The sequence below is a fragment of the Rhinolophus hipposideros genome (assembly GCF_964194185.1).
Source record: "Rhinolophus hipposideros genome assembly, chromosome: 1".
Classification (NCBI taxonomy): domain Eukaryota; kingdom Metazoa; phylum Chordata; class Mammalia; order Chiroptera; family Rhinolophidae; genus Rhinolophus; species Rhinolophus hipposideros.
Window position 1 is genome coordinate 37,498,690 of NC_138047.1, and position 144,179 is coordinate 37,642,868.

A 144,179-nucleotide genomic window follows, 5' to 3' on the forward strand; every position below is an offset into this window, starting at 1 on the left:
CTTTAAGCTCAATTTCCCCCGTTTGTGGGATTTGCATCGGGATTTCGTTTTTCAGCAAGTTCTTGCCAATCCATAGAATAAGGCAGTGTAGACTCCACATTACCTTTGAGGGTGTCCATGTGACTCTGCGCGCCATTCTGCTGTTTTCCGGTCACAGAGAATGGTTCAGGGATGGACGCTATTAGGAGGGAATAACTTCTTCCTCACTTTGATATCTCCCTTGCATTTTAACAACATTCAAATATTGTAACTGGCCCGTTTTTCCTCACTCCAACAAGGGAGAGACAGGGAAATTTATCTGAATGTACAGTTGGGAAGAAAACACTGCTCATGTTCACCTCAACAACTCCAAGTATTCTCTGAAGAGCCAGGTCTGTGGGGACACAGGGTCTGCTTTGCTCTCCCAGGGGCGGGCTGAGCTCCTACAGGGAAAGGAAAGGCTGCAGGAAAGCCTTGGGTCCATCTACCATTGTCATAACCTGGTGGCTAGTCTGTCATATTCTTAGGTTCTGGTATTAAACTCATTTTGCTCTCACATTCACATTTCCTCTAAGTTATCTTTCACCAGCAACAAGGGTAATGTTTTGTTTCTCTGCCTTTTGGAATCAAACAGGTACACGGCCCAATGAGAGCTAACCCCAGACTGTTATAGAGGTGATAGGAGAAGGGAGGGAGGCACACTGTTCCTTCCTGGACTTGAATGGGGGGAAATCTGAGCCTGTATGTTTAGATGCTACCAGAGGAAGGCAGAGCTAAGTCAAGGATAGAAGCCAGGTCTTGTTGACATCAGATGGGTCACTGAAACCAGTTATTCCTAAAGACAACTCTATAATTTAGACTTCTAGATTAACAAGCCAATAAGTTCCTCTTTTTGCTTAAGCTATGAATTAGATTTTCGGTCATGTCCAACTGAAGGAGTCAAAACACAAGAATCAGCAAAAGGATGTTAAGTAAGAAAGCATAAAATGAGTTTGGAGAAGGAAGTTCAAGGTGGGGTGAAATTCTTGGAGAAGCTCTTTGTTTGGATCAGTTAAAGACACAATTGTTGATCACTGTTATGTAACAGTTATTGTAAGACATAAAAATGAATAAAACAAAGTATGAGTATTGTCATGCAGGGTCTCCTCTCCCGCTCCCCACATAAGAACGCAGGACATGGTGAGGCCAAACAGGAACACCCACGGAGCCATAGGTAGGGGAGTCATACCACTATATTCTTGCTGGTGGCTGGGTTGGAGACACAGGAAGCAGGAGCCACACTGTCCGCAACCCTCACTACACCGCTTGCAGGCTCAGCCACCATCTACTTGCTAGCCCCATTTTCTCCTAGCGTAGCCACAGCAGTTATATTAGTGGCCAATGGCTCACTGATTACAGCTGACGGCCAACTAGCCACAGTTGATGGCCATTGACTACCTGAGTCAGCACCTTTCTATGTGAGGCCGAGAGCCTGGAAACTGCTTTCTGGGGCTCTGTCCCCACAAGTGTCTATCCTCAAGTTATTTACTGCCATTTAGTGGGAGACGACAGACATGTAAAAGAACATTTCCATTCGAGCTGGCAGGTTGAACAGCAGAGCCATACTTACTGTGTGCTATGAGGGCACCCAAGGAGAGCGCATCGTCTGTGGGGGCTGGAGTGGAGATTTGTCAGAAGCTGACACCTGAACTGTTTCCTGAAAGGTGAATAGGATTTAGCTGTGAGAAGGTGGCAGAATAGGGGTTTTCAGATAAAGGGAAATAAAGTTGTTCAGGCAGAGAAATATTAAATAATATGTTGCTGGGAGAGAGTGTGCTGACCTAGGCTTGTTGGATTTGGATGAGGAGGAAGGATGAAGAGGAAGATGTGAGCATATGATCACCTATCTGCAGCATTTGGTAGGAGTTGGAGACACGTTGGAAAGACAGATTGTTAGCAGACCTTAGAGGACCCTAAATGCCAAGGGAAGTGATGAAACTTGACCCGATAGTAAGTAATGAAATAAAACTGAAGCAGGACTTTTAGCAGAGAATTACATGATAAAAGCAATGTTTTAGAGGAAATGACCTGGCTACAGTCTATGGCGTGGACTGGATGCTAAAATATCAGTTTCAGGTATTACTACATTAGCCTAGTTGAGAGATGAGTACAGCTGAGAGAAGGTAAAGACCTGAATTACGGTAGTGGAAATGAAATGGGAAGGGATGGAAGAAAGAAAGGTACTTTTCGCTGCAATTTTATCATGATTGGTTTAAACGTAGGTATCATGAAGAAATTTTTCGTCTCTGCTTGTATAATGGTTATATATGAATATGATTTTTTTCTATATGGTTTATAATTCTCAGAGGCAAGGATGTGGCTGGTTCTTTGCAATTCTCTTGGCACATAGTAGGTGTTTAATCAACATTATAGACTTTAACTGAATTGTCAAGTCAGGTTTTACTATTTTTTATCTTCTCCAAATATGTGCCTATGTTTAATGAACAAGGTTATATTGTTTGCTTTGTTTCAGAAGTCAATTAGAAAATGAGTTCAATGGGGTACTGGCCCATGAGAGAGAAGGATGATTCCATTATTGTTTACAAAGAACCATAAGATATTTAATCCCATTTACCTGCTAAAGTCTCCCAAAGTGAAAAATGAGAATGTTCTTTTATAAAGCACCTAAAAACTTTACGTTAAAAAGACTAAGGATAAATAGGAAACAGTCTCTGCCCTCAAGAAATGCACAGCAATAACTATTATAAAGATCATTTTCTTAAATTTAGGATTCTGACATGTCCTAAGGCCAGGGAATTTTGAGGCTTTTAAAAGAGACGTATGGTTTAATAAGTAAATAAGATGCTGCTCTCAAGCATATTTTCTTTTACCTAGTTTTTTTTTTTTTTTTTTTTTTTTTTTTATTCAGGAAGGCCTGATTAAAAGTAAATCAATGTGTTTTTTTTTAAAAACGTAAGCACTAGTGCTATGACCAGCACTGACTGAAGCCAGCCCCTTTGGCCTTGTGCTGATAAAGCTATGAGTACTCTGACCTCCCGGCATATCTCTTATAGATTAACGCACTTCTTGGAGGGATTGCCACTTCAGCTGATGTCTTGAATTTCTGCAATTGATAGAGCAGTGGTTCTCAAACTTTAATGGACAGAAGAGACAAACTTGCACTCTTTGTTTTACCAATTGCACACTGTATCCCCAGTTTCTGATGGAATAAATCTGGGGTAATCTTTCATTGATCATACACCCCAGGTGATTCTGAGGCAGAAGCTCCATAAAGCGTGTTTTGAATATCACTTGCTATCTGTTTCCTATGTCATAAATATCTGGATTTGGGTATGGCAGGAGCAGGGTAAGAGAGATCCCCAAAGAATAGATGATGTTTAATGTGGGATTTAAAAGATGAGAAGAAATTTTCCAGCAAGGAAGGGGCAAGAAGAGAACAAGGAGGAAGGAAAGTGCATGCAGAGAAATGGCAAGCAGAGATTGCAAAATATGACTACAAGGATAGGCTTGGACTACCTTATGCAGAGTTTTATGACCGTAAAGGAGCACAGTTTATCCTGTGGGCTGGTTGTTTCCAAATACAACAGCTGCACCAGAAACCTCCTGAGCTACTTATTAAAATGTAGATTCCGGGACCTCCAGGAGACCGACTAAATCAAATCCCATGGGGAGAAACCTGGGTATCTGAACTCTTAACAAGGATCCCAGGCATTTTGTAAAGCAGCCAATATGGGAACTGCTGGTAGACCAAGGGCGTGTCCAACCTGAGATTCTAGGTCCTTAAGAGGATACAGCATCTGAGAGTTGATGGCAGGAAATATCCAGCCAGAGGAGCAAAATATAGTCAAGAAGTTCCGAAGGCAGAAATAGGTCAGTCACAAAATTTCCATAGAGAAAGGGATAATTTACAAATCTGAGAATTAGGCAAATGAGTTGGACTAGAAAAAGCAGAAGAAATGGTCACGGAAGGCGGTTTGTAGAAATAAAGTGAGGCAGAAAAGCACCGTATAAGAAGTCAGGCAGAGGTGAACTTCCTGAACTCCACAGGATACTTTCCAAGGAGATGGCTTAACAGCATCCCTAACCTAGCTGATGATTTTCAACTGGGATCGAGAAGACATCCACTTCAATTAGCAGTTGAAAACACAAATCTCAGAAAAAATCAGAATTGGAGTTTGGAGATTATGGTTCAATAGAAACCTGACTTTTAAGGGAAAAATAGTTGAGAGAAGAGGCACTGACTCATTAAGAGGAAAAGAAGGTAGTGTGAGCTGTCTCTCTTCATGTAAATTACATGGGCAGTAGGATTCAACTCAGTTTCCCTCATGCTTCCTAAGTATATAGAACTGTTCTTTAAATTACCAGCAGAGAGCACCATGGTTTTGGTAAAAATAAAGGTCAAGCTGAGGATAGTAAATTTAGTAACTCATTTAAAATAAAAAGACAAAGAAAAACTGTGTTAAGGAAAATCTAAACCAAATACTAGATCCATATTTGAAGGCTTTTTTATTGTCCAAATAAATATTACTCAGAATTTTTTGTTCTACATTAGTTTTAACTTATGACCAATAAATTGCATAACCCAGCCAAAAATGAAATGGATCATCAAACCCCCAAACATAAAAACTCTGAATTTTGAATATGGTTGTCAGTTATGTTTATTTGCTATAAAGCTAGCCATTTTCATTGTGTATTATAACTTTTGTGGGCTTTAGGCACTTCTAATTTTTTTTTCCAAGTCAAGTTCTTGTCCTTTCAGTCTTAGTGTGGAGGGCACAGCTCAGCTCCAGGTCCAGTTGCAGGGGGCACAGCCCACCATCCTTTGGGGGAGTCAAACCGGCAACCTTGTGGTTGAGAGAACGTGCTCCAACGAACTGAGCCATCTGGGAGCGCAGCGGGAGCTCAGCTCAAGGTGCCCAGTTCAATCTTAGTTGCAGGGGGCGGAGCCCACCATCCCTTGCGGGACTCGAGGAATTGAACTGGCAACCTTGTGGTTAAGAGCCCACTGGCCTATGTGGGAATCGAACCAGCAGCCTTTGGAGTTAGGAGCACGGAGCTTCAACCGCCTGAGCCACCCGGCCCGGCTTTAGGCACTTTTACTTTCACGGGACCTTTCCGCCATTTATACACCTTATCTATATATATTTTATATACTATGTATATTTATATACTATATATGCTGTATATATTGTGTATATTATATATTTATATAATATATAATATATTGTATATATTATATATGTATATATTTTGTATATTATGAGTGTTTTGGTATAAAGACAAATATACTCCAGGCTTGGATTAATTATTAAATACTATTACTATATTTAGTTTTTCCTTTTAACTTAAGGTTAAAATATTTTTGTGGTCCTCTAAATGTATCATGGGAGCATGCACTGTACCTATTATGATTAATAGATAAGTCCACCCTGGCTCCTTCAAGTTATCCTAAGAAATGAAAAATAAATAGAAGGTAAAATGAGAGAGAGAATGAAGATGAGGAAGAATATAGCCCCCATGTTGTCCGTGGCAAAAGTAAAATTCCTTGGACCCTGCATGCATTATCTAAAAATTATATTCAAATATGGCAAGACACATGTTTAAAATTACTTACCATGAGGGAAAAATACAGAAAACAAAATTTCTTACCTGAATTATTGGTCAGTAGATAAGGGGCAATAGCAGTAAGTCAATTCATCTCTGAAAAAGCGGAATTAAAGGTGCACATAAGACATGATCAAGTATAGTTGTAATACAAAGTAGAACTACTTCATGAAAAAGAATATTTTCATTCTGAGTTCTAAGTTTCTATTTTGTTGGGAGAGGAAGGATGGAAGCAGAAGAGAGCTGCTATTTTCTCAGGATGTAATTCTGAAAATATTTGAGTCTGCAGTTTTAAGTGAGAGCACACATAGTACAATAATAACAACTTTAAATATAATCTAAAATCTAGGAGTCAGAGAGCCGGAGAGTTGAAGGGGCTATAACAGGGATGATTGGGGAAGCAAGGAGAGCCATTCCAGGGCATTCTGAGAGACAATAAAGCAGAGTGAAAAGGTGCTGAGTGGGAGACAGGGATCACAGTCAGGGACCAAGGGTCAGGAGCACGGGCCGCTCTCCTAGTGGAGTGCCTTGGAACACCATCCTCGCTATGGAAACTGCTTTAGTTGGACCTGTCTCTTATGATTGTTTGCTAGACTTCGGCTACAAGTATTTGAAGGAGAGTATTTTAGTTTTCAATTTGTCCTTAATGTTTTTCATATTAAAAAATAATTCATCATTCATTACAGCATTATTTACAATAACCAATATATGGAAGCAACCCAAGTGCCCAGCAATAGACGATTGGATAAAGCTGATGTGGTACATATACGCAATGGAATATTACCTGGTCATAAAAAAGAATGAAATCTTACCATTTGTGACAACATGGATGGACCTGGAGGGTAAGTGAGATAAGTCAGACTGAGAATGACAAATACCATATGATCTCACTTATATGTGGAATCTAAAGAACGAAAAAAAATGAATGAACAAAAAAGAAACAGACTCATTGATACAGAGAACAAACTGATGGTTTCCAGAGGGGAAGGGTCATTGGGGAGCTCAGTGAAAATGGTGGAGGAATTAAGAAATACAAATTGGTAGTTATAAAATAGTCACAGTATGTAAAAGTATAACATAGAGAATATAGTCAATAATGTTGCAACAATGATGTATAGTACCAGGTGGATACTGGCTTAATCAGGAGATCACTGCATAAATTATATAAATGTCTAACCGTATGCTGGACACCTGAAACTAATATAAATAATATTGAATCTCAACTGTAACTGAAAAAAAATGTTTTTTTTTTAATAATTCATCAAAAACTTTCTATAATGTCAAACAAAAATTCCTTCATTCAAATTGGAATGACATGATTTGCTTTTTTAAAAACTTGAAGTTTCTTTCAATATTCACATTTCATAAAGATTAAGGGGAAAATATTCATTTATATAATTAATTATTACCATCCTATTTCAAATATTTAGAGCTACCAAAAAAGAAAAATATTCAAAATGAAAATAGTGGATTTCTGGATTTCTCGTTGCAGTAACAAGTTAAAGTTAAACTGGGATTTATTCAAATTCTAAAACAAATACTTAATTATTTATACTCAATTTACAAGACTTTTAGCACAGAAGTACCTGTGTAGGTGAAGACTACCCAGAACCTACTACATTAATGATGCAGAGAAAAAAAACTGAAGGGGGACAGCCCTGTATTCAGGATTAGTTCTCAGGATACTTGAGCCCATTGTGAGGTCTCAGAGAGAGTAGCCCGCTGTACCCTCTATTTTCCTCAGAGAGCTTGTATGCCCTGCTTTACCCCATGAAAGGTGAAGGAGGAGGGAAATCATCGGCTGTCTACCAGCTCCTGCTCTTTGGAGGCTGAGGAACAATGCCATCGAATGATTTAGGTGGCAGTCTTCCAGTTGCAATCCACAAGTCTGATAATCAGATTTGGGGAGGTTGGAGTGGGTGCAGGATTCTCAGTCAGTGCTTTGCACATGGAGAACAAGCAATACAGATTGTTGATGCGCCTCCATTCCCGACCTTTAGCAGCTTTACTCTCATTGAGTCAGCCTAATACAGGTCATATAGCATTTAACATTCATCTTCTATTCTATCTATTAAGCTTGCACTACATCCAACATGGATCTGGTCTCTGGTTACTTATTAGTTGTGTATCCTTTGACATCCTTTGACAGGTGGCTTAGTTTCTCTAAGCCTTAGTTGGTTTAAAAAAAATATTTTTTAATTGGGGAATATTGGGGGAAAGTGTGTTTCTCCAGGGCCCATCAGTTCTAAGCCCATCAGCTCCAAGTCGTTGTCCTTCAATCTGGTTGTGGACAGCACAGCTCAGCTCCAAGTCCAGTTGCCATTTTCAATCTTTAGTTGCAGGGGCTCAGCCCACCATCCCATGTGGGAATTGAACCATCAACCTTGTTGTTAAGAGCTTGTACTCTAATCAACTGAGCCATCCGGCCTCCCCTAAGTCTTTTTAATATCCATAAAATGGAGATAATAATAATACATCAGAAATATGTAATTAAAGATTAAATGAGATAATTCATACAAAAGCTCTTAGCTCATAGCACCTGGCACAGAATGAGTTCGAAGTTAGATATTAGCTACATTATTTATTATTTCAGGAGAAAGCACTTCAGAACACATCTGTTAAGAATGGTTGAGGCCCTGTATTTATATAGACAGAGCTGGGCAGAGCAGTGTCCCCCAATGGCTCTGCTAAGAGCAACTTGAAGGTTACACTTTTGTTTTTGAATTGTAGCTGCTCAGTGGTTGTGAACAAGAAATAAAGGTCCACCAACAGCCAATTCCAGTGGAATCTGGCTAGTGATTTGACATCTGGGAATTAGCTCTTCTTGTAGGTAGAATTAAACAAATCTTCCTCCCTGCAACCTGACATACCTACCTTTATTCTAATTCCCTTTTCTACCTAATCTTCACTTCCCATAAATGTATAAGGTAATTGCCTCACATAAGCCCATGTGGCACTTTTTAGCTGTCATCCTAAATTGCAAGGATGCATAGGAATCTGTGAATGCTGAATATTATTTCTAGTCCATTATAGGATTTAGTAATGATAATGCAGACATGCTCTGTATTGAGAAAAAAAGTAAACTCTTGATTTAAAAATTCAGCCCTTTTTTCCTTTCACAGTCCATTTCTTATTCCACAGTTCATTACTAAGCTATTATTTATAAAGCATTCTTAGTGAATATTTATTTGATTCAAAATCATTGTGAAGGATAAAGTTGTCTTCCATAATTTCAGTTCTACACATTTTCCATTGTACACAATTTGTTTTAAACAAAATGGAAAGAGTACAGATATTTCTTTGGGTATATACCCAGAGGTGGGATTGCTGGATCATATGGTAGTTATATTTTAATTTTTTGAAAAACCTCCATACTATTTTTCATAATGGCTATACAAACTTACACTCCCACCACCAGTGTACAATGTTTCTCTTTATCCACACCCTTGCTAATACTTATCTACTTGATAGTAACCCTCCTAACTGGTGTGAGGAGAGAGTTCATTGTGGTTTTGATTTGCATTTCCCTGATGATTAGTGATATTCAGCATCTTTCAATGTACGTGTTGGCCATTTGTATGTCTTTGTTGGAAAAATGTCTATTCAGGTCCTTTGCCCATTTTTTAATCAGGTTATTTGTGGTTTTGATCTTTCTAATCTTGAAGTAGCTAAAGATTCCTTAAATAGAACTCAAAAAAGGGCAAATTATAATTTGAAAAATTTTGAAAAATTGGATCATCATAAAATTAATACATTTTCTCCATTAAAAGATATTAGTAAGAGAGTAAAAATACAATCCATGGAGTGAGAGAAGATATTCACAATGCATGTATCTGACAAGGACTAGTATCTCAAATATATAAAGAACTACAAATCAATAAGGAAGAAAATCAGACAACCCAATGATAAAATGAACAAAAGACATGAATAGATATTTTACAAAAGAGAATATCAAAATGGCCAACAAATTTATAAAAGTGTGCTGAGCTTCATTCGTTGTCAGGGAAATGCACCACAATGAGATGCTACTACAGACTTATCAGAATGGCTGAAATGATGGCATAGGTGTGACTCAGCTGGAACTTTCATGTACTGCAGGTGAGAGTATAAATTGGTATAGCTTTGGACACCATTTAGCAGTATCTACCAAAACTTAACACTCATCTTCTGTGACCCAGCAGTTCCACTCGTAGGTATAAACCCAACAGAAATATAAACATAGGCTTACCAAAACATAGTGTACCAACTAAAACATTAGTCACACCTTTAGAGCACTCAGGCTAGTTTTGTCACCATGTTTTTATATGGGATATGGGAAAGCTGGTGATGATTTAAGGAATGAATCATAAATTCATTCTTGAAAACCTGCCAATGCTTTGTACCTTAGTTTCTACCTTCCCTTTCAGGGTGTAGGCCCTAATAACTACTAAAAATCTACAATTGCTTTTTATCTGCTTTAGTTCTAGCATTTTATATTCCTTTCCCACACTCCACCTGCTTGACAGTAGTTGTTACATCTTTAATTTCCTGGATGCAAGTCGCAGTACTGGGCTGGACTGTTTGTTTTCTGTGGTGATGCCTTCTGAATACCATGATCTGATTGTAGGGTAGGCTTTCCCACAGCATTACCTAAATGCTCATCCATTCAATGTCTTCCCCATCCCTATTTCCATGTCCTGGCCCTTCCTGATCTTCCAGGTCCTGCCTTCTCATTAGAAACATCCAAAAATAGAATTTCCACAAACTGAACATGCCTGTAAAATGAGAGCCCAGATAAAGATACAGAACATGACCAACATGCCGCATGGAGCAGTTCACTCAAAGTCCAGATGAGAATCTGTTAAAATCACTTACTCATTCTATCAATACTTATAGTACATCTATGCCAAACTTCCAGGTGCTACCCTGCAAATTCATGAGACCAAATTTTTAGTCCTGGCTCTGTCACTTTCTAGCTATTTGAGCTTGAATGCATTATTTAACATGTCTAAGCCTCAATTTCTTTATATGTAAAAATGTATTAAAACATTTCTAAGGTTTCATAATTATCTAAGGGTAAGCCTGATTGGGAAAATATGGGTTAAGAGGGGAAACACATAGATTTCCAGATTTTTCTTTCATACATGCCACAAAAATGAGCGAAAGAGAGGAGAATTAAAAGAAGATAAAGTACAAGAAGAAAAAAAGAATGGATGCTAACAAATGAGAAATATTTCAGCAAATGTAGTGGAAAGGACGATGGAGCAGGAATCACTAGTTAGCAGTGGAAACCTAAGTGTCTGCAGAGAGGTATACCAGTAAGTACCGGTAAACTAGCCAGGTGGTTCTCTGGAGGCTCAGGTTTGGGATCTGAGAGTTCCATGGAGTCGCAGTTTTCTCAAATGGTGAACCGCTTTTCTCCTACTATTTAGTTATGGGATTTGGGAAGGATTTTTAAAAATCAGTTATCCCATCTCTCTTTCTACAGTTCCAGGCGTCCTCTTCTCTAACAGCGGTGGTCTAAAAGTGATCCAATTGAGGCAAAGGTTAGGACTTTTAGTGTTAGGGAAGCTAAATGCTCTCTACCAGGAAGTGACCCAGTGGCCTCTAGCAGTCATGAGAAAAATCAGCCTGACGATAAACCTAACACAGGGAGAATGGCAAGCCTGGAGAATCTCAGAGAAAGGTACAGAGCCTTGAGGAATCCATTCTTGAAGACAGTGTGTGAACAAATAGATCTTTTCTTTTTTTCAGCCAGTTTAAATTTAATTTTCTGTTACTTGCAACAAAAGTATTTAACATCTTTCTGCCCTGGGTTTTGTTTTGTTTTAACTTTTCTGTATCAATTCACACTATCAATCACTTTTTAGAATTTTGTCCTCCTGGGTTTTGTCAGACTGAAAATAAAAGGCCAAAGTGAGAGGCAACAAGTGTTTATTTGAGATGAAAGAATAGCTACAGGGGAAGCACTGATTGAGGCAGAAACTCAAATACTATTCCAGTTATGGGACAAAGGCAAGGAATTCCTATTGGTGCTAATAAGCCAAGGAAGACATTTCTATAGTGCAAACAAGGTATTCTTTAGCTATACCTGGTGGTGCTAATTCTAAAGAATGTTCATAATCATTAGTCCCTGTGGTCAGAAGGTCTGTTTTCCGGATAGCTTTGCAGACATATGTTTGGAATACAATGTTAGTTTGGCGCAGTACAAAGATTATTTTGCCCAGTCAAACAGTCCAAAGGTTTGCGGAGTAAGATATCCAAGGCTGCCCAAACTCTATTTTAAAATGTTTGCACTTATGTCAACTTTTCACAGCTTCAACCCTTCACTCATTTTTTGCTCTTTAAAACCATCCAGCATTTCCATGGCAACAAATATGGAAAGACGTGAATGGCACAGCACATTGCTCTTGATTCTATTCCATGAGGGTCATCTATCTTTTTTAAAGTAGGCTTATGTGACCCAGGTTTGGGCTGTATCCTCTCTCTAACCTTGCATACCATCGAACACTGCGTCTGCTAGTTACCTACTGACTCCCGACGGAGAATTCTGGTACCTTGGGTAAGAACGGTTTACCTTGGAGCCCAGCCCAGGTACCTGCAACTTGTCTAGACTGATGCCAAAGGACATACCTGTGAAGAGAGGGAATCAGATATCTGTGCCAATACTTTCTACTGTTCTGTTTCTGTCTTTTTGATAACTATAACTTCATTTCAATTCTTTTCAATAGCTCAACTGGCTGTGTCAACTCCCTAAATATTAGCATTTCTCCCAGTTCAAATGCCAAATAATTATCTCAACTTTTATAGTTGAATAAGACTAAATCCACAGAAATTGAGTGATCTGTCCAAAACCATAGTGACAAAATCAAGTTTGGAATTCAGCTTTCTAAGGCCCAGGAGAGTGTTTGGTTTAGTTTCTACTGCAGATGTAATAGTCCTATAATAGCCTTCACAGGACAAACTCCATGGAGTACTTTATACTTAATTCTGGAGGTGACATTTTGAGCAGAATATTGACACATAAGTCATTCTAAGAGGAAAGGATCCAAAAAGCGGTATAAGGTGAGGAAAGTAAAGGGACTAAGATTGTTTTCTCTTGGGAAAAAAATTCTTAGGAGAAAGCAGATAGCTGTCTCAAATATCTAAACATATGGGCCGTATAAAGGAAATCAGATATTCCATGCTCCTCATGAGGAAGATTAGGAATAATGAGCAAAAGATACAGTTAAGTCAATATGGGTTAAATGTATAAGAGAAAATTCCAATAACTAGAATTGTTTCCAAACGTTGTTATCTTGTGAGGTGGTAAGCTCCCATCAGAAAAAAATTTAAGCAAAAGTTAGATGCCAATCTGTCAAGGATGTTGGGAGACACACACTGTTGATCTGAATCAATCATTGCTTTTTAAGATTCCAGATCCTTTTTAAATTCTAGAATGTATCTCAAGTGAAGTGCAATCAGAAAAATTTTAATTGGTGCTTCGCATATACTTCAGTGTGCATAAGAATCACCTGGAACACTAGTTAAAACATATATTCAGTGCCCCACCCCCCAGAGTTTCTGATTCAGTATGTCTGAAGTGGGTCCCAAGAATGTGCTTTGCTAATAAACTCCCACATGCTGCTGTTTCTGTCAGTCCAGAGACCATGTTTTGAATAGCTCTGAGAAACAAAATTACTTATTAGATATTTGGAGGAGATTAAAGAAAATTAGAAGGCTTTGGCAAACAAAAAGGGAAATAAAAAGTAATATGTGCTTGGAATTTATGTAGGAAATAAAACATTGTAACGACTACTTTAAAGGAAAAAATCCTTCCAAAACATAGGCCACATGTACCCAACAATATAAAAACATTTGGAGAGGAAATTAATAGGTACCTATGGCTGTGGGTGTTCCTTTCTAACCATACCAAACAGTCCATCAAAGTCTTTCTTTTAAACATTTGGTTAACTAATTCCAATGAGATGATACCATTTAACAACCTCCTCCTATTTGGAAGTCAAGAACTCACTCAGGCCCAGCCATCTCTTCCACTCTAACATCTTCTTTAGCAACTCCACCTAGACCGGTAATAAAACCGGGTGGGTGAGCTTGTCAGTTAAAAGTAAAGGACAAGTAATACAATTCAGTTTGTAAATGCCTTTACACTTGAAATGGAGACCTGAGGTAATCAACTTAAAAATACAAGCTTTCCAGTGGCAAATTTAAAGGAAATCCTTATCCATGCTTTTTTATTTTTTTTTGTTTTGACAACCATTTATTATAAAATACTTGAATTACTTGGATTTTATTGTGAATGAGTGAAATTATTTTTTTTTGCATGTTTACCTTTATTTTTTTCAATTTTGATTCTTTTTTATTAGTTTCAGGTGTACAAAACAATGTAATAGTTAGACATTTATCATTTATATCCATCACACAGTGATAACCCTCTTCTCTCATTCTTTAAAGTTCATCTCGCATTACAATCCCTCAATAAGTCTTTTCAGATCCCATCAACAGACTGTGAATTCCAAATCTTTATCTCATGTTCAAATCTCTTAAGATACTCCATACATACTATATTCTGACTTGCAAATGTTATTTGTTGTGTTAGTGTAGGCTCAAACACAAGCAGGTGAAACAGAGGGTGTGTAATATACAGAATTATTACATTCTGATAAATGCGTGTGTAGGAACAAATATAAGGAAACTGCATAGTACCCTAAGCCTGAGGGAGAGTAGCCAAGAGAGAATGAAATTGGAAGAGGGTCCCCTCCCCAAGGCTAGGGTTCAGACCTCAAGAGAAGGTACAGTTCAGTCCAGTGAAAAACAAAATAGTTCACTGGTTTGTTCTTGTGAGAGCTGATGAGGGGTCAATGAGAAAGCAGGGGGCATCCCTCCAGAGTGTGGGCCAAGGATAGCTGATGAGCATCCAGAGGTCTGGGTGTGCGTAGGGGATGGGGGTCCTGGGAGCAGGCAGGTCACAGAGGTTGGAAGAGGGAATAATGGCTCTTGAAAACCCTCCAGGCTCCTGGAAGTCCACACATGGACCTGCACAGGGAATTAGGGCACTGATGTGGGTAGCAAGCTTTCGGGATACCAGTGTCTATGTGGAGGAAGAAAGCTTATTCCTCCACATGGGAAGCTTATTTCCCAGTTAGGCTAAGACTGCAAGGTTACCTAGTGACCACACATTCCAAGTGTGTGACTGAAGCAGAGCTCTACCAAATGTCCTCACACCCACTCCACCAGCTGAAAACAGCAGGAGACAGACTTCCAACAGCCTCTACTGAGAAAGCTTGGCATCAGGCTCATTGTAAAGGGGAGGTGCTTAGAAGAATTCTGTCCATTATCAAAGAGCATGTGTGAAGACCAAATTTGGAGCTGAGAGGCAATAAGTTGATAATTGACATATTTGATAAGTTGATAATTGACATATTCCTAGATTGTTGGTCCTTTTAAGATTAAGGGCTAGGTTTCATCTTTGTAGTCTCTGTGGTGTCTAGTTTTTATAACAAACTATGCACCAGTAAATATTGAGAATTCCCAGGTGTCTTTGAAGAAATTGACAAGCCAATACTAAAATTCATATGGAGACACGAAGGACCCAGAAGCCAAAACACTTGAAAAATGAAACATTGGAGGACTCACACTTCCTGATTTCAAAACGTACTACAAAGCTATAGTAATAAAGACAATGTAGTACTATCATAAGAATAGAAATATAGAACAATGGAAAAGAATTGAGAGTCTAGAAATAAACTATTAAATTTATGGTCAATTGATTTTTGATAGGAATACCAAGACCAGCCAATGGAGAAAGAATATCTTTTCAATAAATGATATTGGCGCGACTGAATATTTACATGCAAAAGAATGAACTTGAACTCCTACATTATATACAAAAATTCACTCTAAATAAATCATAGATCTAAATGTAAGAACTAAAACTATAAATCTCTTAGAAGAAAAAATAGGGGTAACTCTTCATAGCTTTGGATTAGGCAATGGTTCCTTAGATATGACAACAAAAGCACAAGTGACAAAATAAAAATGGATAGATTGTTTTTCATAAAAATCTAAAGCCTTTGTGCTTCAAAGAACATCATCAAGAAAGTAAAAGACAGCCCACAAAATGGGAGAAAATATTTGCAAATCATATATATGATAAGGGATTTGTATCTAGATTATATAAAGAACTTTTACAAATCGTCCTCCTCATCAACAACAAAATAGCCCAATATTAAAACAAGGCAAAGGACTTGAATAAACATTTGTCTAACGAAGATATACAAATGGCCAATAGCATATGAAAAGAGATTGAATATTAGTCATTAGGGAAATGCATATCAAAACAACAATGATCTACTTACCTCATACCTACTAGGATGACGATAATCAAAAAGACACCAATATGTGTTGGGGAAGATGTGGAGAAATTAAAACACTCATGCATTGCTGATGGGATGTAAAATGGTACAGTCACTTTGGAAAACAGTCTGATAGTTTCTCAAAATGTTAAACATAGAGTTATCATAGGACTACATATCAATTCAATTCCTACAACAAGAAAACATATCCATACAAAAACTTGTACACAAATGTTTATAGCAGCACTATTCACAATAGCCAAAAAGAAGAAACAACTCTATGTCCATTAACAAAGGTCCATTAAAATGGCTAAACAAAATATGCTCTATCCATATAATGGAATACTTATGCTGCCATTAAAAGGACTGATGTAGTGATCCATGCTAAAACATGGATGAACCTTGAAAACATTATTCTAAATGAAAGAAGCTACAAACAAAAGGTTACATATGATTTCATTTATATCATATGTTCAGAATAGGAAAATCCATAGTGACAGAGAGTAGTTTAGTGGTTGTCAGGGGCTGGGGGGAGGGTGAATGTGGAATGCTAATGGGCATGGGGTTTTGGTGGGGAGAGATGAAAATATTCTAAAATTATATGGTAGCGATGTATGCACAATATGGTGCACATACTAAAAACTGTTGAACCGTACACTTTAGAGTGAATTTTATGGTATGCAAATTTTATTTCTGTAAAGCTGCTATTTATTTTGACAACTAAGATTTCAATATTTTCTTTCATTTTTCTCTTTCCTAAGTCCAGAGAGATACATCCAAAGAACACATATTGCAAAAAAGAAAATTTCTCTTTCTTTTTTTGGGATAATTAAAATATGTGGAAAATTGGAATGTAATAATCAGTGACTTCAAGTTTCATACATTCTTACAAAAATGTCTAATTACAATTATTGGTTGCATTAGTTATGAAAATAAGTGACATAGTGGAGAGGTTATGAGGTTAAGTAATCAATGAAAGACAAGACTTGACCAAACTATCTAGTCAATCTTGGGGCTTCCGGTTCCGCAACTGTGAAGCAGGAAAGCTGGGATAGACGACCTTCAGCATCCACATGCTTCCATCGTTTGCCCTAGACAATTAGCTTCAGAATCAGCATTTCAGACACCTTTAATATTTATAAATTAAACAGTAATAAGAATTATTTTCTGACAAAAATACTTACTAAATGTGGGTAGAATTATATATTATGCTTTCCTTTTTATCCTAATAGAACCTGTGTCTCTTTATCACCAGGCTAAAATATATCATTCTAACCATCTGTGTGTGTTTGTGTGTGTGTATAATTATTATATTTGAATTTTTATGTATTCTTTGAAGGAGTCTTTATCCATTTAACAGCTTAGGTCTTATTCTATACATATTTGTGCATACATTGATTATATAGATATCATTTATTTTCTGTGCAAAGTTAAAATACAGGCCGCTAAAAAAAAAAGCCTGAACTATTTCTGCCAGCCCTCTCCTGTGACTCTGTTCCCAAGTTAGGCAGTTATTTAACACTGAACAATGGTACTGTTTTCCTAAGGGTTATCATTTTAAAAACTTATGGCACTTAAAACAACAACAAAAACAACAAAAGAATAAAGCAAACCTTCTTCGACTGGTCAGTGTGCTCCACTGAAACACAACAGGTATTCTTATATTTAGCTATATTTGGATTTAAGTATATGTTTAGACTGTCCTAGGGAACTGAGTGCTTTGCCCTCTGAAAGCGTGTGCTCTTCTGTTAGTCATCTTAAGAAACCAATTGTTCTCTTCCTACTTCAAAGAAGATTATGAGGCTAAAAAAAAACAACCCACAAAACTTATTTCATCAAGAGCAGGAAGGGAGAAATACTAGTAAGAAAAAACTAGAGCAAATCAATTTCCTCAAGATTGTTCATCTACCCACAAGGGATCCTGGCCTGTTCCCGAAGGCCTCCTTGGTGACTGCAGTCACAATTATCCTGGCCTTTCCTCTTTGTCACCACAGAATGTTACATGACACGCTATTTAATGCTTATTTTATTCTGGTTGTGCATTATCTTAGTTAAATGTCAATCTCTCCCATCAGAATCATATATTTTTTTTAAGTATTGTGTCAGAATACCATGAAGTCACATCAAATAGAAACCTGGTCATTTCCCAATTTAAAGCTCTCCAATTTTTTTTAAAATGGTGATGTCTAATCGATATTTATATTCCCTGAATAGCTCCTTGTACAATGATTTTATAAAGTGGGTTCTTAATATAGTTCATTGAATTAAATTTACTTATGAGGTCATTCAGTTAAAATATATGAAATGGCCATTTCCTCAGGTCAAAAATTGGTAAGAATTCTATTACCCTAGCCCAAATGAATTTCAGGAACCTACTATTTAGTGTTACCTTCTTCCTTCTTTGTAAATGGGCTCTCCTATCAGGCATCTCACATTCAAGTGATTTTGTCAGTATTTCATATGGCTCAATATAGAAGTTATTAATTATAAAAGGACTATTTGAAATTAACTTCTTCTTGTCTCTTATGAATTTAGTATTTAAAAAGTGTAACAAGGTATCAACAGCCAGTAACTTGTGAGTGGAATCAAAGGTGAGGCAGTGGTTCTTAGTCTTTTGGGGTGTTATAGAACCTTTGAGAATCTGACAGAAAATATGGACACACTTCCCAGAAAAACATGTGTGTACACACACACACACACACACACACACACACACAGACACACAACACACACACACCATTTTGTATTTAATCGCACCAAGTTAATAGATTTCCATTCGCACCAAGCCATCAATTAATAACTCTTCTTCTGGAGGCCTACACTCAGAAGATGAAGAAAGTGTTGTCCAGTAATTCTAACCATTTCCCAATTTTTGAACAAGAAAAAAGTTGTCTACTTTGAGATCTATCCCCTCCACAAATTGCCAGATGGTTGCTACTGTCAACTGAAGTTTGTCATTGCCAATTGAATGCCAATAGGATCCCCAGTTTGGGGTGCGGTGGAGTGGAGAGACTTTATTCGGGAAAAACAGCTCAATTGTGAAATATCACAGCCGTGAGGTGGCCTGGGAGTGGCAGTTGGGATGGTCAAGGAGGCCTTACTATTACATCTCCAGTGTTGCAGCCCAGCTGATGTTGCAGTCTTTGATGGAAACTGAAAATGCGCTCCACTGAGACACAGGTTGAAACTGGCTTATAGAGAGAAGAGTTCCCACCTCTGGTTCCTGATTGGTCTGTCCTCATGCATAGGAAGACTCTAAATCTTCACAGTTTGATTGGTCCCAAAAGCATTGTCCTTATTGGTAGGAATGGAGCACTCTGATTGGTCAGTAAAGGTGCAGATGTATAGCTGCATACCTTTGTTTGGATAGGGGAAGTCTCAGTCCTACCGTGTTTCCCCGAAAATAAGACCTAGCCAGATAATCAGCTCTAATGAGTCTTTTGGAGCATAAATTAATATAAGACCTGGTCTTATTTTACTATAATTATAGTAAAATTTACTTACATTATAGTAAAATAAGACTATATAGGATATAGTAATATAATATAATACAATACAACATAATTAATATAATTAATATAATATAATATAATATAAGTTTAATATGATATAATATAATAATACTGGGTCTTATATTAATTTTTGCTGCAAAAGATGCATTAGAGCTGATTGTCCAGAGAGGTCTTATTTTTGGGGGAAACAGGGTATTGGTCAAATTTTGATCCTAGGAGCTTTCTTATAGGGGTCACTCAGATGGCAGGAGCACAGTGTAGAAGATTTGGCAGTCCAATCTGTAGCTTTTCACTGAAATGCAGCATGCATGAGGAACTTCTGTAAACAATGATTGCTAGACTCTGGTTATGCATTTGAGCCCAGTTAACCATGAGGAGTCCTTTTTGGCAGGCATACTCTTCTTAGGGTCAACACTACTTTCTGCCTGTTTAAAAACAAACTGGAAGAGCATATAATATATTGTCCAAACTGAGACACTTTTGAGGGTGAAAGCGGCATTAATCCTAGCCACTAGACCATCAGGGGATTAACAGTTACAGCAAGACAACAGAAACATGATCTATTAAAAAGAAAATGTCTAGTATCCCTCTGACACCATACATATTTATTACAATATTATTGATTATATTCTTTATGCTATACTTTTAAAATCACAGTGTATTTGTAAAAGGCACATAAACTTAATTGTTTAAAAGTCACTAATAGCTTACAATCAAGCTTACAATCTATCATATAATCAGTCTATAATGTTGAAGTGTAAATTGTTAACACATACTCTTATTGATAACCCTATAAGTCACATTTTTAGAGTATATACTATGTGCCAAACACGACGCTAACTAAGCACATCATGTATGTTTTTAAGTGATGATCACAATGAGCGCGGTAACTTTGTCCCACTCTACAGACAAGGAAAAAGAACTTAAACATTTGGCTGAAGTTACGCTGCTAGTGATTGAGAGAATCATGGTTAAAACGCAGTCTGACTGAACAGCCTAAGCTCTTTACTGCTGAACTAAACTAATGAATTTACCAAGTAACATTCCTGCTTTGAACTTAGCTGTCATTCTACTTGTAGCCTTGATATAAAAAATACCAATTTCCTAGATGTCCTGACAAATATCTCTTGCATAATCACTTAGTTGCTTATTATCACATTAAGTGATAATAGTCACTCTCTTGGTTTAGATGGGGAAAAATTAGTATATATTAAAAATATCAAGTCTGTTGAGACCAATTATATAAAGAATAATTCATAATCAACTATGTCCTTGAATATGAAATAACTGCAGTTTTGAAGGATAAGGATCCACCTTAAAGAATTTTTAAAATGACAACCCAAAAACTACACTGTGTTTTTTGCATGTAGTACTTAAAACTAACTTCTATCAAGTTTAAAAAATATATTAAAATATAATTTAAATATATATGTAATACATGTATGTGTAAAATTGTCAGTTTCTTTCAGCATTGAGAAAATACATTAGCACAACATACTACTAGTACTTTAAAACATACACAACATACTACCACTACCAGTGTAAAAGACACTGCCTTATGTTATCTAAATATTACTTAGAAAAACTCATAGGCCATTATGGATTTTTTTAAAATTAAAGTTTATTGCGGTGACAACGGTTAGTAAAGTTACATAGGTTTCAAGTGTACTGTATTAAATCATCTATACATCACATTGTGTGCTCATCACCCAGAGTCAGTGCTCCTTCCATCACCATATATTTCATTATGGATTTTTAAACCAACTAATGATAGGTTTAAATGTGTGAACCTTGAAACCCAGTATCATAAGTTAACATGCACTGTTACAATGCAGATTTTCCTGGAAATATATGGAAAAGTCAAGCAAAATTTGGTAATGGACATTTCATTAAATAACCAAAGTGAACCACTTCAGTAACACTTCAATAAAAATTGCTGAGGACTGTGCGATTTTATATGCTCAGGACTAGACAGCAACCAAATAGCAAATGTAAACAATCATAGGGTATTTACCTGTACTTGCCTTCCTGTCCTTACGTGAATGGATCAATTTAGGTCTGGGACAGGCAGAGTGAAGAATAGAAATCTTTGAAGACCCTAGAGATGTTCCATTGACTTATTTGGACATTTTCTCAACTCTAAAACATGTCTCCTTACTTGTGCAAATGCTTTGTATTCTGTATTAGATTTTAAGCACTCAACAACACGGATATCTCAAGTGAATATGTGTTGCTAGCCAGCAAAACAAAAACAATAGGAACATCAGAAGATGTAAATGCTAAATTAGTCTATATTCTTGGTGATCTAAAAGGCATAAATTTTAGGAAGCATTTCAGGAAAAACTTAAAAGTTTGTGTCTTTCATCTAGAATGTAACTGAAGTTCACATAAATCTTTACACTTACATAAATTATACCCAATTTATTTACAATTAGGATGAGAGTAGTATAAACTTCCATCGGGAGAACATTAGACTTGTCCCAAATTACATAATTAAAACAAAAATAATAAACATTTGCACAAAGTGTATCGAATAGAAAACCAAAGCTGGAGATTAATTGTCTTGTAAAATACATCAAAAAATAGGTCCAAAACCCAGCACAATATTTAAACACAGGCCAGAAATACTATTAAATCAAAAGTAAAACTTGAAGATTGTGTTAGCTTTATTATCCAGAAACTGAAAACCAGCGATGTATAAGAAAAACAAGGGAGGTTTCTTCAAAGCCCCGCACACAGTGGTCTTCCTGCTCTCACGTCTGCCCATGGAGACCAGCTTCCTTCTCCAGCATGAGGAACATATGATGCAAATAGAAAATGTGGAGTCAGCCAAATTCCCACCCACATCAGTTCGTCTCCTTAGAATGCCCTGACAGTGCACAGAGACCAATAGCCTCAATGTGATGGCAACATGGAAACCAGGGCCCGCTTCTCTTGTAAATGGAAATCTTCAGGTACATCGCAGAGATTTAACCAACCCACAGAGCAGATGAAGGAAATATCAAACGTTTTAAAAAGCAAAAGTTGAAAAGGTATATTTTATTGGAAAGAGAGACTTGAGGCACGAAGGAATGGAATTTTCCTAATTATGTATGGAGAAAGAAGCAAAATATATAAAAAGTAGTCACACAAAGAAAACTAATAGAAGAAATTAAATCCATTTCATAGGAGTTAGAAAAAAATAAATTGCCTGATGTAAACAAAAATTAAAACCTTGTCTCTCTAGGATCATTAGTGAATGAACTATGGTATGCAGAGTTTTCTGGAAAGCTGGAAATATATCCTTTAACTAATACACATTTAAAACAAATGTAACCATCTTGAATGCAAATCTTTCTAAAATCTGTTATATATTGTTTTGACTTAAATGTGATTATTCTTAAAGTCTCATGATAAGAAGCATTGTGCAATGATTTACAAACTCCAACCTGAGATCAGGTACTAGGCTGCTACATAAGAATCACCCAGGAAACCTCATAAAAATATAGAGAAAAGATTCTGACGTACTAGAGCAGGAGGGAAGCCCAGAAATCAGGGCTTTTTAAAACCTTCCCAGAGGATTCTCATTCATGGCAAATTTCATGAACCAAGAGTGAAAGAGGAAGAACACTTGCCAGACCATGAGTATTCAGGTAGCTTTATTTCCAATAACTGTGCATGCGTTCAACACACATTGATTGGGCATCTGATACGTCCCAATATTGAGCACTTAATTTGGGCTTTGGTACACAAAGATGAATAGAACATGGTCTGTCAAAGAGTTCACATTCAAATCGGGACGCCAAATACATAATTATAGTACAATGAGTCAATCCAATAATAGAATGCAGTGAAAATCTATCACTGGACAGTGAAAGACCTCCTATCTTAGCCTAGGCTTCCTGGAGGAGATGGCATCTGAGGTGAATCCTAAAGGTTGAGAGATATTAGTCAAGTGAATTTGGAGAGGGAATGAGGAGGCAGAGGGGGCAATATGCGAAGTCCCGCCTCTCCCCGAATTATACATGCAGTATCAGGAGTTGATGGTATAATGCACGAAAGGAAGGGCTGGATAGAAGTTCAAAGTTAATCTTGCAGGCCATGGAAAGCTGTTACAGCATAGAGTCAGCAATGTCACCATCAGATTTGCATTTCAGCCAGATGTCTTGGGCCGGATAAGTGGTATATAGATTTAAGAAGGATAGGAAGTGGAAGGAGAAAGATGAGTTAGAAATCCATGGAAAAATTCCAGACAAGAGATATTGAAATTCTGATATCAGGCAGTAAAAATTGAGATGGAAAAGAGAATATAAATTTGAGGGAAATGGAGGCAAAAAAGATAAGGTGATTGACTAGATGGAGATGACAGTTGGAAAGGACGGAAAAGGTGAGGGAAAGAGAAAAAAGGAATCAAAGGCAACCCTCCCTTTCCAAGGTGACTTACCCTTTTCAAGTGTCGTTAACAAAATATGGAGCTTAGTGAGCCTTTAAGAGAGTTTCTAATGATAAATCTACGAATCATAATACTGATTATTGTATTATTCAGTGATGTGCTCAAAGCTTCTTCAAGTTGAACCTAACACTAAGTGACTCCTGGACATTTTAAGTTCACATACCTCTTTTCTATTATATTGCTACTTTCTCTCTTAATGTTAACTTATCAGCTGTAATAGTAGCTGCTGACTATTAGTAGCATGCCTGCCTGTAGCAATTCTTCCTTCTTCTAAATTTGCTATTTCAGATGTGTACTATAGGTATGGAAGTTAGGTAACTATGTCATCTCCCTCTCTTCTGAAGTCCATAGCTCTTCATTTGTAATTTCCTATGACACTCCTCCTTCTTCACTGCTTTACTCTTAGCTATGTAAATGCTTTCTGTGCCTTATTAAGGTGTAAGCACCTGAGACTATGAAGGGGTGCAATATTCTTGGTGCCCTTCAACACAAATCACCCCATACACCATCATCTTGCCTACAGAACTTAAACAATACATAGGTGTCTTTTTGCACCAAGATTGTTAGAATTGTGAATAGATTATGAATAAACAGACTCTGAGAAGCATTTTTTTTTGAGTAGAGGAACAATAATGCTCTGAAGGTTTAAGTCTTTCAAAGGGCCTTTTGCTTAATTTCTTGTTCTTAATTGTATTCTAGATAGATAAGGTTTTTAAGAAGCAGAGATACAAAACAACAAAACATCATTAAAGCAGAAAAAAACAGGGTAATCAAGTACAATTTGAGAAAAAAAGGAACCATCAAAAAATATTAATATCAGTAGTTCCCTACTTTTGCACAGAATGGATTTCTGAAAATCTATGTGAGGGTTAAATCTGTACATTCTCAGAAGGCTGAAAACTCTAAAAATTCTTTAGGTACATGTTATTGGTACAATTTGAAAATATACATCTAGCAATTTGTGTCAAGTTTTTATTTTTATCTTCCCTGACAATTGAACCTCAGATGAACTGAACAAGTTAAAGTTAAATTGTACATTTTTGATGCCAAAATTGTGCTACTGGGGACATGCCTGATGATTTTGACCTTCGTTCCCTGTAATTAAGTTTATGAGACCTATACCTCTTATTGTTTCAATAAAACTTTTATTTTTCTACCATACTGCTTCTATTTATAACTATAAAAATGTTATATCAAAATTCAATTGAGTAGCTAAATTGTTACTTTTGCTCAGAAAAAGAAGGCAATGGGGTAAAAACTGAGCTATTGGCCATCTTCCGCTAATGGCTCAGATAATCATTTTCCAGCTACTTACTACACCAGTTCACATTTATGAGAGCCAATTAATGATGTGCAAAGTGCAAGCTGGACAAAATCTCAGAAACTATGAGTTAAGGACTGCTTATAATTTGAATATTTAAGAATACAAGCAATCACAGAATTTTGATTCTGTTTTTAAGTTTTTTATAAATACTATGTCTATTGGGTTTGAAAAGCAGAAGGGAGCTGGTTAGTATTGACACAAGGCCTAAAATTTGCTTTTCTAGAGTCTTCCAAGTCTGTATGTCCTACCTGAATTCTGTCCTACATGAACAATGCGAAAAGGTTTTGTAATCAGGGGCTTATTGCTCCTTCTCTATAATGATTAAAGTTTGGCAAACATCTTTTTGCTCTTGGTTTACTTGATACAAGATGGAAATTTACCAAAGACATTTTTAACAGGAAACTAAGCAAAGCAGGAGGCCTCAAAAATAAGCATAGAAACGGGGTGAGTTTTACAGGGTAAGGACATTCAACCCAGACCTAATCAAAATGTAGATATAGCTGAATCAGCTCAAACATTGATTATGTATCAGCTACATACCTGGCAGTTTATAAAGCACAAAATATAATAGTGGATCTTCCATCTGGAAACTTACAGTCCCATTGGAGAGAAGAACACATAACCAAAGAAGTTACTATAATGTGGTAACTTTAAAAATGGGGGGACAGACATATTACACATATTATTGGTTTACTGATAGGTTTGATGGGACACTTCATTTCCACCTACTAGTTTTTTTTTTCTCTCCTCAGTCTGGACAGTGTTTACTAGCCAGTTGTTCACTCCCCATTCCTAAAACTTGCCTCTTTGTCTTTCACACCTAGATCAGAGATAGCAAATACATGGCACTTGTGCCAGTGCACATCTCCCATGCCACGGCAGTCATTCTGTCCCCAAAAGTCCCCACAAGCTATTTCATACGGCTTACCAGGCAGCCTCTGGGAGTAACTGGAACATGAGATGAATCTCATCTGCTCCCTTTATTTAGGTTTACTTCCACTAGTACCATATTGGCAGATGCTGTTTGAAACTTTCAGCATGGGGTCTGATTTCTTGCCCAACCCAAAACACATACTCTTTAATTTCCGTTTCAGCTTTTTGCATTCCCTTCTGGGCCAACCACTAATTTATTTCCTATGTGAGGAAACTCAAGGTCCCAGCTCATTTGCAGAGCAGCGATAACTATGGCTTCTCAGATGTGATGAAAAATCACACACACCTCATATGAGCTCAACTCACGTAGTATTAACACTAATTAACATGTTTTGAGTATGAACTTAGGTACCAATAACACTCATGTTTTGCAAATATGAAAACTGAGAATTCGAGGGAGTCAGGATTGGAATTCAGGCAAAGTCAAGACTCCGAATTGTTAACCCCTACCCTGCACCATCTCCACGTCTCCCAGGTAAGGGGAGCACTCCTCTGAGAAGTCCTTACTTTTCTTAATATATGCTATTTTAAACACATTGAAAGTAATAGACTTACTTAGGAACATATACACAGGAACGCAAATACAGCAAACTATTAACAACTATCCAATCTCCTTTGGTATATTGGTATACTATTCCTGTAACTTTTCTGAAGGTTTGAATGCTTTCAAAATAAAAAAATTGGAGACAAGAGAGTAACAGATCTAATTTTCACTGAGTAAAAGAGGTTATTTCATGACAGTCTTAAAATTATAGATGCCTTAGAATTATAATAGGACAATATATATGTTCATTAAAGTATTTTTTAAAGATTTGTGGGGGGGATTTAGAAAATAACTTTACATAATTTAAATATGAGTCATAAAGGAAGATGCAGCATAGGAAAATTGCTTCCATCCTTTTGTTTTGGGGAGTTAACCTCTTTAAGAACAACTTGACCAATCGGGATAAATGCAAAGGACAGCAGTCAAGACACTCAAGGTAGAATCTGAAGGCAAATTCATATAAAAATTGGAATTTTAAAGCAGAAAAGGTTTTTAAATGATCTAGTTCAATCAGTTTATTTTATAATGATGAAATTCAGTACCAGAGACTTTAATGAACTCCCCAAATTTCTTCAGTCTGATACTAGCAGAACTACTCAGTTCTTTTGTATCCCAGTTTAGAGTGTGTATCATTCTAACTCCTTTATTAAGTGATGAAAAGCCAACCCAAGATGCCTTATGAGGGAAAAAAGGGTGGTGTTGAGGAAGAGGCAGCATTATGGTGACAGATTTACTGGTCAACATAATTGAAAAAGGTATACAGGGGTAGTTTAACTTTTGGAGTAACTGGCTAAAAAAATTCATCTCCCCATCATGTATGCTGCTGGGTTGACTTCATTCTTAGGCCCTATAAGGTGGTTCTCCTCTAGTTCCAAGCTCATATCAATATACACTCCAATCCTGTAGACAAGACTTTGTTTTTCCTATAATACATACAAGGCACAGAATTGAGTTTTATTGGCCCTGATTGGCCTGACTTAGGTCACGTGCCCATCCTTGAACCAATCACTGTGGCCTCCCACTGTGGGCAGTAGAGAGGATAAAATGCATTTGATTTACTTAGTAAAGGTCATATTCTCTCCTTCTGGACTCAGGAATAGAGTCATCTTCACTGAAGTCACAGATTGAGAGTGGGAGAGATTTGGATCAATAAAGCTGGGGTACTGTTAACACAAGAAGTAGGTACAGATAAGAAATGGCAAAAAAACACAAATTCTACAACATAACATAAATAACTGTTGAAAGAATAAAGGGTAAGAGAAGACAAAAGTTTCCTTGTAAAAAATATCCAGGTGGCCAGTTAGCTCAGTTGGTTAGAGCATAGTGCTAATAACACCAAGGTTGTTGGTTCGATCTCCACATGGGCCACAGTGAGCTGCACCCTCCTTAATAAAAAAAACAAAACAACAACAACAACAAAAAACCCCAAAAACCTGTTTTGAGGGGGAAGATTAATCTGTTTTCTTGTACTTCAGGAAAGAATTAGGACCAAGAGGCAGAGAAGATAAGGATATAGATTCAATTCAGAGATGTAAAGAACTTTCTAACAATTAGAGATATCCAGTAATTGAACAGGTGCCATCATGAAGTAATGAGTTTCCCACAGTTGGAAGCCTTCAGGCACAAGGAGGGTGACCATCTGTCAGGAATGTTATAGAAAAGATCTTCACACTGGGTGGGAGGTTGCTTTAAACTGATTCTTAGATTCTAAATTACTGAGAACAGCATGGATAAAAAATCTAAACCCATTCAAGAACTAAATTATTCAAAGAAAGGTAATAGAACTTTCAGCTATGTTGTTGAATCAACCAGACTTTGGGTGCCAGCCATTCGATTTTACAAGGAATACAGATACAAATGTTTAAAAATGATTATTTTAAAGTTATAACATTATCACCCCCCCAAAAAAATTAAAAATATTTATCTTCCAAGTTTGTTCTATATGTTCACATAATGTTACTTTTGTCAGACTTAGACCCTAAGCTGAACAAAACTAAGTCTGTATTACTCTTTTTATCTTCCCAGCTCCTAGGATATAGGATAATTGAGTGGCTCTGCTACTATCAAGCTGCACCTTTTCACTTAACATTAAATATGTTTATCACATTCATACAAAATATTCACCATTACCATTTTAAGGACTTATATACATTTAATTGCATTGGTATACCATAGTTTACTCAGCCATTCCCTACTGGAAGGAATTTAGGCTTCATTCACCTTTTCAGAATAGTTTTGTCTTGAACATCTTTCTGCAAACAGCTTTTCCCCTCTTTTGAATTATTTCCTAGGTCCGGGGTTAGCGGGCCAAAGGGTATGGATATTTTGGGTATGATTTTCAGAATATGTACTGCCAAAAGAACGCTATCAGTTTGCAGCACTACTAGTAATAACCAAGTTTAACCATTTCCCTAACGCATTGTCTGCATTAGGTTTTATTCAACATTTTAAAAATTGCTAACATATTAAGTGGTACTTTATTTACATTTCCACAATTCCATTTTTTTCTCTACACGTGAGTTGGAATAGTCTTCTCAACTATTTTTTTCCTTTTAAAAAGTAAAAACACAACTCAATCTGTATTCCTACCAGAGGGAGTGAACTCAGCAGTACATGTGTATGCAAAGAAGTCATAGTTGAGAAAGGGAATAAAAAGACAGTGTTAAAGTAAAAAGATTTGGCCCAAGATGGAGTCTCTTCACATTAACAACCCAAAACTTAACAAAGTTTCTATGCTCAGCTCTCCCGAAAAAGGAAGGCCTAGGTCAACCAATCAGTGCTTGCCTGCTAAACACAAGTTACTTAACCCAGCTCCAAGATTTCTCTTTGCTCCATATAAGGGAAGTAACCCTGCCCTCACCAGTCGGCAGATAACCAGTATAACTTCCTTGTTCCTGCTCACTTTGGCCTATAAAACCCTTTTGAATTGTACAATCCTTTGGAGATCCTTTCTGTTAGACTGGATGCTAGTCAATTCATGAATTGCTCAATAAAGCCAATAACATCCTTAGAATTTATTTAGTTGAATTTTTTTTCTTTAACAACAGAAAGGATAGAAATTAACTCCAGGAAGAAGGGCAAATTTCTCCTTCTCCCAATTAGAATTGGAAAGGTTAGACAACATTGAGCAAGCATTGGTTCAACATCTCTCTGACGTAGCTAGCTTCCTGAAACTGCAGGAATGCTAAAGGAAATAAGTGTTCTCCAATAAGTTCCTTTTCCTTTAAATTCACATGTGTCATTCAGAAACCATACTTTTTCCTGGGATTTTGGTTATAATTCCAAATATCTCAAAAATAATTTTCCATACCAACTCTGCCAAACAGAAAAGAAAAAGCAGATAAAAAAAATCACATGGGATGAAAAAAATTAAAGCACAGGAATCATATAAGATGATAGTATGTCAAAAAACAAAGCAAAAAATGAAGTTTGACATAGTTTCCACAAATAACTGCATTTGTTTTTCTAAGATTATATTACTAAATAAGTGCAGATCACTCTGATTTATTTATTTTTCCCTCTGGAAAGATATACAAATACAAGTGGGAAAAGATTAAAAATAAAAGTGTAAAATTGAAAGATTAAAAGTCCTTGTTCTCAGAGCTATTGCACAAGACATATTTGCAGTGTACATGCCACTCCTTAGACATGCCTCTGTTTCTTGCCACTTATTAATTCCTGGGAAAACACAAGGTGAACGCACTAATAAAATCACAACTAAATTATACACAATTTGAGACCAACATGTTATAGTTATCTAGGTATAATAATAACAATCTTATATTTTCCATGGGAAACTGGCAGTAATAGTTTTATGTGTCTATTATTCATATTGTGTAGCAGAGTGAAAACAGCCCTCCCCTCCTTTAAGACGTGCTTGAAATTGTGTTATCTGTCATATAATCTGAATAATTTTTTGTGTGTCCAAAATGCTACTGTTAGGTGTTTTTTTTTCAAGAGGTGATTCCTTAAATCTCCAGGAAAGACCAAAAGAATAAGAGTTCAAAGAGAAACTCATTCACTAAATGAAAGGTAGACAATACTAAGAAAAAGAAAATGTTCTGACATCAGTCCTAGGTAGGGATTAGAGGATTCTGGCCACCCTTTGCTGCATGTTTTTGGCTTTTGTCAGAAGCAAAGTAGATTTCAAAAGTGGAAGTTTTATGAGAATAGGGACCTAGACTTGGGCCTGATGTCTCGTGATGTTCAATAAATACCTGCTAAATAACTGAAGGAATATACTTCTCAAAGAATCAGGGAGAAGCCTGAATCTCCAAAAGGCCAGAGTGTGTAGACTAGACTTCTGTAGACTTGTCCCCTCAGTTGAACAAAGCTAAGTTCTGTAAACTATTTTTACCTGCTCCCTGTGTATATTCCGAGCATTCTGAGTCCTCATGTACACAAGGAGTTTCTGTTCGCTCTGTAGACTGATTGAATGAAGAGTGTACTGCTGCTTGAGTTACCAAGTTATCAGACACAAGCCAAAAGATGGAGAACTTCAAAATGTGCCTTAAACTCCAGAGCTGGCAGGAAAAGGCTCATGTTCTCTGTGCCACTATATATTATCCTAAAGTTTTGTTTATATAATATATAAGGTCACTTTTTATAAGAAAGACTAAGAACCAAAGCAAAATTTCAACAGTAAAAATGCTATCATTAGAGGAAAGCAATGAGGCCCAGCAGGAAATGTTTTTGGGTTCCCGTGGTGACATTTGTTTTTGATTATATGTACACAGTTGAGACTTGACCAACTCTGGGGGGTTAGTGGGGCTGACTACCTGCAAAGTTGAAAATCCATTTATAACTTGTCAGCCCTCTGCATATGTACCCAGATTCCTGACTATGGATCGAAAATAAATGTTTTCAATCCTAGGTTCGTTGAATCCTGGGATGTGAAACTCAGGTATATATGGAGGGCAGACTGTATATTTGTTGGGAAAAAAATCCACATAGAAGTGGACCTATGCAGTTCAGACTGGTGCTATTCAAAGGTCAGCTGTAATAGTAAATACTTTTGTCTGGGTTTTTAAAAGCTTTTAAGAAATATTCATTTTCTTTCTAATTTGTGATATCCAAAGGCATATTTTCTAGTTTCTACAGTCCTTATTACCAAAAATAAGAAACAGGTCTTTAAAATAAGACTTTAAGTTCCTGCCTATTTTAATTCCCTCTGTAGGCCTCAACACATTTTAATAGAAGATCCCAAATTACTCTTATTCTTCTCCATACCTAGGCATACTTACTTTCCATTGACAAGTAGCCCGATATTTTATTTATGCAATAGTCAATCATCTTTTCAAAGTACAGATAAGAGATATACAAAATTTGATGTTTTATTTAAATGCCCCTCAATTTCCTTTTAACAAAACGGGTATGGCAATCTGATGGATGTTTTCCAATCCCACCAAGCAATTAACTTGATTCTGACACAATCTACCTGGAGATAGACCGCAGATCTCACAGGGTAAAAGCTCAGTCCCACAAATTCCACACCCTCCCAATTTTAGATGCCAATCACAAGTCCAGGTCATTACCTGTGCTTCTGATTAACGACATAAATTGAAGGTTCTCACACACCCTCTTCAGGTTTGATTAATTTGCTAGAGTGGCTAACAGAACTCAGAGAAACGTTTACTTTTACCAGTTTGTTATAAAGGATATGATGAAGAATACAGATGAACAGTTAGATGTAGAGGTACAGATTGTGAGGTATGTGGAAAGGGGCACAGAACTTCCTGGCTCTTTCTGGGAGTGCCACTTTCTCCGAATCTCTACGTGTTCACCAACCCAGAAGTTCTCAAAACCCCAGTTGTTTTTGGTTTCTATAGAGGCTTCATTATCATGGTATAGTTGATAGAATCATTGACTATTTAAATGATTGATTCAACCTCCAGCCTCTCTTTTTCCCTCCCCAGATGTCAGGGGGTAGGACTGAAAGTTCCAACCTTCTAATCACATGATTGGTTACCCTCATCCTTTGGTTGCCTAGGGGCTTTCCAAAGGTCACCTCATTAGGTAGGGTTGTCAGATGGGTAATGGACAATGGGGGGATCATTTCACAGATTATATAAATGCCTAACCACTGTGCTGTACACCTGAAACTTATATAAAATAATATTGAATGTCAAGTATAATTCAACAAATATATATATAGTCATGGGATGTAAAGACTAGCATAGGAAATATGGTCAATGGTATTATAATAGCTGTGTACAGTGTCTGATGGGCAATAGATTTGGTGGGGTTATCATTTTGTGAGGGGTATAAATGTTTAATCATTATGGTGTTTTGTAAATCTGAAACTAATAAAAAAATAAATTTCATCTGAGCAAAAGAAAGTCACCTCATTAATAAAAGCACTCTTATCATTCTCACTTAGGAAATTCCAAAGTTTTAGGAGCTCCGTGCCAGAAATGGGGATGAAGACCAAATATATATTTATTATAAATCACAATATTGAGATAAGGTGGGGATAGGTCCTGCAAGAAAAAACCCCACTAAACTCCAGGGGAAGACAAAGGACCAGTAAATCAAGATGAGACAGGAAAACAGTAGAACCGGCCAAGACCAAGATGGTGACAAGATTCACCTCCAAGTATCCTCCAGCCACATTATCCGGTGATTGTAATACATCTCCATACTAAATGACACGTCCCCAAGCCCCATGACACTTCCAGAGAGGACGTATAAGGACAAAAAAGGGGTATATCCCAAATTCCCAGAAAACCCACCCTTTCTGAGAACTAATAAGAATATTCCGCCCCCTTATTCCCATATTTAAAAGCCTGACTAATAAGAACCACTGCCAAGGGCAGGGGCAGGGCTGTCTCTTGCCTAAGGGCAGCCTCTACTCTGGCTGTGGATTGGACTGCCTCACAGTAAACTACTTTCGCTCTTTCGTCTGGCTCACACTTGAATTCTTTCCTGTGTGACGCCAAGGACCCTCTTTCCTGCAACAATATCACCGGTAGTAAGAAAAAGAATTATAAATTAGTTGTGTCTCCCTTCCTACTCAATGAGAGAAACATTCTTACCCATTTATAGAAATACCTACGTGCAAAGGTAGACAGAGGCCCACCCAATGATCCCAACAACCCACAAACACACATCAGGAAGGCACTCAATGGAGAGACAAAGACGCAGCCTTCAGAGAGAGATTAGAGAGGAGACAAAAGGAGCCAAAAGAAACATGTATTCCTTGGAAAGAATGGACAGCTAGGCAGGACCCGCAGCCAGCAGCGCACCCCTCATCCCTACACCCCCAGTGCCGGGCAGGACCAGAGGGCTCCACTGGAGAGTAACTGTGTGTGTGTTCTCTCTCACACACCCACACACGCCCTCCCCTCCCCCTCAGAAATGCACTCTTTCTCCAACATACAGTCTGTCTGTCTCTCTCACACACACACACACACACACACACACACACACAGTCGCATACACGCATGACCTCTCCCCAGTCTCTCTTACACGTGCCATCTTTTATATACAATCTCTCCGCCTGGTGCGTACACACAGCCTCTCTCTCACCACACACGAGCTCTAACACACCTACAGTCTGTTACGAACACACGCAGAGCCTCTCACACACTCCCGCGCACCGTCTCAGCGACGCGCGCGGGAAAACACACCCGCCCCCTCCTTCTCGTGAGTCTCCATCCCACGCCCCGTCGGCCCCGCCTCCTCCGTGGCCCCTCCCCCGAGTGGGCTGCAGCCCGGCGGCGGGGGACAGGCCGGGCGGTGACAGTAGGGGCGGGGCGCGGTTGCTGGTCCCGCGCCGGGGCCCACGGGCTGCTCGCAGACTCCCGTCCGCGGCGAGCGCGGCCCACCCCGCACGGGCCTCCACGAGTGGCGCCGCCTGGCGCTCCGCCGCGGGGCTCCTCCGGGGCAGGATCCGCCTCGCGGGCAGGATGTGCTCGGCCGGGGAGCTGCTCGGAGACGGCGGCGCGGGAGCGTGCGGTGAGGACGGGGAGGCGCGCGCCGAGCAGGCGGCGCTGGGGACCGAGGGGGAGCTCCGGGCGAGCCCGCGGCGGCGCGGGCAGCGGACCCGAGGGGCGCGCGGGCAGGTGAGTGGGGGTCGGCGCGGCCGCGCGGGTCCTGAGTCCCACCCGCGGCGGGCGGAGCCGGGGGCGGCAGCCGGGAAGAGCGCTTAGACCGCGGCGCTCCGGCCGGCGCGGGGTCGTGTGCCCCGCGGGGACGACACTGCCCTTCCCCGCGGTCGGGTTGTGTGCAAGTGTCCCTCTCAGCCGTCTCTTATCTCAGAGCTTTCCACGTCAACACTTCTTCATCAACTTCCAGCCCGTCCCCCTGCGCTACAGGGTAGGGGACAGCTGCTCCCCTCCGCCCGCCCTCCTGGCAGTTCTGAGCACCCGCGAGTCTGTCAGGTGTGGGTGGGTTTCTCAAGATGATCAGCCGGGTCAGAGGCCTGTGTAGGAGCCAGTGTTACAACACATGTCTTAGCAGGGACTCTCCGAGAGCAAGTTCTTCCCACGAACACCAATGAGAGCTAAACCTCATTTTAAAAGGGAAAACTCAAGAAAATTGCTTGGTACCAAAGGGAAAAAAAGCATACGAGGGCAGCCGTAAGAAGAGAAAGGAGAAGTTGGGTAATTTTTGAAACTGAATTTGCCCTCACTAAATGAAGTGTGACAATAGACATCATAACACATCAAGTATCTTCAGGATTAGGCAAGACGTTTGATAAAAGAAATTGAATTATATGGGGGATGAATTTTCACCACTGGATACGATTAGACCTTCAAACATACCAGAGCTAATAAAATAAAATAACTAGTGGAACAGGAACGATTATTTGCCCTTACGACAACCTAGATTGTTGGGACAATCAATTGACACCTGTCTCTCATTATCCTTCTCCAGCTGTCCTTTTTGTCACATTTCACAAACTCCAATATCATCATTAAATGCATCAAGAGATTAAGTATAACTTCTAGTAAGTCAGTATTCTAGGAAACAAATAACTGTGTGTGGCACACACAAAATATGCCTTTGCATTAGGTTTGCTCACCATATGGAAGTGTAATTTTTCATCTTTATGACAATATAGGAGATGGTGACTGAAGCAAATCATTGGTAGTTAGGAGATCTTCCTGATTCTCTTCCTGGTGGTTTTCCCCATTAATTGTACCATCACTCAATAGCTAAAGGGCTTGGAGTTTCCTCTTACTTTAGTTGTTCAACTGGAAAAGTGAAGAAAAAGGCAACAGGAACTCACTTGGTGAAGGGTGGGGTGCGCTGGGTACAATTAAGCTGAGGTTCCCAAAGTAAATTTTCAAGTGGTTGTAAGGGAGCATGTAAAATACTTCGTTTCAGCTTTTGTGGATTTCATATCATCAGTAGCTCTGGTCTTACCAAAATTGCTTATGGGACAAAAAAAAGGATGGAACAAAAAAAGAATGAAACATATTCTAGAAAACAGATATCACTTTGCATACCTGCTTCTTTCATTGTATGTCATAGGAATTCATTTTTCTGTAGTCTTTTGAAAATGTTATTATAATCACAGGATTTATTTATGTACTCTAAGCCTACATATACAATAATTGAAAACACCTGAGATATGTATTTCCTCTCATATAAGCACCAAAGATTAACTTCTTATCAAGAAGCCAAAAACAAAAGCTTGATACAACCCAGTCTATTGGTGTAAGAAGCAAGCTTTTGTGATGACTTATTTCTTTTTAATATTATCACAAAGCCTTGTTTTCTAGCTTTATTTTAAGTCTTGAAAATGAAATTAAAAATTTTGTGCACTGCTTTGCAATGATGGTAGAGATAACTACAGATATAAAGATATTTTTGAGGGGTACTAAATGAAATGAACAATTATAAAACATATCCTAAGGATTTGTTTTATTTAGTTTTTCTTTAGGGAGATTGTGGGTGTTTGTTTTGTCAATGTAGGACACAGAGACTCTAACTTACAAATGGAATATTTTTGAAAACTTGGTTTGTAAACTAGTTATTTAGACTGAAAGTGAACTTTTCCAGAGAAACAATGATATAAACAGAAACAGAACCACAACTAATTAGCTGGAAATGACGCAGAGGCCATTTTCCTGCTTTCCTTTCTGCTTCACACACTCACTTGGTGTTCCAGAATCTTTGCAGCCTCATGGGCATTGACAGACAATTGGTGTCAGCAGCAGCAGTGGGGGCAGCAGCAGCTCCTTTATAACTGGATCACAGCTATGGAGCTGTGCTCCTGACCCCAATAGATCCAGGAGGGACCTGACCTTTGCTCCTCCAGCTCTTTCAGTGATTTTTGTCAGCCCCTAATTTTCTGTATTAAATCCCTTTCTGTTTCTATTTCCTTCATAAAGTTTTGCTCTTACCTGATATTTTGAGGAAGCGGGTTTCTTCCCCAGGTTAAAGCCTCCTTTATATACATCCTTTTCTTAGCTGATGTTTCTTCCTACTTCTGTCTGAGAAGCTTAAGCCCTTCTCTCAACTGGGAAGGCTCTTGCATAAGATTTGACTATGCAAAGCCTACCTTTGGCTTATTATTATTGTGATACAAGATCAAAATGTGTCTGTATTTTGGTGTTTACTTCATGTAATACTGAAATGCTAGTATTAATATAGGTGTTTTATTAACAGATATTGTCAGCATCATTTTTTACAGTTTGTCCTTAGGTGGTGCTACATCTGAGAGAAGACAGGTTCCTCTGCTCTTTTGCCCCCAGTCTTTTCAGGTGGGATGACTGACAAAGGTGGCCTAGTTAAAGTACCCTAGGAGAGGAGGACTTTAAAGAATGGGCCAAGTCCTCTACATGAAGAAACTGTGTCGTTTGAAGTAGGAGTCAGGCCTCTCAGAGATAAGCAAGGGAGAGAGGCAAAATGCCCAAGTAACTGATGAGACAGGGCATAGCCTCTTCCATGTATGTTGGTAATTGTGTGCATGAGAGACGATCCGAGTATGTTGATGACTGTGGATGCCAGGTAGCTGTATGTAAGAGTCTCTGCCCTGCTCTATGGCCGGAAGACTAAAATCTCCAGTCCTTTTATTACACGTTTATCATGTGAATGGCATCCTTAGATGCAGCAGTTCACAACCTGAATAACCTAAGACAGCCCAGCTCACCTAGAGCATACTCGTAGTGAGGTCCCATTATCTTTATATTGACTTTAGAATCATTATCTTCAGCTTTAAGGTCTTTCTTTATGATTGTAAAATATGTACTTTAGAAAATGTAGAAATACAGGAAGATCTAAAGGAGAAAATACTTGAAATCTCACTGAGTAATATTTTGTTACAAAATATCAAATATTTGGTATTACTATAGTCACATATCTCTCTCTGTGTGTATACATACAGATATATTTTTAAACATGTTTTAATGTAATATTTGAATTTGGTATCTTGTTTTATCTACTGAGCAGGTTGTATCATTTTCCCATGTTATCAAAAATTCTTTTTAAAAATAGTTTTAGGGCTGCTTAATAGTTCATTTCTGTAATATCGCACATTTAAGTTGCTTCAAACTTTCTTTTATAAATAATGCTATAATAAAAATCTTTGCTTGTAAATCCTTACAGTTCTATTTTGGAATAGATTTCTAGAAGTGGAAGAACTAGGTCAAGGAATCAAAGTCTTTGAAGCCTCTTGAAACGTCCTAAAGAATTGCATTCAAGGAAGGCTGCACCAGTGTCCCTTTCCAGCATTGGTATGGTAGAGTGCTGATTGGAAACCATTGATATAAAACATTAGTAGTTCTTTTTAACATTATTCTTGGACCATTTTCCTTTTGGTGTTATTATAAGAATTTATCACTTATTTCACATAGATTATAAATATTTTCCCTGTTTGCTGTTTATTTTGCAATTTTATTTGTGATGGTTTTGATTTAGAAATGCTTTAAATTTTTATTAGCCAAAGGAACTTTTTTGGTAATTTCTTACACACACATCACACATACTCACATAGATACACACATACCCTCCCCACATATATATAAATATCTACATATATATTTGTTTAGAACATTCTTTTTAATTCTACCGTTAGTTAAATGTCCACCAATATTATTGAGTGTGTGTAGGTGTGTGTGTGTGTGTGTGTGTGTGTGTGTGTGTGTTTTACCTTATGTATTTAGTCTTTTTAGAAGGACTGTATGTGTAATGTGAGGTATGGAGTGATTCTTTTATTTTTTTCTAATCATGGAATAGTCTTTCTTCCTGGCTTTACAATCCTTTGTAATAGTTATAAATACTAAAGTCTGTGCTAAACTTTTATATTTTTGTTGGTATTATGAAAGGGATCCCCCCACATTATGTTAGTGCTACTTGTTTCTAGCTATTGGTCCTTATATATTTTGTTTTTAACTAGCTACCTTTCTGAATTCTTTATTTTAATACTGATAAATACTAGTATCTCTTAGAGTTGACTTTTATATCTTCTAGGTGCCAAAAAAATGTATATACATTTTAAGAAAGAAAAACACTGTATTAAAATTGTAATACTCAATATATATCGATAACAAAAGATGAATACAAGTCATGTGTATACATTTTTTTGGCACCCCGGTATAATAATTCAGTCTATAGACAAGTTTGATTTTGCTTCCTTTCAACTGGTAATGCTTCATTGATATTTTTTGCAATGTTTGGAACTTTCAGATCAATGTTGGCTCATAAATATTTATGTAAATAAGTGACAGAACCTCCATGAGATCACCTTTTTAAAAAAAAGGCAGTGGAAGGAGGCCTTATGCTTCCTCTTTAATCTATCGTTAAAAAATATGATTAACACTACAGATTCTAGGTACAGAATATCTAGGCTCGAATCCTAACTCTGCCACTTACTAACGTAACTTTGAGCAAGCTAGTTAACCTCTTGGCCTTCAGTATTTTCATCTATGCAGAATCGTAGCTGTATGACCCTCAGGATTGTGGGGAGGATTATATGTGTTAATAGAGCAGCTCCTAGCATGGAATTGGCATATAAATGTTAGCTTTTGGACGTAATTTTCAACCAGAACACTAACTGAAAGAAATGGAAAAATGTCACTAAGTTTTCCAGACTCTGCAGTTAGAAAATCTCCCTAGGAGGAAGGGGGAATAGAACAATGCTCTTCAGCCTTAATCTGCATACGAATCATCTCTTGTTAAATGCAGATTGTGATTTTATTGGTGTGGGGTGAGGCCTAAGATTTTGCATCTCTAACAAGCTCCAGAGAAAGGCTGATGCTAGCCATGGACTACACTTTGAGTGGCAAGAGAGTAGAGAATAAGCAAGCCAATCCAGTGTTGAACATCCTATCTGTAATGATATATGTGAGAAAGTGATTTAGCTATTTCCCTAGAAGAGTTTAATTTTAACTCTTGGTAAGGTGTGAGAAGCCAAGAGCTTTTCCCTAAGCTAACTGGTTTGCTCTGGGTCCTACAACTAAGTCGTGCTGGAGCAGACCAGAACATAGGCCTCCAAACTCCAAAGCCGTAGTTTTTCATTTATACAAAGAGCCCTCCTACAGGATGGGTAAACAGTCCCTGACAAATCTGCTGCCCCCTTTAGATTGTGTAGTTCAAAATGAAATATTCATTCATATCCATTTCCTTTCAAATGCAGTTTGCAGGCAATACTGTAACAAGTACGATGAGTTTAGATGAATTCAGCCTTAAACTTAGTCATGTTGTTCCCAAGGAGGTCCATTCACTGAGTAACTCGGAATAATTTTGCATATGGTAGGCATCTTTTGTTCATTTTTTATCATTATTCAGAGTGGAACCTCTAAATCAGTGGTTCTTAACTGGGGGCAGTTTCGCTCGCAGGGGACATTTGGCAATGTCTGGAGATACTTTTGACTGTTACGACTGGGGGGGGGGGTACCACTGGCATCTAACAGGAAGTGTCTAGGGATACTACTACTCATCCTATAACGCCCTACGACAAAGCATTATCTGGTGCAAAATGTCAATAGTACCAAAGTTGAGAAACCCTGCTTAAAATGTATTAGGGTTACAGTGCTTTCAGTTGTCGAGAATGACTGCTCTGCTAATAGATATTCCAATGGATCCGTAAAACTTATTTTCTCGAAGCCTACATGCCAGATGGGTAGTCTCCCAACGGATCTTTTCTCACATCTCTTCTGGCTGCTCCTCATATGCAACTTTACCTATTTTGATCTCTCTCACATCTTTTCTGCCCCTCTTCCTTGCTACCCATCTTTTTTTTTTTTTATCTTTCTCTGTTGGATGTCTCATTCTCCCTTTGTCTTTTATTCTTCTCAGCCACTTTCTCTTTTTTTGCATTCACCTCCTCCTTCCTACTACCTTTTCTCCTCTGTAGAAGCTGAGAATTGTGGGACAATGAAAAAGGTTATGGAGTATGCCAGTTCCAATTTTGAATCCTGACTTGACTACTTTATTAGCCTTGTCATCCTAATTACTTAATACCTTAGAGACTAAATTTTCTCATTGTAATGGGTATAATGCTACCCTCTTCTTAAAGTTCTTATGAGGACTCAGTGACATTTTGTATACAAAATACCAGCACATAGTAGGCCCTCAATGAATTTTAGCTCCCTATTTTACCCTCAACATCCCTTTCATCTTTTTGTCTAGTTCCCTTCTTATTCCTCTCATCTAACCAAACGATAGTACTGAATTTTTGTCTTGGCGTAGAATTAATCCCTGGTCGTTTGCAGAATGTAAAAGATTTTATGAGAGTCTACAAGAGTAAGAAAAAATTTACTGAAAGTTAGAGAGAGCATTCTGGCAAAGGGAATTTTGCCAGGCAGAGCTCAATATGGACAGCTGTGCCAATGAGGAGTGCTGAGGTTTTATATTTTTCTAAGCAGGATGTAGGGTGCTTGTCAGCTTGCAGTGGGGCTGCCGTTACAATTGTCTTCTCCTGGAAACGTTCCGGTTCCCATCTATGATGGATGTCAGCTTGCAAGGCGTTGCTGTTGCAATTGGGAACCATTCTGTTCCCATCTATGATGGGTGACTGTTAGATCGCAGGGGGTTGCTGTTGAAATTGGGAACTGTTCTGTTCCTACCTGTGATGAATATAACGTGATTGTCAGCCTGCAAGTGCAGTGCCAGCCAGGGGAGTCAGAGCCAAGCGGTCAACGTTTAGCTCGTTCCTGGTAGCCGACAAACTCACTCCTGTTAATTTTTGCTTGTCCCATCCTGCCAGCTCACAAGCCCTCTCCTGTTAACTCTCTACTTCTCTCATCAATTTTGTCAACATAAGAATGTCCAAACCTGGAGAGAACGTTTGTAATAATTTATTTGAGCCAAACAGAGGATACTCCTGGAAGCAAGATCTCAACAGACTGAGAAAAATGCTTCCAAGAATAACAGGTTGTAGTTTCTTTTATGCATTTGAGATTAAGGCGGGAATGTAAGGAAGATTACAGGAAGGTGGGAGAAAGCAAGGCAAGGATCAGATTACAGGATAGTTAAACTCCAGGGTATTCATGAGGAGATTGGATTACAGGTGCTCTCTGGAGGGTTGGTCACACTTTAGAAGGAGGGGTCTGAAAGGGTGGTCAGGTATTAGAAGTAGGGGTTTGAAAGGGAGCTTTTCAAAACTAGGTTCACCTAGGTGCACAGAAATAATGGACAGGTCTTGCTTAAGGCAAAGATCACCCTTTTACTAAAGAAGTTATATTATATGCCTGGGGCCTGACTACCCACCATGACCTGCCTAGTGAAGAATTTATGATCAGATCGTCCTGTGAGGTAACTTTCCATAAAACACTTTTTAATTTTGTCCGTAACTTTAATAGAAGTAATTTTCATATTTTTGGAATAAATATTTATTTGCTGAATAAAGTGTTAAAATTTTCTAATCTAAAAATCAAATAAGGTGTTTCATATTTATCTTTAAAAAAATTAACACACCAACCTCAATTATATTGTTTTTTGTCGAGATTTTCAGTTGATTTTTTATTCTGTGTAGGTCATTGATCCTTGATGGGAAAAAGAATGCCCACCCTCCGTACAAGTTGTTCTCAATTTCTTATTCAAGAGAAATGTGAAAACAATGTTAAAATAAACAACTATACCACGCCACTAGGTTTGCCCTGAGGCCTAAGTAGAAACTATATCCTTACTGTGCCTTTTTTAAGCCTTTCCCACACTGTCTGCAGTTTCTGTCTTTGTAGTTACAATCTTATCTTGCCGTAGCAGCCACATATCTTCAAAAACCTTAAGAGTCCCAACTTGTCATCTTTTGGTTCATTAAGTGTATTGTGTGTTCGTGTGTGTGTGTGTGTGTGTGTGTAAAGGAATTGATAAGACGGAGTAATTTTATTTGAGCAGAGAAACTGAATTTCTAATTAACTTGATGCAAAAGATACTTTCAATCTTCTCTATTTCTTTTTCCCATATCCAGTGTTTTTTTCCATTAACCTCATTGGTAGCTATGCCTGATCTTGTCATAGGAAGAGGAAATGATTGGCTTCATTTGTTGTTGCTGTTTTCTTAGGGCAACAACTATTGCTTCTCAGAATTCTGAGCAAGGAGAAATCATGGTGGAAATGTTTTGAACTTTACGGAAATGGGTAAAATTATTAATACTATCTAAATATGGTGTTAAGAAAATTAAATTTCACTTGTAGTTTTTACTATATTACCTTTGATATAATTTTTTTCTAACTTCTGTGTTTCAGATTTTTTTTGTTCCCTCTTGCAGTTAATCTGAAAAAATTGATTTTTGATTTTTATCCTCTTGATCAAAATTTTCATTGGATATATGCAGATCATCTACAGAGGCCGGGAATTTAAGTTTGATTTTTCGTGACTGGCAAATTTCATCAGTCTAATTGTATTTAGAGTTCCTTATTTCATAGTTTTCAGAGGTAATTTCATATAAAAGAAGTTCTTGTCACTGCTAGAAGTTGAGAATTGAGAAGAAAAATTATTTTTAAGGAAAGATGTTTGATTTTGGCTACTTTCAATAGACAAGTTATTCCTTTTTGTGGTAGCATCTAGCATACAGTATTTCCCCCTTATCCATGGTTTTCCTTTCCATGGTTTCACTGTCCCCTGTCAACCGCAGTCCAAAAATGTTAAATGGAAAATTCCAGAAATAAACAATTCATAAGTTTTAAATTGCATGCCATTCTGGGTAGTGTGATGAAATCTTGAGCAGTCCCCCTCCTTCCCGCCTCAGACATGAATCATCCCTTTGTCCAGCGTCTCCACACTGTCTCCACACACTACCTGCCCATTCGTCACTTAGTAGCTGTCTTGGGTATCAAAACAACTGTCACAGTGTAGCAGTGCTGCATTCACGTTTCCCTTATATAGTAACGCTTCATCATAGTGCCTACATCATTCACCTCACTTCATCTCATCACGTGGGCAATGTGTCATCTCACATCATCACAAGAAAAAGGATGAGTACAGTATAAGATACTTTGAGAAAGAGAGAGACCATATTCACATAACTTTTATTACAGTATATTATAATTGTTCTATTTTGTTAGTTACCGTTGTTAATCTCTTACTGTGCCTAATATATGTTAAACTTTATTACAGGTATGTATGTATAGGAAAAAACATAATATATACAGGGTTTGGTACTATCCTGTTTTCAGGCATCCATTGGGGGTCTTGGAATGTAATCCCCCATGGATAAGGGGGGACTGCTGTAATGCCCTGCACATGCACGGTACTCAATGTCACCAGAGGCTTCATTTCTTAAAAATGAGGTAGATTTTAGGAAAAGTATAAAATGTAGAAACTTTTAACCTATAGCTTGAATTAATCATATTCTTCACTTCATGGCCTACTATTATCTATGACTAGTTCACGCACTTCATGGCCTATTCTTATTTAATTTGTTTTCATTATGTAACCATTTTCTTCCACTACAATAGGCAACTCTTTTAATATGGCTGTAACTGTATGTAACTTGTTTGTTTCCTTTGTCAATGCCTACAACTAATTCATTAAAATATTGAATCCTATTGGTCCAAATGAAAATGAATACAAATTTTAGTATTTTTCAGTTTATACTAATTTCAAAGACTAATTCAAGAAATAGCTGATGTTCTCTATGATTTTTATCCATCACCTCAAAATGTTTTTTTCCCCCTTTATTGGTTCTGTGTAATTTAATGGGAGTTAAGTGTAAATGGATGCTGTAAATTTGCATTTAATTATAAATGACAAGTTATAAATATAATAATAAATGTTATAAATTATATAATATATAATGGTATGATTAGGTAAAGATTTATATAGTTAGTAAATTTTTACATTTAATTATTTTTGTACATTGTTTAGGAAATGAAACTGCAACTACATTTAGTATCCAGTGAGCAGGAAAATATGTCCAGCCTCCCTAGAAATGCAAGTTAAAAGTATTAGGACTGATTTTTCACCTACGAAGTTATTAAAGATTAAAAAGACGAATAGCGTGACTTTAGAGAAACAGTGTATAAAATAAGAATACACTAAAGTTAGAAGTATATATTGGTTTAGTCTTTATGGAGGGAAATCTGGTGTCAAAACCTCATGAGTAGATACTGTTTTTGCCCTCACTTTAAAGATGTATAAAGGGGTTAAATAACATACTAAAAGTATCACAGCTAGTAAATTGTGGATTTGAGATTCAAACCCATGCTTAAAGCCTGAGTTCTTAACCATCAAGCTAGTGTTGAGCCATGAAATCATTTTTTTCTTATTATTATTAGTTTCAGGTGTACTAAACAACAATGATTAGACATTTACACACTTCATAAAGTAGTAACCCTACCAAGTCTACTATCCCTGACACCATACATATGCATAGCTATTACAGTACCATTCACTATATTCCCTGTGCTGTACTTTACATGCTGTAACTATATATCTATGTCATCTCTATCTCTGTCTATCTATAGATATTGTTCTGATTGGGTGTTGTTTGCTACCTTGTCTTCCATGTTGCTCATTTGAACCTCTGCTTCATCTAATCTGCTGTTGATTTCTTTCTAGTGTATTCTTCCTTTCATTTTTTGTTTTCTTCATTTTGACTTGTTCTTTTTAATGGTTTCTGTGTCCTTTTTTATGCTTACTATTTCTTTGTTGAAGTTCTCACTAAGTTCACTGAGCATCCTTATAACCAGTATTTTGAACTCTGTGTCTGGTAGGTTGCTTACCTTCATTTAGTTTAGTTTTCTTTTTGGAAGTTTCTGTTCTTTCATTTGGGATATGTTTCTTTGTCTCCTCATTTTGGCTGCCTCTTTGTGTTTGTTCTTACTGTGTTTCCCCGAAAATAAGACCTAGCTCTAGAAAATAATCAGCTCTAATGTGTCTTTTGGAGCAAAAATTAATATAAGACCCGGTATTATATTATAATATTATATTATATTATATTATGTTATATTATATTATATTATATTATATTATATATATGATATGATTGCTATGATATGATTATATTATATTATATTATATCATATAAGACCCGGTCTTATTTTACTATAAGACCTTATAAGAGGTCTTATAAAATAAGACCTTATAAAAATAAGGTCTTATAGTAAAATAAGACTGGGTCTTATATTAATTTTTGCTCCAAAAGAAGCATTAGAGCTGATTGTCCAGCTAGGTCTTATTTTTGGGGAAACAGGATATGTATTAGGCAGGGATGCTGCCTGTATCTTCAGGTGTTCCAGGAATGTCCCTTGTATGGGTTGTGTGTGCCCTCGTGTTGTAGAAAAGAAAAATAGGCAGCATTCTTAAATCAATGAGATTACAGTCAATCTCATTAAAGTATTTTCTGTATACAAGATTTCTCCCCAAATACCACAATTCTAAAAGATGTAAACAGTGGTATACTGGTAAATGTTTAATAATAGGCTTTGTGGGAGGTGGATAGGGAGAATGTATCTCTGATTTGTATCATTTGCCAATTCAGTAGTGATTTCCAGTCTCTGTAATGCTAGTGCTCCCACTGTGGCCAATTTCAAGTTATTTACAAACAGCTTGCAAGGTTCCTGAACATTTAACAATTGGCTTTTGAGGTCTGATAGGAGCCAGGCATTACCGACACTCCACTGCATAGTAATTGAGATTCAAGACTTTCATGGTTATAACTGATAAGTTTGATCTCTCCCTGTTTACATCAACTAGTGCATTTTATGAGTTTTTTTTAATTTTACAGAGTTGACAAGTTACTGGATTATAATATATTGAAATTAGAAAAACTGTATTAAAAATATATTATGATTTGAGTCATTGATATGGTTGGATAGAATGAAATACATGTAATGCTACAAAACCACCACAAGTAACTGCATTTTGCTTTTTCTGGTGTCTTCATGCCGATATCAAAAGTGCATGCAATTCAGTAATTGTTAGAAGTTTCTATTCACAATAAAATTTAAGTTGGTGTGATTGGTGTGCCCTGAGGGATCTGTAAGAGGAGATTACTTTGACATTCCAAAGGTACGTTATGTTATCTTAGATGCAAAAAGACAATAGACAGGCTCATTTAAGATACAGGTTGACCTTTGTCAAGGAAGCTACTGATTTAGGATGTGACTACCGGCCACGACCTGCTTTTAGTTAGGAATTTTTACGTTCAGACCATCCTATGTGATTCCTTTCAGTCTCTTGACTTTGTGAAGCCGACCACGCAGGCCTTTCCTGAGCTTGTCAGTTTCGTATGTGGCCCCTTTTTCATCCACACTGGTTAATTACTCTTGTCTCTTTCTCTCACTCTCCTACCTGCTATCATTTAATTTAGGGCATCTCAGAATTCTTCCGTCGTCATGTATAATTAGATACACATAGACATTTTCCGGGGTACTGATTTCTAGGTGGACTTTTTGGCTTATTGTAAAAAAATTATTCCTATTGGGAAATTACATGTTTTTCCTGATGAGATTAATAAACAGGCATTTAAGACATTTGCAGAATTTAGACAGGAAACTGCAAGGGCCTACACTAAGTCTCCTTAGCTGGGGCTAAGGCGGAAAGATCACAGCAGTAATGACTGATGATTGCTCAATAATAGCAGCAAGACAGGCTCCCGTCTGCTGAGGCTAGTTTCCTTAAAGCCGTAGTGTCAAAGGAGTGGACTGAAAAGAACCCTACTTACAAATCCAGGGCCCTGCCTCAAACTAGTTGGTGGAAAAAGATGTTCTGAAATCATGGCCACTGATAAAAGCAATACGAACATGATGCTTCAATTAAGCAGCTATCCGTGCAATTCTAGGAAACTAGAAAACGAATGGAAATGAATCAGCTCCTTCCTTTATGTTGTAAATCATTGTTCTGGTAGTTGAGGGTCCAGTCAATGTTGATTTCCACAGAAATCAATAAATTAGTGCTTTCCATATTCTTGACATGTGGGCGAAGTATCAAACATAAGGAATATTCCCAAGTATTTATTGAATGATTATCAGACACTTGTTCAGTACTTTGGAAGATAAAGAATTATGAGGTAGTTTTTAATTCTTAAAAACCTTCACTTAAGGGGGGTGGGGGGGAGGGAGATGAGGGTAAGGGAGATCAAATATATGGTGATGGAAGGAGAACTGACTCTGGGTGGTGAGCACACAATGGGATTTATAGATGATGTAATACAGAATTGTACACCTGAAATCTATGTAATTTCACTAACAATTGTCACTCCAATAAATTAAAAATAAACAAATAAATAAATAAATTTAAAGAAAACCTTCACTTGTTTCTCACGTTATATTTATGTTTTGTTTTGTCTGTTTGTTTGTTTTTAAAGGAATTAGAAGAATTACAAGACCTTACTGGTGGTCCTGTTGGAGATGACTATAAAAAGATGGGAACACTTTTTGGTGAACTGAACAAAAACCTCATCAACATGGGCTTCACAAGGATATATTTTGGAGAACAAATTGTAGAACCAGTGATGGTCATTTTCTTTTGGGTTATGTTGTGGTTCCTTGGCCTGCAAGCCTTTGGACTAGTTGCTGTTCTTTGCCTTGTCATTATTAATGTACAACGTTAAAATATGACTGAGTGAGCTGTTGGTTGATGTTTGGTAGCCATATATGTAATTGGTGAAGTTATATATTTTACTACATGAAAGCTGAAAATCTTGCCTTGTTTCAAATTGTGTGTTATTTTGTAATTAAATATATAAGTGGATGTTGTTTAAAATTAAACTCAACTCTTGATTACAACAGGGTTGAATATACATCTTGTAGCTATTCAAAACTCTTGTTTCGCTACTGTGATCTGTACCCACTTTTAAACACCCCTATTCCTATACCAAAATTTAAATAACACCACCAAGTGAGCAGGGAAAATAACAGGATATGTAGTTCAAATTGGGCAATATAGGTCTTACAAAGAGTTCCAGTAAAACATTTTAGAAGAAAAATTTTGAAATAAGGAGCTAAAAATAAGTTTTACTTGGGGAATTGCTCCCCACCCACTGCCACCAAGTAACCAATGTTATTTGGGAAATAATTTGGATTTCTAGTGTCTGTTCAGCCCAAATCAATGTAAATGATAATTACTGTACATTACCTTAATATTTTGATGAAAATCAGTAAAGTTAGCATACCTTCTAAAGATTGAAAAGAATATTTTTTTGCTGTGGAAACTTCCAAAGTTAAATGTAACTTTTTTATATTGAAACACTTGAGCCTGGAATCACTTCAGTATATCATATAAGGTTTAGATACTTTTGGTGCTAATTACTTTTTGTGAATTTTTTAAGTCTCACAAGCCAGGTCCATAGTTGCTTGTACCCCATGGTAATGCTATATTTTCTTATATCAAAAAAGTTGCATATTTCCTGAAGAGACATTTTTCAGTGTATTTTTTTTCAGAAATTTATATTTTATAATTCTTCTATAGCAATTATAAGACTTTAGAAATCTGTTTCTTATCGTGGCAAGAATTTCTTTTCACCCCCCACCCCCAAATTGATTTGTATTATGGCCGAAATACTTAACTATTCTTTTAAGGAAAACAAATCAGCTCACTTTCTTTGATATCTATATTGGAAAGTACAGTATTACAGAGTAAAACCAAATGATTAAATTTGGAACTTAACAGCCAATTGTAATAGTATTCCTCTAAGGCTAAAGACATGTTACTAATGTGTCTTCATTCAGTACTTTGGGGTTTATATTGAAATAAGCATTTCTTTAAATATACTTTCAAAGTGGAAAATGTCTTAGTGATATTTTGGATTTTATTAGAGAATCTAAAATCTTTACATTTTTGTCTGAAAATATATATATAACCAAAGGAGAGGTAGTTGAGATAATTATCTAGAAATTCAAGTTAAATAAGAGGAAAATGAGACAATGGGACATTTTTATCTTTGGGAAGGCAATAACTAAAGTATATAAAGTGTTTACAAAGTTTCACTTTGTAATATTTATAATATTTCCTGTTTTAAAAATTTGTAAGTTCTCAGTGTCTTCCATTTTGAAGCAGAAAAATTGATGAAAAATGTTCAAGTTAAATTTCTAAAATCAGGTAATCCTGAACAAAAGTACCAGTGAGAGGGCACTAAAATGTATTGTGCATTGGTATAAATACAGACTTTTTAAAGTTTGACTTAAAGAAAAAAGAAAGACTTTGTACTACATCATTGTGATTTTATTGGGCTTACAGTATTTTTATGGTAACTTTATGAACTCGGCATACAGTTCAATTTATTTCAAAAGGTGTCTTCATTTGTGCACAGTAGAATTGTGAAGTTTTTAATGGAAACCAGAAGATTCTTTTATATCTGCATTAAATATTAAAAAGTGCATTATTTTCTATGCTACTAGGTATTTTAATTTTCCTTTGGAATGTGAAGAAGATATAGTATGCATAATAGCAGCTCTGGTTCCATCAGTGCCTGTAGGTGAAAATACTTTAAAAGTAAGTTTTAATAGTAATTATGTAGTATACTGACTATACTATGCTTCTGCACACTGCTGTTAGTTGGGTATATTTTTAATTAAGAAGTGAGATATTTTGCTGCTATTCTTTCTGCATATATATTGGTTAGAGCCGTATACCATCACATTGTTTGCTTAGATAGGGAAAAACAAATTTTGCTTATTTGATGGAAATGAAATATTTTCTTTTATGAGATATATCAGAATGCAGACTATACTGAAATCCTGAAACGAAAAGAAACTATTTCTTTGGTTCATGGTATAAGGAATTAGGTTGAAAATGATTCTCAATCATTTCAATTTCAGATACAAGCTAATTTTGGAAACTATTGCTTATGAAGAAAAAATATAGAAATTAACAAATGTTAAGTTATTAGGTTAATGTATATATCACACATACCCTCAATTCAAAGGAAATAGGTCAAGATCTACTAATAAACTGAATATAGATGAATAAATCAATTTTCACTAAAGTAAAATCTCAGTATTTGTAGAATTTATTCCTCTCGTATCTTAAGCTGTCATATACAAGGTATTTTCCCGCTTCTGGCCACCAGTCAGATTATCCTTGGTCCAGTAGTGTGCTGGAGCTTGCTTGCACTGGCCTGCACAAGCCAGCTGTGTACATTTTCCCCTACTCTGCCTTCAGGGATTTCAAGTTGGTAGCTTGAAATTGGGGGTGGCAGTGGTATTTACATTATGAAAAAAATTGGCAAACACAACAAATCAGAGCTCTTTTTCCCTGGCAAGCCAGTTGTTAAACATATATCAACACTCTAATGATTAGCCACTCTAGAGGCCACATTCCCATTTCTCCTCCTACAGATATAAAAGGAATATTTTTATATATTTGTTTTTATATATGTTGGGGCAAATCCCCCATACTATTTGGATCTTTTCCATGTGGAAATTATGGACCATGGTTGTCTCCTGACAGACATCTATTTATTTACTCACATGTTTTGACCAGAGAAAAGTCTCTCTGGGCTGTCACTGAGCTGCAAATCCATTATATACTATGTAAGTCAGGGGTGTCCAAACTGCAGCCCGCGGGCCAACTGCGGCCCGCAATCCATCTTTAATTGGCCCGCAGCAAATTCCGAAAATATATTTAGTTTACTTAAATAAACCAGGTGAGGCAATACGTACTTCACCTCGAGTGAGTGGCCCGGCTGTTTGTGTATTTTACCGCATATGGCCCTTGGTGAAAAATGTTGGAAAAAGTTTGGACACTCCTGATCTAGGCAATAAGATAGTTACAGAAATGATGGAGGACAAATTACAAGCATGACTAAGGTCTGTTGTAAACTAGAAATGTTTGCTGGTGGGCAATAACCCAATACCTACCCCACAGCTTCTCTTGGGAAGCTCTGGAAAATCTGTGGGCCTGAGATAGGCGCTATCTGGCTGTGGTGTTCTCAGAGGCGTTTTTTGCGGGTGGTTGAGAGCCCAGCACAGATGCGGGAGCTGAGACTGCATTGACTTTGTAGAAACCACTGACCACACCCCTTAGTTCCCTGGACCCCTGCCCTGCCCAACTAGAGCTGCATTGCCAGGGGCCCACTGAGTTCTGGGTGGCCGGCCCAGCCCCACAAGCCGCAGAGGCCTTTTGCAGTAGCAGAGGACCTGCAAGAGCCCGGGGAGATTTTGCTGGTGGACAGTGATGCAAAACCTGTGCTGCAGCCACTCTTGTGCCTCTCTCAGGGATTTGTGAGCCTCAAACAAGTGGTGGCTGGTGTTCTAAGGGCATTGAGCGAAGTGGTCCCAGGTGTAAGAACTGCATCTGCATTAACTTTGTAAAAGCTACCAGCCATTCCTGGTGACTCCCTGGGCCCCGCATTGCCCAGGAGTGCTGCATTGCTGAGGGCACTCAACACCAGGTCAACCTACCCGGCCTGCACACCTAAGGAGGCTCTTTCATCGGCTCCTTACAGGCAGCTGTCAAGTGGCAATAGGCCTGGGGGCCCTGGGCCTTTTGCTAAGCTGCCCCAGGCCCAATACTGGAGACAGCCAGCCTTGGATCACAGAGAGGCCACCCCCACATGCCTTCAGGTCCGTCACAGGCAGCAGCCAACCACGTACAGCTTTGGGACTCCTACCAGGTAGCTATAGGCCAGTAACAGGCAAGGCTAAAATCGGCTTGCACGGGAGCCCCTCCCAAGAGACACTAGAAACAACACACCCAGAGGCCAGCCTCACACCACACCAGAGCACTACATGGCTAGCCTTACAAATGGAACACCTAAAGAGGGGTCTCAACAGGCACAAGAGCCCACAGGGGCAAATCATCTAAAGGGTCAGCTCCCACACAGCAACTCATACACTGTGGGTGTAGCTGATCATCACAGTTAGCCTGGGAGTCAGTCCCACCCACTGGTGCACCAAAAACAATCAAGGCTCAACTACAACGGGAACACACACACAACACACTCAAGGGATACTCCTGGAACATGTGCACAGGATATCAGGAAGACTGCGTCGTTGGACTACATAGGACACAGACTACATAAGGCCACCCAGCAAAGACTGAGAGACATAGGAGATCTATATAGTACATAGAAGTAAACACAGAAAGGCAGCCACAATAAGGAAATAAACGAAAATGTCCCAAATAAAGGAACAGGAGAAGCCTCCAGAAATAGAACTAAATGAAATGGAGGCAACCAACCGAACAGAGACAGAGTTTTAAAACACTGATTAAAAAAATGCTTATGGAATTTAGTGAGAGTTTCAAAAAGAGATAGCAAGCATGAAGAAGGCCACAGAAACCATAAAAAAGAACCAGTCAGAAATAAAGAATATAATAACTGAAATGAAGAATACACTAGAAGGAATCAAAAGCAGATTAGAAGGAGCAGAAGATCCAATCAGCAATTTAGAAGACAAGGTAGCAGAATACACCCAATCAGGACAACAAAAAGAAAAAGGAATAAAAAACAGTGAAGATAGTTTAAGGAACCTGTGGGACAACATCAAGCATAACAATATTCGCATCATAGGGGTACCAAAAGGAGAAGAGAGGGAGAAGGGATTGAGAACCTATTTGAAGAAATGACTGGAAACTTCCCTAACCTGGTGAAGAAAATAGATATATAAGTTTAGGAAGCTCAGAGAGTCCCAAGCAAGATGAACACAAAAAGGCCCACTTCAAGACACATCATAATTAAAATGGTAAAGGTTAAAGACAAAGAGAGAATCCTAAAGGCAGCAAAAGAAGACAAGTAGTTACTTACAAGGGAGCTCCCATAAGACTGTCAGCTGATTTCTCAACAGACACTTTGCAGGCCAGAAGGGAGTGGCAGGAAACATTCAAGTGATGAAAACAAGGACCTACAACCAAGACTACTCTACCCAGCGAGGCTATCATTTAAAATTGAGGGAGAGATAAAGAGCTTCCCAGAAAAGATTAAGCTAAAGGAATTCATTACCACCAAGCCAGTATTATAAGAAATGTTAATAGGACCTTAAGAAGAATAAAGGAGAAAACAAACAAATGAAGATAAAAAATATGAATAACAAAATGGCAATAGCTATGTACCTATTAATAATCTCTTTAAATGTAAATGGATTAAATGCTCCAATCAAAGGACATACGGTAGAAGAAGGGATAAGAAAACAAGATCCATGCATATGCTGTCTACAAGAGACTCACCTCAGGTCAAAACACACATACACACACACACACACACACACTGAAAGTAAAAAGATGGAAAAAGATTTCCTTGCAACTAGAAACAAGAAAAAAGTTGGGGTAGCAATACTTATATTTGACAAAATAGACTTTAAAATGACCATAATAAGAGGAAAAAAAGGATATTACATAATAATAAAGGGATCATCCAACAAGAAGACATCACCCTAGTAAACATTTATGCACCTAACAAAGGAGCACCTAAATATATAAAGCAGATAGTGACTGACGTAAAAATAGAGATCAACAGTAACACAATTGTAGTAGGGGACTTTAACACCCCACTGACACCAATAGACAAATTTTCCAGACAGAAAATCAACATGGAAACAGCAGCCTTAAATGACACACTACACCAGATGGATTTAATTGATATTTTAAGAGCATTTCACACTAGAGCAGTATAATATATATTCTTTTCAAGTGCACATGGAATGTCTTCCAAGATAGACCACATGTTATGCCACAAAACAAGTCTCAATAAGTTTAAGAAGATTGAAATCGTATCAAGCATCTTTCTGATCGCCATGCTATGAACCTAGAAATCAATTAAAAGAAAAAAAAGACAAACACATGGAGTCTAAACATGCTACTAAATAATGAATGGGTCAACAATGAGATCAAAGAAGAAATCAAAAGATACCTTGAGACAAATGAAAATGAAAACACAATGACACAGGGAAAGCAGTCCTAAAAGGGAAATTCATAGCAATGCAGACCTACCTAAAGAAGCAAGAAAAATCTCATCAACAGTCTATCTTTACACATAAGGGAACTGGAATAAAAAACCCAAAACAAAACAAAATAAATGGCGTACAAAGCCCAAAGTGAGCACAAGAAAGGAAATAATAAAGATCAGAGTAGAAATAAACGAGAAACTAAAAATAATACAAAATATCAATGAAACTAAGAGCTGCTTTTTTGAAAAGGTAAACAAAACTGACAAACCTTGACTAGACTCATCAAGAAGAAAAGAGACAGGACTCACATAAATAAAATCAGAAATGAAAGAGGAGAAGTGACAACCCACACCATAGAAATACAAAAAAAATTTAAGAAAATACTATGAGCAACTATACACCAACAAATTGGACAATCTGGAAGAAATGCATAAATTCCTAGAAGCATAAATCTTTCAAGGCTGAGTCAAGGAGAAACAGAAAATCTGAACAGAATGATTACTGCTAACTAAATTGAATCAATAATCAACAAGCTCCCAACAAACAAAAGGTCCTGGACCAGGTGGCTTCACAGGTGAATTTTACCAAACATTCAAAAAAGAATTAATATCTATTCTCAAGCTAGTCCAAAAAATTCAAGAGGAGGGAAAGCTCCCAAGCTCATTTTACAAGGTCAACATTACCCTGATTCCAAACCAGAAAAAGACATTACAAAAAAAAACCCACAACAACTATAGGCTGATATCCCTGATGAACATAGATGCAAAAATCGTCCACAAAATCTTAGCAAACCAAATTCAGCAATACATTAAAAAGATCAGACACCACGATCAAGTGGGATTCATTCCTGGTATACAAGGTTGGTTCAACATCCACAAATCAATTAATGTGATGCACCACATAAACAAAATGAAAAATAAAAATCATATGGTCATATCAATAGATGCAGAAAAAGCATTTTACAAAATCCAGCATCAATTTATGATAAAAACTCTCAGCAAAGTGGGAAGAGAGGGAACATATATCAACATAATAAAGGACAAATATGACAAACATACAGCTAATATCATAATGGGGAAAAGCTAAAAGCATTCTCCTTAAGATCAGGAAAAAGATAAGGATGCCCACTTTCACCACTTTTATTCAACATAGTACTGGAAGTTCTAGCCACAACAATCAGACAAAAAAAAAAAAAAAAGAATAAAAAAAGGAAAAAAAAGAAAGAAAAGAAAGAAAAGGCATCCAATTGGGAAAGGCAGAAGTAAAATTGTCATTATTTGTAGGTGACATGATATATAGAGAACCCCAAAGATTCCACTGAAAAACTATTAGAACTGATAAATAAACTTAATAAAGTAGCAAGATAACGTTCAGAAATTGGTTACATTTTTATATACCAATAATGAACTATCAGAAAGAGAATTAAGAAAACAATCCTATTTACAATTGCATCAAAAAAATACTTAGGAATAAATTTAACCAAGGAAGTAAAAGACCTGTAATAAAAAAATTATAAGACACTGAAGGGAGAAATTAAAGAAGATACAAATAAATGGAAACATACTATGCTCATGGATAAGAAGAATTAATATAGTTAAAATGTCCATACTACCCAAAGCAATCTATGTAATCCCTAACAAAATACCAATGGCATTTTTCACACCTTGAACAAATCATCCTAAAATTTATATGGAACAATAAAAGACCCCTAATAGCGACGGCAATCTTGAGAAAGAACAAAGCTAGAAGTATCACGCTACCTGACATCAAATTATACTACAAGGCTCTAATTATCAAAACAGCCATAGTGTTGTCATAAAAACAGACCCATAGATCAATGGAACAGAATAGAGAGTCCGGAAATAAATCCATGCCCTATATGGTCATTTAATTTATAACAAAGAAAGCAAAAAGTTACATTGGGATAAAGACAGTCTAATAAGTGGTGCTGGGAAAACGAAACAAATAAATGCAAAAAAAAAAATGAAACTGGATAACCTTCTTATGCCTTATACAAGAATAAACAAAATGGATTAAAGATTTAAATATAAGATCTGAAACCATAAAACTCCTAGAAGAAAATATAGGAAGTAAACTCTCAGACATTATCCTTAGCAATATTTTTACTGATATATCTCCTCGGGCAAGGGAAACAAACAAACAAAGCAAATGGGACTACATCAAACTAAAAAAATTTTCACAGCAAAGGAAACCATCAACAAAACAAAAAGACACCCTACTGAATGGGAGAAGATACTTGCCAATGATACATCTGATAGGGGGTTAATATCCAAAATTTATAGAAAACTCATACAACTCAACACCAAAAAAACAACCCAATTAAAAAATGGGCAGAGGACCTTAATAGACATTTCTCCAAAGAGGACATACAGATGGCTAATAGACATATGAAAACATGCTCAAGTCACTAATCATCAGAAAAAAGCAAATAAAAACCACAATATATATCACCTCACTCCTGTCAGAATGGCTATCGTCAGTAAATTAACAAACAAGTGTTGGTAAGGATGTGGAGAAAAGGGAACCTTGCACATTATTGATGGGATTGCAAATTGATACAGCTAATAAGGAAAACAGAATGGAGTTTCCTCAAAAAATTAAAAGTAGAATTACCTTATGACCCAGCAATTCCACTCCTGAGTATTTATCCAAAGAAATCGAAAACACTAATTCAAAAAAATATATGCACCCCTATGTTTACTGTAGTGCTGTTCACAATAGCCAAGATACGGAAACAACCGAAATGCCCATCAATAGATGATTGGATAAAGAAATTGTGGTACATTTATACAATGGAGTATTTTATTACTCTGCCATGAAAAAATGAAATCTTACCATTTGCAACAACATGAATGGATCTAGAAGTTACTGTGCTAAGTGAAGTAAGTCAGACTGAGAAAGAGAAATACCATATGATCTCACGTACATGTGGAATCTAAAGACCAGAATAAACAATTAAACAAAACAAAAATAGATTCATATTTCAAAACAAATAGACTAGCAAATTGATGTTTGCTAGATGGGAGAGGGGTTGGAGGATGGGTCAGAAAGGTGAAAGGATTAGGAAGTACAGATTGGTAGTCACAAAATAGTCACAGGGATGTGAAATACAGTGTGGGGAATATAACCAATAATGTTGTACAGACTATGTAGGGTGTCAGATGGGTACTGGACTTACGGGGGGGGGGTCACTTCATGATTATATAAATGCCTAACCACTACGCTGTACACCTGAAACTAATATAAAATAATATTAAATGTCAAGTATAATTAAATATATATATTTATATATAGTCACGAGATGTAAAGTACAGCATAGGGAATATAGTCAATGGTACTGTAATAGCTGTGTATGGTGGCAGATGGGTAGTAGACTTGGTGGGGTTATCACTTTGTGAGGGGTGTAAATGTCTAATCATGTTGTTTTGTATATCTGAAACTAACAAAAGAAAATCCCATTCCCTTCCTCTTTATTTTTCTTTTTAAAGGCAAAAAGTGTCTAATGAATATTTAGTGGGTTTCTTTTTTTACTTTAGTAATTATCCTACTATGATAGAATAACGTGTTATGTACTCTAATAGTCATTTTTGTGATGTACAGAAAATAGTAGGAAAACAGGTTCCAAAAATATGTCTCTCATTTTTATTAGGGGACAGTAAAACCACTGTAATTAAGAGAATTAAAAACAAGAGGTGGTTAAATTCTGAATTTTATGGTACTTGGACATATGCAATGTTCATATATTTTCAGTTACCTAAAGAAAAGAAACTGAATTAAACTAGTTCGTGGGCTGAGGCCCTGCTCCACTCCTACTGTTTTAACAAATAGATAAGGGTTACTTACAATCGGTACATCATTTGATGGAATATAAAATTAGGGCTTCTAAAGTGCTTAACGATGGTTAAAAGGGTTTCATTTCAAACTATCATTGTGGTTTAGTACATCCTTTTGAAATAGTGTCAAACCAGGTTGGAACTTTTACAAAGTCTCAATTAGAGAATTCAGAATTACATGAAACTTTAAAGTGCTCAGTGACTCTAAAAATGTACTACCAAATCTTGTCCAATCTTGAGGTATCAATTTTAATTTGTGAATATCCTGGAGCTAAAATCTATTGACTTGGGCACCCACCCAGTAGGCCAAGGAACAAAGGAAATGATAGAAGCAGAAAGAATTGAAATTTTAGTTGAAGCAAGTTTCATATAGGTAAGCCCTAGGGGTTACGAATGGATTAAAGGCCTGAGAAGTGAAAGAATGAAGAAGTCCCCGCCCGCCCTTATTCCACACTGCGGGCCTGTCTCCCGCAGCCGCCCTCCCTAGTCTTGGTTTCCTCCAGCCCCTGGCCCAGCACCGAGTCTCCGGGGTAGGAGGCGCCCTCGCCTGGGCCCGCAGCTGCAGCTTTAGGAGCAGCAACACTGCGCCCCCTGGCGGGTGCCCAGGAACCCTGAGGCTTCTGGGCTCCAGGTGAGTGGAGGGCGCAGTGGGGCTGGGCGGTGACCCGGGCGTTGCTACGACGCCGGCGGCGCGCGTCCCTGGCAGCCGCCCCCCACGTCAAGGTTTGTTTAATAATCGCCCGGGTATTTATGGCCAGGCTCTGGGCAGCCGCCCGGAGTCAGGAGCCTGCGGGCAGCAGAGGAGGCGCGGCAGCGCTGGCTCAGGGCACCTCCCCCCCGGCTCCCCAAACCCTGCCAGGTCTGACCCGCGGGGGAGGATGGAAATATCCGCCGCGCTCTGAGCCCCCCAGGAAGATAACACCCTTCCCGCCAGATCACCCCGAGGTCCTGCGTCGGCCACCGACTCGTCCCCTTCGCGTCTCCATCTCCCAGAGCCGGGCCGAGCGGAACAGCGAGCGATGGCGGACAACCTGAGGAAACTAGTCTCCAGCGAATCCTTGCGATCGATGCAGGACAAGCTGGAGCTCTGGCTGAGGGACTACAACGTGAGTCGGGGTGGACGGCCCCCGGGTCGTCCTCCCTCTAGTCCCTGTACAGCCCTCGGAGGAGGTTTCTTAGGGCTGGCACCCAGGTGGCTGCTGTGCAAAGCCGCGGCGGTTGTGAGGCCGAGCAGGGACCCGGCCTCAGGCTGCGATCGCGGGGACCAAGGACAGGCACGTGTCTGCCGGCGCCCTTCGCTCGCCACCGCCAGGCGGCGCTGGGGGGGCGCGGCCGGCCGAGCGCGGGTTCGGAGAGGAGCAGTGGAGAGCGCAGCCGCTGTAGTGGTAACCAAGGACGCCGGTGGCCCTAGCAACGGGGAAGCCCTGCTGTCTGACCCGGGTCTGGTCAAGCCTGCCACGCGCCCTCCATTCTCTCCGCCAGCAATCCACCCCCCGACCCCCAACTCGAATTATAACCCTCCTCCTTCTTCTCCATAAACCTCCTACTCTTGGGGATACGCAGCGGCTGTATCAGGACCGATTTTACAGTACACCCAGGAATTATTACCCAGAGCAGAGTGAGTGAAACGGACACTTGCCAACGTTGCGGTTTCACTAGTAAGATGGCACAGTTAAAAGACCAAGGCAGATTTCAGAAGGCCTGTTGCCAGGGCATTTGTAAGAAGCCAGCCTCTTCAAGTCTTCTTAATCCCCTCTCCGGCTCCCATTATTTCTCCCCACCTCCAGAAGGCAGAATTCCAGTACAGAATTTGCTTTACATTCGGTCACTCTGTCTTAAATAGGAGAATCCTCTCTTACCGTGTTTCCCCCAAAGTAAGACCTAGCTGGACAATCAGCTCTAATGTGCCTTTTGGAGCAAAAATTAATATAAGACCCGGTTTTATTTTACTATAAGACCGGATATAATATAATTAATATAATATAATATAGTATAATATATAACATGTGATTATAATATAAAATATAATATAACATCATACCTGGTCTTACATTAATTTTTGCTCCAAAAGACGCATTACAGCTGATGGTCCGGCTAAATCTTATTTTCAGGGAAACACGGTACTTGCTACCTAGTCTTCAAAGGTTGAGAATAACAAATCTTTTTTTTTTTTTTAATTAATTTTATTGGGGTGACAATTGTTAGTAAATTTACATAGATTTCAGGTGTACAATTCTGTATTACATCGTCTATAAATCCCATTGTGTGTTCACCACCCAGAGTCAGTTCTCCTTCCATCACCATATATTTGATCCCCTTTACCCTCATCACCCACCCCCCACACCCTTACCCTCTGGTAACCACTAAATTATTGTCTGTGTCTATGAGTTTTTGTTTCTCATTTGTTTGTCTTGTTCTTTTTGGTTTATATACCACATATCAGTGAAATCATAGGGTTCTCTGCTTTTTCTGTCTGACTTATTTCACTTAGCATTATTCTCTCGAGATCCATCCATGTTGTCACAAATGCTCCTATATCATCTTTCCTTAACGCCGAATAGTATTCCATTGTGTATATGTACCACAACTTCTTTATCCATTCATCTATCGAAGGACATTTTGATTGTTTCCATGTCTTGGCCACCGTAAACAAAGCTGCAATGAACATTGGCGTACACGTGTCTCTATAGAGAAATGCTTTTATATTTTTGGGGTAGATACCCAAGAGAGCGATTGCTGGGTCATATGGTAATTCTAGAGAATAACAAATCTTGATACATGTATTTACCCCTCTTAAAACGACCTCTTATAAAATAATTTTGTTATTTCCCTGTGGCCTAAATAAACTCTGAATATTAAAAAGTATATTTAGTTTGTCAAAGATAACATTTAACACAAATGACACTAGCATTTGGCTGGACCAAATTAAATGATTATTTTAGAAACTACCTGTAACTACTGAGAAATGCCCAAGTTTATTGTACTTTCCCTTCTCATTAACAGTGGTCCATCACATTCCTCTGTTCTCAATGAAACCATTTCAACCTAGCTCTGCCCCCTACCCACCCACATACGCATAGTAAACACTGCACTCTCAGAGACCAGTGCCTTTCCAAATTACGTGCCCATCATTTTCTTCAACTCTCTGGCATCTCTGTCGCATTTGACTGTTGACATCCCCATTCTTCTAAGACTGTATTTGTTATCTGTTCTCTTAATTCACTCCCTCTTGTGACTGTTCTTCAAGGGCCAGACTTTAGAAATCTTATCTTCTACCTTCATTCCTGCTTCAGCTTTTATAAGCATGCTGATGAATCTCATATCTATATTCAGGGCCTGTTCTCATCTGAGCTGTCACTTCCCCAATTAACCATTGGACATTTTCAACTGTGCTGTAATCTCAAAGTCAAAACCGACATTAGCCTCTCCTATGCCCCAAACACCAACCTCTTTCCTAATTTGTCTTATGGATACTCCATAAGACAGGATATGGATACGCCATATCCTTTTGACCAGCATAATCTGCTGGTACCAGCTTCTAAATTTACACAGAACCTGAGCACTTTTCATCATCTCCACTGCTACCACCCTTGTCCACTTTCAATCATCTTTCATCTGGATTATATACAAATAACTAGAAGTGATTCTGCTAAATTTCAAGTCTGGTCAAGTTACTCCTCTGGCAAAACCCTCCAGAATTCTATCTCACTCGGAATAAGAGCCACAGTTTCTAAGATGGCTACCACGCTCCTATGAAATGGGTTCCTTTAAACCCTGTGACTTCATCTTACTCTCTTCCTTGCTCAATCCACCCCAGCAATTCTTGACCTTCTTGTTCTTTCTAGAGCAAAGCTGTCCAATAAAAATTTCTATGATGACGGATATGTTCTGTATCTGTGCTGTCCAATATAGTAGCTATTGAAACAAATCACAAGAACAACAGCAAACATTGCCAACTCATTTTTTTTTTAGTTATTGAAGAGATGCTGCATAATTACATTACGTGGCCTTTGAAACTTGGATTGTTCCACTGGATGTTCAGGGACAGCTTCGCGTGAACACCTAACTTTTCCTCTTTTGTGGTTATTGAGAATGTTGATGAAAGAGCCATAGAGAATCCCTTCTTGTTCAACCAAGAATTGAACCAATTGTTAAGAGCTTAATAATTCATTCAACAAATGGTTACTGAGCTTCTGCTATGCGTAAAGATTTGGGTGAGACACTATATGCATTTGCAGTGCACATTTATTAATTTATTCATTCAACAAATATTTTTTCAGAGCTTACAATGTACCTGTCTGTGCTAGGTGCTGGGAATAGAAATGTCAAGTGCTTCAGAATGATGAACTTCCAGTGGAAGAGGACAAAGGATAGAGGAAATAGCATGTGCAGAAAGCAGAGAGGTGTGAAAAGGTTGGGATATTTGAGGAGTCTGTGAATAAATAGTTTAAGGCAGAGAGTGGAAGTGAGATGAGGCTGAGGAGGTAGGGCGGGGAGAGGACAGAGGGTGGAGGAGTTTGGACTTGATCTGAGGGTGGTGGGGAGAAACTAAAACCATTGTGTATGGAGCGTGTTTGACTTTTGAAAAGTTTGCTCTAGCTGTTGCATGACGTGGACTCTGGAAACTAGGGAGAAAGACAGGGCTGGAAGATACTTTAGGCAACACATGATATGAATCAGCCTCTTGTAAACTACGCTGGCACATTTAGTAAACAAGGGCAAAGACTCTTAGAATGGTACTTTAGGTTCTTGTAAGAGGATGCTATCCCCAGGACCCCCAATTTATCATGCTCTATCTACTCTGTAAAAGGGTCACATTAATGGCCTATGCAGAACGGGATTCTGATTACCTAATTAGTCCAGAGAGATGTTAAGATGAGAAATCAGTTTCCTGACAATGTTGGCAGCACCTGGAAAAGGTCACCTCGGGGCTGAAACTCTTCCCTCTGAGATCCTTTGTTTCCACTCAGAGTCCTGTGGTCTAGGGAGCTAACTTTGGTCAGATGCTCTGAGATTTATTACTTTTAAAATGTACTCTATGTAATTACAGTAACAAATGGTAAGAATCTACTATACCCTTGGTAACTCCATCCCTAAAATAGGATAGGATTATATTTCTTAAAGTAAAATAATAGACCCTAGGACATTACAATCTAAAAACTTGTGATTATCTGATTTATGAGTGGGGATGGTAAAGCAGGCTGGTGACGCTTCCTCTTAAATTCCTCTCCTCTTGTGTTATGGATATCTGCACTAACAAGTGAAAACAGCACATTAGATATCAGCCCATAAAAAGGGGCTTCTAAAAAGGTGCCTCCTCTGTTTTAGAACAATTTCTGTGGTTAAACTAGAGGTTGCGTCTGCCAAAATATGCCAGATTTTTAGTACAAAAAGTCGTTGTAGTTGCTATGGTGTCTTCAGACTCTCTTCCTGACCCTTCCCCCTTAGTCAACATACTTCTACACTCTTGAGATTCACTCTAGGTAGTAAATTTATAGAGAACGTTTTTCTTCCTTCAGGACCTTTATCTCTTTACGAGACAAACTACAGTGCAGTAATGAATAAGTCCCCAAATCTTGTGTCCCAATATAGCAGATTTATTTCTCATCCATGCTAAGTCTGATGGCAGCCCTCTCCATCACTGGTTCGATTTTGGGGGTCCTCCATCTGGTGGAGCAGCCATCTCCTAGGATCTCGAAGTTCTGCAGGGAAAGAGAGAAAATGAAGAAGTTGCATTACTCTTTTTTTATACACATCACTTCCACTCATCATCCCTTGGTCAGAATTAATTATCTGGCCCCAATCTATTTATAAGAGAGCCTGAGAAATGGAAAGCACATGAAATATGTGATTGGTGCTACTGTTTCTGCCACAGTTACTAATGATGACTTCATAGCCACGAAAGAAATTAAGTGATTAGGACAGCTTATTTTATTTTTAGCAAAGGGGCTATCAACTTTTAATTTGATTTTTCTTGTTTTCATCTTGGACAAACTTGATGGAAAGATCATCATGGTTTAATATTTAAGGAGAATAAATAACGAAAGAAATCCAATAGGAATATTAGCAGTCAAGACGATAAAATCCAGTCCAGAAACGTAAATAAAAGCTTTTGCTAAATTGTTGGGGTTTATATTAACCTACGTTTTCTTGTATCTAAAATTCAGTACTTTGGTTTTAAAACTTTGTGGTGGAGATAGAATTGTGGCAAAGCCAGCCATAATGTAGATACAGGGTTGATTTGGGGAACAGGGCTGCTTGAAAGACTGCATGCATATGGGACTTCCACTTTCTTAGGGGAGCAATTGTAGCCTGTTATAACTAGCATATAAAGAGCCCTTGAATGCTTGCAAAGCATTCTTAATGCATTATTGCCTTTAAACTTTATAATAATAGCAGGTTTTATTTGCTACATTTTATTGATGAGAAAACAAAATCTTAGGAAGGCAGCTTACCAGCCCAAGGTCACTCCACTAGAAAAAGTGGAACTTAGATTTGTAACTAGGTCTTTTGCTTGCCAAGTCCATTCTCTTATCTCCTACAGAGGAAGGAAAGGTATAAGGAAATTCCTCTTACACTCAGTGTCCATTTCCTGTCACTGCACCCCACCCCCAGCATATGTACCCTGGCAATGGGAAAAAGAGAAGGTAGATATTAGAGGTTTTGTTTTCCTTGTGTGCATTTCCATGACCAAGGAGCTGCAAAATACTGCCCCTCAGACTAGTGACACATACTACTGATTATTTCTACTCCTTGCTCATCCACAAATTCTCTAATTGGCAAGTTTGGATTGATTTTCTCATTGTATGTAAAATGAATTCTTTTTTTTAAACGTACTGCATAGGAGGGTGATTTTTTTTCTTTTTTCTTTGTTTTTTTAAATTAAAGTTTATTGGAGTGACAATTGTTAGTAAAGTTACATAGGTTTCAGGTGTACAATTCTGTAATACATCACCTATATATCACATTGTGTGTTCACCACCGACTCAGTTCTCCTTCCATCACCATATATTTGATCCCCCTTACCCTCATCTCCCACCCCCCATTCCCCCTTACCCTCTGGTAACCACTAAACTATTGTCTGTGTCTCTGAGCTTTTGTTTCTTCATTTGTTTGTCTTGTTCCTTTGTCGTTTTCAGTTTTATATCCCACATATCAGTGAAATCATACAGTTCTCTACTTTTTCTGTCTGCCTTATTTCACTTAGCATAATAATCTCAAGATCCATCCATGTTGTCACAAATGAAAAATGAAAAAGTCAGGCAAACCATTTAATGTTGTAACAGCATTCATATTTTAAAGGAATATTGTGATGAATCCTTTTGTACTATTTAATTCTTACCTAATACATATGAAGCATATTTTGTGTGTGTGAGACTGAAGTTTTTTAAAACAGAAATAAATGGATTTTATACTGAAATTGATGGATTTAAATAGCTTCTCAAACTAAAGTTGGCAAGTTGATTACAAATATTTGGTGACAAATGTTATTATTTTAGTGCTGGAAAGTTTTCTCTCTCTTTTTCATATTGTGGAGTTAATTCAAGGTTAGGACTAGGATAGCAGGTAGGAGAGAAACATGGGAAGAAAGACATAGAAGATAATCAGCCTCTCGTGGGGGGAGATGTTAAGTGGGTCAATCAAATCTATTGATTTCCAGGCACAAAAGTGACTGGAATAGAGAGTCGCTGGAGGGATGTAAGGCTGGGCAAGTCACTTGGAGACATTTTATGAAGGACCTTGGCTCAACGTTTAGGCTCACTGGGTCAGGAGCTTTTGCTTGGGCAAGAGAGTGGTGACACTGAAGGGATGGGAACAATGTTTCTGTCCTGTTACTCTTCCCCACACTGTGACTATGACACTTCTTGAAAGAGGAATCTGTTCTGTGTTCATTGCCTTAGCTTCTTCAACTCCCATATGTTCCTCATCATGGAACAATCTGGAAGTATATCGAATACCCCTCCCCCCCATCATTCTGGTAGAACAGGTCTCCTAACAGTCACCAGAGGCCCCCTGGTGGTCAGTCAAGTCCAATCTCCTTTTTCCTAGTCCCTATCTCCTAGTCCCTATCTCCTAATCCCTATCTCCTTGATTTCTCTGCAGCAATTGGCACATCTTTTCAAGTTTTATGGCTTTAGCTGCTTCCCAGATGCTGGTGAGTCCCAAATCTATCTGCAGCATGGGCCATTCTCCATCGCTCCTGACGTGAGTGCCCACCTGCCTTCCAGACAGCTCCACGTGGAAGCTCCAACTCCTCTAACCAGCACGAACCACACAGGACTAGTTATCCTCTCTCCAGTCTTGTTGGCTCTTTGCTTGTGGCCTCGGGTTGGGCAATAGCATCGCAATTGCCCCTGTGGCCCAAGTCAGAAACCTGGGCGCTTCCCTCCCCATTCTGCCTCACAAATGGGTTCATCAAGCCGTGAGGACTCTACCTGTGAAATATCTGTCTAACACCTCCCACCTTTCCCCTCTAGCTACTGTTGCTCTTATTCAAGCTCACATCATTTATTAAATGTGCAGGAAAACCAACTTCTAGGGCATGTTTAAGGCAGATCTCAAGCGAACTTTGTTGCAAAAATACGTGTTGCAGCCAAGGAGGAGACTCAGGTATAGTAGCTTCTTGCTGTCCAGGGAATTCTGTCCCTAGCAGGACTCACAGTATCTTTACAGCCATCGTGGTTACAAAAGGAGGCTAATAGCCCATCTCTGTTGCACAGGGGTTGGTAGCTTTAAAAGAACAAGTTCCGTATGTGCTAATAATGTTGGTAGTTATATTCCTGAATATTCTACTCCTTTCTGTTACCTCTTGCTTTCCCATGTGCTCAAAGCTGTAGACTAAGTCTGAAGGTTATTTGTTTAAGTTCCACATCTAGAACATGGCATATTTCTATTGATTTCCCTGCCTTGCTCCTTGCCCACCTCCAATTCAACTTTGATATTGCGGTTTGAGGGGTCATTTTTTTTGGCTCCTCACTTCTCAGACCAGTGATTTTCAACACAGAGCAAAGCACTATCCCCGAGGCAGTGCTTTTAAAACTTACCCACAGAAATCAATGCATTTCACTCCGCAACATAACACACATACACCCTTATGCATATGTAATTGAAGCAAAGTTTTTACGAATCTTTAGTAATTGTGATATACTCTGTTATCTCTTAATTTTTCTTGGTGGGGGGCTGGTTGAGCCCTACTAAATTGATCTCACTTCCCACTAATGCCGTGGTTCTCAATCTTGGTTGCGCATAAAAATCATCTAGAAAGCTTTAAAAAATTTTCCAGTTCTTTCCACGCTCAAAGAACTAGAATTTCTTGGAGTAGGAGCCCACCAAGCTCCTCAGGTGAAGGCTTTCCTGAATCTTCCTGGTTTTTTACCATGTCCTCCTTTGAGCCTCACCACTGAAATCTGGTCCTACCTTTATGATAGTAAATAGTACCTGGTTTTGCATTTATTGACATGTTTGTCTTAGACTATAAATTCCTTGAGGGCAAGAGACTGACTCCTTCATCATTGTGTTGCTCGCCTGCAGCGCCCAGTAGCCCCCTCCAGAGGGATTTGTTGAGAGCATAAATGCACGAGTGAAGCAGAGAGTAAACCATCTATCTTCTTCTTTGCCTTCCTGGTTCTTCTTCATCTTTCTTCCTGGCTGTCCTCTTATTTCTTACCGCTCTTGTTTTGGTTTTCATTCATTGCCCCTTCCTCCTCAGCCCACTTCTGAATTAGCAAAATTGCCCTCTGCCCGGCCCTCAGCCCTCTCCCCACTCTGTACTCTCCCTAATGATCTCATCTACACATACAGCTTCCACTCTGTCCATCTGCTGAAGGCTTCCAAAGCCACATCCCCCACTCCATCTCTCTTCTGAGAGCTAGACTGATTTTCCAGCTGTTTTTGGTAAAACATCATGGTTGAGAACTCGGCTTTAGTGTCAGAGGCCACAGGAATGGGATTAGGTTCCAGCTCAAACACTGTCTCTTCCAAATAACTTAAGACCTTTGTTTTGCTCGTTTGTGATGTGGGGATGATGAATGGCATCCAGTTTGCAGGGTCCTTTTGAGGATTAAAGAAAAGTGTATTTAAAGCCCTTAGCACAGTGCCTGGCTGGCACAGAGTAGGTGCTCAATAACTGTTAGGCATCATGACTGGAAATCTCCATCGGAAGGTCCTCCAGACACTGACTGTCCCCAAACAGCATCATCCTGCTCACACCTCGTATCTGGTTCCGAACTTCCCAGCTTCATCCTCAAGTAATGCCTCAGTGGGACCTTGGCTGACGCAGCTGTGATTTGGGGCCTGTATAGGACTTTAGGGGACATTTGACGTCTCCGCAGCCCTCAGCATCTCAGCCAGACGCACTCTCTATCCAAACTCTATCTGGTCTCCTTCTGCCAGACTGATTTTCCTAAAATGCAAAGCAAATCTGACCATGTCATACCTATCCTCATCTACTTGCCCCATTAAATCTTTTAATGATGGCATAAAGCCCAGAGACCCTCGTGTGGCAAATTAAATTTTTCATTATTTGGTCTCTGGACCCTGTGTTCCGATTTCCCCTATAATGTACCTTGCTGCTTCTTGCCGTGGTACCTGCTGTTCCTCTGCTTGTGATGCCCTAACCTCTTACCCCTCACCCTTTACTGGAATGCGCTTTGTCCCTTCCGCAGCTCACCACCCACCTAGAGCACTTAATAAACTCTAAGGTAGTATTCAACCCCTGTGAATTTCCCATTCTCCATTCCACTTCCCCAGCTAGTGCGCTCAATGACAGCAGGCAACTTATTTTTTATTCTTAATTTCTCTAATGTGGCTTTGTGTCCTGAGCTGCCAGCCCCAGGCCTTACATATAATAGGAATTCAATGGTTTGTGAATGAATGAACTTTGAAAGTCTGTGCTTTGGAATGAGGAGGCAGTGTAATTAGTTCATCTCTTCATTTTATTTATCATGTGCGAGTACACGTTTGGTAGAGTAACGTGACCCTATTGAAACCTGAGTATCTGGTGTGATGCTTTGTGTTAGAAGTTGCAGCATGTTGTGACATGTCTTGGGAACAGGAACTGTCTGACAGTATATTCTCTTCTGTTATTTAAGTTGTGTATGCAACCATTTGACAAACATTCCTTTAGGCGCCTACTTTGTACCAGATACCGGGCAAGGCCTAGGGGCATATAGTAACACCACAGTAATACTGCTAATTATTATGTCCCTCCTCTGCTCTGCACCTAAGTTAGCTCGTGAGATCAACCACTTCCTAAATATGGATAAACAGAGGCAATTTCATATTTGAAATTTCTTTTCTAAGGGAATGCAGCTAATTAGTAGAGAAGCAGATTTGAACCAAGGTCTGCTTTATTCCGAAGCTCATTGTTCCTTTCACTACCACATGCCACCTCAAAGGGACCAAATATTGGACATCTCCTGTCTCTGAGGTGCTGATACGCATTATTTTGTGCCTGCCCTGTTCACTCTTGCTTTCCCAGCCCTGTATTCTAGCTTCTCTATGAATGTAAACTCAATAATATGTATTGGATGGATGAATAAACATGAGACAGTTCACTCACTTTGGATTTGTTACATACCTAAGCGCCAGGATCACACAGAACTTGTGGCACGTGGCAGAACTGAGACACTCATTCAGGTTTGCTGGGCTCCCATGCCCATTCTCTGTCCATGTAGCACATGGCACGGTCTAGCCAGGGGGCAAAAGGCTGCAACAGGGGAGCTGAAGGTCAGTGTGGTAAGTGCAGGAGTTAAAGAGCGAGGGCAGGGGCTGCTGGTTCACGAGGAAGGAATGGAGGGCGCTGTTCAGGCTGTGGGTTCCCAGTGTTCTGATCATGTCGATATTATACTGTTAAGTCACTCATTCATTTGTCCATAAAACATTGTTGGGCCCTTCCATTTGCTGTGGATACTAGTGGCAATTGATACAAACATGAAAAACACAGTCAATTGCAAAAAACCTCATAGTCTTCTTAGGAGAAGCAGAGAGGGTAAGACAGAGAAACAAATGGCTACAACAGAAATAAGCGCTACAACAGAGCTGGTCACCAGGTACTACTTACCAGGCACGGAAAGTAAACCTGCAGTTGCCTCCTAGGTTATGATAAGTCATTCCATCCAAACCCCTTCCAGGATTTGTCCTGCCAACCTCTCTGACCTTCTGGGCTTCGGCCACATGCACCCACTTTTGATTCACAAGGTGGCCAAACCCCTTCCTGCCATAGCGCTTTGCCCCTGCTCCCACAGCCCAGCACGCTCTTTCTCCAGTCTCTGCATCCAGGGCTTAGCTCTGTGTTAAACGTGGGAAACAACTTACATGAAGAGGAGGCCTTCCCAGGCTGTCCTCCCCACTCATTCTTTGTTGTATCAGCTAGTCCTCCCTCTACTCCCAGCACTAATCACCATCTAAAAGTCAGTATAGTTTAGTGGGTAAGCGCATGGGCTCTACACTAGGCAGCTTGGGTTCTAATCGCAGTTCTGATGTTTTACTAGCTGAGTAACCTTGGGCTAGTTATTTCACCTTTCTGCGTCTCAGTTTTCTCATCTGAAGATGGGGATGGTAACAACGGCACTCGTAGCTCCTAGCATACTATTGTGGGGATTAACTGAGTATATATGGAAAGCATTAATAGCGCCCGGCACTTAGGAGGTGCCTAACAAATCCAAAACGACTGAATTGTCTCATGTTTATTCATCCATCCAATCATGTTATTGAGTTTGCATACATAGACAGGCTAGAATGCAGGGCTGGGAATACAAGTGTGAGCAGGGCCCCAGCCTCCGTCCACAGGGAGCTCACTGCCTGTTTGAACCATTTCCCTTGATGACACAGATGCGCATTTTGTAAACTTATAAACTCTTGCATGAAGATCATCTAAGCTTTTCCTCCTCATTCTCGTTTCTATCCTCCTTGTACCCCGCTTCCTATCTCAAGGCTTGTAGTGTCCAGGAGGCACCCACGGCTAGTGCCTTATTATGGCTTGAGATGACACATCAGTCTATGCATTTTTATACCCATATTATTTATTTGTTGCTTGTAGTTGTGTTCTTTCCTTTAGTGTTAGAATCAATTAGAAGTTTAGCTAATTAGAAAATGTTAAACATTCACCCGGAGACTACAAAAGCATGATAATAGCTAAAAGCCCTACCTCTTGGCTTCTTCATGTTCTGCTCTTATTGCTTAGATGGTTCCACAGCCACTCGAGTCACCCCTTTCCCCAAGTCTGCCTAATTTCTTCTCACCTCTCGGAAGTCTTCCCCGACTTTCCACGACAATGGCTCGTGAGTAGGCCTCGTTCTCGCCCCACAGTAAGACTTGCATTCCACAGCAGGTAACTGTCCATGCTCCGGTCTCCCGCACTAGTCTGCATGTACCATGTGGCCTGGCCCATCGTTTTTGTCGTCTTCACCATTGTATCCTCCACCCAGCAGTACCTTCTTACTGTTAACAAGTGGTGTTTTTTATGCACACGTTGAACTTAGGTAGAGGACAAGAACGAACAAAGCGCGTATATTAGGAAGCAATGACGTGTATTGTGTTACAAAGGGTCTATTCACTTTATAAAAGGACTTTTTGTAGAATTCCACTGAGTAGGAGTCAGGCTTATTGCTATTAAAATGACCCCCAAATCTCAATGGTTTAACATCCACAAAAAGCTTTCTCTACTAGGTAACAGTCATTAGAATGTTCAATGAACAGCTTTCCAAATCTTGTGGCTCCACCATCCCTTATGCCCTTGGGGTCCTCTGCTGGGTCCTCTGCATTTGGCTGGCTGATGAGGAAAGAGAGAGAAAGAAAAGAATCACTCAGGAGGTTTTCTTCTGATCACACCTGGAAGTGGCACACATCACTTCTCATCCCATGGACCGCAACTCAGTTACATGGCTGCACAAACTGCTAGGGAAGCTGAGGAAAACCTTCTAGCTGTGTGCCCAGGAGGAAAGGGAAATACGTCTACTGATGTCTACCGCTTTGGCTTTGCAGACAAACTCGTGTGATCAAAATTTAAGTCTTTGCCTAGAACTCATCGAACAAGTTGCCAAAGTGCAGGGACAACTCTTTGGAGTCCTCACTGCAACAGCTCAAGAAGGTGAGAATGGCCAGAACTTGCCCATGCGGTTCTCCCTCTTTTCTTTCTTTTCTTTGTGCTCTCTGAGTTGGTGTGGTTGGATTTCTCTGCCCTGATTTATGGATTCTTTTAGGAGGACGTTATGATGGTGTAGAGGTAATCAAATCACGCCTTTTGCCTTGGCTGGAGGCCACCTTTACTGCTGCTTCCCTGGGAAAACCTGTTAGCGGCAAGGCCCCCTTTCCACAGGTAAGGATGCTAAAGGATTCCCCTGGACTTTCAGCAGCCTCTGGGAACTCAAACATATGGAAGATATGGTTTTGGCCTAGTGAGGGGCTCAACTCTACTTAGGGAATTGGGACGTAGGTATGAAAGGTGAGTTTCTGTTTACAGTCATATGGGGCACAGCGGACTGAGTTTTCCCTTAAGACAGGCCTGCGTTCAAATCTCAGCTTTGCCTACTCACTAGTGGTGTGACTTCAGGCAAATCAATGAGCCTCTGCTTCCTCCGCTATGACAAGGGCCTGGTGATGACCTACACCTGGCACATTGCTTGGCTCACATTAGACATTAGATAGTAACTTTTAAATGACAAATCAGTCACCCAAATAGTTAGGGTACCACGGGTGCTCAGAAGGGAAAGAGATCATTAGATGGGGGAAAGCTCAGTATTCTGAAAGTGTGAAATAAAACTAACTGGAGACTTCCGAGATAAGAAGAACACTCAGTTCTGGTAGACTGACAAAGGGAATCATAATGTGCAGCTGTTATTGGTGGTTCCCATGGGGTAGTGTCAGTGTTTTTTAACAGTTGAAGGCCAGACTGGAAAGAGAACATATAGCTTGCTTAAGGCATTGGCATTATTATGGCTGGGTAAGCAAAACATTAGTAACCCGGATTTTAAACATTTATATGCATTTACATAAGTTCTTTCTCAACTCAAAAGCTGTTGAGCGGACTGTTGTAAGCAACAGGGCCTTAGAGGCAGTGGCTGAAGGATTCCTATCTGGAGATCTCTGGGCAGAATTCTGCTTCCTCTTCTGTGGTCCTGGGCAGGTTGCCTAAACTTTTACGTCATCGTGTCCTCATTTGCTGAACGGAGACAATGCTTTTGCTGGTTTAATAGGGTCATTGTGAGAATCAGAGTGCTAAGTTCTCTATAGACAGCCGTTGTCTTTAAGCAGTTTTTTCCCCCTGCGGATTTTCACATGCTTCTTAGATTCTTTACCCCCTATGCATGTTATTCTGGGTATAGAGATATAGGATGATATTTCAATATCTTTTTTTTTAAATTGAGGTATAACTTAGCTACAGTGAAATCCATAGGTTGGTGAATTTTGACACATGCACGTATCCATGTAACCTGCACCCCTATTAAGATCTAAACCGATTCCATCAGCATGCCTGTGCCATTTCCCAGCCACCTCCTTCCATCCCCAAGACAACCACTCTTCTGATTTTATCAGTCCAGATTAATTTTGCCTGCACTAGAACTGCACATAAATGGAACCATACATTAGGGGCTTGATTACTTTTGCTCAGCCTACTGTTTTTGCAATCTGTCTATCTATGTTGTTTTATATATTCAGACTAATTCTTGATGTGTGTATCATTGCAGGCCATGTTTGAGAAGGAGAAACAGAAAGAGTCTGGTGTTCGGGATTGGAATATAAAACAATTAGACTCTGAGCTGAACTCAACTCGTAATCAACTCAACCAGGTTCAAGACGAGTAAGAGGAATGCAAGTTATCTTTTTTTCAAAAAGAATTGTTTGTTCTTCATTTCATTTTTAAGTTTGAAAGGAGAATAATGGCTCATGTAAAATGTAGACATTTGCTAATAAGTAGTGTGTGTGTGTGTGTGTGTGTGTGTGTGTGTGTGTGTTGGGAGTCAGTGTCTTTGAATCTGGGGACAGGATTTCTATATTATGTCATGATCCCCAAGACCCTGCTCCCCTTGGCTCCATTCGCGGAGCTCCTTCTCCATAAGCTCATTAACAGCCATATTTATAAATGGAGGAATATTGTTACATGAAAATCTATTCAAGACACAGAAGGAAAGGGTTAAGGAGGGTGTAAGATCAGGTAAAGAGAAAAATTAAGAGAAAGAGCAAAAGCAAGATGAAGCAGGCTGCATTTATCTGTCAGTTGTACCCATTTACAGGATGGGACAGAGGGATCAGACTCTTTAAAGAATGAACAATTCGAGACATTGGAATAATGATTAGATACAAAAATGTGTTTTTAAAAAGTGAAGCAATGCCAGGCAGCAACAGATATCAGATGCATGCTATGTGCAAAGCCAGGGTAACAAGTTTAAGGAATCACTGCCAAGAAAATCCCAAACTTTGGCTTGTATTTGAGGAAGATAGACGTGTGTGTATGAAACTGCATTCAACAGACCTAACACACATACGTCAATAAGGTGTTACCCCTACCACAGCATCGCTCCACTGCTGACATACATGGGACAGTGAAGAACGCTTTCTTAACTAGTTAAGGCTTGTGACAGAATAGGGTGTGGCGTTCTGCCTTGTTCCCTGTTGAGATTTCCTTCTAAGGAAACCATCTCGAACGATTTAGTTCTGCCTGATTAGAAAATACAAATTTCTTTCTCAAAATGCGTACAGCAAAGTGTCAAAATGAAAATCACTCTGTGAATCTCATCCCTGTTAATATTCTGGTATATTTTACTCCAGACATTTTTCTTGCACGCACACACAGAGTTATCTCCACACACTCCCATTCATTATTTTCATTGGAACTATCATCAATGAGCAGTTTTATAGCTGCAGCAAAGTTTACAAATGTAATGTACAAAGAGCATAATTCCTCTAAATTTCTGCAACTTATTTCAACTAATGTCAGCTGGTTTGGAGTGGGGTGAGGAAGATCCTTAAATCTGCCACTTCTTTTCTGGTTTATTGTAGTTTCTTTTATGTAACTATTCAGTTAATTCCAAGCTCAAACTTCTGTTAGGGGCTGTGTTTCCCCTGTCAAGGGGTGTCATTCCCTCCTCCTTCCTTAGACTGGCATCTAGGGGTCGAGGCGGGGCTTGCATGCTCTCCTCGCGCTGGAGGAGAGGGCCTTTTGGTCTTGTACTGCCCGCTGGGTTCTTGCTGGCCTCAGTTACACCTGGGCACTGGTGTCTTGTGCTGAAGCGTGGTGAGATATGTTTTGTCTGGTTAGGTCTCCGTGGACATTTGCTGGCCACTGCTGCTGATGACCAGGTCCCTCCATTTGCCTCTAGTTGTGAGGCAGGGCTTCGAGTCTTTGCTGGCTCTTGACGTCTATCAGCACCAATAGGAGCCAGGAATCCCTACCTCCCTCTCTGTCACTATGGCTCTGTAGTTACCTATGAGGGGCACTGTGGACAAAGAAACTATGACTGCATGCATTTGTTAAAACTTGTTATTTGGAAATTATTGCAAATACAGAAACTTTGCAAGAATGGTCTTAAGAACATCCACATACCCTTTCTCATACTTTGGCCCTATTTGCTTTATCATTTGTGTGTGTGTTCTCTTTATCTATATATTAATACACATATCCCCCGTCCTCACCGTCCATGTGAAAGTTGCACACAGGTAGGTGCTTGTTGCTTTTCCCCAGATTTCCTAAATTTGTTTTGTTTTGAATCCACCTATGGCTCATATTCTGTTTTTATATAAGGCATCTCTTACTCTGCCTACTTGTCCCTAAAGCCAGGATGCTGCCTGCTGTGGAATAATTGGTCCACCCAAGGAGGGTCCCATGTTTGGTTGTGACTCAGTTCCAAAGGTGTGAATTCCAATACAGTGCTGGATGGGGACAGGTCTGCCCAGGTTTGATGAGCTCTAAATGAGGGAAGACCACTAGATTTTATGCCTGGATTCTGGTTAGGTATCTCTCTTTTCCTCGTTTCCTATATCCAATCTATTAGAACGTCCAGTTGAATCTGCCCCCTAAATATCTCCCACATTTGTCCCTTTCTTTCTATTCTACTGCCATTGCCCTGATACCTCTTGCCTCAACCCATTACTTTTCAACTCACTTTCCTGTTTCCATTCTTGCTCTACTAAAACCCATTTTCCACATAGTAATTATAGATATGTTTTTATTGTGTCAAGTCACTCCCCTGCTGAAAAGCTGCTAGTTGCCTCCTAGGAAACAATTCTAAACTCCTACCCAGGGCTCTCACAACAATGCATGAACTGGCCTGACCTCTTGCTCCACCCTCGTCTCCTGCCAGGTTCCCCTTGCCTACTCCACTGTCTATTGCTTCTCTTGGAGGCCTTTGCCTGTGCTCTTTCAGGAAAATGGAAGTTTTCTGCTGGCTCTTTGCATTGTTGGCTTTTTATTATCCTTCAGATCTCAGCTTAAATGTGGCTTTCTCAAAGTCTATCTGTGACCACTATACGTCGAAAGGTCTTTCCTCTTTCCCCTTTTAATTCTCCTTCACAATGATTTGAGAATAGCACTGACCCCAATTTGTAACTTTGAAAAATTTGTTTGCATATTTATGACCTACTGGGCTGGAAGCTCCAAAGGGATACTGTCTTGTGTTGCTATTTTGACACCAACCTATCTCCAGTACCCAGCATCATGCCTGGCACATAGTAAATGCTCAAGAATTTGCTCAATGAATGAATAAATCTGTAAGAAATTTAAATAAATATTAACCTGCTTAAAACAATTCTTGGCACATGAAGTACCTCCCTTTCTTCTCTCTGTATGTCATCCAAGGGCACCACATTAGCATGTATGTTTGCTTGCATGGATATGTGCTGACACGTAAATACCATGTCTTGAGAGGAAAAAAAAATTACTTTATTCTTGTTTATACTTTCCTTCCTTTCTTAGTCTAGTTTCTTCTTTTAATTTTCTACAGTTTTCTCTTGATAAGAATGTTCATTTTCCCATATAAACCTTTTAAAACCTGTCACATATTCATATCGAATTGGATCACAGCAATTTCCTTCCAATCTCCTGGAGGCCTATTGTGAAGTTATTGCTACTATGGCTTTGTTTTAGACTTTAGACATTTTGTTCATTCATTTTCATGATTTTAAAAAATATCTACTATGTGACAGGTACTATTTTAGGTGCTGAGGGTAAAGAGATGAATAAAATAAAATCTTTGCCTTCAAGTAGTTCACAGTGTGTTTGTAACGAGATTATAAATGTGAACTGAGAGTTGGAGGAGCTCAGGAGAAGGGGAGACAAACTTGGCCTGAGAGAGTCGAGGATGGTATGTGGAGTGGCATTGGCAGGATGAGGAAGACTGGTGTGAGTTTAGAAGACAGTTGCACCCTCTTCGTCTCAGGACCACTGTGATGAAAGAGCCTGGACGTTCTAAGGAAGTAGAGTGAGTAAGTCAAGAAACCTTTGCCAGCCCGTGGCCTCTCACTGCACTCGGACAACGTAATTGAGAACCATTGATTGGTCTTCATCCAGTGTCATCCATCACACTCCCTTTTCCTTTTAAATTTAGATGGACTTAAAGAAATAGTATGATTTATTATGATTTGCCTACAATGGAGTGAGTCCTTCACACTAATGGTGACTGAGCTACATGGAAAAGTTGGGAAACTCGTGCTAAATAAGTGATGGAAGTCAGAGGCAGGAAGACACGAAATACTTGGTAGTCAGGTGTAATTGTGGAAGGCTTTCTCTAGAGGTGGGCAAATAATTTTTTTTACATTTAGGAAGTCTGGGAAAATTAAGTCCATGGCAACTCTACTGTGCAAAATAATGAGAATAGGCGTTAGTATATTGTAGAAAAACAAAGATTTTTATAGAGCGAGGCAATCTGGGAATTTGGTGTAATTAGAGCAGATGAACTAGGATGGTGAGAAGAAGGAATTGAACAAGTTTCTTTGTCTTTTACATTTTAATATTAATAATTATTACATAGTCTTTTAGGGCTAGTAGCTTTGTAATCTCTTTGTGTTTGATGTTGAGAAAGGATGCTAGCATGTTTTTGCATACAAGTAGTGCCCCATACTATTTGCAATATTATCTGATTGAATGCAGATGTCTTATAATTTGATCTTGTTTATGTTGAATTTATATCATAAGCGAAAAATTCCTGAGAGAACCTATGCCTTGATTTAGAAAGTCTGCCAATTCTGGAAAATCTGTCTTTAGTTACTGATTTCTTTTACAGTCTGGCTGAAACTAAAAATACTCTTGAAGAAACCAAGAACAGATTGGCCATATCCCTTTTGGCTGCAGAGGAGGAAATAAATCAGCTAAGAAATCAGTAAGAAAAAGAAATGACAGGATTACTGCAGCCTGCTGATTAATCTTTGAATTTAGTTTTTGGTGTTCCATTACAATATGAAAGAATCTCATTCAATATGTTCACATTGAAAAAGGAAAGGCAGCAATATTTTTTAGATTTTCATATATTTTTCTTACTACAAAAATAATTATCTACTAGAGAAAAGTTTCAAAGTACAATATAGTATGAAGGAAACTAAAATCTCTCTCATAATTCCAAAGCCAGTGACCATTACCATTTGACATTTCTTCCAATTCATACATTAAAAATAGTGTTAAGACTACAAAATAAGTATAAGTTTACAATTTTGGATCCCGTTTTTTCTCTTAACATTGTTTTTTTATCTGTTAGACAAAAATGCTGCAGAATTAGTTTTGAATAGATGTATCATGTTCCATCATTTGGATATTTCCCTAATATTGACTATTTATTTTGATACCAATTTTCAACACTGGAAATAGCATTGTGGTAATTTCTGTGGCAAGTCTTAGTTTAAATTTCAGATTATTCTCCAAAGATACATTTCTAGAAGGGGAAATGGACACTGATCCTTTAAGATTATACCTTCCTTGATCTTAATTTTGATTTTTTCCCCACAAAAAGAACAAGTAGAAATTGAATTAAAATACATATATGTAAATACATATATGAATACCGTTCTGTTGTCTTTACACATGTTCCAATTGTTCTGATTTCTTCAGGAATACCAGTAAATATTAACTTGGAGCTAATGTTTTCCACTTCTATCTCCCCTCTCATCATTTTAATCTCTTATTCCTATTTTATACCTTCTCAAATACATTGATCATACTACTCAGTGATTTCCAGTAACCCTGATTCTGTTATTTACTATTTGTAGCACAGCTTTTAATTCTGCTATTGCATTTTTTAGCTTCTTATATCCTTCTCAGTCTTACCCCTTACCTTTTTCATCTTACACCGTTGTCTTTTCATCACAGCATGTCGTCTTATGGCTCTTGTTTCTGTTTTATGGTGGTCATGCCTCTTTGTATCTTTATAAAGGTGTGAATTTTATTTCCAAAGCTTTGTTTGTTTCTGTAACACATTATTTTCATAGGTCCATACTTCCACCTAGTTCTGAGGATGTTATTCAATTTCCATTGTAGTTTTCTCCATATTCCATTTGTTTAGAGAATGGAAGTTCTGGCGAGGATAGCAGATTATGTTTTTGCCCAGCTCAGGAATAGGTTTTGGAGGTCAAATGTTTCCAGAGTTTTGTGCAGTTAAGATCAGTCCAATATAGAACAGTATGACTATAGGCTCCTTCTGCTTTTGCTAGAGATCTGCTTGCCTCTCTTCTCTTCAAGAGCTTTTTCCCATGCAAACTGCAGACATGCAGTGGCCCCCTGACCCTGGCAAGTCTATCTACTTCCTAGGTATTTCTAATCGCTAATTCCTATGTATTTCCATCAGTTTCCCCAATGCAATAATAGCATACGAAGTAGAGTAGCCTCTGTTGTTAAGTATGCCGATTGTTGCTTATTACCTTTTCCTACGTCCCTCCCTCCCTCTCTTTTCTTTTTTCCTTAAAATTGTGTGTGTGTGTGTGTGTGTGTTCAGGCTTAAATCTCTTCAAGTCCAAGAGGAGGCCCGCAACAGGAACTCAGAGCGTAGAGGCTCATTGCGTAGGAGCAGCGAGCAGCGCGATGCAGAGTCTAAAGGCTCGGAGCAGAGGAGCTCGGAGCAGAGGAGATCCGAGTGGGGCTCCGACAAGCGCGGCTGGGACAACCGCAGCTCCGACAAGCGCACTTCGGATAAGCGGAACGCAGAAGCGATATGCGATTATGAGAAACAGATCCGAACGCTGAAGGACGAGATCGCTGCTCTGTGTGCTGAAAAATCTGCACTCCAAGGAAGGTCTGACACATTCTCACAGACCCTTTCCTTTAAGTTCCTATTGTTAGTGATACAAGCCTGGCTTGGAAAACAAAGTAAAATCACATGCTTGAACCCAAACCCCAACAATATGGGAAGCTTTGAATTGTAAAGGGCTTTCTCTGACTGCACCCTTCCAGGGTGAGAAAACACTGCCTGGATCGCCAGTACTTGGGCACTAACTGATCTGGGGCTGACGACGAGGTTTAAGGAATGAAACTGAGACTTATGAGAAAGTAAAATTCTTTGGCTTGAAACAAGATTTGAGTGGGCCTATAATATAAGAATGACTGTTCCATGATAGGAAGGTCTCTGAGTCCTCCCTCCCTCCAGGGATGACCAGCTGCCATTCTACTGGAGGGTAGTTCTTTTTTATAGCTCTCTGTGTTTGATGGCTGTGTAGGTAAGTGTTCTTGTGAAATTCCTTTCTAGCGATGGACAGAACATTAGGACAGGTCATTCAGTTAGTGTTAAGTGAGGACAAAGCAGTATGTTTCTGTTTGGAGTTGCTGCATTTTCTTTGTTCTAACGTTCCCTCCCGCCCCCCATGCCCTGGTTCAGGCAATCAAATCCACCACCGCACCCTATTCCCCTAAATGGCACCTTACTCTTTAATTTTTGGGACTCACTCCGCCAGTGTTGTCCTGCTACGGCGTTGTACTGGCTCCTAGGAGTGGATTCTGTGCTTTTTTCCCTAACTCTGCGATCAGTGACATCACATTGATAGCTTGAAATTGGCCATGGGTGGAGTATTTGTTGCACCATGGAATTGGCAAACACTATAAATGAGGGCTTCCTCCCTCCCCTTTAGAGTCCGCTTTGCACTGCCATTTGCCCCATGGTTTCTGCTATGTGCCATTTGCTTTGGGCTAGCTAGTCTGATAATTTAGCTTGTACTTGGGAGTCACATTTCACTGCTATGGTGCTTTCCAATTCCAATCCACATGTATTAGCTTACCTGATCGTACAACCTCCATCCCTACCTTGAAGTAGAGCAAAAATTATGTGGGTGAAAGCTGAGGCTCTGGAGAGGAGAAATGATTGCAGACGCTGCCACTGCTGTGACATGGAGAAGCGGTGACTGCAACATAAATCTTCTTTCACATAAGGCTCATGTGGTGTGAGCTCTTATACCATAACGTCTACCGAGGTGTTGGGGCACGAAATACTGAAAATCTGACTTCTTCTTGAACTCGGGCTCTTGCTAGCTGTGTCACTCTAGGACAGCCAATTAACTTTCCTGAGGTTCAAGTTCCTCATCTGTAAAATGGCCAACAATCCATGCTGGCTTCACAGGGCTGCTGAAAGGATACGTTGAGGTGCTCAATGAGTGAAAGGGTTTTACCAATCCTAATTCACCATGCAAATAAATATCGAGTCTTGTCTCGTGGTTGTGATCGCGTCCGAGGCCTGGTGGATTCACAGCGCCTCTGACAGGCCTAGTGGAGAGGTCAGGAAGGCAGCTGCGTTCCCGCCTGCAGGGGCGCATGGCTCCTTAGTATCGTTTGCGGTTTACGAGGGGAGGAGCAGCAGAGTCCAGGAAGGACAGAGAAGTGAATCAGAGTGCCTCCCTGCTGATTCTTGCTTATCAACAGGTCCGCCAGGAGCCGGTCTCCTAGCCCTGCCCCTCGCGGCCGCAGCCACAGCCGCAGCCGCAGCCGCAGCCCCAGCCGCAGTCAGAGCCGCAACCGCAGCCACAGCCGCAACCGCAGCCACAGCCGCAGTCAGAGCCGCAGTCAGAGCCGCAACCGCAGCCCCAGCCGCAGCCGCAGCCCCAGCCGCAGCCCCAGCCGCAGTCAGAGCCGCAACCGCAGCCCCAGCCGCAGCCCCAGCCGCAGCCCCAGCCGCAGCCAGAGCCCCAGCCGCAGCCCGGCAGGCAGCCCCTCCACCGCAATGGTGAAGATCAGGACCCCGTCTCCGGGTCGCGCCCGGCTGTCCAGTGCGGCGCGCAAGGCTGCCCTCCTGTCGCGGTTCAGCGATGCCTATTCCCAGGCCCGCCTGGATGCCCAGCGCCTGTTGCGGCGCTGCATCGACAAAACCGAGACCTTGCAGCGTATCATTTACATCGCCACAGTGGTATGTGACACTCCTGCGCTCCAGGGGTCCTTGGGCGCAGCGGGGACACACGTTTTGGTTAACTGAACAGCACAGCTTAACAAGACTGGTAGAGCCTGAGGTCCCTGCAAGAGGGTGGGATTTCCCTCCCGCCCTCCTTTCTTCCTGTTTTCCTTTCTTCCTTCCATTGCAAGTGTGTAGGATGAGTCGTTTTTTCACAATCAATAACTATTCATATATATTAATATCGATACTGACCAGACATTTGTTGAAGTAGTCATAGCTGTAGGACTCTCTCAGATGGGTACATACTAAGTTGATTTGCACTGAAGCTTCTAAATGGACACAGGTGCGCCAGTGGATATATTATTGCTAACGGCTATCATATGATTGTTTTCCTTCAGTTCTTAGAAATATGAGAAGGCCGTGATTGTGTTAACTCTTCTGTTTATTTAACTAAGAGTAGTTGCTAAAGCTGCCAACATATCCACTACTTGAGTATGGCAGATTAAAAAGTGCTCAGCTATAATCCTAAATCCCAAAGCAAATGCGTTTGTTCCTTGAGTACCATATTGAGCTGCTGAGTTCCTTATGAGAACAGTTAAATGTTAAAACAACAGAACAGAGCTCGGGTGTGGGAGCAGAATGATCAGAATCTACTGAACTTTATGCTGTATTTATTCATTTATGTCAGAGGTCAGCAAACTAGCACCTGTGGGCCATAGCTGTCCCTGGCCTGTATTTCTAAGAGACATACCACCTGAGAGTTAAGAATATAAGAAGGGTTTTACATTTTTAAAGGGTATAAAAAAGTATAAAAAAGTGAGAAAGATACTATGTCTAAAGCCTAAAATATATACTATGCGGCTTTTTACGGAAAAAGTTTGCACACCCCTGGTTTATATAATTAAGAATCACTTTCTGAGTTGGTTAAAGTTCTATAAGCATAGAGACCATGTCTTTTACGCATACCTAAGTTTTCCCAATGCTGACTACATAACAGGCGTTTCATACATAATTCTTGAATTGTTCATATGCCAGATAACATGCCAGACCTTTGATGTGTGTCTATGTACGGCATAAACCCGAGATTGATCATTTCCTCTCATTTCTTCACCAGTAATAAGAAATTACTGTGACAGCATAGCAACAACTAGCATCTTTCCAGTATTTACGTAATCACAGATGATTTATTTCTTTGAATCTGTGCCGTCCTGCTTCCTGCACTCAGGATTACCAGAATGATGGGCTGCTGTCTTGACATTAATGAACGTGGATAGTCATATATGTATTTATTTCACAGTTGAGATGTGTATGTTCTCCCTGATTAAAAAGTTTTGACCAACTGTTTAGTTATTAGAAAATCCATGTGATGTTGAACTTTTGATGGGTGTTCTTTCTTCATTTCTTGCTCTGCACATCTTTGCCACCCTCCTCTCACCAAATAAATTTACTGCAATTTTTATGCGCAGGAGGCATTTCATGTAGCTAAAATGGCATTCAGACATTTCAAGATCCGTGTGAGGAAATCGTTGACACCGTCTTATGCGGGGACGAATGAGTTTGAGGATGCTGTTTTGGATTATATCCTTTGTCATCTTGATCTGTATGATTCCCAAAGCAGTGTAAACGTAAGTGTTGAGTCTCTTATTGGGGACGGTTTGCTGCTGCTGATGTTTACACCGAATACTAATGACTCAGAAGTCTATTCAGTGCTTAGTATTGCTTCTATGTAACAGAAAAGCAGAAATGAGCAGCACCCAATTTACTTTGTAGAACCAGCCATTATTGGCTGTTTCTTTCTTAGACATTTTATGGGGAAAAGTATTCTGAACTTTATAGTTCTGTTCTTTAGACTCTTACGACTAGAGGATAGAATATCATAGTGCTTAAGAGCGAAAATTGAGATAGGTAGGTGTGGATTTGCATCCTGGCTCTGCCACTTACTAGCTGTGTGACCTTGCACATTTACTTAACCTCTCTGTGCCTTAGTTTTGTAATCTTTACATGGGAACAACAATGGTCATGACCTCATAGAGTTCTCAAGAAGAGTAAATGAAAGAAAGAGGGTAATTTGCTTAGCACAAGAATTGGCACCTAGTAGACTCTCAATAAAAGCAAGCTATTACAATAATTATTATTATTACAGATTATGAAAAAGTCAGAGTTCTGTGTTGGCACATAACTTGCCCAGAATAAAAAGAAATAAGGAAAGGATAAATAAAATCTATTAAGTGTTTTTTCTTTAGTTTTTTTCTTTTCTTTTTGAGACTCTCTTGAGGCCTTTAGTATGTCATTTGTACTCTGTCATCCCTCCTCCTTCCCTATCAGTGAGGCTTTCTCCTTTTAGCACATGTAATCCTTCTCTACTGTAAGTTGTTTTTACTCCCATGCTATTTTTCCACCTTCCATCAGTCATAATATCCTTAGGATTGTCAGTTTCATGTCACAGGTTGGTAACAAGGTCATTCCATCTTTTTGTTTTTCAGGATGTGATCCGAGCCATGAATATCAACCCCAAGATTTCATTCCCTCCGGAAGTTGACTTCTGCCTCCTCAGTAACTTCATCCAGGAGATATGCTCCATTGCCTTTGAAATGCAGACGTTAGAGCCACCCTTAGATATTGCATTTGGGGCCGATGGAGAGGTTTTTAATGATTGCAAGTAAGAGACATAGGAGCAGAAGCTAAGGGATTCTTTATAAATAAGTGACCTTGTCTTTATTACCTGGGAACAATTTAGGGAAAAAGGACTCTGGGTGAGGAAATCAACAGACACCACCTGATTTCCAGGCCCTGCCATGTACTTCCCGGTACTACAGGGCAGAACCCTCTCCTGGGGTCATTTTCTTTCTCAGCCAAATCTGATTCAGGAGGGATAATATGATTTCCATTCAAAATATTGGTCTTGGGGAGAACTAATGATTACCTGGAGCCTCTCTGGACCTTTTAAAAAGAAAGGTGCTATATAAATACACGTGTGTATTATAATACGTTTTATTGTTTAAAAATTTATTTCTTATTGAGGTAGCATTGACATATAACATAATATTAGTTTTAGGTATACAACATAATGATGCGATATTTGCATATATTGTGAAATGATCACCACAGTAAGTCTAGTTACCATCTGTTACCATACATAGTGACAAAATTATTTTTCTTGTGATGAGAACTTTTAAGATCTACTCTCTTAGCAACTTTCAAACATGCAGTACAGTGTTATTAACTATAATCACCATACTGTACATTACATCCCTATGACTTATTTATTTTATAGCTGGAAGTTTGTACCTTTTGATTTCCGTAACCCATTTTGCCTTTTCCCATGCCTCTGGCAACCATCAATCTGTTTTCTGGATTTATGAGCTTGGTTTTTGTTTGTTTTTTGGATTCCACATATAAGTGAGATCACATGGTATTTACCTTCCTCTCTCTTATATCTGTTAGCATAATACCCTCTAGGTCCATCCGCATTGTCACAAATGTCAAGATTTCATTATTTTTATGGCTAAATAATCCATTATATATACGTGTATGTATGTGTATCTATACAGAGGGTACGAAAAAATGTATACACATTTTAAGAAAGGAAAACTATTAAAATTGTAATGCTCAATATATATCAATAACAAGAGATGAACACAAGTCACGTTTGACTTCTGCAATTACAAGAGGAGCTCTAAGTGGTTACCATCAGCGTCCAGACACTTCTGGTTATGGTGAACTCCTGCTTGAGCAACGCTGACCAAAGTGTCCACTTGTATACATTTTTTTGGCATCCCTGGTATATATATGCATGCCACATCTTTCTTATCCATTCATCCGTTGATGGACACTTATGTTGTTTCCATATCTTGGTTATTGTAAATAATGCTGCAATGAACATAGGGGTTCATACTTCTTTTTGAATTATTGTTTTGGAATTTCTTTGGATAAATACCCAGAAGTGGAATTTCTGGATCATATGGTAGTTCTATTTTTATTCTTTTGAAGAACCTCCATACTATGTATATCTTCTTTGGAAAATTGTCTATTCAGATTCTCTGCCCATTTTTTAATCAGATTGTTTGAGTTTTTTTGCTTTTGTTGGTTTTCATTGCATTATTTAGGCCAGATTTCTGAAAATGTGGTGTATGGGTCACCTGCATCAAAATTACTCAAGTACTTGTTAAAAATGCAGATTCCTGGATCACACTCTATGACATTATTGCAGTATAGGCCTTGAGGAATCTGTAATTTAACAAGCGCCCAGGTATTCCTTCTGCACACTAACATTTTGAAATCACTTGCTCCAGACTCTTTTATCTAGGAACACTAGATGTCTACCAACTTTTTCATGGTAAATGTTTTCTTTATAAATTAGAAGAACTTTAATTTAGAACATTTTACTGAAATTGTATGAGATCTTATGATATAGCTGGAGATTATCCTGGAGGAGGCCACGCTGATGGTTAAGAACAGGCTCTGGTGTCAAATTGCGTGGGTTCTAATCCTGGCTCCATCACGAATCAGCTGTACAGGCTTAAGCAGCTACATTTTTACTCAAATTTTACTTAATTTTCCTGTTCCTTAGTTTCTTCTGTCAAATGGAAGCACTAATAATACCTATTTCCTAGGGCTATAGAAAGTTCGTTGAGATCATTCAGATAAAGTACTTAAGGATGCTGCCTGGCATGTAGTGTGCTCTCAGGAAATGTTAGCTCCGGGTCTTTGCTCAGGTTGTGGAGTTATGGGTTGGTGGCAGCCCCCTATTCCTAGCAGCTTGTGATGATGGAGACCATATAGCTTTATTTTGCTTATACAAATCACAACGATGGCATTTCCAATTGCCTTGTAGCATGTCATATTTTCTTGCCATCTCCCAGTTTCTAGATTCTTTCAGATGACTGCTGCCAGCATGCATCCCCTCATGGAAGACCTGAATATTAGAACATTACACTGCAGTTGGATCTTTTTGATTCTCTTACAGAACACAATATCTGCATGCCTCTTTTTAAATTCCTTTTTCCTTAGAGGATTCATGGTCCCAATAGGAAATATTCACCCATTTCAGTTCATGGAATCTGCACATTTCCCAGACCTCTGGGAGGCCTCCTGCTTCCATGCCTTAATCAGAGGGAACATGCAGCCTCTTGGCCTGTGCTCCTGTATGGCTGTGGAGTGGAAACTGGAGTTGCTAGGAACGGTTGGATTTGGCTCTGCTTCTAGGATTTCACAAAACAAGTCTAATGCTTTTCCTTTTCATTCTTTCTTTTTTACTTTAGCAGCCTTTCACACATGTAAAAGTATTACTCAAATTCTCCTCCTTCTGACCTCTGGCTTCAGGTTTTTTCCTATGAAGGAGGTTTGAGACTTCCTGACAAATGGATGCGTTTCCTTGGCCTGTTCTCCATGCTCTTCTGGGCATTCCTTTTTAGAAAGTGTCCACACTGCGTGGCATCCCCTGCTTTGAAATGAGGACTAACATGTTTTCCATTTTTATTCTCTATTAATTCAGCTATTTTGTGGTAGTTTTTTCTTTTTGTCAGCCATATGACACTGTTCACTCGTTTTGAGTTCAACTGAAATCTGTTATATTTTTACTTGTGCTGTGATTAAGCCATTTATCACTTTTATCTGTGCAGTTCAATGCTTTTTAGACTCAATTGTAGGACCCCATAGGTATCCGCATTACATTGGATCTGATTAGATGCAGCTTATTGTTCCAACCAGTCAAGCTATTTTCTGATACTGTGATCTGTGTTTTTTTTTTCCCGCCCTACTTCCCACCTTTGGACAAATTTTCTATATTTCATGCAGATCATTGCTGAATGTATTGATTTATCGCAGGATTGAGAGAGAACTTTTCATCTTCATTCATGTTCTCATTGACCCATTAATTGCCCCACTTTGGATATGATCGTTGAACCCCTCTACCTAAGTTAATCACCCACTTATACTTCTCTTATTTTGTCTGCAAGTGTACATGAGAGATCTTGTAGGAAGCCTATAGGACTTCACAGAGTCTCTAGGATTTCCCTGAATGGCAACTCTTGTAATCCTGAGAAGAGAAGGACAAGATTAGTCTGACGTGACTTGTTCTCAGTGAGTTCCTGTTAGGTCCTTGTTATCACTGGTTCATATTCTAAGAGCCCACAACCATCTCTTTAATAATAGCACAAGGATCCATATTTATCTAGATCTGAGCTTAACCAAAACGAAAATTTACACTGATGTCCCCCTGCCCAGTTATGCCACATAATTGCTTACCTTCTCTTTCTCCTTCTTTTGTGTGTTTAAAACAGGTACCGTCGCAGCTATGACTCCGATTTCACCGCCCCCTTGGTCTTCTATCATGTGTGGCCTGCGCTCATGGAGAATGACACTGTCATCATGAAGGGAGAGGCTGTCACCAAGAGAGGGGCTTTTGTACGGATGCCTTGCATAGTGAAAATTCATCCCAACTGTTTGATTCACAAGTTCGAGAACGTTTATAAACCCAGAGATTCTATAAAAGAAGTTTATAAAGAGTTGTTTGATAAAATTTCACACAAAGGAGAGGAAATGGAGAAGCAGGGAAAGAACAAATTCTTTTCTTTGATTCATTCATAATTTCCTGGCAGTAATTTCTTTGCCTGTTGTTTTATTTATTTATAAGATGGAACTAGTCATATTTACCTCCTCCATCTTAGCAATATTATGCTATTATAAGTGCTAAGCCCTTTGAAGTCACCTTATTGGAGGCCTTCTGTAACTCTAAGCATTTGAAATTCATTAGTTAACTTTCAGGGAACAGGTGCCAAATTTTTACTGACAATTCTCTATTTTTGGAAAACAATGAATGTGCCCTTTTCTCTTCTTGGTATGATGTGTAGAAAGGGGAGGGATGGAGAAAAAGAGGGCAGAAGAGTTGGGGAGAGAGGAGCCAATCACCTTTGGAAGGTTGCTTCCTGTATACATTGGTTGTAGAACATGCTAAATAATTGGGCAGCCTTCAAAATAGTCTTAGGTATGCAAGTGTGTGAGTGTGTGTTGTGGTGGGATTGGGTGTTGGAACTGCTGGCCATGGGTGCTTGCATATTCTGTATAGTGAACATTAGGGAGTTTTGACCCTGCCATTCCTAGAGTTAAGTAACTCCTGAAGTGAAGCTCCTCGGTCCAGAGCAAAGCCACCACCTGCGTGGTCTCAGTTCCTGTTCTCTTCCAACTAGAGAATAGGCAGCTTTTCATCCATATAGTGGAGAAAGGGAGTAGTGCATTTTAAAAGAATTTAAGAATAGGGTTTTTGCAGCTTAAGCAGCCCACTGCAGCTAATTGTATCTCAATAAAATATTTTGTGCTATCGAAGTTGAACCCATAGAAATTGGGTTGTGTTGATCTGACAACTACACATTCTCTGCAACGAGTAAGCTCATAAAACATACTTTTTGCCCCTATAATAATCACCCTCTATTAAGAAACTCTTACGGTAAACTGTCTGTAGTACAATTTGGAAGGGAGGGAGAGGAAATAGCCACTATTCTTAACGTTCTATATCAAATAGCCATTGCCTTTTTTCCCTTCTCTCCCATCAAACGTATCACCAACATTTGCCCAAGCTTAAACTCAAGCTTATTCTCATTAAAATGAGAATACTCTAAAAGGAAGAACTTGGAAAAGGAAAAATTTGAATGAAGGGAAATTTTTAAGAAGGATCTTACTGATGAAATCTCATTATAGTGAATATAGTTCTCCTCTTATTCATTAAATTAGTTGGAGAGTAGATGAGCAGCAGTGGTGATTCAGTCACTCATTCATTAATCATTTCATTCAACAATAGTTATGTATTCAGTAGTTATTTATGACCCAAGCACTGTGTGTAGGGGCTGAAGATCCCCCAATGAATAAAACAGACACAAATCCCTGCCCACGGGGAGTTCACATATTCCAACACTTGCAAACTTAATGTAATTTCTAACAACTTACTCATCAAAACAAAATTCTACTAGCACCAAGAGTTTGAAAATTCTCAAGTTCACTGTAACGGGACTTCTAGTTTTGAAATACTCTAAAGGTATTGTCAAATATCGGGCAACTGTAGGAAATGAAAGGAGTGTACCTCATGCTAATGACCAGTAATAGGCAAGTGTAATCATACCAGCAAAACCTTGGTCCGTGGGATATGCATAATGTTTTAAATTATGTGCATTTTCACTGACTATTGACTGTTTTTTTTCTCTCTCTCAGTGGAATTCGGTGCAGTCTGTAAGTCGGTGTCGAAGCAGGAGTTTAAGCCCCATCTCCCCCTGTAATCCCATTGGTTTAAGCACGGTACATATCTAATCATTTTTACACAAAATCATCCTATTGTGGACATTTTTTCTTCAGCAGTCGCCTATAAAAGAGGTGATTATAAGTCTATAGGTAGAAAGAGAACCTGTTGCAATTACCCAAAATGGATTTTTATACTACCTTGGGAGAAGGAATTTATTATTCTAGAAAGAAGGAAGTAGAGGCAGTTTTTTTCCGACTTAGTTGAAAGACTAATAGACTTTACTTATTTCATAGTTTTATGAATGAAAATGGGGTATTAAATATCAGTCTTCTGAACAGAGAATGGGACACCTTGGTTAACTGACCTCGGCACAGGTCCCAGCTTCTTCTGGAACTTACTGTATGATTCGGAGAAATTGCTCAAATGGTTTGGCTTTGGATATTTTATAAAGGGCATTGCAGGGATTAATTTTCTTCTCAACTTCAAAGTTGGAAGAATAAGGTTAGTCTCTTTGTATATTGGTTCTTGGGAGGATTACTAATACTCTGTCAAACAAAAAAAATAGTAAAAATATCTCTGAAAACAAAAAATGTTATAATTCACCACTGTTATTTATTCAACAAATACTATTTAGTCGATGCATTTTGAATGCAGAGCTGGACCAAAACATGTGGACACCAGATAGCTAACAAAGTGCTGTTCCTTCCAATAAAACACTTTAAAATATTTGTTCAACCTTATTTTAGGGAGAATGGTGAAGGAGAACCACATCTGGCAACACTCCCCTTCTCTGAAATGATCTCTAGCAATGCAGCTCTAACCCCAAACGTCTAAAACCCCCTCGGCAAAACAAAAACAAAAACCCTTGCAGTTAATAAGACTCGACTTTCTTACTGAGTTTAGTGAGCATCTATTGGGACTCTAGCATGCTCCTTTATCAAATGTTTCCCCCCCAACCCCCCGTATCTGATGAACGCTAGATTTATGGTGGGATTGGCACATAAAAATGGCTAAAACATGGTCTCTTCCCTGAATGGGTTTCAATATAGGAAATTTAATATGATGTAAGCAAAGTAACTGAATGTGGATATGATACTGTCTATAAAAGAAGCACAGAGTAGGCAGAGCTTACTCTGGGTTTGGTAGTGAGGACTGGGTTCAGTTTGATCTGGCAGAATTTCAGTGAGCTGGGAAATTGGGGAGCAAAATGGCCTGACATTGGAAAAGACTTGCATCTAACACAGTTCTTTTGCTCTTAGAGATTTTAATATAACTTACTTGTCTTTATTCATGGAGAATATTTATAGTAGGTAAAAGCAAAAGGATAGTGCATTTAGTGGACCGATGAATAAGAAGGAAATCTTGCGAGTTTTATGCTGGAAGAATCACAATTCTCCTCATTCTAAGAGGAAATGGCATGTTAGAAAAAGGAGCAATTTAGACCCTATTGTGCTTACAACCATGGCGAAGTTTACCTCTGGATGCTCATTGGAAGGCTGTTAATGGGCACCGTCCCTATACGTCCCTGCAATAAACCCCTATACGTGTCTGAACCACCTCCTCTCTCTCCTACTTTGTGCCTAGTTTTAGATGAGAACAAGATATATTCTCAAAGGTGAAACTGCTACCAAAATTCTGTCCCTTTCCACCATCCTCTCCTTACCACAAGACTGGTACACCTGCAAAATGACAGACAAATATTTTTGGTTAGTCTGGATTTTTGACGTATTTGAGGTCTTGCAACCAGAACAGCTTCCATCTTTGTTAGTGTCTATTTATGTGAAGTGTTTGAGCAAGAATGATGCCTGCAGTCAGTTATTTCTGAGCCGTAGCAGGATTTTAGGCGCAGGTGGTGGTTTTTGCTTAGTGAAAGCAAAGGTGAGATTTGAACAATGCTTTTTTTCTGGCTGCCCAGTGACCCTTTTTAATAAGGCAAGATTTTGAACACATGAGATAATTCATGTAAAGGAGCTGCCAGGCAGTATTTGCTTATTTTAGCTTTAATTAGTTAATAATAATAATAATCATAATAATTTTCTGGAAAGCTTTTAATTCAGGATGTCCACTGAACATCCAATCTCAAAGTCTTTAACAACCATTCACAATAACAAAAGCAATAAAAACTAGGCTACTGAGCCCAGCTTTTAATTAACAATATAATTTAAACTAAGTCGAGTATCCATTTACTTCAGAAAATTAAAAAGGAATCGCAGTGCCCAACCCTGGGATGTGTGGGGGGAAGCATAGTTCTAAGTGTCTGCGAGCAACCATTTAGCTGGTTTTAGAAAAAAGTGTCAAAAGGATTCACTCATCCAGCTCCATCTACTGTGTGATTCACATTACACTTTTATATTTTCTAGGTATCCCGAAGCCGCAGTCCTTCTCCAATAAGATGTGGATTGCCAAGTAAGTGGGATGATTTAGATGGAACAGTTTTCTGCTTTTTTTTTTTTTTTTCAATTTTATTGGGGAAGGGGAACAGGACTTTATTGGGGGAACAACGTGTACCTCCAGGACTTTTTTCCAAGTCAAGTTGCTGTCCTTTCAATCTTAGTTGTGGAGGGTGCCGTTCAGCTTCAAGTTGTCCTTTCAGTCTTAGTTGTGGAGGGTGCAGCTCAGCTCCAGGTCCAGTTGTCGTTTCTAGTTGCAGTTTCTAGTTGCAGGGGCACAGCCCACCATCCCTTGCGTGAGTCGAGGAATTGAATTGGCAACCTGTGGTTGAGAGGATGCGCTCCAACAAATTGAGCCATCCAGGAGCTCAGTGGCAGCTCAGCTCAAGGTGCCATGTTCAATCTTAGTTGCAGGGGGTGGAGCCCACCATCCCTTGCGGGACTCGAGGAATTGAACCGGCAACCTTGTGGTTGAGAGCCCACTGGCCCATGTGGGAATCGAACTGGCAGCCTTCGGAGTTAGGAGCATGGAGCTCTAACCCCCTGAGCCACCGGGCCGGCCCAGTTTTCTGCTTTTTAATGCTCTTTTTGCAGCAAAATGTTTTGCTTTCTAGGGAACATCTTTTACTTCCATCTCATACCTTTCATTTCTTGGAAGATGGTACTGGAGCAGGTCCCATGACAGGAGGAGCTTAGAACTGAGAGATTTTATTCATGTAAACTTAGATGAACTAACCTGCTTTCATGTGGGCCCTCCCCCAAGAAATTCTAAGAGTGACCATAATAATGAACTGTTGATTTTTCTCCTTAGGGTTTTAAAACCACGAGACACGTTCCTTTGCCACAGGACATCTGCAACAGCCAACCTCCCCAGCGCCTCCATCTGCCTGCAGTGTCTGCCTCAGACCTCACTTAAGATAATGTGAAAAGGCAATTCTGAGTATCACTCCACACAGAGTTAAATGTTTTGGCTTAGTGTATTTATAATTTCAGATACATTGCATTTTATTTCATTTTATAGATACAAATTCCATTAATTTGATAAAAAATTCTTGCCTAGGTGTTTAGGATCATATTCATTTGAAGCAGAGTCCATTACGCGGGTTCAGGATTTTCATCCTGAAGTATTAGGACCTTTTCTAGGAACTATATGAACAAAAAAAGAAAACCTTTACCATACTGAGTCCAAAAGACAAGAAGAGTCAGTTTAGTTTACAAATTGATCATAAGTATTATAGTTGCTGGTATTGGCTTTAACTTGAAAACAATATTTCTGTTTTTATTTTCCTTTAGGGTTTGGAAAGACAGCCCTAATCTCAGGTTGGGGAACTCTTAGCAGTCGCACTGACTTCAGGCTAAATGCAGATGGTGATGATTTAAGAGACTACATAGTTCGTTGGTTTGCTTTTCTTTCTCTATTTTGAGTCCCCAGTTTGATTTAACTGAGTGCTGTATGTTGAAGCTACTTGAAAGAATTTTCTTGCTTCATAAATGTAGAGCAGTCATTTGGAAAAAAAGACAGCTTTGAGATAAATGATAATTACCTAGTGTTTCTCTCCTGGAAATGTTTCATACAGTTTTAATGTACATGTTAAATACAAAAGCTATTTTATATTTAATAGCTGGACATGCTCTTTACCTATTCCACCTCATTGTTTACAAATTCAGACCTCCTAAGAGCTCCATCTGACTAAAAATACCTAAACTCAAGGCCTAAAACTGGGGACACCATTTATTGATTTTAAATTGAGCGTATATCCCCTGATTTCTTCACTGTGAAGTACTGTTGAAAGTTCAAAATAATAATGGAATGTGGCTTTCGCAAGACAGGTAATATTCTTTCTGCTTTTCTTTTCTTTCACTGTAAAGCCGACCTTAAACAAAGCCTTACAAATGACTTTTGCTATGTGTCCTTTAGAGAGAAATTCTGAATTAGCCACAGCTCAGTTTGCGTCAGCTCAGTGCCAAAACCAGCACCTAAAGCTTTTCAGGTGAAGAAAATCCCCTAACTTCTCTAAAGCATCTTGTCCCTTGTGGTGGGAGATAGAGATGAGGGAGAGACCATTTCAGTCCCTGCCCCTTGGGCCTAATGGTCACTAACTCACTCTGAAGAGTGAGGTTATTTTTTTCCTCTTGTGTAGTTATGTTGTCATCACATTGAGGCAATGCTCTAGGGAGAACTTGGTGCCCAGGTAGCTCCAGTTCCAATTTGGTCATCACCTTGATTTGTAGCCTTAAGCAAGTTACTCATCTCTCTGAGCTTTAGTTCCATGGTAGGGTGAGAAGGTTGGATGAGATTAGTAGTTCTCTTAACCCTCCCAGACTCAATGCTCCCTTTTATAACAAATGTTTTCTTCTGTCTATTCTGAAATGAAATTCAAAGTTAATATGAGCTATTCTGCATATATCCTTTTAAACGATGGATATAGTACTATAATATAGAGCAGAAAAAAAAGAAAGCAGTTTTTAATAAAATAAGATGTATTTCAGTTAAAACACTTGGGTATATCCATCCTAGAAGATAAAATTAAATCGTCAGATGCTTGCACCTGTACGTAGAATCTTAATGCCGATCAATGTGTGTTGTATTGGCAACGTCAGTATTTTTATTGGATCTGCTTTTTCTGAAATGGTGGGCAACTCTGGGTAAAGTTTCGAACAAAAATCTCATAGTTGTACCTTGACCTACTTAGTAAGTGCATTCCTGGAAAAGTTGGTATATTTTGAAACCATGCAATAATTACTTTGTGTTATATGTTGAAAGGTCTTTTCTAAAATCTCAGTAACGAGAATGCCTACCTATCAGAAGTGTTTCAGGAGTCGAATGTGGAAATGCATGCCCTGATTTGGAAACAGGTCACCCATATTCATTTATTTGTATGTACCCTGTCTGGCCATTTGCCATTTCTTAAGTCTCTGATTTGAACTATAATCACACAGGGAATGGTAAATAGTCTAGAATAACTTTTGGAAAGGATCCACGAAACCAAAGGAGGTTGACCTGTACTCATTTAATCTAGGCATGCAATTTAACCTTAGTGGCTTTGAAAACATGAAAAGCTCTTAGTTCATCATCTGGGTAATGTTAGTTCCTGTATTATTGGTTTAATATCTAATAATAAAATCAAGAAAAAGAGTGCTTCTATATCTGTAGGTAGGTTCTTTGTAACGAAGTGCTTTCCTTCTAGATTTCCAAGTTCGAAGTCCTTCAGCCATCTCCACTCTGTGAGGCCTGAACTGCGGCCAGGAATTCATTCAGTAAACACCATTGAATGCTTGCTCTGGGGTTGACCCTGTGATTGCTGAATTCTGTGCTGTCACTTAATTGCCAGCTTTAGTTTATTTTGTTCGCAGTTCATTGTCATATTCAAGACACTGAGTACTTTACCATTTCTATGGAGGTTTCACTTAATTATTTCAGTCACTCCCAAAACAAATCCAGATGCCTTCATTGTTATAGGTAAGGAAACCAAGCAGTCTTCTTCCAATGCCTTACATTTCAGAATATTGTTCTATCCTGTTTTCTTTTGTTCGTCTATGGACTATAGCATCAATACTTTCATTCGTTCATTCATTCATTCATTCATTCATTCATTCATTCATTCATTCATGAATACTCGTTCAGTGAGTACCTCCTGTGTGCCAGATACGGTACATACTCCAGGAACATAGTGGTGGACAGGCTTCCGGCTCTTCCGGAGCTTGCTGTCATGTCCAGTTGTATTTCTTGGTGATTTACCTGTCGTAAAGAACAGATGTGATGGAAGAAAAACAAAATGGAGTCACACAGCACATGTAAAAGGGAGAACGTCACATATCAATTGAAGAATTTAAGTATGTTAACAGGGAGGCAAATACCCATACATAAGAAAGTTATGCAAGGAATAAGGGAAGTAGGTGAACCACACAGAGAATGTAACTCAGTGTAATTTAGATATGTCATCCATGGGGGAATTACTCAGTCTTTTAATAAATATCTACTAATCCCATGATCCTAACATTAATAATAAAATGAGTGTGGGAGGAGGAGATCCTAAGATCAATTCCAACGCTTTCCATTACCACAGCTTTGTGCTCCACCTGCTCTATTATTCCTAAGTAACAGGGCAATTTGCAGACCAAGCTAATTCACTTTTAGTCACCCCATAAATCCTTCATGTGGCGGATCGCTGCCAATAGGGTTCTGTAAAGTTTGGATTGAGTGGAAGATTTCTTAGTATGACTTTGAATAATATACATATCTATAATTAAGGGTAAAGCTTTTAAGGAACTAGTATTACAAACTGCATTAGGTTGTTGAAGTGTGAGCCCAGGAACCACATGGGTGACATTCAGTATATGCCATTTAAATACCAAAGCAGTGAAGTTTGTTGGCCTTAGTACAGTGAGTCAACAGGGCCTTGAAAACGAAGCAGGAACTACTTTTTAAATTTTAAAATAAAATATGATGGGACAATTTCACACTTAAAAAATTGCCCACTGGGTGCCAGTTCGAACATCATACTTTCCATAGTAATACTGGCAGTTGTATATCAACACTGGATAGCTAACTCTATTTTCTACCGGTTAAGCAACAAAAGAATATGATAAATGGGAATGTTATAGCTTTATTTTGATATAGGTTAAGCCATAATTTTAGTGATACAACCAAAATAACGTATTGAAATGTAATGTGAAATGTGTTTTAGAAAAGGTCTTTTAGTCATTGAACAATTGTCAAATCTTGAGTGCCAGTTGATGAATCAGACCCTTTTGCAGTTGATTTCTGGTGTTGGGAGGCTGGAGATGGGACATTACATTTTCCTCCTACTCCTCCTGTCCTCTGAGCCTAGGTAACAAATTTCAGCTCCATGGCTTCAGAATAACAGATTTCAGGATTTGGCCCAGTTCTGTGAGTCGCACATTAATGTGAGAATGGAAGAAGTTATTTGTTCACTCATCACTCATTCACTTAAGAAGCATTTTCTGATACTTGTTAAATGTTCTAGGCGCTGTGTTAGGCCGTGGGGATACAATGGTGAACAAGACTTTCCGTTGTGGAGAGAATGCGCTCAGCACTCCAGAGCAGTGTGCGCCTGTGGCATGGGTCTGTGACCTCTCTGAAAGATGGAGCAATGACTGGTGATGACTTCTTGTTTGGGAGGTAATCTTCAGTCCATTATGTTGATAGTGGGCTGAATCAGTCAGTCTTCCATTACACTGTCACCTGGAAGCCCAGACTTAGCACCAAGTGATAACTCATTCAGGGAGATTTCCCAGCTTAATATAACATATGGAGAAAATGATTCGAGAAAATACAACTTAAATAATGGGCTAGAAATGGCAAGGAGGGGCATAAAGGGCTTTGTACTCATCCTGGGAAAGGAGGCATTAATTAAAACAAGAGAAGACACTTCGTCAGGGTTGGAGAATCTACTTTCCACAGAGGTAATTTTAGGAGCCCTCCTGGGAAGGCCTTGCCGCTCACTCACACTTTCTTAGCAAATCCTTGACATTTCATTTTCAAAGGTTACTCAAACTTAAGACTTTGAAGATGGTTAGCATGCAGAAAACTTGGAGTAGTAATCCATAGTATGAATGAGGCTTTGGATTCTTTCCTGAAAGTCATATGGAAGGAGAGTTAGGTCCCCTAGTATGTGATTAGGGTTGGCAGCGTATGTAATGGAAAGGTTTTTCTCTTTGAATTGGATGGTTGAGGGCATGAAACCCAGGTTTCACCTATTGTGTTGCGTCTGGCATGAGCACAGACTTACTGGCCAGGGAGAGTTCTGTCTTTCCAAAAGGCAGCTTCATTTTAGAAGTGGTTGCCATAGGTTGGGTGTTTGTGTCCCTCATAAATTCATATGGTGAAACTTAATCCCTAGTGTGATGGTATTAGGAGGTGGGGCCTTCAGGAGGTGCTTAGCTCCTAAGGGTGGACCACTTAGGAATGGGATTAGTGCCCTTATAAAAGACACCCCAGAGCTCCCCGGCCCCTCCTGCCATGTGAGGACTCAGCAAGAAGATGGCAGTCTGTGAACCAGGAAGCAGCCTCTCACCAAACACTGAATCTACTCGTGCCTTGGTCTTGAAATTTCCAGCTCCAGAACTGTAAGAAATAAATGTTTCTTGTTTAAGCAACCCACTCTATGGCATTTTTGTAACAGCAGCCTGAATAGACTAAGACAATGGTTATCTTTGATCCAAGACCCTTTTGTATCCGTACTATATCCTGTTGCTGTTGATTCCTCTTTGCTGCATGTCACTGGCCTTGATGTGATGTGACTGACTTCTGGTTTTTTTGGTTTGATTTGAAATTGTCTAACTAAAACTAAAAAGAGGGAGTGGAATAAAAGAAAAAGTTTCATGTTTTCTTTGATTGGAAAATAAATTTCCTCTGGGTGTTATAAAAGTGGTGGCATAATTTAATTCATATATTTTATATTGATAATTTGGTAGAAAGCTTAAGATGACCTTCAGTTTCTCAGAATATCCTCTGTAGAACACTAATAACTAGTACTTAATCCAAAATTTACTATGTGGCTGTCATGAGAGGCTGCCTGCAGGGCCGCTGGTCCCGCTCCCCACACAAGAACGCAGGACATGGTGAGGCCAAAAAGAAACACCCATTGAGCCATAGATAGGGGAGTCATACCACTATATTCTCACTGGCGGTCAGCCGGGACACACACATTAGTAGCCACAAGATCCACAGTCCGCCATTCACCTCTCTGCCTGCCAACCAACCAACCAATCAACGCAGCCCCACAGTTACATCAGTAGCCAATTGGCCAACTGGTTGCCGATGGCCAACCAATCACAGTTGATGGTCATTCACTACCCGAGCCAGCACCTCCCCAGAGAGGCCGAGAGCCTGGAAACTGCTCTCTGGGACTCTGTCCCCACAGTGGCACTTTACATTATTAAACTCATTTTACAGATGGAGAAGCTAAGGCTCAAGGTCATTATTAATCACTAACTCACCCCAGGTCACACAGCTAAATGTTGGAGCAAAATTTCAAACCCAGGTGTTATGCAGGGTCTCTGGTCCCACTTCCCGCACAAGAACGCAGGATGTGGTGAGGCCAAAAAGGAACACCCACAGAGCCATAGATAGGGGAGACATACCACTGTATTCTCGCTGGCGCCTGGGTTGGAGACACAGGACGCAGGAGCCACAAGATCTGCAATCTGCCATCCGATTCTCTGCCAACCAACCAACCCCTTGCTAACCACAATCCCCGCTTGCTAGCTCAGCCACGGCAGGTGTATCAGTGGCCAATGGCTAACTGGTTACAGCTGATGGCCAACTAGTTACAGCTGATGGCCATCTATTACCTGAGCCAGCACCTTTCCACGTGAGGCCAAGAGCCTGGAAACTGCTCTTTGGGACTCTGTCCCCACACTAGGTATTCGTATGTTGAGCTTACCCTCTTTTCACTGATTCTGAGGGATTTTACCAAGAAGTGAAGTGAAAAAAATGTACCCTGTAGGTTTTCTGAAAATTAATTTGGGGAACTTATTCAATAATGTTGTAAAGATTTTGTTGGGTATCCGATGGACATGCGTCCTATTTGGGAGACCACCTCAGAGATAATGTGGATGCCTGACCATGGCATTGTACACCAGAAGCTAAACATTAATGAATGCCAACTATAATTTTATATATATAATGTGATGGCTCGGTGTGAGGTCGGAGGGATAATGGATGGGGGAAGGGGGTTCACAGTGTGAGGGATATAAATGATGAACGTCTAAGTATTATCTTGTCTTTTACACCTGAAACTAATAAAAAAAAAATGTACCCTGTAGCTAAGCTGTATAGGTTTGGAAAACAACGGGTTAAAAGTGAGTTGAACAAATCTCTGCAGGATCTGCAGAGCCCTTCTTCTACTGTTGATGGTACCTTCAAGGAGGATGTCATTGACAGCACTCTCCAAATTTGTTTCGCCTTGGAACACTTTTTTTTCCATGGAGCTATTGTAGAGGTACTGTTCTAGAAGATGCACTTCAGCAAATGCTTCCTTAGGATCTATTTATTTTTTTGGAATTACAGACACTGTTGAATTGGGAGTTAGGTTTTATCAACTTTTACAACAATGGAAGAATCCTGACTTTATCACCTGATAACACTTTCATCCAATAAATTAGTTAATAAATAAAAGGCCCCAAATGGAAATCTCTTATTTATTTATCCTTGTTCTTTTTTCTTTTTTAATTTTTTTTATTTTATTGGGGAATATTGGGGAACGTTTCTCCAGGGAACATGAGCTCCAACTCGTTGTCCTTTAATTTAGTTGTGGAGGACGCAGCTCAACTCCAAGTCCAGTCACCATTTTCAATCTGTAGTTGCAGGAGGCAGAGCTCACCATCTCATGCCCGGAATTGAACTGGCAATGCTATTCAGAGCTCGTGCTCTAACAAACTCAGCTATCTGGCTGCCCCATCCCTGTTCTTTAAACTTCTGCTTATCTTTTTCTTTTGTATTATTTTCTTCACTCTTCTATCAATTGTATTATAAAATAAAATTCCCTTAAGCCCAGTATTTATGTCAGTGTTGTTTTTCTGGCACTCGTATTTTTCCTTAAATCCCTTACCATGTTACATTTTTGCATCTTCACTTCTATTTTCTTTCTTTTTCAGGGTTTCTGTTTTCCTAGTTAATCTCCCTAATGCACATCAATTTACACTTAAAAATAGGCACCTAAATAATGTAGTTGTAATCAATGAAAGAGACAAATGGATATCATTTAAAACTAGAACACACTGAATAGCATTCTATATAAAGATGCATTTATAGCCTGATTCATATAATGCATTAATTTTACGAAAAATTCAAATAATTATTTTAAAATTTTTGAATATTTGGTTTATTAAAAATGACAATTCTTAAATTGTACTTAAACTTCCAATAAGTCTGAGCTATGCTTTTATTTACATGTTACATCACTTCAATATACATGTTGACAAGTATTTCCCAAATTTGGTGATGAAAATCACTTGGCATGCTTACCAGAAATAGATTCTTGAACTCCTCTCCAAGTATACCGAATCAGAATCTCCAGACATCTGTTAACATCACTAGACAAGTTGTAAAACACTGGTCTAGATTTGGTTTAGGGTCCCACAAGCCAAATATTGGATAAATAATTTATTGTATATGTGATGCTGCCCTTTACTTTCTAAATGGAAAGTACTGTATTAATTTAAAAGCCTATGAGAATATTAAATTATTTGCTATACTCCAGTAATAAATTACTGAAATTTAGTAAATGTATTCTTTATCTGCATATATACATATAAAAATATGACCAATTATGGGCTATACAATTAGCTTTTCAAGAAAATTAAAGGATGAGAAAAAGAATAATTTATTTTTCTTCCCTACATTTAAAAGTTTTTTCTTGTGTTTCATATTTGGACAGTTTCTTTGTTGAATCTGTATTTCTGTCAGAATATGTATTTCTTATTAAACTCATAAGTCATTCCCTTCCACCCCGTAGATCTGTGTTCACTGTGTACACTAAGAGTTAGAGTCATGGTTAGAATAATGAATAATGTGTCCCCATGGCCAAGTTTGCCTCGTCATGGTTGTCTGCAAAATGGAGCTAGGCACCTGGATGATTCAGAGTCAGGAACATCTTTATGAATATTCATGAGTCTCTAGAGAAAAATCTAAAATAGAGTGAAACTGACATCCAAATATGAGACCTCACAGGTGGCCTAACCTCAACTGGAATTTTCCCAAACATTGAACAGAGGAGAGAAATTTGGTTTTTTTGTTTACTTTGCAAAGTACCAAATGTCTCAAAGACTTGAAATGAACCTCTTTCAACTTCCATTCATGAAAACTGAAGTACTATTTCTTTTCTTTTTTAGAGCCCAACAAAATCTTTCATTCCACAAAATCTTTCATCATGATAGTGTCAAAGTTGAAAAGCAGGTTCTAAAAAGCTCCTGGAAGGAAATATTGATACGGAAGGCTAAGAGCAACCCCAATTTGCCAGTATTTGAAACACATAGGCTAATAGTTCTAATAGAGATGCTTTGGTGGCAATGATGATAGACTTTCTTCTTAATGTTTTCCTTGTCTGAATTCAGCGTTTTTTCATTGAATAGCCAAAAATGGTAATGTAAGACAAAACGACATTGATTATTAGAAACCAAAGTTGTAAAATTTCTTGGGATGACCTCTCCTTTCCTAACGAAGTGAATCCAAAATTGGAGGAAATTCTAGGGTCATAAATCAGTGCCAATCTTTCGTGCTCTTTGGGATCTCCAGTTCATTTAGGCCTGGACTTTTCCTGGGAAATGTATAGACGTAGCCACATGAGGGCAATGTTGCCTAAGAAATGAGAGGATAGTAGTAGTAAGACTCAACTGGGAAATAAACAGTAATTCCTCAGATAAAATCTGTAACTTATTTTTACTGCTTTCCATAAATTTGGGGAATAACTTAAATTGCTGGAGGATGGCCAGGCATAAAATACAGAGTATGGTAGAAAAGGTGAAGTGTCAAATAACTATATTATTATGCCTAATAAAGGATTGAAGCATTTTATCCCCAAGGCTCCAACAGCAATTCCTCTGCTAGAACAATTTTTTGGTGTGTGTATATGTTAATTTAAAAATCCCTTTATGCAACCTAACACTATCATCTTGTTAACTTAGAGTTCTTATTGAGATACAATTCAGTTTGTTAATAAATGTTTTGAACACAGCTCTTTGCTCTTAAACATGGAAGAGGAAAAACTGATAGTTTAATGATCCTCTAAGATTTCCAAGATTTTTCAAATTGTTAGCATTTCACAAGGCTCAGACTTTCCAGGTCCTGGGCAGGGAGCTCAGTTTCAGAAACCCTTAGGGTTATTTCAAGCGAGTATTTCAGTTTTCACCTGGAAGAGAGAACAATATTGCTAAGAAACTCTCTAAGAAATTGCAAGGACTCACTAGAATAATATTGCTAGAATGTTTGAAAAAGTCACGATTCTGTATGAAAGTAAGAAAAAACATAGCATTAATAAAAACTATTTTCTCCCTTAAAAAAAAAATGCAGAAGCAGAAATGTTTCCTGTCCAAAATGTAGATTTCCATTTTGGCTTCTCTAGGCCTGCTTTTTCTTTTTCTATATTATTTTTTAACAAGATAATTTTTCAGAGAATGTTGATCTTAAAATTTATGTGTTTACTGTCAGTGAATTGATCAGTTAAATATGCCTCCTATCAATGACCACAGGCCTAAGTTTAAATACTAGTCTCCAAGCAAAATTTTATAAAGAACTATTTTCTCCTCCCTCACCAAGGCTTCACCTCCAGCTCTTTAGGTTCTGCGCCATCTTGGGTCAGACTTTTGGAAAAGGAGCTCAATTCCCAACTCTTCTGGCACCCTCATATATAACAGTTCTAGGATATTGTCGCCGATGGCTGAAGGCAAGGAAACTTCTTTGGTATGGGTTTTTTTTGTCAATAATAAGGGAACTGTTAACTGATATCATAAGTTCAGCAAACCTAGAGCTGTAATACGGCTGTGAGTCTCTACCTTATTGCATTTACTTTTAACAGCTAGCCATTGTGCACTGTATCAGCAATACAGAAGTCATTCTGGATAAGTTCTTTCTTAGCCAGAATAGTGTAATAAGACCTTTGCCCCAGAGCCAATCGAGGAAACAGAAAAGTTTCAAATGTTAACAATTTAAGGACAGGGGATGAGGATGAAAGGAGAGGTTGAAGGGGGCTGTTGTCAAAGAGATCTCTTTGCTAGTTTTGCTTCTGAAGATCTGTCTTACTATCAAGGTAAGGAGAGGTAAAAACAGGATGTCAACTTTCTTTTTTTTTTTTTTATTAAATTTATTGGGGTGACAATTGTTAGTAAATTTACACAGATTTCAGGTGTACAATTCTGTATTACATCGTCTATAAATCCCATTGTGTGTTCACCACCCAGAGTCAATTCTCCTTCCATCACCATATATTTGAAGGATGTCAACTTTCAATTTGAAGATTTTGTTTTTCAGAACCCCAGGGAGTGCCTCTTATTTGGATCACTGGTACTCAAAGTGCCCGTCTACAAGGAACTTGGAACAGAAAGGAAATGAATGCCTGGTTGTCTTCATCTAGCAAGTCTTGTTATCAAAAAGAAAAAAAGAAAAAAGAATTAAAAAAGCTGTACCAAGCAGCATGCTGAGGGACACAGCTGATTTAAATTTTGATGCAAGCTTCTTATTTAATGGTGAACCTATAACCAATAGCTGTGGACTGGCAGTAGTACTGACTAGCCCTGATTAGATTACGAGGACAACAGTGTCCCCTGGAGGAATTGTTCATTGCCCAATAGAATGCAGTGGACCTGAATAAGAGGAGGAAGCTTTAGTGTTGGTTTAATGGCATCTTCAAACTTCTTGGAAAGCCTCATATGAGAAGAGATTATCAGAACCATTTTGGCTATTCCCCCAATGAGAGAATATAAACCATATTCTTCAAATAAGACTTCTGCCTTTCTTCTGAGATTCTTCAGGAAGAGAAGTATGGACAAGAATGTTGACTAGAGTGAAGCAAGTAATACAGTTGCATTGGGTACAGAACAGCCATAAAATCATATTTTAATGTAATATATTTTTTAAAAAAATCAAAGCTAATGAAAAAGTCCATCATGAACAAAGTGTCAGCATTTTAAATAAAAACAGGTGACATTGGTACATTCTCCTGGGTTCTGAATGCATGCTATGAATTGTCTGCAAACTAGCTCAATATGGCTGGTATCATTGGGCTCTCATGAGAGAGTCACCTTTGATCTGTGTACTTTCAGTAAAACAGATTGGAAACAAAACAAATCCCAAGGTAGCATGTTTCTGGTCTCAGTGAAATTGCTTTTATCAGCAACGTATCTCTGAAGCTACAAAAATGAAAAGTGTAGAACTAAGAAATAATGAGAACTTGCCCAATTTCAAATTTCTGTTCATGTGAACTGTGTTACATGGATCTGATCAATACACTTCCTTTTCATACCTAATCATGTTTCAGGCCAATACGGGATGGAATTGCCAGGACCTTAATCCTGGTGGACTTAAAAGGCATTTCTAATTCAAGGGTACAGTGAATAAATGTTTAAAGAGATTCAACAACACACGAACTGTTTTATTTCAGCAAAATATAGTCTCTGATATTCACACTGACAGAGAACATCTTGTGTCAATAAGATAGACATTTTCTTGGGAAAAGCCTAAGATAACGGGGGTTTGTTAATTACTGGTTACAATTCCATTGTGCATTCTTTGATGGAGCTTTCCGAAAAATGTGTCTTGTTTGGCTTTAGCCCCTATGTACTGGAGAGTTGCCTTAGGAAGAGTTAACCTAGTAATTGCAGGATGGGGCAGTGTATAGTAGCACTTGAGTGATTTTGGAGAACAACGAGAATTTTATAAAGCAACTTCAGAAAGACATGCTATTTTCAGACAATCCCAATGTCCCACTAAGCCTCCTCTCTTGGAACACCCCTTTTCTAAGAGCAGTAAATGCACTTAAATGAAGTTTTTAATTTCTAAATATTCTTGTGATAATAGAATCTTGAAAATAAAACAAAGCTCACTTTTCCCTCTTCCCATGAACCTGCAGATCTGTGTGTGCTTGTAACCCAGAGGCCCAGGAGTGATGCTGTGTTTTGATTTTTAAGGTTGGGGGAAAAAAGGCCCAGTACCAGTCCTAGGCTGCCACCAATCAGACTTAAAATGAACAAGGGTATCAGCCTAGACTAAGGTCACCCCTTAGTCTAGTGTCTGTTATTTTTTAAAGTACTATTCTTTTTAAGGCTTTAGGAAAAATCAGAATGTGGTTGGGCTACCTTAAGCTTTTAGATTAGATTGTAAAAACCAAAAAGCATTTAAATGGATGTGAGGGTAATACACTATAATTTCTTCAAGGCTCGAGGTCTCTGAAGGCAAAATAACAAGCACGGGGGCAAAACGTGAAGCCAATCTGTCGACGGAGGCCTTTGGACAAAGTGGTCAGCCTGCACGGTCCCCACAGCTTCCCAGGAACCAGGGGCTTGCTTGTTATTACCAGAAACCCTGCCTGGAAAAGAGGTCCTTGGTGTCTTGAGAATTCCCTTTGTTCCCCCGCCTGACCGCCCCCGCGCAGTGATAATCCTGCGTGACATCGGAGACCCTCTGCATAGTACGTCTCACCGAGTCCTCATTTCAGTACCAGCCCCACCCCCACCACATTGTCTGAGGAGGGAATTCTAGCCACAGAGGCAGCTTTGTGCACAGTGTCTCAGAGCCACGAGGGAGCCACACCAAAGAATGTGGAAACAGGAAATCGTGTGATGCTATCTCCCTAAATAGAATCCTTTTCCCGGTTTTATTGAGAGAAGAGAGCTGGGTTATCTACTTCATCATTTTTCCTCTGGCTAAACTTGGAGAGCAGCAGCAGGCTGACGTTTTGTGCAGAACGCAGGGCTAGGGTTATGGGGGGAGGCTGGGCGGTACAGCTGATAGGAGGACCCTGCTTCTCCACCGGGTAGGACACTGTTCGTCAAGGAAACCTCACTGCAGAGCGCACAGGTTCTAGGTCAAACCTGGTTCTCCTATGGTTTGCTGTGGAAACACATCACTGCTGTTTTTTTTTTTTAATTAATGTTTTTGAAACAGTAGTTAAGCATTGTGCATAAAATAAAGTACTGAACAGCACATTGTTTTAACAGCAAATAAAGCAGACATCTTAAAAGACAGGAGCACCCTGCTGCAATGCTGTGGGGACAGAGTCCCAGAGAGCAGTTTCCAGGCTCTCGGCCTCGTGTGGAAAGGTGCTGGCTTGGTCATTAGATGGCCATCAGCTTTAATCAGATGGCCATCCGCTGTGGCTGGGTGGCCGTCAGCTGTAAGCAGTTAGCCATTGGCTACTAATATAACTGCCATGGCTGAGCTAGCAAGCATGGATTGCAGTTAGCAAGGGATTGGTTGGTTGGTTGGTTGGCTGGTAGAGAAGCTGACAGTGGATTGCAGATCGTGTGGCTCCTGCTTCCTATGTCTCCAACCCAGCCGCCAGCGAGACTATAGTAGTATGTCTCCCCTATCTATGGTTCTGTTGATGTTCCGTTTTGGCCTCACCATGTCCTGCGTTCTTGTGCGGGGATTGGGAGCTGAGTCCCTGCATGACAAATGCTATTGTTCTATTTTGAAATAGTCTACACTATTGTAATAAAAAAGCAAAACATTTATGAAGTCAGGCAGCTTTACCTCTGAGTTTTTTTCCCTACCGCACAAAGAACTCCTGAGCACTTAGGACAAAACCCATGCACCTTCTGTGATGGGACCTCAGTGCAGAGACTCTCCCCATGATATGTCTGTGTCATGCAGGGTGTTATGCAGGGTCTCTGGTCCCGCTCCCCACTTAAGAGCGCAGGACATGATGAGGCCAAAAGGAACACCCATGGAGCCATAGATAGGGGAGTAATACCACTATAGTCTCACTGGTGGCCGGGTTGGAGACACAGGAAGCAGGAGCCACACGGTCTGCAACCTACCGTCCTCTTTTCTTTGCAGTCCGTAATCCACACTCCACCACGCCACGCCACTACACCGTCTTCTTGCTAGCCCCCATGTGCTGCTAGCATAGCCACAGCAGTTATATCAGTGGCCAATGGCTAACCGGTAACAGCTGATGGCCAACTAGTCACAGCTGATGACTATCTACTACCTGAGCCAGCACCTTTCTATGTGAGGCCGAGAGCCTGGAAACTGCTCTGTGGGGCTCTGTCCCCACAGTCTGTCAGAATAACCAGTGTAATTTCTGATCTGGTCTAGCCTAGAACTTTGATGGCAGGAAGAGAGGCTTCCGTTCTCCTCCTTGTATGGCTCGTTCCTGCAGCAAATGGAAGTGTTTGCTAGGAGAAGTATTTTGTCTCACCCTAACAGAATTCAAAAGCTAAAGGCATTATCTCTTCCTCTCTGTGGATGCAAGAGCTTACGAAAATTCAAATGGTCTCAGCTCCACCCCTCCTTTTCTATGAAAATATATGACAGCTAAGAGTCTCCACACTCACCATGTTGAGGGACTTTGGAGGACATTTGTCTCGTGTTATTTTAATACTTAGTTCACTAAATCCCTTGCCTGGCTGCACTCACTTTTAATAATTAAAATCTCAATTAACTCAAATACATAAACACAGGAAATGTGCAAGCTCGAGTTTCATTTGGAGACCAACTTCAATGAGTGGCAGACAGTTTATTGGTTCTTACTTTTTTTAGCGAGAGCTTGCAGGGGCTTATTACCCTCCACGCCTCTGACTGCCATATGCTTTCCTCACAGCAACTTTAATCAAGACCAGACTTAGCTTGATGTGAAATAAGATCTGAAGGCCCTGAGAAGTCATCCTCATGAAACCTGAGCAGCTGGAGCACACAGACGGAGAGAATCTGATTTAGAAACATCATTTCAGTGCTAGAGTCCCAGTCCTTCTTAAAGGGAACACAGCTCGATTCTTTGGACCCTGGATAAATTGCGTGAGATCTTGGGGCTGCCAGTGACCCTGAACCTGGCTGAGTAACTAGTGTAGGAAGTGAGCAATACATTTTGGCTCATCATAGAGTTGGGTCTGCAGTCCATGGGGTTCAGTAGGTTTGTGTACGGTGTCCCAGTAAACTAGCAAGGAAGAACAACGAATATTGTTATAAGTCCTGTCTGTGAGTTTTTCCAAGACTTGATTTTAATTAAATCAGATCAGTAGCGCTGTAGTGAGAGGACTTGTGGGAGTTGGGAAAGCTGTAAGTTAATTATCGTTGGGATAAAATGAAATGAGAAATGGGGTCTGGAGCTTGGACAGGGTTTTGTGGATGCTTGGGGAGAACAAAACGCTGAGACAGAGGGCAGCTGGGTTGTTTCTCTCCAGGACTTGGTGTGCGGGGCCTTCTCTGTCCGAAGACTTACTCTTTGGTTAGCGTGAAAAACCTCACTATGTCTAGACAGCAGTGTCCATTGCCCTGGCAAAGCTGTTTTCCAGTTTTTGGTGGCAAAGCTGGAGCCTTTCACATTCATTTACTCAGTGGGAAGAACTAACTGGAGAAACGGGATCCTTGCTCCAGTTCTGCCACTTCCTAGTTCATGACTTGCACGCTTTATCATTTGTGATTTGTGCACTGGAGGTAGTAATGTCTCCAGACCTGCCTCAAGTGAGACTCGCATGGGACAGCAGTTATGGAAGGAAGCTGAACATTTCGACCTTTAGGTTATTAAAGAGTTAAGCAGTTCTGGTTAGGTCACAGGTGGCCTCTCCCTAATCTGATATGCAAAGAAAGCTTCTTTTTTATATATAACTGGTAAGCTCTGCCTCAAGAACTTCTCTCACCCTCAATTCCTTTGGGAAGTGGGAAGGGGGAGTGGGAACTGATTTAGCCAATCCTATTTAAAACTTGGTATGATCTCATGATTTGAAGTTATTCATGTTTAATCCGGTGTCTCAGGCAATAATTTCTTAGTGCTTTTCAGATTTCTTTCCTCTTTCGCCTACTGGTTTCCAAGTTGGTGTCCAAGTGTGTGGGGGATGGGCTTCCACAACCTCACATTCTTGTAGGAAGGGGGTCTTGTGACCTTGTGTTGGACTTTTGGTATGCAGAACTTGTGTCCCTGATGTGTGGCTGGCCTGGTCCTGTCCTTGAATGTTCTGCTGGCATCTCTGCAGATTGGTTTCCACACATGTGGTCTAGTCTTTCTTAGACAGTCAAGGTCTGGAGGTCCTTCCCTGCCTTCCCCCCGTCCTTTTTTGGGAGTCTCTGTCATGGGTCCATCCAGTTCATTGTCCAGGCTGTCTAGCCTACAGTAGGGGCTATGGGTGTACTTGTTTCTCCCAAGAAGGTGGGCATCATGCAGGCCAGCTGGTTTCAACCAAGCATTCATGAAACACAGGAAAAGGCGGTACTCAGGAGGGCAAACCGTATCCTCTCCTCCTGAACATTCCACCCGTTGTCTTCCAGGCACCACAGGTACAGGGTTACCTTACACAGCGGGCTTCAGCTAGTCCCAAGCAGCCCACAAGGCAAGAATTCCTCCTAAAGTGGCCCTTATACCTTCTACCCAATTAGCAGTAGGGAGATGGGATACATTTCTGATCTTCTGTCTCCCCTGCCTCCCCTCACAATCCGTCCAGACCAATGGAGCAGTCTTTTCTTCTACCTGCCCCTTCTGTCTACTTGGGCTTTCTTGTGTCAAACTCCTTTTGTGGGTTTCTCCTGCAGTCTCCTCCTCTCTGCTTCTCTAAGGTATTCTTTTACCAAATTATTCTCTTTTTTCTTCTGGGTTAGCTAAGAAATAAATATAATATAATAGACATTAAACTTTTTATGGAAGGACACACAAGAAATGTCTAAGAGCATTATCTCTGAAGAGAGCAATAGGAGAATTTTTATTTTTATTTTATACACTCTGGGCTGTTTGAATTTCCAAATCATATGAAATATTATTTTTACTCTTTCTGCAATATCAAATGGAGTGGAATAAAAAAACTTTTTTTTTTTATTTTTTTATTAATTAATTTATTTATTAGTTTCAGGTGTACAAAACAAGGTAATACTTAGACGTTCATCATTTATATCCCTCATACTGTGAACCCCCCTCCCCCCATCCACTATCCCTCCGACCTCACACTGAACCATCACATTATATATATAAAATTATAGTTGGCATTCATTAATGTAAAAAAACTTTTTGAGATAATTTTAAAGTGCAATATTTATACTAGCAAATTTAACTTTGGTAGAAATACTGTACACAAAAGAAATTTCACAGTGGTATAAACTATATGCTGGTAAAATTTGATAGGGACTAATTTGTGGGAATGAATACAATCTCCATTGTAAATTTTAAATAAAAAGCAATTAATACTAATTAAATAGTTTCAATAAAATGAAAAATGAGGGGGGAAATAGAAGCTTTGAACTGTACCAAATAGAAAATTAATCAAAGAATTAAAATAAGGTGATTAGATTAAAGGTTGCCTTCCATATCCACTTTCCCAAGTTCTCAGTGGAACCCTGGGCAAGGTGCCTTGCTGAAAAACTACAATTCCCAGTTTTTCTTGCTGTAGCTATGTGTCTGTGATCTGGCCAATGATGTGGGTAGGATTTCTGAAGAGTCTTATTAAGATGAGAGGAGAAGACCTTTATCTTCCTTCCTTTTTCCTCCTGTTGTAACTGGGTTTACAGCAGCCTTCAGACCAGAATGGGACCTATATTCTCAGGCTGAGGATATAGGAGTAGGACGATGAGAGAGGTGTGGGTCCTAACAACTGCATGGAATCTCAATATCATTCCTGAAGGACCTATCTTCAGACTTCTTTTACGTGAGAGAATAAGCTCTCATGAGTGTGATCGATATACTATTTTTGTTTCGGATCTCAGTTTACTGATAGCTGAATATAATTCCTAACTGGTATACTAGCTTGATTAAGTTTGCACTGAAAAATGACATGAAATTCACCAATATTAGTACCATACTGATTTAAATATATAGTGAAATAGTCCTTAAAGTCAAGAGCTTGAGATAAAAATTCCTACCAGATCAAAACGGCAAAATGTCCTATACTTTGAAGACATTGAAAAGTAAAAATCTCAGTGCAAGTTAAGGATTTAGTTATTCGTTCATACCTCATCTAGAAACCCCAGATTCCATTTTCTCTTGAACAGCTACTTATGCAAATCTTGAATTACAAATTTCTCTAATTGCAGAAGTTGCTGGGAAAATACACACATGGCCCACACATTCCTTCTGTCTGGACACCCTGCAATCCCCCGGAAGGTCAAATACCTGTGGTTTGCATTTGCCTGGGGCAGGGAGAATGAACCAGACTGGAGATTTCAGTGGGAAATTCTTGCTTAAACACAATGGTTGTGTAACTTGTGGATTATCTGGGGTTTCCTGAATCCTTATGATCCAGATAAAAATGGTTTAGGCCCCTAAACAAAGATCTCAAATAAAGCTCAATGTCCACTTAAGATGTTGAAATTCATTGTCATCTGTGGCTCTGATTCCCTAGGTTCTCTGAAATCTTGTTCTGTACTTCATATCTTAGTGCTGTTTCTATTTTCTCTGCCCTGTATTACTCCAAACTTAGGGTCTTCTTCTTGATCCTTCTCCCCAAAACAATTGTAAATACACAGCTGTGGACTGTAGTAGAACTTTTACTAAAAGTCTGTGGATTGGTATCTTCACACCATCACACTGAAGAGTAATCAATGTAAAACTATAAATAGTTTTATTCTTTTTTAACTTGACATATGCATACACCTGGGATATCAACACCACAACCAAAGTATTAAACATATCCATCATATCCAAAAATTTCCTTGTGTTCTTTTGTGGGGTGTTTTTTGGTTGTTGTTTGTTTGTTTGTTTGTTTGTTTTTGGTTAGAGTACTTAATATGAGATCTATCCTATTAACATTTTTTAAAGTGTATGATACTGTATTGTTAAGTATAGGTATTATGTTGTACAGCATATCTCTAAAACTTAATTATCCTGCATAACAAATTTATACTCATTGAAAACGTTTTCATTTCCCCCTACCCCCTTACAACGACCATTCTATTCTCGGCTTCTTTGAATCTATTTTTAGATAACTCATATAAGTGGTATCACACAGTATTTTTCCTTCCATAACTGATTTATATCACTTAGCATAATGTCCTCTAGAGTCATCCATGTCGCAAATGGTGGGATTTCCTCTGTACCCCAACCATGCACTGCACAGTCTCCCCCATTTTCAATATCACTCACCAGAATGGGGACTTTTCTTTTTTTCCTAAGGATGAAACTACAAGGACATATCATAAACACCTGAAGTCCATAGTTTACATTAGGGTTCACTCTTGATATACATTTTATAAGTTTGAACAAATGTATAATGACATATAGCTATCATTATAATATTATATGGCACATTTTCACTGTCCTAAATATCCTCTGTGGTCAGCAAATTCATCTCTCACTCCCCACACCCTTGGCAACCACTGACTTTTTTATTGTCTCCATAGTTTTGCCTTTTCCAGAATGTCATATAGTTGGAATCATACAACATGCAGCCTTTTCAGATTGGCTTCTTTCACTTAGTAATATGCATTTAAGGTTCGTCTATGTCTTTTCATAGCTTGATAGCTCATTTCTTTTTAGTGCTGATTAATATTCCATTATCTAAATGTACCATGGTTTATCCATTTACCCCCTGAAGGACATCTTCATTGCTTCCAAGTTTTAGTAACTATTAAAAAAGCCGTTATAAACATCTATATGCCAGCCTCTGTGTAAAAACATAAATTTTCAATTCCTGTGGTTAAACACCAAGGTGTGTGATTGGTGGACCATATAGTAAGAGTATGTTTAGTGCAAGAAACCACCAAACTGTCTTCCAAAGTGGCTGTACTATTTTGGCTGAACTATTCTGTTGCTCCACATCTTCACCAGCACGTGGTGTTGTCAGTGTTCTGGATTTTGGCCATTGGAATAGATGCATAGTGGTATCTCATTGCTGTTTTCATTTACACTTTCTTAATGACACATGCCATGGACCATTTTTTCATGTACTTATTTGCCATCTGTGTATCTTCTTTGGTGAGGTGTCTGTTGATGTTTTTGCCCCAGTTTTAAAAAGAGGGTTCTTTGTTTTCTTATTGTTGAGTGTTAAGAGTTCTTTGTGTATTCTGGATAACAGTCATTTATCAGATGTGTCCCTTTGCAAATATTTTCTCCCAGTCTGTGGCTTGTCTTCTCATTCGTTTGATATTGTCTTTTGCAGAGCGGAAGTTTTTAATTTTAATGAAGTCCATTTTTTAAAAAATTTATTGGGGTGACAATTGTTAGTAAAATTACATAGATTTCAGGTGTACAATTCTGTATTACATCGTCTATAAATCCCACTGTGTGTTCACCACCCAGAGTATGACGTCCATTTTATCAATCATTTTGTTTGAACTCTCTATGCTCTAGATCAGGACTTCCCATGTGTTCAGCACTGTCCTGAGGCAGCAAGATATGGTAGTTACATTTTATTCCAAGACCATACATTTTATTCTTGGAATAAAATACATTTTATTCCAAGATGAGCTGCTTTATATTTACCCCTGAACCTTACATTCACGCTGTAAGACTCCCAGCTGGGGCCAATGGCATCTCTGGGGGAGAGTCAATGAAAATTCAGATACTACTGGGGCCAAAGAAATCATGAAAATAAGTGAATACAATACAATACACATTCAATACAATGGGGAGTGGTAAGGACTCTGGAGAAGGAAAGTTTCATGTCCTAATGGGGAGGTTGCTATTTAACTTTAGCCAATTATTGCTGTTATGAACTGAATGTTTCTGCTCCCCCCCCCCAAATGCATATGTTGATTCTCTAACCTTCAATGTGATGATATTTGGAGTTGGGGCTTTTGGGAGGTGATTAAGTGTAGACGAGTTCACGCGGGTGAAGCCCCCATGATGTGATTAGTGTCTTAATAAGAGGAAAAGAGACCAGAACTCCCTCTTTTAGTCACACAAAGACACAGTGAGAAGGTGGCTGGCCATCTGTGAGCCAGGAGGAGAGCTCTCACCAAGAACTGAATCTGCCAGTGCCTTGATCTCATATTTTCAGCCTCCAGAACTGTGAAAAATAAATGTCTGTTCTTTAAACCACCCCAACTATGGTATTTCATTATAGTAGGCTGAATGTGGCCTCTGGGCCACCACTTTGCAACTTTTCCTGTGGTAGGTAAGATTTCTGGTTCTAAAGTCAGGTATGCCTGAGTTTCTCAAGCTCCAGCACTTACTCGTTGTGTGTCTGTGGGCCAATTAACTTATTTTTTCTGACTTTAGTTCTCTCATCTGTAAACTGAGTATAATAATAGCACCCTATGATAATTTAGGAAATGTAGCACAGTGTTAAACAAATAGAAAATGTTAAAATGAGCCAATCTGAAAAGGATACATACTGTATGATTCCAACTACGTGACATTCTGGAAAAGATAAAACTATGGAGATAGCTGCCAGGGATTCAGGGGGAGGTAAGGAAGGATGAATAGATGGAGCACAGGGGATTTTTAGGGCAGTGAAACTATCCTGTATAATACTGTAATGGTGGATACACATTTGTCAAAACCTGTAGAATGCACAACACAGTGAACCTTAATATAACTATGGATTTCAGTTAATAATAATATATCAATATTAGCTCATCAATTGTAACAAATATACCACACTAGTGCAAGATGCTATTACTAGGAGACACTGGGGGTGGGGTGAGAGGGTATATAGAAAAGAATGTTAAAATGAATGATGGCTATTGATGACGAAGATGATTGTGCTTGTATCAGTTAGTCATTGCTGCATATCAAACCACCTCAAACTAATTTTTAGTAAGGGGCCATAACTTCTTTTAGTAAAGACAATAAAGTAAAGATAAGGACTATCATAGAATTATCGCTCACAAGTCAGTGGGGTAGCAGGGAGGTTCTGATGATTTGGGCTGAGGTTGGCTGATCTCAGCTGGGCTTGCTCATGCTTCTGTAGTCAGCTGCAGATCAACAAGCTCATCTTGTCTAGATTTTGTTATAGGAGGCTCATGGACCATATACCACACGTACCAGTTGGGGTCACAGCTGGTACAATTGAACTGACTGACCATGGGCCATATGTGCTCTCATTCTCCATCAGAATAAAGGCATCACTTAAACTGGCACCTAAGTCCGCATTGGACAAACATGGACCTTAATATATGGGCAATCTTATGTAACGGGACTATAAACCTGTCATATGCCCAGTGAGTACATGTTAGCAACTCTAAATTTATATTATCAGAGCAATGATTCTCGTTGCTCAATTACTTGGAGAAAGAAAATTTGACTCCATTTACCACAATTTACGAAGGCCCAAGACACCCAAACATGACTCATAGCCTTTGTTGGTGGGAATAAGAGTACATACTACCCTGGGAATAAATATGGCACACATACTGTTCTTAATTCAGCTGCAGAAATTCAGTGACATCTGAGGGAGAAATGTTCTTCCAGCTCCTGCTCTGAGGGCCCAGGTTTGCACCATCTGCCTCAGGGCTGCTGTTTATTTCTGTGGACAAGCACCATGCAATTTACCGGAAAAATATTCTGAAAAATCCCAAACACCCACATTATGGAGAAATAGGGTTGAACATCTTCCAGTTTTGTAGTTGATTTTATAGTCTTAGCCCTAAGAAAATATTTAGAATCATCTTCATTGACTCAGTGCTTTAAATGTTCCAAGGGAAGAATCCTAAACACCATTAGCAGCTGAAGGCCGGGGCTGAGTGGACCACTGCCCCTGTGTGTAACTAACATCCTGGGCTACTTGTCCTCTCTTGACCCCAGTCTGTGGGAGACCCCTCTGAGTGAGGTGAAGCTCTATGTCCTAGGGGCTACGGTGTGCTATATACTCCAGCATTTCTCTCTTTATCTTATCCCACTTCTTAAATTCTGCCAGGGAGGTGTTAACAACTCTCAATGAAGTCCCATTTCTCAGGAGCCAATTGCAGGAAGGTTTTCTGTCAGCCACAGGCCCCGCAAAGGAAAAAGTGCCAAAGTTGCTGCCTCTCTCTGAGTGTTTCTGTTTGACTGATATTACACTGCAGGATGTTTCTAGAATAATATTTTCCAAAGTATATTCCACAGAACTTATGTCCAATGAAATGATTCTCAAGAAAGTGTTCTATGGTCAGATAATGTTGAGAAACAATGCAAATCATATTCCTCTCTTGGAAATCTACAATGCCTCTTAGCAAATTTTAGAAGATTCCCAGTAAAGAAACACATAGTTTTTCATAATCCAGTGTTTTACCAATTGCCTAAGGAATCTTTTAAATAATAATAATAATAAAATTAATTAATAATTATTATTATGCCTAAAACTTTGAACAGTTTGGTAAGCTATTATACATCAAAGTGGCACTATTGGGAGAAAGTTTAGGCACTGACAATCTATTCAGGCTGCTATAAAATAAATGCTGTAGAGTGGGTTGCTACAAACATTTATTTCTCACAGCTCTATAGGCTGGGAAGTCCAAGATCGAGGCACTGGGAGATTCCGTGTCTGGTGAGGTCTGTTTCTTGGTTCATAGATGACCTCTTCTCAATGTGTCCTCACATGGCAGGAGTGAAAGAGATCCCTGGGGTCTCTTTATAAGGGCACTCACACCATTCATAAAACCTCTACCTTCATGACCTGATCACCTCCCAAAGGTCCACCTATTAATACCATCATATTGGGAGTTAAGATTTCAATATGTAACTTTTTTTTTTAATTGGGCAATATTAGGGAACAGTGTGTTTTTCCAGGACCCATTAGCTCCAAGTCAAGTCATTGTTTTCAACCTAGTTGTGGAGGGCACAGCTCACTGGCCCATGTGGGAATCGAACTGGAGACGTTGGTGTTGTGAGCACTGTGCTCTAACCAACTGAGCCAACTGGTCGCCCTCAATATGTAACTTTTGCGGGGAGACATTGAGTCTTTCACAGCTACTTTCGTTCCTGTCTCATGGAGGTTTGAGCATTCCCTTTCCTTGCAAAAGTGCTTTCAGAGAGTGTAACACCTCATTTCAAGCAAGAATTTCCAGTGCCAATGACTCTTTGCTATGAATGATGGTAACATGCCTTGGTTAAAACACACACAAAAAGACATAGACACACAGACACGTACACATGCACGCAAGCACACATGCATGCACGCATACCCCACTGAAATTGATTCTGTCAAGGGCACATATTTTTATCAGGCACCTAGGACCTCAGCACCATTTACAACACCTTAGCCAGAAAAAACAAACTCGTCATAGCGCCTTACTAATTTTTGTACATCTAACACTCAGCACAGGGTCTGGCAGAGAGCAAGGATTCAGTCATGATTTGATGAATGACTGAATTAGATCAGTGTTTTCAAAAAAAAAGTTACGTGAGATAATTGGGCCTAGATGCAAAAAATTTCATTTAATGATTTTGTATTTATTTTAAGGTATATTAGTAAAACGATGCAATTTTTCATAATTTAATGGATATTATTACTTAGGGCTTGGCTAACGTTAAAACATGAGTGGATTTAAAGAAAAACAGTACGTAAATGAAAGAGCAATTGGTATGTAGATATAATGAAAATCGTAAAAATGGCATATGAGAATTTAGGGAAACACTCAGTTTCTCATATTCTTTCTGAATCTAGGCTCTGAAGGGGAATGGAGCATGGGAGAGAGTAGGAAGGTGTTGGCTTCTCCCTCAAGGGAAAAAGGGCCAAGTTGGAGGTGCTGGTTGTTTTCTACAGCAGTATCTGAGTGTCCTTTTCTGAAAGGGTCTCACCTGCTTTTCCCTAATGCTGAAAAATGATACACCACTTGAAACAAATGAACAGGAAGCATTACTTTCTTAAATTCACTCAGTTAGCTAATTAGCCATAATGTTTGCTCAAAGAACCCTAGTGACAGCTACATGAATGTGACTGGAGATTCTTGTCCAGCCTTTGAGGCAGGGCTTGCTCTGGGTCCCTGTAATTAGGTACTTGGTGGCTTCAAGTTGGGGTGGCCGGGACTGAGTTGGGGCATAATGTGACTTTAGTAATAATCTGACAAAATGAGAGAGTTGGATCAGATCAGTAACTTTCAAACTCTTTTCTTAGAAACTTTTCCTTAAATGAAATCTTACTTGGAAATGCTAGACAAAAAGAAAAAGTAGGATCAAAGTGGACCCTATTGATGTGGTTGATGAGGTGTGGGCGATGGCAGTGGCAGAGGGGATGATGTAGGGGGAGACCAAGCTGTTCCCGCTTGCCCTCACCTCACCCTCTGCCACGGCCCCTAAGATCCCTGCATGAGACGGTTTCTGAGGTTTCTTGTAGATTGAAAATTCTAACTTTTAACCTCTTTCGTGTTGTGAAAAATTAACACCCAAAGTACACAAGGATAACTGAATCGGTGTTTTTTTCTCATGTTTTTAATGGACCATTCAATAACATGAAAGAGAACTGGTGTGCGATCCTACCATATCATGCCTGCCCAGTCTGGAAAGGTAGCCAAAAGTATACTTGTACAAGTATGAAACTTTGAGCGCTCCAGATTTATCTTAAAGCCCCCAAACAATTCCTACTTGTCGTCCTGGTCAGTGGATGAAATAATATATCAAGTCTATAGATTTGGGGAACTGGGTTGACTGCTACAGAACCAACGCTGCACAGCAGGTCAACATCTGGTGACTTTTCTACTCTCTTGATGCCAGTTTTTGATTATCCAGATTCATATATATAAGAGTATGTTTCCCTCCCAGATCTTTGAGCAAATTGATATTTCAGGGAGACGTCTTCCTGAGACTTCCTGTGCTCACAGTACACCTTAAATTCCTGGGGAGTATGCATTTACCTGATAGTGTGTCTTATATATACAGTTGCTAAGGAGCTGTGTGTATATATTAATATATGGGCGGGGGGGAGTATTTCATCGCATTGACCAGAAGTGATGCTTGTTCTCACAATGCAGCATTGTTTTTAGCTTGGCTTCTGAATGGAAAGTGACTCTTCTCGACAAAGGGATTTAAAAGCACTTTCCCATTTCTACAGGTCGCTGAACTGCGCCCTGCAGAAGGAACCCAGACACAATAACACTCAGGTTAGAAGAACACTGAGTTGCAACAAAATAAAGCCACAGTCAGTATTTTACACAGTATATTGGGAAGGAGCAAATACTTCCTTCTTGAAAAACGCCTAAGCTCTATCTGTGTGAGCTCTATCAGAAAGCAGAAACGCACAGTCCAGTGCAGATGGCTCTGGTAGCCCTTAGCTAAGGATTGTAATCAGCTCCAGTGAGGTGGAATATACAGTGACTCTGGAACCCACTGCATGACTTCCAGCCTATTGTATATATGTGCAATAGTAGCTTGTCACTAGACCACAGCACCTTGACTGTAGGCACCAGGTTGGTTTTTCTTTCCTTTTTTTTTGTTTTTCAGAAACCTCTATGTATCCAGAATTTAACAAAACAACTGGCATACAGTAGGTGTTCATTTTACATATGAGAAAACTTTGCCTAAGATTTCACTTTCTAGTAAGTGGTCAAGTCAGGATTTAAAACCAGGTCTTCAGGCAATAGAGCTCATAACCAGCAGGCTAAACTCTTCTCACTGCCTTTACTCGGCATATGTTGGCAGTCCTTTCTAGCATCTTCAGTCGTGTTTCCTCCAGTGAGGTATTTATGCTACATTTTCTTTTATTTGTTTAAAAACACTTTTAAATAAATTATTTACAATATAAATGTTTTGGTCTTGAGTTATAACTATGTCTCAAAAAAATGGGAATTCCTTTCTGCTTTCTTTGTTTTTATTCATACATGTTGACTGCCAGATTTTATTACTTTCCCTGCCTGAAAAATATTAGTGTCTAGAAACTAGTTTCCCCATTGCTGACAGAAGGCAAACTAATTAGAAATCTGCTGGAACAAGTTTTATGGGGCAAAATGCATGTTTAGTTCAGCCAAGGAACTGAACCCACCTTGAATAAGAAGTGAAAAGTACAAGTGCCTCCTGGGTTAACAAATAAATGAATTAGAAAATCAACCTTAAACCTCCCAGACGCATTGAAGGTAATGTGGATACTCCCGAAGGAATTAAAATGGGATCCTTTGGTCCATGGATATACTGCAGATGGGATACTTCATGGATCAAAGAAATGGGGGCATTCTCTATATTCTGCTAAATAAAACACCCACAGTATATACTAGTTACCCAGATGAAGTCTGAAACTGGAGCAGGGCACAAAACAAGATTGATTGTACAAGTTTCTGGGGCAGAGATTGTGTTACGTAAGCCATGTGATTCTGAAGTTTTCTTTAACTGTTCTCCTGACTTTCAGCATAGCAGGCTCTGAAGTCAGACTGTCTGAGATCTAATTCTGGCTCTTCAATAACTGAATGAGTGATTCATTTCATTAACCACTGTGTTTCAATTTCCCCATCTGTAAAATGAGGCAAATGATAACACTTACCTTGTGGTGATTTTCTCAAGGCTCAAATAAGTTAATACCCATGAAGTGCTTAGAACAGCACATAATGCTCAACAAATGTTCTCTATTATTTTTATATTCTGTAAGGCCCATGCTAATCTTTCACTTGAACTTTGATGATCAATTACATAAACTGAACAGGGCCTGCTACATAATTTGGGGGGCCCAGTACAAGATAAAATTGTGAGGTCCCTTGTTTAATAATTATTAAGAATATCAAATGGTGACAGCAGAGCTTTAAACCAAATATTGGGCCCTTCAGAGGAAAGAGGCTGGGTGAAACTGCACAGGTCACAAACTCATGAAGCCAGCTTTGGAACTAAGTTATAGAAACCAGAAGGTTTTAGGAAGGAGACTACTCACTTTTCCAGACCCAAAGGGTGGTCAAGGGAGGAATTTTGATGGTGTTTGTATGTTCAGGCTCAAGTAAGAAGCAAAGAGTGATGTGCTGGGGGTTGGGGGACAGGAACCAAGGGCTGGATTTCACCCCATGGAATTCTAAAGAGTCAAAACTTCTAAATTTGAACTTGGTCTTTCTATTGATTATAAAAGTGCATTTGTCAAGGAACCGAAATGCCCATCGATAGACGACTGGATTAAGAAACTGGTACTTTACACAATGGAGTATTATGCAGCCATAAAGAAGAATGAAATCTTACCATCTGCAACAACATGGATAGACCTAGAAAACATTGTTAAGTGAAATAAGTCAAAAAGAGAAAGACAAATACCATATGATCTCACTTATATGTGGAATTTAAAGAAAAGAATAAAGGAATGAACTAATCAGAAACAGTCTCAGAGACATACAGGAAACACTGAGGGTTGCGAGATGAGAGGGGGGATGGGGACAAGGGGGAAGGTGAGGGGATAGAAAGCACAGTTGGTAACCACAAGATTGCCACAGGGATACGAAAGTAAATTTGGGGAATGTAATCAATAATGTTGTAAAGATTTTGTAGGTATCCAATGGACACTTGTCTCATTAGGGAGACCACCTCAGGGATGATGTTGATCATGATGTATGATCTTTTTAATGTATTGTGACATTCATTTCTTCTTCCTTTGTTCCATAACTTCTGTTCTTGTGGTAACAACTTCCAGTTGGTTTGGGTGTGTTTGAGCAAGCCGTGGTTCTAGCAATAAACATGTGACCAATTAGTCTGACCAATCAGAAGATCACACACTCCTAGCCATGGTAATTTGTTCCCGGATGTTGGAATATCTTCTGGAGCACAGCTGTAGACATTCCTAACCTGAAGATATTTAAGAAGGAGATATTTAAGGAGGAACTTTGGGATGGAGGCAGTGGACCAAGACAAGTGGGTCATCAGTAGATCCTCCCCAGAGCCCAGCACCTACATGAGCAGGCCCTTCAGTTTCATCAGTAAGTCACAGCCACGGTGCCTGGGTACCACCTCCTGATGAGCACAACGCTGCTGCTTCTGCTTGCTCACATCTATTGGATGGCATTCTCAGGCCGAAGGACACGATGTCATGGTCCTCTTTCCTAGGTACTCTGCTCTCTGGTGGCAGAGACTTCCTGGTAGTCAATATAATGCTTGGATGCAACACACTTGAATTTGAATCCTAGTTCCATCATGGAGCTGTTCCCTCAGTTTCCTCATTTGTAAAATAGTATTATGTTTAGCCTGGAAAGGGAAATGAAGCCTAAGGTGGTTGAGGAGGGATGCTCTTGGATATTTCGTCTTTAAATGAGGTCCCCAACTCTTGCAACAAAAATGGGCTTGGTGTAGCTAAAGCATGAAACTATAAAGTAATTCGTCTGTTCCTACTAACTTCCCAAGGAAATGCGCCTCGGTATAATTGCAGCAAAGGTCGTTGTGCATGGTATGTGCTCAGAAAATAGTTATTAATTAATTTCTAGTTATTGAGCTCAGTTGTTTGATTCCATTAAATTCACACACACACAAATGAGCTCTTACACTTGGTGTCGCAAGGCATTTATGATGAGACCCCATTGCCCTGCAAAAAGTGCTAGAATGAGTGAGATGATTCTGAATGAACCAAGCCTGCTGCCCCCATCTTCTCATTAGGGAAAATGGATCTGCTTCCTTGTGTGAATTTGTTTTAATAGAAGTCTATAATCCTCTCTGTTTCCCTTTGGCAAGCATCCAGGTCCCTCCTGATGACATTTCCATGGAGAGTTTTCCTTTGATTTGTGAGTGACATCGCTCTTGGTTTGACTCATTTTATTTCCCAACTGGGACCTGCCCTGGGTTTATTTTCCTCTCTGCTTTGGCACTTCCTCCCTGGGAGTCTCAGGCTGCTCTCCTGGGAACTGGGGTTCCCCACAGCTGACCCCTTGGCTGGCAGTGAGGCTACTGAGGGACTCCAAGTCTCCAACCCCCCTGGCTGCATTCAGCCCCATCCTGCCCCTTCCTTTGGTTTCTTTCCACACAATAAAGTCAGGCTTTCTTGAAGGATGAAGATACATATGCCATCTTATTTTTTTCTTCAGCAAATCTGTCACACGATATTATTAATAAAGGAAAAGTAGATTCATTTTAAAGAACACTGGACTAGTACTGGCCTTACTGGAAAAGAAAGGCCCTAATTTATCCCCCCAACATATTGTCCTTTAGGCTTGTAGATAATAACAAAGCCAAGGGATATAAGCATCATTGATAAATATAAAAATGAATCTTCCTACAAGACAACAAAATTTTAAAGGGCTGACCAAAATCTATTATTGATACAGTTTTAGACATGTATTATGTTCACCCTATATTGTTAAGTGAAAACATAAATTGCAAAATGATACATACTTTATGATACAGTTAATAAACACATATCTGTTACAAAAAAGAATCTTTCTGTAACCATATAGCATTTGTATGTGGTCTTACATATGCCTTCTTATTTATTTCTTCAGCAAATCTGTCACACCATATTATTAATTATATTTTGTACATAGGGAAAAGGGAGCTGAAAGCTTATCTGTGAGTATTTAATAAATAGCAAAGCTAGATTACATACTCAGGTCTTCCGACTACAAATCTCTTATTATACTTTTCCATTAACACACACCTAAAGATTACAAGGTTTTGGATGAACCGCATGTACCACTATTTCCATTTAAATGTAATAACCATGCATTATAAAATACTCACATGGGCGATAAGCACATACGCGTATTCTTGCCACTGGCTCTTCTGAATGACTTTTCACAAACTGCAAATGAAAAATATAGTATCTAAAAAGTGACCAAGGCATTTATGTATCCAAGTGCAATCCTGGATCTAGTATTATGACAAAATATCAACTCAAGATCATCCCACATCAAAGACTTGCTATTTATTTAACATGTCTCCATCAATGCTTATTCAGAATGAACTACACAAGATGCATTGCTCTGAGCATTTCGTTTATAAAAGTCTCTGAAGCTTACCTAATGTCATTCATGATCTCTGGTTTCTATTATATGTGAGGCAAAGGCAAAATCACCTTTTTGAGCCTGCCAGGCTGAGAGTCAGACTTCTTTGGGGTGCTGTCGTAAAGGGTCACGTCTGTTTTAAGACTTTTATTATGATGTATCTTATAGTTTTCTTTCTTGTGTTTGAGGTTCCTTGAGTTTTGGGTTGGTGGGTTTATAGTTTTCATTTTGGATAGTGTCTTCATGGTTACTAATGTTTTCTTCTGCAATGTTTTATCTGTCTTTAATCCCATCCAATGCATTTTCCATCTCAGACATTTCAGTTTTCACCTCTAGAATTTTGAGTTTCTAAAATTATCCTCCATGTCTCCACTTAATATATTATCTCTTTTCTCTGGCTTTTTGAACATATGGAACACAGTTATAATAACTATTTTAATGTGCTCATCTACTAATTCATTTGTCTGTCTGTTCTGGGTCAGTTTTGATTGATTTTTTCCCCCTTACCATGAGTTATATCATGTTTTCTACTTTTTGCACATGAAGTAATTTTATTAAATGGCAGACATTTTGAATTTTAACTCACTGGGTGCTGGACAATTTTATATTCTTTTTAAAAAATTATTTTTTTCAGTTTCAGTTGACATTCAATATTATTTTATTTTAGTTTCAGGTGTACAGCATAGTGGTTAGACATTTATATAATTTATGCAATGATTCCCCCCCTGCCCTGATTAGTCTACATGATTGAATAAAGAAGAAGTGGTACATATATACAATAAAATATTACTCAGCCATAAAAAGAATGGAATCTTACATTTGTGGAAACATACATGGACCTAGAGGGTATTATGCTAAGTGAAGTAAGTCAGACTGAGAAAGACCATATGATCTTGAATACCATATGATCTCACTGATGTGTGGAATCTAAAGAACAAAATAAACTAACAAAACAAACATTTTTATATTCTTATGAACATTCTTGAGCTTTGTTTTGAGATGCAGTTAATTAAGATACAGTTTGGTACTTTCAGTCTTGCTTTTAAGGTTTGTTAGGAGAGACTAGAGCATCATTTATTCTAGGACTCATTCTTTATCACTACTGAGGCAAGACCTTTCAGAAAACTCTACCCAGTGATCCACCAATGATGAGGTTATTTAATCTAGTTGGCATTACTGCCAACTAGAGCTCTGTGAGCTCTGGGTATCGTTTCCTCAAATCCTTTTGGGTGGTTCTTTCTCCAATCGTAGATAGTTTCCTCAAACACATACTCTGATCAATACTCTGCTGAATATTTGAGGGGTATCTTCTACATATCTTTGGACTTCTCCATGTACCTCTCTTTGCTCAGGTCCTCTGACTGGTGAACTCCAGCTTCCCTGGCCTCTCTGGCCTCTCATCTCTGAGTTTTCAGTTTCCTGGGCTCCACTTTGTCCCCCGTACCCCCACTACAGCCTGGAAACTCCATCAAGGCAGTAACCTAAAAGAGCCTAGGGAAATTTTAAGGCTAACCTTTTCTGTTTCTTATCTCTCTGAGACCATTGTCCCTTGTTACATGATGTCCAATGTCTTGAAAAATGTATCATATATCCGTCCAGGTTTTAGATGTTTCATGTAGGAGGGTAAATCTATTCCTTGTTACTTCATTTTATCTGCAAGTGGAGTTTGCTATCACTAATTTTTAAGGGCTTTTTAAATATTAAAAGTAGTAATCCATTATTCCATCCCATATGTTGTATTTTTTCCTCTAGATTTTAATTTTGTTTAGTTTTATTTTATGATTTTTTTGTGTATAGAAATTTTGCATTAAAGTTTTTGACATAGTTAAATCTAGCCGTATTGCAGTTTCTGGCATTGATGTTGTACTTAAAAGTCTTTCTCCAACCCAAGATAATAATTTCAGCTGCCCCTTTTTACCATATACTAAATTCGTACATACTTTTGAACTTTATATTTTAATGTATTGATACATTATTTTATTCTATTGTAGATATGAGTACATTTTAATAATTGTAGCTGTTTACTATATGGAAGACAAATGATGCTAGTAGACCTCCAAAACCCATTCTTGCCTACTGTTATGCTAATAAAATCCTCAGTTTTTTGGTGAGTATCTGCTGTCAAAAGTAATAACCACATATCATGAGGAATAGCAGCAGCGAGGCAGACTTCTTGAGTTCTCCAGATCTTGCCACAAACGGAACACATATAACCCATCAAAGGACTCTCTGCTCATCACACAGAACAGCTAAGAGACTCGAACAAGGATTACTTGAAGGTGGGCAAATTGGGCGAGCAGGGGAAGAGGGAAGCGAGTGGAATGGAGATGCAGCCGGCATCCACAGCTGCAGAGAAGCAGGGGATCCCAGGATGGAACAGAGACCACAAAAGCCAGGAGGTGGGCTCTTTCCCTGTGTCCCACAGCTGATCTCTTATCAGAGGGCAGCATATCCAGCATTTGAGTCAGTAACCTCAGCTGAGACCTCCAGTTGGGCCCTAGGTCAGACAAAGGACACAAACTCCATACCTGGGCCCCTCCCCCCACTCTCTCAATCCTACCTCAGTCCTTCCAGAGACTTAAGCTGGACCCTGAACTGAGGCGTAGTGTCAGATTACAGAGGAGCCGTAGTGCTCAGGTGCTGGGAAGACCGGCATGCAGCTCTGACCCAGGGAAGAGGCTGGGAAGAGTGTGATTTTTGCTGGGATAGGAGAGAAGAGACTCCTCCACCCCCAGCCACCACCTTTTCTGGCCTGTGGGAAGAGTGTGACACAGCTGGGCTGGAAGAGAGAAGACCACTCCATCCCCTGCCCCCACCCTTTCTGGCCTGCCTAGGGCAGGGCAATTACAACGGCAGAGACACTCCCAGGGATCAGCAGTAGGCGGCAGATGCAGCTCTGGGCTTTCGGCAGCTCAGAAATCTCCCGCCCACCACACACACACACACACACACACACACACACACACACGGAAGAAGTGCCCTAAGACTAAGGAGAATTGGGCACAGGGCTGGTGGTGCTACTCCCAGTGCCCATATGTGCAGGCAAGGGCAGAAACTGCACTGACTTTGTAGAAACTACCATCCAGACCCCTGAGCCCCACTCATCTAAGTCTGCAGTCCCAACGTCACTCAGGGCACCAGGTGACCGGCTCTGCCTACAAAATACGCAGGGGACTCTTGGATACAGCAGAGGACAACCTGGAGATTACTTGGTGGGCTTAAGCCAAGACTGGTGCTGCTTTTTTTGTTTTGTTTTGTTTTTATATCTTTGATATCTTTGCCTGTGTTGAGTGTGGGTTATCGGTTGTTTTTACATGTGAATGTATTTGGTTTTTTCTTTGTTGCTGTTGTTGTTGTGCTTGGTGATTTGCTTTGTTCTGAAATTGCCCTACACCAGTACACCACAGCCCAGCTTAAGAGGCACAAGATTCAACACACCCAAAGGCTAACTCCAGACCAAACCATAGTACTACCTGGTTTGACCTACAAGTGACACATGCAGAGGGAATTCTCTATAGGCGCAAGAGCCCATAGAGGCCAAACCTCATTTAAGCAGTCAATACTCCCACAGCAGAATATCCTGCTGGGGGCAGAGCCAAGTCTCACAACTAGTCAGCCTAGGAGTCAATCCTACCTACTCACAAGCTAAAAGCAATTAAAGATCAACTTTAACAGGACAATATACACAACACAAGAGTCACCTTTGGAACACAAGCAGAGAAGAAGGAAATGGTGCAAGTCAAATATAAAGGACACATACTACACAAGATAACCCAGCAAAAACTAAGAACCCTAGGGGATCTACCTAATACATTGAAACAAACACAGAGATTCAGCCAGAATGGGGAAATAAAGAAACATGTCCCAAATAAAAGAGCAGAAGAAACCTCCTGAATTGGAACCAAATGAAATAGAGGTAACCAACCTATCAGAGACAGAGTTCAGAACACTGATGATAAGAATGTTTAAGGAGCTTAGTGACAACATAAAGAAAGATAGAGAAATCATAATGAACAACCAGTTAGAACTAAAGAACACAATAACTGAAGTAGAGAACACACTTCAAGGAATTACCAGCAGGTTAGATGAAGCAGAGGATCGAATCAGCAACTTAGAAGACAAGTTAGCAGAGATCACCTAAACAGAACAACAAAAAGAAAAAAGAATAAAAAACAATGAGAATGGTTTAAGACAACTCTGGGATAACATCAAGTGCAACAACATGCGCATCATAGGAATACCAGAAGGTGAAGAGAGGAAGTAAGGGATTAAGAACATATTTGAAGTAATAATGTCCGAAAACTTCCCTAACCTGGTGAAGGAAACTGACATACAAGCCCAGGAAGTGCAGAGAGTTTCAACTAGGATAAACCCAAACAGGTCCACACCAAGACACATGATAGTTAAAATGGCAAAGGTTAAAGACAAAGAGAGAATCCTAAAAGCAGCAAGAGAAAGACAGAGGGTTACATACAAGGGATCTCCTATAAGACTATCAAATGACTTTTCTATAGAAACATTGCAGGCCAGGAGGGAGTGGCAGGAGATACTCAAAGTGATGGAAAACAAAGGCCTACAACCTAGATTGCTTTATCCAGAAAGGCTATCATTTAAAATTGAAGAGGAGATAAAGAGTTTCCCAGAAAAGAATAACCTAAAGGAATTTATTACCACCAAGCCAGCATTGCAGGAAATATTAAAAGGGCTTCTGTAAACAGAAGAAAGATGAAAACAATCTAACTACAAATTTAAAAACTGGCAATAACTATGTACCTATCAATAATCACTTTAAATGTAAATGGATTAAATGTTCCAACCAAAAGACATAGGGTGGTTGAGTGGATAAGAAAGCAAGACCCTTGTATATGCTGCATAAAAGAGATTCACCTCAGATCAAAAGACACACACAGGCTGAAAGTGAAGAGTTGGAGTAAGATGTTTCATGCAAGTGGAAATGAGAAAAAAGCTGGAGTCGCAATACTTATATCTGATAAAATAGGCTTTAAAACAAAGAATATATTAAAAGACAATGATGGGCACTATATAATAAAGGGATCGATCTGACAAGAGGATATAACCCTAGTAAATATCTATGCACCCAACATAGGAGCACCTAAATATATAAAACAGATATTGACTGACATAAAGACAGAGATCAACAGTAACACTATCATAGTAGGGGACTTCAACACACCTCTGACAACAAGCGACAGGTCTTCCAGACAGAAAATCAATATGGAAACAACGGCCTTAAATGACACATTGGTCCACTTGGATTTAATAGATATTTTCAGAGCATTTCACCCGAAAACTGCAGAATACACGTTCTTCTCAAGTGTACATGGAACATTTTCTAAGATAGACCACATGTTAGGCCACAAAACAAGTCTTGATAAATTTAAGAAAATTGAAATCATACCAATTGTCTACTCTGACAACAGTGCTATGAAGTCAGAAATGAACTACAGGAAAATAACTGGAAGACACATCAATTCATGGAGGCTGAATAACATGTTACTAAATAATGAATGGGTCAACCATGAGATCAAGGAAGAAATCAAAAGATATTTTGAGACAAACAAAAATGAAAACACGACGACCCAAAATCTATGAAACGCAGCGAAAGCAGTCCTAAGAGGGAAATTCATAACATTGCAGACCTACCTAAAGAAACAAGAAACATCACTAATCAACAGTTTATCTTCACACTTAAGGTATCTGGAAAAAGAACAGCAAAATAAGCCCAAAGGGAGTACAAGGAAGGACATAATAAAGATCAGAGTGGAAATAAATGAAACACAAACCAGAAACACAATACAAAAGATCAATGAATCCAAGAGTTCGTTTTTAAGAAGATAAACAAAATCGACAAACCGTTAGCCAGACTCATTAAAAAAAAGAGAGAGAAGACCCAAATTAATAAAATCAGACATGAAAGAGGAGAAGTGACAACAGATACCACAGAAATACAAAAAAATTTAAGAAATTTCTATGAGCAACTATATGCCAACAAATTTAACAATCTGGAAGAAATGGTCAATTTTCTAGAAGCATACAACCTTCCAAGGCTAACTCTGAATAGATTGATTACCACCAGGGAAATTGAAATAGTAATCAACAATCTCCCAACAAACAAAAGCCCTGGACCAGATGGCTTTACAGGTCAATTTTACAAAACATTCAAAAAAGAATTATCACCTATTCTCCTCAAGCTCTTCCAAACAATCCAGAAGGAGGGAAGGCTCCCAAACACTTTTTTTTTTTTTTTTGCCAGAAATGTTTTTATATCACTCGTTGACTCTCAAAATTATATGACGTAGGCTCTATCCTCATTTTCTCCAAGAAAACAAGAGATAGCTAAATGTAATTTAAGGGCAAAGATTTGAACCAAGAATTCAGAATCATTTTATGAACCCTAAACTTACTCGTTTCTACTTTTCCCAAAAGTAGAAAGCTTTGATGTTCCATGAAATATTCTCCAAACAACGACATCTGATTATCTGATGGATAATCAAAAAACAATGACACACAAGTAAAGGGAATAGCTAGACAAAGTGACTCGGATTCAATTGCATCAAACTGAGAGAAAGTAAAAAAATAAAGTTTCAGCAAATCAGCAGTTTAACACTAGGGACATATAGGAAATCTAATTTTATTGGGAGGTGTGACCTAAGCAGCTGTTTCGTTCAATTAAGGGATATAGAATCACCCAGAGCAATTTTTCAAGAATCCAGAAATATAAACTTTATGTAAATATTCTGGTATTAAATATTGGTTTAAAAACAGTACAGCACCTCCTTTCACCAAAAAGTCTACAAGCCAAACAGACCACCAGTTTATAACCCCTGCTTTATGTATTCTTCTAACACCAGTGGTATTCTAAAAGTAACCAAACTGGGATTAAAATATTTAGTAGCTGCTTTTTCCTTACCCTAATACAAAGCCTTAGAAATTAAGTAATTACACTTTATGCGTCAAGTCAAGCAGCATTTCACTACTCATGTAAATTTGATTCAATGATACTGAGAGCCATCTTTTACCTCAATTCTACTAGTCAAAACTCCAGAATAAATTAGTAATATTTCCTATATTCTATCTTACGTGCTGTTACATTCCATTTCAAATACTATACTTCTAGTCATGTAAACACGGCTAATATTGGTCAGCAGCACATTTATCAAGGCAAAGATTTGTTTTAGGGTATAGGTCTGGAGGTAAAAAATGAAGCTCTTGAACTTTAATCTGTCATCACTATTTGGTTTTCCTCATGATTATCACTCATGGAGAAAAACCAATTTACTCCTTGAAAGTAAAGACTGAAAGTAAATCTTTACTCTCCCTTTAAACTATAAAATCTGAGAATTTAAGATGAAGAAACAAGCTAAATTATACATATTTTGGTCAAAAAACTAACAGAGATATTACCCAAATAAAAAAGTATGCACATGCTCATTGTCACATTTTGTATTTCAGAGAGGAGGCATTAAGGATTCATGCCATAAGTTTATTTACAAACATTTCTAGTATGTTGAGTTCAACAGTTTGATCCATTTTTTAAAGTGACTGCACCTCTTAAAATGCTCCTCTTCATATCTGTTTCATGGATTAAGTAAAACATCCGTATTTTTTAAGCAGCTGGTGTCTTACTATAAGGTGCGGCAAATCCAGATCCAAAGTACAGAGTCATCATAACTAGCAACCGCCACTTGTTTTCCACTGAAAATGGCAAATTCTTCCCTGGGCCCTCCTCATAGTGGCTTCTATGGACCACAGAGGTTGTGAACCTCCGGATGTTCTGTCCCAACATAGAGCTGTTGGGGGGCCTGCAAAAGGCGCAGAGACCAAAAACGGAGGAAATGGCGATTCCTGCTTTTCTCACGATCTAGTTCCTCCCAAACACTTTTTACGAGGCCACTATTACCCTGATCCCCAAATCAGACAAAGATGCTACAAAAAAAAGAAAACCACAGGCCGATATCTCTAAATGAACATAGATGCAAAAATCCTCAACAAAATATTAGCGAACAGAATTCAGCAATACATTAAAAAGATCATACACCATGATCAAGTGGGATTCATCCCTGATATGCAAGGGTAGTTCAACAACCGCAAATCAATTAATGTGATACACCACATTAACAAAATGAAAAATAAAAATCATATGATATATCGATAGATGCAGAAAAAGCATTTGACAAACTCCAGCAGCAATTTATGATAAAAACCCTTAAGAAAGTGGGAATAGAGGGATCATATCTCAACATACCATATATGATAAATCCACAGCTAACATCATACTCAATGGGGAAAAGCTAAAACCTTTCCTCTTAAGATCAGGAACAAAGCAAGGTTGCCCACTTTCTCCACTTCTATTCAACATAGTGCTGGAAGTTCTAGCTACAGCAATCAGACAAGAAAAAGAAATAAAAGGCATCCAAATTGGTAAGGAGGAAGTAAAATTGTCATTATATGCAGATGACATGATACTATATAGAGGGAACCCTAAAGACTCCACAAGAAACTATTAGAGCTGATAGATGAATTTAGTAAAGTAGCAGGATACAAAATTAATATTCAGAAATCAGTTGCATTTATATATACCAATAATAAAACATCAGAAGGAGAAATTAAGAAAACAATCCCATTTACAATTGCTTCAAAGACTATAAAATACCTGGGAATTAATTTAACCAAAGAAGTAAAAGATCTGTACTCATAAAATTATAAGACACTGAAGAAAGAAATTAAGGAAGATACAAATAGATGGAAACACATACCATGTTCGTGGATAGGAAGAATTAATATAGTTAAAATGTCCATACTGTCTAAGGCAATATACATATTCAACGCAATTCCTATCAAACTATCGATTACGTTTTTCACAGAAATAGAACATATAATCCTAAAATTTATATGGAACTGTAAAAGACCCCAGATAGCCTTAGCAATCCTGAGAAATAAGAATAAAGTGGGGGTATAACGATGCCTGACATCAAATTATACTACAAGGCTACAGTACTCAAAACAGCATGGTACTGGCATAAAAACAGACACATAGATCAATGGAACAGAATAGAGAGCCCAGAAATAAATCCATGCCTATATGGTCATTTAATCTATGACAATGGAAGCAAGAATTTACGGTGGGGTAAAGACAGTCTATTCAGTAAATAGTGCTGGGAAACCTGGACAGACACATGCAAAAAAATGAAGCTGGACCACCTCCTTACACCATATACAAAAATAAATTCAAAATGGCTTAAAGACTTAAATGTAAGATCTGAAACCATAAAATTCCTAGAAGAAAATATAGTCAGTAACCACAAGATTGCCACGAAAGTTAATTTGGGGAATGTAATCAATAATGTTGTAAAGATTTTGTAGGGTATCTGATGGACAACCTCCTTAGGGAGACCACCTCAGGAAAGATGTAGATCCCTGATCACTGCACTGTACACCTGAAGCTGAAGCTGAACAATAATGAATGTCAACTACAAGTTTATATATATATATACATATATAGTTACAATCAGCAGAGTACAGCATTAGAAATAGAGACAGTGGAAATGTAACAGCTGTGTGTGAAGTCAGAGGGATAGTGGATGGGGGACGTTGACACAGTGTGAGAGATATAAATGATAAATGGCTAACTATTAAAAAATAATAATAATAATAACCACAGTTCCAAATCTTCTTGGAAGTTAAGTGTGGCTATGTGACAGATAGTTGGTGTATTCAACTTCTAGAAAGAGTTCTTTAAGGAAAGGAGCTAGTCCTTTCCCCCCCCTCTTCCCTTTTCCTCCTGTAGACATCATGACCGGAACTTGAGCAGCTGTCTTGGGCCAGAGATGGAGGTCTTGTGCTGGGAATGGCTCTGTAACAAGATGAAAAGAGCGAAGCTCCCAGACACAAGAAGGGCTATTCCAACCCTATACCACTCATCTCTAAACTAGGTTTACTTGAGAGAAATAGGCTTTTATCTGCTGTTATTTTGTTCACTGTTATTTTCGATTTTCTGTTACTCAGAAGTCAACTTAATCTTGACTGATATAAACTTTAGCATTTTTTTTTTGGACAAAAACAAATCCTATTGAGATTTCTATGGAAATTGCATTAAATTTGCATATTAATTTAACAAGAATTGACTTCCCAGCAATACTGTCTTCCTATCCAGGAACATGCTCTGTGCTTTCATTTATTCATGCAGTCTTTAATGTTATTACAAGCATTAAAATAAACCCAAAAGATTATTTTCTTTGTGTTCCATGTTGTGTGTTTCAAGCATATATTACTCTTTGAATTATAAATTATAAATAAAACCAAATAAATTAAAGTATTACAGAATTATGCAGAAATGTAAACCCAGGGTGAGCCTAAATAAAGGAAATGAATCCCTCTTAAGTTTAACTTTTTTGTTTATTTGAAAATTTCATGGAGTTTCCCCCACTACATGTGATTTCCAGAAAGTAAGTTGGTGTCAGATGAACACTGCAGTTTTCCGCAAAGCAGTTCTTTTAATCATAATTACTTACCAGAATTACTTAGAAATTTATTTGTACTGCGTGCTTCTATTTGGGTGTCTTATTTCTTAATAGGATCTCATTCTTGTTACCTAAGAGTGGTGTGTGACTTTTCTAAGCAGTATGGGCAGAGGATGGAATGCATAAACTTTCACCAGATACCAGGCTTCACAGTTAAGAAGACAGGTTGGCATTTGCAGTCAGGGGAGCTGGGTTTGAGACTTGGAGTAAGTTCCTAATAGATATAAGACAATGGATAGATATCTTACCATCTTGGATCCTCAATTTGTTCATGTATAACTTGGGGATGATAGAAATACTAAACATTTACAACTTTATTGTAAAAGCAATGAGATAATGTGTATGAAAAGGCTTTATAAGTGATAGAAATCTATGTAAATGTTAAAAAATGGAATAGTATTTGTAATCGTAAAATAGCTTATTTCTCATTGTCTTCAGCCACACTTTTTAATTCTTTCAAGTACAAAGATCCCAACTAAAGATAAAAAATGTCCATGAATATTCTACAGTTGGTGGTATTTTTATTATTTCTTGATTGAGGAAATATAAATGGGATAGATACTATAATACTTTGGTAATATTTGTGAATGAATATTTTTAAATCACAACAGGACTAGAAATAGTAGAAATTATATGAGTAATTCATATTACCTATTCAGTCTATAGATAATATTGTTGAGGATGTTTTTTGCTTCAAGTAACAGAAAACTTAAAATGCATTGGGCTAAACACAAGAAATTCAGTATCTCATTAATAGGATGTACAGAGGACAAGATTCAGACTTGATTGAATCATGTGCTCACTGATGTCAGGATGCAGGTTCTTTACATCTCTCCTCAATGCTGGCTTCCTCCTCAATTAGGTAGCAAGATGGCTGCAGTCGCTTCAGCACTTTCCTCCAGAAATGGCAAGGTTCCAGAAAAAAAGGGACACAATGTGTTCTTAACTGTCTGTTTTAGGAGAAAGAAGCCTTTTCCAGAATCATCCTTCTGTACTGATGACCTTTGACAACACTTTTTTAGCCAGACTTGATTAAGTGGCATGTCCCTTTCTGAAATCACTGTGAGTGTAGATGAGATTATTTTGTATTAATCTGCTCACCCTTGGGACTGGAGATGCCTCATTCCCTTGAGACAATAGTTGTTTCGGGGAGAAGTGGGTATCTGGACAAAACTGGAGTTGTTTCGTGTAGCAGAGATTATTAGTACCTTGTTAGGCCCCGTGTGTACTGAGAGCTTCCTAGGGCAAGTGCCTGTCTCTCTCTCTCTCTCTCTCTCTCTCTCTCTCTCTCTCTCTCTCTCTCTCTCTCTCTCTCTCTCTCTCTCAGGAATCTCTCTGGGATTTCCTTTACCTTTCTCTGGGGAATTTCACAGGATCTTCCTTGACTTGCATGTGGGGCAGACTGAAAAGGGCAGAGGAAGTGATGCTCCCAGAAGCAGCCCTCAGTCAATGATGGAGGAGAACTGAAGTTGCCCCTTGGTGGGACAACTGTGAGATATGTTCCACACCATCTCTTTTAGATTCCTAGTAGTATTGAGCTCCAGTTGCCCACAGAGATAACTGGCTTACTAACACACTCCGGATTGACTTCCTCACACTCCTACCAGTGTTTCCTGGTATCACCTCTCAAACAATTTGCCTCAAATCCTTTCCTCAGTGCCTGACCCTGAGGGAACTCAACCTAAGCTGGTAGGAAAGAAGAGGAGGAAAACGTCCTATGTAGGAAATTAATTGTCCATTACAGACACGCAGCAGAGATTCTGTAACCACTTATAAAATCCCCTAAGCTTTGTATGTATTGGTCTCCAACTTTGGTCTCCCAAAATGACCCCAAAACTAATACTGAGCCTCAGTATTCCCAAGAATATATACCAACCTGAAAACTTTCCGATAAAAATGCAAAATTCTAGTTTCTGGAAACATGATGGCTATAATTATATATAGATATAAAGTCTCCTGGATAAACTTCCGAGGATTTATTTATCCAGAATGCTTCAGACATAAAACTTCTGAATACAGATTTTCTTCCCAATGTGTCTGTCTTTCCCTACCTGGAAGAAAGGTGTATATTTCTTGAGACTTTGGGCTATTTGAGATCTGGATTCTTTTACTAAATCTGCTTCATAAGAGCTTGGGGGATTGTTATTATGTGAAATGTTTTTCAAAATAATTTTATTTTTTCAAATAGTCTTTGGTTCATTGATTTATAATATTTCTGGAGTTGTTACTTTAATGAAGTTCAAAAGGGATATGACAGATAAGAAAAATTGAAAGCTTGATTGTCCTCAACTAAAATTGGAAATCAGAACTTTACCACTCCTATTTTCTCGGATGCCATGTGGCTGAAAACTTGGACATCTGGGATGTGGGTGGCTCAGCCTTTTTCAGCTTCTTACTAGAAACTGAGCTTTCTCGACAGCAGTAATAAATCAAACATCCACAGGAAGCAAAGAGATAATTGAAATGAAACATAAGCTGTGAAATGTCTTCCCTTAAATTATTACTGCCCTTTCCTTGGTGGTTTCACTCTTTGGATCTGCTAAAGAAATGAGTCTTCAGGAGGATGCATGAATTGGAGATGGCAAAATTACCTGCTTTTGTGAAAATTTTAATTTGTTCACAGTGTACTCAGGTTGAAATTAACTTGAAGAGCATGCTCCACAAACTCTAGGTAGCCTAATTTGTCTTAGGCTATTACAAGTTCATGGTATTTTTGACTTTCTGAATTGAAATTTTTGATGTGATTTAATGCAAATGTTCTCCAACAGGTATAATAAACATTCCAAAGAAATTTACTGCAGTCCAAAAGAAATAAATGAGTATTCTGAGAATTTATTTCTGACAAACTGAGTGATGTTTTGAAAGTTGTGTTTTGTCTTCACAAGACTCAAAGGAATAGAAGTTAGAAAGTTTAGAAAGGCTCTGGCAGAAAAGCTGTCGGGGGCAGAGTCTGGAGCAGACAACTGCACTCATCTTTAGATTAGCTTTTTCTAGGCAAGGGGGAGTCAGTGAGGCAGGTATGAGGGCTGACATCATTTCGTGGGATCTGGTCTAAGATAATGTTATCAACGGAGTCGACTCAGACTCAGCCACAGCAGCCTGGGGCTTTATGCGTCACCAGTAAAAACTGCAAGGGAATTGCAAATTGGATTCCAGTGTACAGGTGCCTAAGGATTAAGAAATTGCCCTGTTCAGGTTAGGATTCTGCTAATTAAACAGATTAACAAGGCATATGTAGCATTGAGAAAGGGAAAAAAAACAGAGTTCTTAAGTCAGTCACAGAGGGGAAAAAACAAAGAGAAAACAGCTGACTATCAGATGGATCGAACTGCAAACTAAGTCTAATTACAGGTGTCTAGATAGCGAGTTACGTGGCGAGTCAAACTGCAAAGGAGCTAAATCTAATTACGTTATTGATTCCCGAATTTCACCCTTACACGTTAGCTATAGCTATTGAACTCTGATATTACTATTTTTTCAGTGGCATCGTATTCATTACCAATTTCTATTCGGTTGACTACTGATGTATTTTAATCTGAATTTATTGCTAACGGTAAAATACTGCCTTGGTTATTTTCAGATCCTCTTTATCTTTCTCCTGTTCTTGCTCATACTTCCTCCAAGCAACAACTTCATGTGCTCTCGGCTCAGATTCTACTTCAAAAATTTCATCTCTTGCAGAAAAGAGGTCTCTCCAGCCTATAATTCCCACGGCCATGCTGGGACAGGCCTCATTAATTGTTTTTCCATTTTCATCAAACATTAAGCATACTTTCACCCAACTCTTTCCCGCAACCATAATTGAGCCTTTCCTCAAAGTTCCTCTTTGAATTGTTGCTGTAATAACAGGACCTCTTCCTTTGTGAGATTCTATTACTGTTCTTCCCACTGGACCAGTGGGGTCTGCTTTCAATTCCAACACTTCTGCAAGAATAATTGTTTCCTCTGCCAAAGCCATCAGATTATCACCCATAAGTGCAGAGACATGCACTGCTTTAATGTCGCCTCCATAATCCTCGCACGCCACATCATAAGCTGGCAGTTCTTTTTCCACTTTTTCAGGATCAGCCTCAGTTTTGTCACATTGATTTTTGGCAAGAACAATGGGCACTTGAGCATCTCTGGCACGCTGAATAGATTCTAGTTTGTTTCATCACTCCTTCATCTGCAGCTACAACCAATAGGACAATGTCAGTGACCTGAGCACCTCTGGCTCTCATGGCTGAGAAAGCAACATGTCCTGGAGTGTCAGGAAAGACGGTTTTTTCCCCAGAAGGTGGAAAGACAAGAAAAGCACCCATGTGCTAAGTGATGTCTCCAGCTTCCTTTGCTGCCACTTGAGTTTTTCCGCAATTTGTCAAGTAATGAGGTCATTTTCCCCTTGATCAACATGGCCCATGATAGTGACAACTGGGAGCCTTGGAGAAAGCTGGATCTGTCTGCGGCCTTCTCACAGCACCTTTATTTTCTCTGACTTTGTCCTGTTTTCATTTGCTCCATTTTAACTTCATCCCTGCCTTCTTTACCACTCCTTTGATCCAGACTTCATCTAAATGCAAATCTGCTTCTAGTGAATCTATGTTGATAGTAGTACTCAGTAAAGCTTTATATACACAATCAATGTCTTTTTCCATTACTCTGGCCAGTTCCTCAACAGTCATTCCAATCCATACCTCTACCTCCTTTTTAGATTTTGTTGAAGATAACTAAGATTTCCATGATCCTTCTCCCCTTTTGCTACTAGAAGCCTATATTGAGATAACGCAGCCCCAAAGAGTGCATCTGTTTCCCAGGACCAGGCGTACAGCTGAGCCATCCACACCGGGTAAGCAGATGAAAACACATGACTCCACTGTGCTGACGTTTTTCTTTGATTCAGGCTATGCAGCTGCCTACAAATAGTGTGAAATCGTAGCAAGTGCTCCACTTTCAGTATCATCTGGTTCATGTTTCTCTTGCTACTTATTCCAAGCCCCTCATTTTATAGAAAAGGAAAATGTGAGTCCAGAGAGCTCAAAAACACTTCTCCAGTGTCATGCCTCTAGTTAATGACAGTCAGGACTAGAATGCAGGCTTTCTGACTCCCAATTCGGTGTTCTTTCACATCTAGAATATTCATGGAATCTGAAAAAGGATGTTGGAAATATGTAGTTGCATTAGTGGAATGTCTGAATGTAAGAGTTGGAAGCCTTGGGACTTGTTTAGCTCCTACATAAGGCCTGGAGCATCTGGATTCCGAGTCTAGGCAGAGATCGCCGGGACAAGGCATTCTTTTGAACAAATGTTCCTAAGGATAGTGGGTATCCTCATGAAAAACAATGAAGACGGGGCCCTTACCTCACAACGTATACAAAAGTTAACTCAAAATGGGTCAAAGATCTAAACATAAGAGCTAAAACTATAAAAGTCTCAGAAGAAAACATAAGGGGATATCTTCATGACATTGGATTGGTCAATGATTCTTGAATATTACACAAAAAGTAGAGGTGACAAAAGAAGAAATAGATAAATTGAACTTCATCAAAATTAAAAATTTCCTACATGAGGGGCCAGCCCGCTGGCTCAGGCGGTTGGAGCTCCATGCTCCTAACTCCGAAGGCTGACGGTTCGATTCCCACATGGGCCAGTGGGCTCTCAACCACAAGGTTGCCAGTTCAATTTTTAGAGTCCTGCAAGGGATGGTGGGCAGCGCCCCCTGCAACTAAGATTGAACACGGCACCTTGAGCTGAGCTGCCGCTGAGCTCCCAAATGGCTCAGTTAGTTGGAGTGCATCCTCTCAACGACAAGGTTGCCGGGTCAACTCCCGCAAAGGATGGTGGGCTGTGCCCCCTGCAACTAGCAATAGCAACTGGATCTGGAGCTGAGCTGCGCCCTCCACAACTAAGATTGAAAGGACAACAACTTGACTTGGAAAAAAGTCTGGGAAGTACACACTGTTCCCCAATAAAGTCCTGTTCCCCTTCCCCAATAAAATCTTTAAAAAAAAAATTCTACATGAAATGACACAATCGAGTGAAAAGATAACAGATAGAATGGGAGAAAATGCTTGTAAATAATGTACCCAATAAAGGGTTAATATCCAGAATATATACAAAATCTTACAACTTAGCAAAAAAGAAAACAAAAAAACCCACCCAATTTAAAAATGGGCAGACGCAGAACAGCTAAGAGACTCCTAAGAGACTCGTGGAAGGATTACTTGAAGGTGCGCAAATTGGGCGAGCAGGGGAAGAAGGAAGGGAGTGGAGTGGAAACGCGCGGTCTCGTGGTGGAATCAGGCCGGCGGCGGCGGCTGCGGCGGCGGCGGCGGCTGCGGCGGCGGCTGCGGCAGCGGCAGCGGCGGTAAACCGCAGCTCTAAAGACACAGGGAGATATAGAACACGCAGAACAGCGGGGAGACTCGTGGAGGAATTACCTGAAGGTGAGCGCTGAGCGAAGTGGAAGCGCGCCCCCCCACCCCCACCCCCGCGGAGCCGAGGCCAGCGGCAACCGCCGCCGCGGCGCCCAGGACAACGGAGCGCTGACTCGTGGAAGGTTTGCTTTGGAGTGCGCTAGTTAGGCAAGCGGGGGAGGAGAGAGGGGCGCGAAGTGAAAACACTAACCCCCCATAGCGGAGCCCAGGCCGTACAGCAACCGCTGCGCTGCGCTGCTCCCAGGACTGAGCGGAGACTCGCGGAAGGTTTGCTTTGAGGTGCGCTAGTTGGGCGAGCGGGGGAGGAGCGAAGAGGGCAAGAGGAGTGTGCCCATAGGAGCAGTGGCAGGCAGCACCCGGGGCTCTAGAGTCCCAAGGGAGCCCAGGGTGCAGCAGAGAGTGTAAAGTCCAGGAAGTGGGCTCTTTCCCTGCGTCCCACAGCTGATCGCTCCCGCCGGGGCGGGCAGCTCGTGGGCCCTAGGGCAGACAAAGAACTCAGACGCCACACCTGGGCCCCTCACCGCGCTTTTCGAATCCTCCCCCCGCCCTTCCAGAGACTTAAACTGACCCATGAACTGAGGAGTAGTGTCAGATTACAGAGGGGCGTTTGTGCTCAGGCGCTGGGAAGATTGGCAGCCAGCTCTGACCTTCGGAAGAGGCTGGGAGGAGGGGATTTTCACTGGACGAGGAGAGAGGAGACTCCCACACCTCCAGCCACCACCTTTTCAGGCCTGCGGGAGGAGTGTGACGTGGCTGGCCTGGGAGGGAGAAGACCCCTCCATCCCCAGCCCCCACCCTTTCTGGCTGGCCTGGGGCGGGGCAAGGGCAACCGCGGAAGCACTCCCTGAGTTCAGCAGTAAGCGGCAGAGGCAGCTCCCGGCTTTCAGCAGTTTAGAGATCGCCCGCCCGCCCCCTCCCACACACCCACGGAAGGAGGGCCCTAAGACTCAGGAGTACTGGGCACAGGGCTGGTGGAGCTACTCTCAGCGTGCATTTGTGCAGAAAAGGACAGAAACTGCACGGTCTCTCTGAAAACTGTCATCCAGACCCCTCAGCCCCTCGCATTTAAATCTACACTCCCAAATTCACTCTGGGCACCAGGTGACTAGCGCTGCCTGCGCACTAGGCAGGGAACTCTTTGGCACAGCGGAGGACACCTGGAGATTACTTGGTGGGCTTAA

General features: G+C 39.3%; 2 protein-coding genes and 2 pseudogenes across 6 annotated transcripts; 2 read left to right on the top strand and 2 right to left on the bottom strand.

Moving 5' to 3' along the window:
• The first annotated feature begins 34,440 nt into the window (after positions 1 to 34,440).
• Positions 34,441 to 50,977, top strand: LOC308501024 (uncharacterized protein FAM241A-like). The gene is made up of 2 exons (XM_081056590.1): positions 34,441 to 34,725; positions 48,363 to 50,977. The coding sequence occupies exons 1-2, from the start codon at positions 34,570 to 34,572 to the stop codon at positions 48,606 to 48,608; spliced, it is 402 nt and encodes a 133-aa protein (XP_080912716.1). The 5' UTR covers positions 34,441 to 34,569; the 3' UTR covers positions 48,609 to 50,977.
• Positions 50,978 to 59,508: 8,531 nt separating this feature from the next.
• Positions 59,509 to 99,994, top strand: LOC308501145 (mitochondria-eating protein-like). Of its 3 annotated transcripts, XR_013993835.1 has the most exons (13): positions 59,509 to 59,839; positions 72,717 to 72,822; positions 72,935 to 73,050; positions 74,420 to 74,532; positions 80,648 to 80,944; positions 82,558 to 83,038; positions 84,490 to 84,648; positions 85,507 to 85,682; positions 89,305 to 89,428; positions 91,226 to 91,309; positions 93,614 to 93,659; positions 94,455 to 95,634; positions 96,832 to 97,706. XR_013993835.1 is itself a non-coding variant. In XM_081056953.1 (12 exons), exons 1-12 carry the CDS (start codon positions 59,753 to 59,755, stop codon positions 94,460 to 94,462), a joined length of 1,797 nt encoding a protein of 598 aa, XP_080913079.1. In that variant the 5' UTR covers positions 59,509 to 59,752; the 3' UTR covers positions 94,463 to 99,994. The 3 variants fall into 3 exon arrangements, 2 of the variants coding, with proteins under 2 accessions (XP_080913079.1, XP_080913078.1); XM_081056953.1 differs by having other exon boundaries at positions 94,455 to 99,994; XM_081056952.1 differs by lacking the exons at positions 91,226 to 91,309; positions 93,614 to 93,659; positions 94,455 to 95,634; positions 96,832 to 97,706 and having other exon boundaries at positions 89,305 to 89,722.
• Positions 99,995 to 133,585: 33,591 nt separating this feature from the next.
• Positions 133,586 to 133,851, bottom strand: LOC308497247 (cytochrome c oxidase subunit 7C, mitochondrial-like; annotated as a pseudogene). The gene has a single exon. The product of its transcript is annotated as a cytochrome c oxidase subunit 7C, mitochondrial-like (transcript).
• A 6,281-nt stretch (positions 133,852 to 140,132) lies between these two features.
• On the bottom strand, positions 140,133 to 141,533 carry LOC308499152 (translation initiation factor IF-2, mitochondrial-like; annotated as a pseudogene). The gene has a single exon. The product of its transcript is annotated as a translation initiation factor IF-2, mitochondrial-like (transcript).
• Positions 141,534 to 144,179: the final 2,646 nt, after the last annotated feature.

Bases quoted from the DNA above. Each gene is read 5' to 3' on its own strand.
- LOC308501145 (XM_081056952.1), top strand. From the start codon at position 59,753: ATGGCGGACAACCTGAGGAAACTAGTCTCCAGCGAATCCTTGCGATCG. The intron at 80,945-82,557 runs GTCTGACACATT...GCTTATCAACAG, and splicing joins AAATCTGCACTCCAAGGAAG to GTCCGCCAGGAGCCGGTCTC. The intron at 84,649-85,506 runs GTAAGTGTTGAG...TTTGTTTTTCAG, and splicing joins ATTCCCAAAGCAGTGTAAAC to GATGTGATCCGAGCCATGAA.
- LOC308501024 (XM_081056590.1), top strand. From the start codon at position 34,570: ATGTGCTCGGCCGGGGAGCTGCTCGGAGACGGCGGCGCGGGAGCGTGC. The intron at 34,726-48,362 runs GTGAGTGGGGGT...TTGTTTTTAAAG, and splicing joins CCCGAGGGGCGCGCGGGCAG to GAATTAGAAGAATTACAAGA.